Source organism: Bombina bombina, chromosome 2, assembly GCF_027579735.1.
Source record: "Bombina bombina isolate aBomBom1 chromosome 2, aBomBom1.pri, whole genome shotgun sequence".
NCBI classification, from domain to species: domain Eukaryota; kingdom Metazoa; phylum Chordata; class Amphibia; order Anura; family Bombinatoridae; genus Bombina; species Bombina bombina.
This window is the reverse complement of record NC_069500.1, coordinates 813,433,304-813,577,482: the sequence shown is the minus strand read 5'-3', so window position 1 is coordinate 813,577,482 and position 144,179 is coordinate 813,433,304. Positions and strand designations below refer to the sequence as shown.

General features: G+C 37.5%; 1 protein-coding gene across 2 annotated transcripts; it reads right to left on the bottom strand.

Moving 5' to 3' along the window:
- Positions 1 to 34,460: 34,460 nt before the first annotated feature.
- On the bottom strand, positions 34,461 to 132,589 carry LOC128649664 (excitatory amino acid transporter 1). 2 transcript variants are annotated; one of them, XM_053703048.1, is made up of 12 exons: positions 132,448 to 132,589; positions 124,021 to 124,092; positions 100,477 to 100,644; positions 66,308 to 66,568; positions 61,404 to 61,541; positions 58,550 to 58,754; positions 54,136 to 54,178; positions 52,254 to 52,588; positions 50,411 to 50,644; positions 43,517 to 43,711; positions 42,902 to 43,036; positions 34,461 to 38,660 (listed from the first exon to the last, which is right to left on the bottom strand). In XM_053703048.1, the coding sequence occupies exons 4-12, from the start codon at positions 66,522 to 66,524 to the stop codon at positions 38,462 to 38,464; spliced, it is 1,701 nt and encodes a 566-aa protein (XP_053559023.1). In that variant the 5' UTR covers positions 66,525 to 66,568; positions 100,477 to 100,644; positions 124,021 to 124,092; positions 132,448 to 132,589; the 3' UTR covers positions 34,461 to 38,461. The 2 variants fall into 2 exon arrangements, with proteins under 2 accessions (XP_053559023.1, XP_053559022.1); XM_053703047.1 differs by lacking the exon at positions 100,477 to 100,644 and having other exon boundaries at positions 132,448 to 132,587.
- Positions 132,590 to 144,179: the final 11,590 nt, after the last annotated feature.

Genomic DNA, 144,179 nt, shown 5'->3' with positions numbered 1-144,179 from the left:
AAAATTTCTACCTCTGTGAGCCTTATCTCTGTACTAAATGTAACTTTTAGCCAATATTGGCACTGTCCCCAAAATGTCCTAATCAATGGGCAGGCATAAAAGTAGTGCTGAAGTGATGGTGCTCCCGCTCCACATTTAACACATTGATCTGGACACCTCTCATTCCACCTTGCTAACCTGTGTGGGGTAATATAGTCTGAGTGCAGGAGCCTAATCTGTGCTTCTCTGTAACATATCGCTAGTGTTGCCTGTTTTGTGCGTTCTAGACTATCTTTTATATCTTGTGTCGTCAACTCTAGTGAGCATCCACTATTTTGTCTTGTCAGTACTGCAGAGAGGATTAAGGGTTCCTTCTGTTGCAGTAAGCGTGTATAAAAGTGGGAAAGAGAGAATACTCCCAACCAAAACAGCGTCTGAGGGACAGCAAAAGGCGACACATCCCAAAACTTTGCGTTGGATGCTTGTAAGGCCGAGACATAGTGTCTTAATTGTAAATAAGCATAAAAGTGCCGATTCGGAATATGAAATTTGGTTTTTAGCTCCTGAAATGACCGTATTGTATGGTGTAGTGGATCTAGAACTTCTCCGACCACCTCAACACCGAGCCCCTTCCAAAAACGAAACGGTTCGTGTTCATTCCCCTCCTGAAAGTATGGGTTTCCGATTATAGGGATACATTTTGGAGAGGAAAAGTCAATCTGTAGGTATTTATGTATCATATGCCACGCTCTCAGCTGGTCGCTATATAATATGCTATTAGCGATCGAGGGGCGTAACGTCCTCCTATCTCTATATGGTAAAAAAGTTAGCGCTATAGGTGCTGTTACTGTCTCTTCTAGCTGTATGTCGCAAAAGTGTCCCGTACGCAACTGCCAGTCCGTCATTATCCTAGCCAAGGCTGCCCAGTTGTATAGCTTGAAATTTGGAAGACCCAGCCCTCCTGCAGTAAAAGGGAGCTGAAATTTATCTGCCGCTATTCGTGGCTTGCCCCCCCCCTCCAAATAAAGTGAGATACTGCTCGCGTAAGCAAATGCAGGTCTGTTTTGGTTAAAAGGAATGGCAACATGAGTAATGGGTAAAGTATTTTGGGCAATATTGTCATCTTCACCAGATTAACGCGCCCTGAGAGTCCTAAAGGAAGGCCAGTCCAGCTCGACAATTGAGAAGATAGTTGAGTGCACTTGTCAGAAATATTTAGTTTATACATTTTTGATGGATCCCTATGAAGTTAAATACCCAGATAAATGAGGCCCTCTGTCGCTTCCACGAATGGATAGCTGTGTCTAGAGTGTGGATGTTTATGTAGCCATAATACCTCAGACTTAGAGGTGTTTATCTTGTATCCTGAGAAACTACTGAACTCTGCTATTGTGTGGAGTATAAGTGGTATGTGGGTTTGCAGGGAATCTATAAATAACAGCATATTGTCTGCGTATAGTGCCAAGTGGAGAGGGATATCTCCTATGACTATACCTGGAAAAATTTGTCGGAGTTTCAGCGCAAGCGGTTCCAGTGCCAGGTTGAATAATAATGGAGACAGGGGACAACCTTGTCTGGTACCCAGCTGCAACCGAAAGTCATCCCAAAAATGCCCATTAGATAGGACCCGCGCCACTGGTGCCTTATATATTTTACAGAGAATATCTAAGAATGGTCCCTCAAAGCCAAACCATCGCAAAGAATCCATCAGATGGGGCCACTCTACCCTGTCGAAGGCCTTCTCTGCATCTAAAGAGAGCAGGAAGGCCTCCGATGTATCCCGCACGTCACCACTCCCCCCCAGAGACCAGTAATGGTCAATAACCTGAAGCACTCTGCGTAGGTTAACCACGAGGTACGCTTGAAGACAAAGCCTGTTTGATCCGGGTTTATCAAGTCCGGTAGAATGACCCTTAGCCTATTCGCCATGATTTTTGTGAACAGTTTGTAATCTGTGTTTAACAGCGAGATAGGTCTATAGGAATCTGGCAAGGAATGATCCTTACCTGGTTTAGGGATGAGGGTGACGTGGGCTGACGTGAAGTTCCTCGAGGGAGTCATTTCTGTCAAAAGAAAGTAATTGTATAATTTAGTAAGAGTGGCAGTTATCTGTGGCTGCAATGATTTGTAAAATTCGACTGGTAAGCCATCTGGGCCTGATGCTTTGCCCATCGGCAGACCTTGTAAAGTGTGCGTCAGTTCGTCCCATGTAATGGGGGCATTTAGTCTGTTCATTTGATCCGGAGTGATCTGCGGTAGAGTTCCAAAATTTAGTCTGGGTCTCTTTTGATGACAATGCCTGTCGAGTGTACAACTGTGTATAATATTGTGCGAAGCAGCCTGCAATATCATCAGTCTTGGCATGAGTCTGGCCTTTCCATCTGAGTGCTGCAATCTTTGTCCTTACTGTTTGTGGTTTTGTCAAAGCAGCCAGCATTTTACCTGCCCTGTTCCCAAATCTGTAAAATGTACCCGCTGTTTTCAATAAACCTGCTGCTGCCTGTTGACTTGCAAAAGCTTCAATGTCCGCCTTTGCGGCTATATAGTTGTCATAAGCTGACTTCAACTTAGTATGAAGATACAACTGATAAGTCTGACCTAATTGCTTCTTTAGCATTCTATACCTGTAATGAGTTTTGTATTTAACCTTGGAGACATAAGAAATTATATTACCTGCTAATACCATTTTAGCAGCTTCCCATAGTAGTTGAGTATTGACAGTGTGGGCTGCGTTATCTGTCATATAATCTGTCCATGAATGTTGCAGATATTTAATGAATGTTTCTGACTTGGTCAGGTATGTAGGAAATAGTATGTTCCTATTTGTGTATGGACCATCAGTCCCCAATAGCAGTTCTACCGTTGCATGGTCGGATAATAGTATGTCATGGATTGAACACTTACTCACCTGATCAACCGCCATATTAGTTACTAAAAATAAATCTATTCTGTATAGCGTGTGTTTGGCTTTCGATAGGCAGGTATATTCTTTACCCTCTGGATGGTGTAATCTCCAGATGTCACAAGCCCCTATGTCTCTATCAAACATATCAAATATCTTTGTTTCATATTTGGCTTTGTAATTTCTTCTTGGATCCTTGAGAGTATGAGGTTCCAGCCACTGTCTATCCAAGGTGTGTGTGGGAGAGATGTTAAAATCACCCCCTATTATCAATTTGGAGCCTATGTGTGGCGCTAAGTGTTTTATTAGGTCACTCCAAAACCTCAAGTTTCTATGGTTGGGGCATATAGATTACAAAATACATAATCAGTGGTATTCACCGTGGCGTGAACTATCATGTATCTACTATTACGGTCCGAGAATGTATGATTTATAGTAACCGTTGTTTTCCTTCCGAAGGCAATGGCCAAACCTCGACTGGCACTAGTGTGTGAGAGAAATACCACCTGTCCTACCCAATCCCTCTGCAGTTTTTGATGTTCTATGTCTGTTAAGTGTGTCTCTTGTAACAGAGCAATATCTGTACCCAGTTTTCTAAGATGTGTGAGGATTGCTTTGCACTTTATAGGTGAATTGAGCCCTCCCACGTTCCATGTCACAACCTTAAGCGACATGTCGGTATTTTAAGATATGAGTATATAACTGGCCCCCCCAAAAAAGGGGGGGAAACGAGGGGGGATAGGACAGAGTAGGAACACTAGAGTCAACAATGCATTTATTTGCTTCCAGTACTCTCCACTTTGATCTCATTTGCCAATAAATAATTACATCTCTCACCCTTTTCTTAATACCCTTACTACAATAAGTGTTAATGTACATATGCGGGTTCATAGCTCTATAGCTCTCTAATGTCTGGATTAATTGTACCTGTGTTCTACCTATAGAGTGTTTAAACTGACTATGATATGTCCCTTCTGTCATAATTATCTTTCCCTTCTGTAAATTGTTAATGTGTCCTATCCACAGTTTGGGTATGTTGTATGCGCCGAGTGTACATAGTAAGTGTCTAAGCAAGATTGTTAACAGAATAGCTAATTGAAGTTTTCCAGCTAATAAGGACATCAGTTCCCCTTCTCTAGAATAAAGTATTTCTCCTCCTTTCTCTGGATCCCAGGGTTTTTTGTGCAGATTTGTATTAAAGCTAAACCTATTAAAAGAGCTAGTCCCTCCCCTTAGGATAAAACCTTTGTAGAAATAACACTTTGTGATCATCAATCCAGAAATATACATGTAAAACAAAACAACATAAATAACAACAACAAACACATCAAACATAACTATGCTCATCTTTCGTCTTAATACATCTCTTGGCAATTGGAGCAGCAATGAAAGAAAAACAAAAACATAACAATTTAGAACATTATAACTGTTTAACATTACCCTGGAGGTCTGGATTGACCTCCTTCCGTGGATGGGTATCTTCATAGTCCAAGAATCCCCACCACTCCAAATGGTGTCCTTAATAATACGAAACATAATCCTTTATCATTTCCTATAGAGTTCCATGGATGGAGCTTACCCGCTCCAGAAAGTATAGCTAATAGAAGAAGGCAGTAGAGGGGGATCCTTCATGTTGGCTGTTGCTGTCTCTCAGTGGCCAGATAACTCCTTAACGCCTGCGGTGAATGGAAAAACTTAACCCCATGAGGTGTCTGTAGCCGTAGTTTTGCTGGATACAACAGGGCCACTTGTCTTCCCTGCTCGTGCAATTGAGAGCATAATGGTGCGAATTCCTTTCTTTGCTTTGACATCTCCATAGAAAAGTCTTGAAAAAGAAGAAGCTTTGAACCTTCATAGAGAATTTCCTCGCGTGCTCTGTAGGCCCTCAGAATTTTCAATTTCTCCTGGAAGTTTAGACACTTGAAAATCACTTGTCTAGGTTTTGCTCTAGCTTGTTCCAGGCCTCTTTCCGGCCCCACTCGATGTGCCCTTTCCACATCTATTGGTAAGATATCCTCATGTATACCCAGGAGTTTGGGAAATGTGAGCGCTGTGAATTCCAACAAGTCCTTGCCCTTGATTGCCTCTGGGACTCCTACTATGCGCAGGTTTGTTGCGGCGACTCCTGTTTTCTAAATCATCTACACGTTCTTGGAGTAACTGTGACTTTTTGACCAATTGTTTAATTGTGGTGTCTGCTGCAGATTGCCTATCTTCCACATCAGAAATGCAAGTTTCAGCTGTACTTAATCTTGAGGAAAATTGCCTAATCTCGCATGTCAAGGTGATTACTCCTGTTTGTAGTGAATCCATTTTTGGAAGAAAAAAAGACTTCAACTCCTGTAGTAGGGCAGTTTGGTCTAGCCCTGGAATCACTTTTCTGATCAGTTAGAGCCGAGTTATCTGCATGTATTTCCACTGAATGTTTGTGTTGCTTTTTATTCTCTGCATTTTTTGCTCTGTGTGACATGTCTGCAGTAGCAGTGGGAGAGAGCTTGTAGAAAAATTTGTCAACTTTCATCGGCTCTAATGTGGCCAAACTATCAGCTCCGTAATTAGGGCAAATATATGTGGAGTCCACTTCTTTGTCTGGCGATTGTATGTTCTATAGTTCTCTTTCTGTCAAACTCCTGGGTAGTCTAACAATTCTCCTAGCCTTATTCATTAGTATATGGTATTACACTGTGCCACCAGAGCGCCTTAGTTTTGGTGACTAATCAGTAACATATGTGGCCAGGGTTGTCATAGGCTAAGTGTCCAAACAACTTTTATAGCAAGGAGAATTTACTGTCAGTTCCACAAGTCTCCTTATGATGTGGTGCTAGCTTGAAAAACGGCAGCGTGTGTTCTTAGCTGCACTAGGTCCCAACCACGTGGCTCTCCGCCACTCTGTAATGTCCTCACAGTCAGCAGGCCCCAATATGGATAGTGATGATAACCGTCCCAGTAATAGCCACCTTACTACTTCTCAAAAGGGTAGTCTCAATATTATGTGAACCCTCTTATTAAACCATGAGATTCTGTGTCTGTGTCTCACTAATTCTGTGGTGCTCGCACTCTCTCTTTTTCTTTCCAAATTAGCCTCTGTTTCTATAACTGATATTGGGCACTTATAACCTTCGGTCAAGCTTTAGCATGTATTACCTGACGGTACGAGGCTGGCCGTTCAAACAAAGGTGACACTCTGCTCTGTATTACATCCGATAGTGAGCCAAGATGGCGCTGCGATGCGTTGCGTTGCTTTTTTCTTTTTTGGGCTCCCGGGTTGCCAGATCAGGTGGAATGATCTGCACTCTGCTGTTGATAGCCGGCGAGGGTTTTGTACCACCCGACAAGTCCTTGGAGTGTGGCTAGGCAGCCGATTATTAGGTATAAAAACTTTGATTTTTAGCTCCGAGATACGGAGCTCTCTGAGAACACGTCTGCCTAGTAAGCCCGCCCACCGGAAGTCAGAAAAACATAATTTATGTAAGAACTTACCTGATAAATTCATTTCTTTCATATTGGAAAGAGTCCATGAGCTAGTAACGTATGGGATATACAATTCTACTAGGAGGGGCAACGTTTCCCAAACCTCAAAATGCCTATAAATGCACCCCTCACCACACCCACAATTCAGTTTAACGAATAGCCAAGTAGTGGGGTGATAAAGAAAGGAGTAAAAAGCATCAACAAAGGAATTTGGTAATAATTGTGCTTTATACAAAAAAAATCATTACCACTATAAAAAGGGTGGGTCTCATGGACTCTTGCCAATATGAAAGAAATGAATTTATCAGGTAAATTCTTACATAAATTATGTTTTCTTTCATGTAATTGACAAGAGTCCATGAGCTAGTGACGTATGGCATAGCAATACCCAAGATGTGGAACTCCACGCAAGAGTCACTAGAGAGGGAGGGATAAAATAAAAACAGCAATTTTTCACTGAATAAAATTATTCCACAACCCAAAATATAAGTTTATTCTCATAAATGAAAGGAAAAAACTTAAAACATAAGCAGAAGAATCAAACTGAAACAGCTGCCTGAAGTACTTTTCTACCAAAAACTGCTTCCGAAGAAGCAAATACATCAAAACGTAAATGTATGCAAAGAAGACCAAGTTGCTGCTTTGCAAATCTGATCAACTGAAGCTTCATTCCTAAAAGCCCATGAAATGGAGACTGATTTAGAAGAATGAGCTGTAATTCTCTAAAGGCGGGGCTTGACCCGACTCCAAATAAGCTTGAAGAATCAAAAGCTTTAACAATGATGCTAAGGAAACGGCAGAAGCCTTCTGACCTTTCCTAGAACCAGAAAAGATAACAAATAGACTAGAAGTCTTCCTGAAATCTTTAGTAGCTTCAACATAATATTTTAGAGCTCTCACCACATCCAAAGAATGTAAAGATCTCTCCAAAGAATTCTTAGGATTATGACACAAGGAAGGGACAATAATTTCTCTATTAATATTGTTAGAATTCACAACCTTAGGTAAGAATTTAAATTAAGTCTGCAAAACTCCCTTATCCTGATGAAAAAGGAGATTCACAAGAGAGAGCAGATAATTCAGAAACTCTTCTAGCAGAAGAGATGGCCAAAAGAAACAACACTTTCCAAGAAAGTATCTTAATGTCCAAAGAATGCATAGGCTCAAAGGGAGGAGCCTGTAAAGCCTTCAAAACCAAATTAAGACTCCTAGGAGGAGAGATTGATTTAATGACAGGTTTGATATGAACCAAAGCCTGAACAAAACAGTGAATATCAGGAAGCTTAGCAATCTTTCTGTGAAATAAAACAGAAAGAGCAGAGATTTATCCCTTCAAGGAACTTGCAGTCAAACCCTTATCCAAACCATCCTGAAAAAAATGTAAAATTCTAGGAATTCTAAAAGAATTCCAAGAGATAATAAATCTTTCTAGAAACAGATTTACGAGCCTGTAACATAGTATTAATCACTGAGTAAGAGAAACCTCTATGACTAAGCACTAGGCATTCAATTTCCATACCATCAAATTTAATGATTTGAGATCCTGATGGAAAAATGGACCTTGAGACAGAAGATCTGGCCTGGAAGTGACCAAGGTTGGCAACTGGACAACCAAACAAGATCCGCATACCAAAACCTGTGAGGCCATGCTGGAGCCACCAGAAGCACAAACGATTGCTCCATGATGATTTTGGAGATCACTCTTGGAAGAAGAACTAAAGGCGTGAAAATATAAGCAGGTTGATAACACCAAGGAAGTGTCAACGCATCCACTGCTTCCGCCTCAGGATCCCTGGACTTGAACAGGTACCTGGGAAATTTCTTGTTTAGATGAGAAGCCATCAGATCTATTTCTGGAAGACCCCACATCTGAACAACCTGAGAAAACACATCCGGATGGAGGGACCACTCCCCCTGATGTAAAGTCTGACGGCTGAGATAATCCGCTTCCCAATTGTCTTTACCTGGGATATGAACCACAGAAATTACACAGGAGCTGGATTCTGCCAAAGCAAGTATCCGGGTTACTTCTTCCATATCTTGGGGACTGTGAGTCCCACCCTGATGATTGACATATGCCACAGTTGTGATATTGTCTGTCTGAAAACAGATGAACAGTTCTCTCTTCAACAGAGGCCAAATCTGAAGAGCCCTGAAAATCGCACGAGTTCCAAAATATTGATTGATCTCGCCTCTTGAGATTTCAAAACTCCTTATGCTGTCAGAGATCCCCAAACAGCTCCCCAACCTGAAAGACTCACATCTGTTGTGATCACAGTCCAGGTTGGACGGACAAAAGAGGCCCCTAGAACTATACGATGGTGATCTAACCACCAAGTCAGAGATAGTCAAACATTGGGATTTAAGGATATTAATTGTGATATCCTTGTATAATCCCTGCACCATTGGTTCAGCATACAAAGCTGGAGAGGTCTCATATGAAAACAAGCAAAGGGGATCGCGTCCAATGCTGCAGTTATGAGACCTAAAACTTCCATGCACATAGCTACTGAAGGGAATGACTGAGACTGAAGGTTCCGACAGGCTGCAACTAATTTTAAATGTCTCTTGTCTGTTAGAGACAGAGTCATGGACACTGAATCTATCTGGAAACCTAAAAAGATGACTCTTGTCTGAGGAATCAAAGAACTTTTTGGTAAATTGATCCTCCAACCATGTTTTAGAAGAAACAACACTAGTTGATTCGTGTGAGATTCTGCAGAATGTAAAGACTGAGCTAGTACCAAGATATCATCCAAATAAGGAAAAAAAAACAATACCCCGCTCTCTGATTACAGAGAGTCAGGCACAGGGAACCTTTGAAAAGATTATTGGAGCAGTCTCTAGGCCAAAAGGAAGAGCGACAAATTGGTAATACTTATCTAGAAAAGAGAATCTCAGAAACTGATAATGTTCTGGATGAATCAGAATATGAAGATATGCATCCTGTAAGTCTATTGTGGACATGTAATGCCCTTGCTGAACAAAAGGCAGAATAGTCCTTATAGTCACCATTTTGAAAGTTGGTACTCTTACATAACGATTCAAAATTTTCAGATCCAGAACTGGTCTGAATGAATTTTCTTTCTTTGGGACAATGAATAGATTTAAATAAAACCCCAGACCCTGTTCCTGAAACGGAACTGTCATGATTACCCCTGAAAACTCCAGGTCTGAAACACACTTCAGGAAAGCCTGAGCTTTTACTGGATTTGCTGGGATGCGTGAGAGAAAATATCTTCTCACATTAGGTCTTGCTCTGAATCCTATTCAGTACCCCTGAGAGACAATACTCAGAATCCATTGATTTTGGACAGAATTTGTCCAAACATCCTTGAAAAATCTTAATCTGCCCCCTACCAGCTGAGCTGGAATGAGGGCCGCACCTTCATGCGGACTTGGGGACTGGCTTTGGTTTCTTAAATGGCTTGGATTTATTCCAATTTGAAAAAGGTTTCAAATTGAAAACACATTCCTTGGGGGAAGGATTAGGTTTCTGTTCCTTATTTTGTTGAAAGGAACAAAAACAGTTAGAAGCTTTATATTTACCCTTAGGTCTTTTAACCTGAGGCAAAAAAAAAACTCCCTTCCCCCCAGTGACAATTGAAATAATCAAATCCAACTGAGAACCAAATAACTTATTACCTTGGAAAGAAAGAGATAGCAATCTGGACTTAGAAGTCATGTCAGCATTCCAAGATTTAAGCCACAAAGCTCTTCTAGCTAAAATAGCTAAAGACATAAATTTAACAACAATTTGGATGATATCATAAATGGCATCACAAATAAAATGATTAGCATGTTTAAGCAAACGAACAACAAATCAGAATCCAATTTTTGTTGCCCTAAATTTTCCAACTAAAAAGTTGATTCAGCTGCAACATCAGCCAAAGAAATTGCAGACCTGAGAAGTTGACCCGAATATAAATAGGCTTTCCATAAATAAGATTCAAGTTTCCTATCTAAAGGATCTTTAAAAGAAGTACTATCTTCCATAGGAATAGTAGTACGTTTAGCAAGAGTAGAGATAGCCCCATCAACTTTGGGGATTTTTTCCCAAAACTCCAATGTAACTGCTGGCGAATGATACAATTGTTTAAACCTTGAAGAAGGAATACAAGAAGTACCAGGCCTATTTCATTTCTTAGAAATCCTATCATAAATAGCATCAGGAACTGGAAAAACCTCTGGAGTAACCACAGGAGGTTTATAAACAGAATTTAAACGTTTACTAGTTTTAATATTAAGAGGACTAGTTTCCTCAATATCCAATGTAATCAACACTTCTTTTAACAAAGAACGAATATACTCCATTTTAAATAAATAAGTAGATTTGTCAGTGTCAATATCTGAGGAAGGATCTTCTGAATCAGATAGATCCTCATCAGAGGAGGATAATTCAGTATGTTGTTGGTCATTTAAAATTTCATCAATTTTTTGAAAAGTTTTAAAATACCTTTTACGTTTATTAGAAGACGGGATGGCAGACAAAGCCTTCTGAATAGAATCAGCAATAAATTATTTTAAATTCACAGGTATATCTTGTACATTAGATGTTGAAGGAACAGCAACAGGCAATGTACTATTACTGATGGACACATTCTCTGCATGTAAAAGTTTATCATGACAACTATTACGAACCACAGCTGGAGATATAATCTTCCCAAGTTTACAATAAATGCACTTAGCTTTAGTAGAACTGTTATCAGGCAGCAGGATTCCAACAGTGATTTCTGAGACAGGATCAGATTGAGACACCTTGCAAATGTAAGAGAAAAAAACAACATATAAATCAAAATTATCAATTTCCTTATATGACAGTTTCAGGAATGGGAAAAAAATGCAAACAGCATAGCCCTCTGATAGAGAAAAAAGGCAAGAGGCATATAGGAATGGAGTTTTAAATAATGAAAATATTTGGCGCCAAGTATGACGCACAACACAAACAGAAAAAAAATGGCGCTAACAACCTCCCGGAAATGACACACTTGCGTCATTGAAGACGCAACCTTGTGAAAGGACTCGGCATTGACTAAGACGCCGGAAATTACGAATTTGCCTCATCGAACGTAACTTCGCGCCAAAAAATCTTTACTTTACTTTATTTTGCGCCCTCGCCAGCCTAATTCTGCCTGCGAATTTAAAAGACAGTCAATTGAATAAAGACTATACCCCATGTATGAAAAAAAAATCCTAAAAATTGCATTTCCCAGATATGAAACTGACAGTCTGCAAAAGAAAATATACTGAAACCTGAATCATGGCAAATATAAGTACAATACATATATATAGAACTTAATAAAAATACATAAAGTGCCAAACCATAGCTGAGAGTGTCTTAAGTAATGAAAACATACTTACCAAAAGACGCCCATCCACATATAGCAGATAGCCAAACCAGTACTGAAACGGTTATCAGTAGAGGTAATGGAGTATATCATCGATCTGAAAAGGGAGGAAGGAGACGAATCTCTATGACCGATAACAGAGAACCTATTAAATAATCTCCCGTTAGAAAAACCATTGCATTCAATAGGTGATACTCCCTTCATATCCCTCTGACATAGGTGTTACTCCCTTCATATACCTCTGACATTCACTGAGAGGAATCAGGCTTCAAAATGCTGAGAAGCGCATATCAACATAGAAATCTTAGCACAAACTTACTTCACCACCTCCATAGGAGGCAAAGTTTATAAAAACTGAATTGTGGGTGTGGTGAGGGGTGTATTTATAGGCATTTTGAGGTTTGGGAAACTTTGCCCCTCCTTGTAGGATTGTATATCCCATACGTCACTAGCTCATGGACTCTTGCCAATTATATGAAAGAAAATAAATTTACAATCTATTGAGCAAAAACTTGACAAATTTAGATATCAGCCTTTTGAGTAAAAGCTTGAAATTCCCTCCCCCCAACAACAAACCAATAAGTCTGAGATGTATATAAATATTCAGATATATATCTGATAAGAAAAAAAAACTAGGGATTCTAATAAGGTTATGGTGGTAAACAAATGATTCTGTAGAAATAGAAAATCCTGGTCCATAATTAGAATTTTGTCTAAATAAATTATTAGACGAATACCTCAAAGTCTTAGCCAAGCCATCACAGGTTTGAGTAATTTGGTGAAAATCCAAAGGGCAGAAGACAGACCGAAAGGGAGGCAAGTGAAATTCCAAAATTGATCCTCCCAATGGATCGTTAGAAACTTCTAATGGTCTTTAGCAATGGGAACGGTTAAATAAGCATCTGGGAGATCTAGATGAACTAACCAATTGTCTTCTCTTAAACACTCTCTTATTCTTAACAGATGAATACCTTCCATTTTTGAAATGGTGGTATGCAACATAAGCATTTAGTGATTTTATATTTATAACTGGTCTGAATTGTTTTTCTTTTTTACCAGAAATAAGTTGCTTAAATAAATATTGTGAGGCTGAAGTATGGGGAGAATTGATTGTTTGGAAAAAAGGTTTGAAATTTCGTTTTGGACCAGAATTTTTTCTTGTTGGGAAAATTGAATGGGATGGGGAAGTTTTATTTGAACTGGAGGGGAAATAAATTCTATGTGTATGCCTGTTACTGCTCGGAGAACCACAGGATTAGAAGTAATTGAAGACCAATTTTGAGCAAACACAGCAAGTCTGCCACCAATTCTGTCTGAGAAAGAAAGAACAGGGAAAGGAAAGAAGGTATTTACCTGGAGCAGGTCGTGATCTTGCTTGGCCTCTGAAACGTCTTTGATTCCATGGTCAGGCTCGTGATGGAAAAAAGGATGAGGGTTCTTGAAAATTTCTTTGGTACTGGGAAAGATATTGGTTTTGATGGGATTGGTAATATTGAGACCTTGATAAGTATGGGTGGCGGCCGGGAAAGCGGCCTCTGCCTTTCCTGGCCCTGTCAGAGAAATTCTGTTGGGGGTAAAAAAAAAATCTTAACTGAAGTTTTAACTTTATTCAAATTAGAGAAGGTATTCACATACTGATAAGAATCACCAAAAAGAAGACTGTTATTGTCTGAAGCCAGGTCATTAGAGGTGGAGTCTGCAATTTTAGAGTCAATTTCACGACACCTCTCTAAAGACATTGCAGTATTGGTGTTTCCCACAAAACAGAGAAGTCTTTGTACCCATTCTCGGACAAATAGGGGTCTAAAAGAGCATTCTCTGCAACAGCAGGTTCAGACATTTCAAATAATTTATTGATGGGGCCCACTGACTCCAGTAATTTGTCCTGACAGATTTTCCACAATCTGTCTATGCCCTTCTTAATTTTGTAACCTGGAGCCCCAATAAATGTTAAAATGTTGGGGACAGCCTCAGGTGTAATAGAAGCATTTTTTGGGAGTAATGGACAGGGACACTCAGCTTTTATCTTATTACGAGTTTGCTTTTTAAGTGGTTTTCTAAGCTGGATATCAATACACTTAGCAATAGTAATAGCTGGGCTCCATTCTCCAGAGCGTGGGTGATGTAACTCATCAGGATTAAAACTGGGGTTACCTAAACAATAAGTAAGCTCAACTTCTTCCTCATATATTTAGATTTTTTAAATATTTTCTTATGCTTCTTAGCAACTGGAGAATAATCTGAGTCATCAGAGTCATTATTAAAAGAATCTGAATTAATGTCAGTATATTCATTTTCATCCGAACTGTTAGATTCTGAGGAAGTTTGAGTAAAAGTTTTGGTAAAAATTTTTTATTTTGTTTTAGACATTACTTTAGAATCTCCCATTTGGGTGGTATACAGGATTCTTTTAACAGCAGTTTTAGTTCCTTTGCTGTGAGGAATTGATGTGTCAGAAAGCAACTAACGAGACTTTGATACCCGTTTCTTACTTGCTTTAACGGCAATAAAAGGATTTTTCCTTTTTAAAGATTTTTTAGTCTCTTTAATGCCTAGTAATGAAGACATTTTATTAAATAAATTACTCATTGATGAATCAATCATAGACTGAACAGTTTGGGCAGTTAATGGTGTAGAACCAAAAATATGAAAGGCCGCATTAGCATTAATATAAAAAAAAAATCTTTATTTTTTCATTGAGGCAAACAAAGTGTGTGACAAGGAGTGAATGTCGGACGCGTTTCACGCCCCCTAGTGGCATTTCATCAGAGACAACAGGTGTTCCTGACCATGGCCCTCTTATACTGGGTCATGGTAAATGCATATTTAACCCCTTAATGTCAAATAACTAAACATTAAAAGTGTATGTATATTAACATAAAATATGCTACAGTACAATTTGTCATTTGACCATTGTGTTACAGAATCATATGAGAAGAACAAAATTTTGTTTTAAATGTAATTGATCTAAGCCTGATAACATAGACTAGTTAGCATCTAAAAAATAGTTATTGTTGTAGGGGGGCGGAGCCTAGCCACGAACGCTGATGGCTGCACACTGAAAGTGCTCTGACACCCATGCACTCTCAGCATAAGGCTAAATGCAGCATACAGCACTAATTTATATATAAATAAGATCCTCTGACTCAGGATATTAGACTGCTTCACGGTTTCAACTTATTCTGCAGTGAGCACCGAATGAGAGGAGCGGCGCAGGGTGAGGCCTGTAAGTTAAGACAACCGGAACCCCGGCCTATCAAGCCTTGCGCTTCCGACACAATACGGAGCTGTATACCTCAATACCTCGGCTGAAGCAGACATACCGGACAGCCGTGAGGCTATTGGTACCCATTGACCCACATACTGACCGAGAAGGCCCACAGTCCAAAACGATCGACAGAGAACGCTGACATCCAGATACTGAAGGGGCATACGGATACCGCTCGCCAGTAAGGACAAGCCAGGCCCAGACTCAGGCCATCACAAGAAGAGGCGATCCGCTTGGATAGTGGGACACAGACCTGATAAGCGTGAGCACCGAACGAGAGGAGCGGCGCAGGGTGAGGCCTGTAAGTAAAGACAACCGGAACCCCGGCCTATCAAGCCTTGCGCTTCCGACACAATACGGAGCAGTATATCTCAATACCTCGGCCGAAGCAGACATACCGGACAGCCGTGAGGCTATTGGTACCCATTGACCCACATACTGACCGAGAAGGCCCACAGTCCAAAACGATCAACAGAGAACGCTGACATCCAGATACTGAAGGGGCATACGGATACCGCCCGCCAGTAAGGACAAGCCAGGCCCAGACTCAGGCCATCACAAGAAGAGGCGATCCGCTTGGATAGTGGGACACAGACCTGATAAGCGGTGAGTGGCGCCAATAAGCGCGATATACACTTGGGCCTTACATTTCAAAAACCCTGTAACGTCAGTGTTAAGACACATATTTAGGTGGCCGGAGGTCAAAGACAGAATACACAAGATATATCTGTCAGGCTGAATAGGAACATTGAGACATTCCAGAGATTACCAAAAGGGCAAGAAACAACAGATACAAATAGGCCTGTACTTTACCTCACCTCATTTTTACTTTCCCCTATACATGGTCATTGAGCCTCTCTCCCTGTAGCAACCCTCACAACTACTTGTGACCTGGCAGCACCCAGAGCTGCTAGCAATGCACACACTGTGAACTGTAAAATATGTCAACTAAAAGGGGACCCAAACCACCAAAAGCTTTACAATCAGCAAGCATGGAAAGCTATTTAATATCAACGGATTCAGGACAGGGCGCACAAAAAGATCCTCCAGATATAGCCAACACGCAAGAAGCTATCCTCCCTTCTAACTATGACCCTAAACAATCTGGATATGTCACAAAAGAAGATATTAGGCACCTGTCCTCTAAAAATGACATAAAAGCAGCCATATTAGAAATGAGAAATATGTTTGGAGAACTCAAAAAAGATATTGCCAATATAGATCATAGGGTTACATTAGTGGAGGAGTCACAAGAGGTTCTGCGCTCAGATGTGCAACAAAATTCTAGCTGCATGCAATCGCAGGAAGCAACTATCCTCAATCTAAATGAAAGAATTGAAGATCTAGAAAATAGGAGTCGTCGGAACAACCTAAGGGTGCGGGGTGTCCCCGAAACAGTAACCCCAACAGAACTAAACGACTACATACAGAGGCTCTTTAAATGCATCAAAAACAGCCCTGGGGATGATGATATACATGTTGAGAGGGCCCACAGAGCCTTAAGGCCAAAACCACCGGCCAGGGCCCCACCCAGAGACATTATTATTAAGCTCTTGTCTTACAGGGACAGGGAAGATATACTCCGACACGCCAGAAACAAACAACCACTAACGCATGAAGGAGTAGAGATTCAAATATACACAGATTTATGCCCTGCAACCCTGCAAAAGCGAAGGGAGCAAAGATCAAAGGATCCCTTATAGATGGGGCTTTCCAACCTGCCTAATAGCATCAAAAGATGGAGCCACGGCCACGTACCGCACGATAGCTGATCTTCCAGCCTTCAATCAAACCCTTGGAACACAGATCAGGCCATTGGGCCCTGCAGCGGACCCAATACCCGTGAGAGAAAATCGCAGAGCAAATGAAGACCCTCATGGTAGAGGGCCCATTTGAGCCCATCATCTCTTCACTGAGGAGATACACCGTTTGTACTTGAGCAGAACTGCTAAATTTGCTGTGATCTATGTACAGCTGATACCACGTCCAGGATCATGCTTCCCATACAAGACAGATAAGTACATGGAAATATACTGTGTTATTTGCCTTTTTTCCTTTAATTCTTTAGTTCGCACACTTCTGGATGTGACTTAAGTTCAAGGTCTGTTTAAAGGCCTCACAGTCCAAAAGTCTAACTTACTGCAGCCAGGTTTATCTATAAACATTAGAACCAGATGTAAGAAAATATGTAATACCCCTTATTGGGATAAATTAATACACCTGCCATTTGTAGGCGGGAGATAAATAAGCCTGGAATTCCAGTGGACTAGAGACTATTGGAGCTATACAGTAGCGGCAATACTCATACTACGGACTGCAAAGTTAAAACAATTTCTGTTACTGTTTTTTCTTCAGTTACTGCTGGGGAAATATACATGGCAGCTTATACTGGGGAAATGTTCTTATTTTATTACAGTTCAGTTCATGAAAAGTTTATTCACTATTGTCTATCAGTTGTTAGTGATTGCTCATATTTTAGACCTGTTTTGAGGAGTCTACTGTTGGGATGTAAAATATTATGGTTGTACTCATGATTAGCAACGTAAATTAAAAACAAAGATGAGCCAGGTATCACCCTGGTATGACTAGATACACATACCACTCAAACAAGGGTTATTGATGAGTTCAGGGATCTAGAAACTGCGATAATGCTAAGGTTACACTGAGGTGGCAAGCACTACTGAGATTACTACGCCACTGCCACGCTTGCTGCTAGTGTTTAAGCTAAATTGTTATATGATATTTGAGTTCAGCGTCCTACTGGATACACTACAGCTCACGATACATACATGACAGCCCCTAGGATTAAACTACTTTACACAAGCACTACCCATAAACGTAGAGCTGCTGGCTCATACTTAGGCAATACTTCTACCCTATTATAGGACACCTTAGCCCCCATAGAAACATTACCATATAGTCACGTGGCGGAGACAATTAAAACTCCCATGTCACACTAAAGACTCTTTAAATCAAACAAAGATACACCATGATACACATCATTACTCACACTAAGAGAAGTCACTCTGTGACGCTAACTGAAACTCACCGCAACCCTATAGAAAGATGTAGCTCTCTCATGTGTCAACCAAATCTATTTAAATATAACTCAATGTTAGATAAATTACTGAGTAAATCAAAGTCAATGTTATAAGTTATGTATATTGATTGCTGTGTTTGCCTACAAGTTATAATGTTAATAGAGATAATTCATTTGCTGAGAGTGTAGGGGTTACTACCCCCATTGTTAGATTATCTTTACTCTAGTCTGATAGAGTTGGACTCTATACTTACTATTCTCTTTTTCTTTTCACATTTCCTCACCTTATCTTGTATATTTTCATATACTAGAGAACTCTGTTTCCCCCCTCTTCTTATCTACTTTTCTCCCCCCCCCCGTATCCTGCTTTTTCTTGGCACTAGCCACATAAAGTTATCCTTATAATCTAGTCTTTTCTCCTCCCACTTACCTACCTTCGCCACCTTCCCCTCCCCCTTTCTTTGTATCCTCCCTTCCACAAACCCTACTCCCCTCTCTTCCTCTTCCCCCCCCCCCTTTTTTTTTTTTTTTTTTTTTTTTCTTCTCTCTCCTCATATAGCTTCCCTATACCACTCACCCTCTCCTATTTTTGAAGCTACCAGCTAGCACAATGAGGGGCATACGGGATCACACCATAGATTTAATCACAATAAATGTTAAGGGATTTAATAGCCCCGGAAAGAGATCGATTGTCACCAGAGATTTACATAGAGTGGGGGGAGACGTTGTGTGCCTCCAGGAGACGCACTTCTCTAAATTCAGAGAACCCAAATGGTATAATAAGCAATTCCCAACAGCTTACTTTGCATCCGGCCCCATTAAAAAAAATGGGGTAGGGATCCTTATTGGGGCTGGTGTGCCTCTCCGGGTGGAGCAGGTCATAAGAGACCCAGAAGGCAGGTACTTAATCTTAATTGGCACTTTATATGGCAACTATGTAACACTTGTTAGCGCGTACTTCCCGAATACAGCACAAGATATCTTTTTAAAAAAATTAACGAACGAAATTTTAGAGACACAAAAGGGAGTACTCTTTATTGGTGGTGATTTCAATGTTTCATTCTGCCCCATGTTAGACACCTCAGATGGGCTATCTAGCACTAAACACAAGATAGTCAAACAGATGTCTAAATGTCTTAGAGATTTGGTCATACACGATGTTTGGCGCACATTGCACCCAAACACTAAAAACTATTCCTTTTACTCCCACCCCCATGGGAAATACACCAGAATCGATTATATATTTACAGACTCAGCGGGGCTCTCTAGCATCACTGGCAGCAACATAGGTCAGATCACCTGGTCTGACCATGCCCCAGTGAGGTGTACCATTGAATGGCCTGAGATGCCAATTACCCCATTTATATGGCGCCTGGATGAGTCCCTGCTGGATGAGCCCTTACTAAGACAGAAACTGGATAGTACCATCCAGGAATATTTTCGCAATAATTCAGAAGACGGACTAGCAGAAACGACGGTATGGGAAGCACATAAGTGTGTTCTGAGAGGAGAGTTGATTAGACATGTATCCGCGCTCCGTCGGGAACAGAAATCTCGCTACGCTGCACTACTTGAAAAAGTGGCACAAGCCGAAGCCGTTCATAAAGAACAGCCGACTGACAGAGCATTGCAAGCTGATCTTGCTGAAGCAAGATCGGCTCTATTGCAACATCTCCAGAAAGAGCAACAAATTAAAGCTCTTCGGATACGACAATATTACTTTGAACAGAGCAACAGGGCAGGGAAATTCCTTGCACGAGCTCTGGCACGCCAGAGACTTAGAACTTATGTATACGAAATCAAGGATCACCATGGGGAGACACACAGAGAAGGACCGGCTGTAGCAGACACGTTTTGTGGCTTCTACGAAGCCCTATACAATCTTCGTCCTAGGGAACCGGAGGAGCGGGACATAATTCATAATAATGACCAGGGAAATGATATCGTAAACTACCTACAAGGTATTAATATGCCTTGTCTGTCTCGAGACGAAATGGAGCAACTTGAAGCACCATTCACTATAGAAGAGATCCAGAGAGCGATTAAGCGCCTGCCAGGAGGTAAAAGTCCTGGGCCAGATGGCTTTGGCATGCGTTATTACAAAACATTCCGAGACAGACTGGTGCCTCATTTGCTTACGATGTTTAACCAATTATCAGATGGCACCAACCTACCAAGTTCCATGCTTGAAGCACATATCACGGTCATACATAAACCCCCGAAACCTGAGAATCTACCCAGCAGCTACAGACCTATCTCGCTTCTTAACTCGGACGTAAAAATCTTAGCAAAAATGATAGCTAACCGCCTTGCCAGACTGTTGCCGCAATTGATCTCTACAGATCAAGTGGGATTTGTTCCGGGCAGAGAAGCCCGGGATAATACCCTTAGAATATTACAATTGATTTCTCACGTGGGATATAACTCGGCTCCGTTGGCACTTGTGTCCACGGATGCTGAGAAAGCATTTGACCGGGTGAATTGGTTATTTATGCGACATACCCTGACAAAACTGGGATTCGGTGACGGTATTATAAGAACGATCTTCGCGCTATACTCGACGCCTAGTGCTAAGGTGCGCGTTAATGGAATGCTCTCGAGACCTTTCCGGATCTCTAACGGGACGAGACAGGGGTGCCCATTGTCACCCCTGCTATTCGCCTTAGTAATCGAGACTTTAGCTTGTAGGATACGTAGTAATCCTAACATAATGGGACTGGTTGTCGGGCACAAAGAACATAAGTTGGCCATGTATGCGGACGACGTTCTAGTGACGTTGTCAGATTTATCTACCTCGCTTCCAGCCCTATTGACTGAATTCGCAGAGTTTGGACGGGCTTCGAATTTCCAGCTTAACCTTTCCAAGTCTGAAATCATGAACATCTCTATACCGACAGACGACTTTAGAGAAGCATGTGATAATTGCCCACTTAGCGTCGCGAAACATCGTTTAAAGTATCTCGGGATCTTTTTGAACCCGAAGATCCCTGATATGGTTGATATGAATTATAAGCTGATTAGAGACGCAGTGACAGATGATATGGCCAGATGGAGGAACAAATCCATCTCATGGATGGGTCGCATCCATGCGGTTAAAATGAATGTCCTACCAAGGATTCTCTATATCATGCAAGCACTCCCTCTCACATCAGCACTACCCTTCATCCATCAGATACAATCAGAAATAGAGACATACATCTGGAAAGATATAAAACCGAGAGTCAGGAAACAAACAATGTACCTACCCAGAGATAGGGGAGGAGCTGGAGTTCCCTTACTTAAAACATACTTTAAAGCAATTATAGTACAGAGATTGGTCCATTGGTGCCACAATCAATCAGATAAAGCTTGGGTAGAACTGGACCGAGAACTTCTGCAGAGAAGAAATGTAGGCGCTCTTGCCTGGATGTTAGCAGAACACCGAACACCCCTGATCGAGCAATACCCATTATTAAAAGATGTGTTCTGCGTATGGGACTCATCGATCAAGCAGGACAAATATATCTCTTCTATTCCTTCACCGGTGACACCAGTGTTTGATAACGCAGAAAATGCCTTAGCAAACAGAATACAGCCCCAGAGATATACATATACGCTGGCAGAAGCCGCCATATCTAATGCTTTTCATCAAGGCAAGATACAGAACCAGGAAAAACTACAAGAGTGGGATGCATGGCTATTCTCCTCTTGGTTTAGAGTAGCGCAGTTTCATCATTATGTAAATGGGCATAAGGATAAATCCCTCTTTATGAGAGAAAAAACACCTCTGGAGCACATCTGCACTATGTCCCAGGTGCCTGGTCATTTAATATCACGCCTGTACAAATTATTGCTCACAAGCAGTGATGAACTCCTGCCCTCTTATACGAAAGCGTGGAGTACAGACCTTAACCTAGACATTACCTCAAAAGATTGGTTACAGATTTTCAATAAAGCAAAAAAAACCTCAGTCTCGATGAGATTACAAGAAATGCACTTTAAATTTCTGAGCCGATGGTACATGACTCCACAAAGGCTAAGTAAAATCTACCCACAAATGAGTGGGGACTGTTGGAGGGGCTGTGGAGAGACCGGCTCAATAATGCATATCTGGTGGACGTGTCCGCGGATTCAGGAATTTTGGATAAGAATTTATGCCGAATGCAGCCGGCTTCTCGAGATAATATTGCCTCCAAACCCAAACAATCTGATATATCATGCTCTTCCCAGAATGGTGGTGGAAGCGAAGCATAGGCTGTTCTTACTAATGTTAAACGGTGCCAAGAGCTTAATACCAAAATATTGGAAATCTGTCAATGTGCCGAGCCTGAATGAATGGAAACATGGGGTCAGGGACCTGCTTGGTTTGGAGAGGTTTCACTACCTCAAGACTGGAAAACTTGCAATACATGAACATATGTTAATGATCTGGGAAGGTAAAAATGTATGAAAGCCTAAAAGGATCTAAACCAATCTGGATTACCTGGGATGGCGTGTCCTGGGGGTGCACATAATAAGCCGTTTAGGAGGGGAAATGAGATTAGAGAGACCGTTTAGACTATAACCCTGGATTTACCCCAGTTTTGAAAACTGATCGCCTACAGTGCTGATCACTGCCCCTCTACCCTTGTTTACCTTAGCCCCCTCAAGCCCCCCCTTCAAAACTCCCTCCACCACCCTCTCTCCTTCTGAACCCCCACCCCCCCCCCCCCCCCTTTTTTTTTTTTTTTTTTTTTCCTTTTCTCTCACCCTTCCCTCTCTCCACTCCCCAACCGGCCTTTTCTCCTTCCTATACTTACTTTAACTCTTCTTCCTGTTTCTTCTTATTTTCCACCACCCATATAGGGTATGCCTTAATACCCATGAAAATGTAATACTTTGATGATATGCAGCCATGCTGTATATTATCACGCTCCTGAATGTAAACAGTGTACCAGAAATATAATCTTTAAGCGCTATTAGAGATATACTATAATTGCACTATGTATACAGTTTAATGTCTTCATGATGCTTGCTTTGAAGTTACTGTTGATTTTTCAATGTTTGTTTTACAATGCTGGTCACTCAATAAAGCTTTATTTTGGAAAAGTAAAAAAAAAAAAAATAGTTATTGTTATTACACCCTTGGGCAATAATTTATATGTGTGACTAGATATATTATACAAAATAGCTAATGTCCCATTCAAGCTTAAGTCTATCAGGAATTCTAGATTTAAGTTTATAAATCCAATACAATTCTTTCCTGTCTAGGATCTTATACCTATTACCACCTCTTAAAGGGACATTAGCTATGTCAATAATTTTAACCTTGAAGTTACCTTCATTAGTAAAATGTATTAAATTGAAATGTCTAGCCACTGTGGAATCTGCAATAGTTTTTAATATCATTTACATGTTCTCTCACTCTTACATTGACCTACCTGGTCGTTTTCCCTACGTATTGGATTTTGCAAAACCTGCATTCCGATAAGTATACTGCAAACTTTGTTTTGCAGTTGGCGTAAAAAGTTATATTATATTCTTGCTCATCCACGGTAGATTTAAAGCTAGTGGAAATGTCAATTAAATTACATGTCAGACATGTTCTTGCACCACATCTGAAACATCCTTGTTTCCTTAGCCAGTTATGTCTCCTGTTGGTCTCCCCACTTGTGACCATACTGGGAGCTAGCTTGGCAGCCAAAGTTTCTGGCTTCCTTGACACAAATTTCCAATTCGCAATGTATTTCTGCAGTATTTGATCACCACCTAATATTGGTAAATTCTTCTTTAATATTCTTACAATATCAAAATATTGGTTGGTATATTCTGTTGTGAAAACAATACTATTGTCGAATGGCAAAGAAGTGTCTTCTTTGCCCTTAAACTTGTTTGTATTCTTTATCTTCCCAATTTCCACTTTTGTTTTCTCCAATTTAACAGGATCATAAACTCTTGCAGATAATCTCTCAGTGAGATCATTGGCCTGCTGGAAGTATGTTTGATCATCATCTGTATTCCTTCGCAGCCTAATATATTGACCTCTTGGAATCACTTTTATCAGATGAGGGGGTGACAAGAACTAGCATGTAGGATAGTGTTACCTGCAGTTAATTTGCGAAAAGTTTTTGACACTATCAATCCAGTGTCTACCACCCCCTACAATGATATGTCCAAGAAGTCAACACATTTATGATTGTATACTCCCACAAACCTTAGACTCATTTCATTATTATTAAGAAAGGCCAGGAAATTCTGAAATTTACTGTCATCCCAAGGCTCATCAATTATCATAATCAGATCATCAATGAACCTCTTGTAGTAGCGTATATTATTAGTAAACGCCTCATACTCACTATTGTAGATGTACTTAAACTCCCAGTAGCCCACATACAAATTGGCAAAGCAGGGGGAAAAGTTTGGTGTAGAACATTCTGTAGGTTCAGACATTTTATCAAATAAAATGAAAACAAATATACCACATAAAAATAACACTTACATTTTTTTTATGAATTTCAAAATTTCTCTGACAGGAAAAAAGTTATAATAAAAGCTGAGGTAAATTCAAACTATAGCCACAAGATAGCAACAGCGCCTTAAATATATCTTAACAATATAACTTTAAGGGGCAGTAAACTTACAAACTAATGTTATATAAATCTGCACATAGTGCAGAATTATATAACATTAGCTTACCGGCAGCTTTATACATTAAATTATTGCAAAGAAATTATATGTAAAAGCTCCTTTTACCAGAACGCCGCTCTTTGCTCTACTGAGCGGGTCTAGTTTTTTCACAGCGTATCCGGCAACACTGTTTAGTCACAGTGTGCCCTGTCGTGCCATTATAATGAATGTAGCTCCCTCCTACTTAAGAAGATGAGAGAGGCCTGTAATTTTCATCATAGGTATACCTCAACTATGAGAGACAAAATGTGGAAACAAATCCAGACAATCACATTGTCTGATTTGGAAAGAATGTATTTGCAAATTATGGTGGAAAATAAGTATTTGGTCAATATCAAAAGTTCATCTCAATACTTTGTTATATATCCTTTGTTGGCAATTACAGAGGTCAAACGTTTTCTGTAAGTCTTCACAAGGTTGTCACACACTGTTGCTGGTATGTTGGCCCATTCCTGCATGCAGATCTCCTCTAGAGCAGTGATGTTTTTGGGCTGTCACTGGGCAACACAGACCTTCAACTCCCTCCAAAGGTTTTCTATGGGATTGGGATCTGGAGACTGGCTAGGCCACTCCAGGACCTTGAAATGCTTCTTACAAAGCCACTCCTTTGTTGCCCGGGTGGTGTGTTTGGGATCATTGTCATGCTGAAAGACCCAGCCACGTTTCATCTTCATTGCCCTTGCTAATGGAAGGTTTGCACTCAAAATCTCACAATACATGGCCCCATTCATTCTTTCATGTACACGGATCAGTCATCCTGCTCCCTTTGCAGAGAAACAGCCCCAAAGCATAATGTTGCTTCACAGTAGGTATGGTGTTATTTGGTTGCAACTCAGCATTCTCTCTCCTCCAAACACAACAAGTTGTGTTTCTACCAAACAGTTCTACTTTGGTTTCATCTGACCATATAACATTCTCCCACTCTGCTTCTGGATCATCCAAATGCTCTCTAGCATACTTCAGACGGGCCCGGACATGTACTGGCTTAATGTAGCATCAAGGGAGCGCTCAGACTCTCACTGTGTGTGGCCGATTTCTGTGTTGCATGCTTCACGTAGGCGGCACACCCCCTCTTTGACGTCACGATGACGTGCCTCGAAGTAAACAGCTGTGCCGGTGCTAAGAGTAAAGCGATCCACCACCGCTTAGTAAACAAATAGAAAAGCAACGTCCCAAGCACCCGACAGCTGTATTTCAGCAAATGTTGAAAAAAGGACAAGACTCAGGCTTTCTTTGTTTGTGCTTGTATATTTCAATCAAAGATATGGCATAAGTGCAGGTAACAGACAGGCAACAGCTTGTGGGTCAGTCAAACGCGTTTCATATAGGTAATATCAACTTCATCAGTGACCATACCTGATTTTCCATAATGCCTGTTAATTTAAAGGAGTTAGAAAAACACACCCTTCCTTATTCTACCAATTAAATCTATTTAACACCATTATGGGCGTGCATATAGGGGATATGTAGTGAGAATGTGAACACAAAAGAAATAGAAAAATTAACTCCTACTTATCCAAGAACTCAAGATATTATATATACACTATACTCCTAATTTTTATTAAAAGATGAATTGCTCAAAAATAATATTTCAAAGTATTGCAAAATTAGTGCTGGGTATTAAACACACCCAACAAAAATAAATATTTGATTAAATCAATTTTTAATGACTGATTAACTTCTAATGGGTGTCAACAAACAATTTGACATCCCATTCAGAATTTAAACCTGCTGGCATTCTGGTATCCAGCTGAAATATCCAGAATATTTCTCTTTTACTAAGAGTCATGGCTCTATTTCCACCTCTTGGATGTCTGGAAATCAGCTGGATACCCTGAAATGTCAGCAGGGAACTATCAGAGTTGTGTTCTTTTTTAAAATGCAGAGAGATTGGCGTAGTTGATTCAGGGTCCTTAATTGAACGTAAATGTTCTAAGACCCTGTCCTTTAAGGCCCTTGTCGTTTGGCCTACATATTGCTTGTAGCACCCCCTGCAGGTCAAAAGGTATATGACATAACATGAATTGCATGTTATGTGTTCCTGTATCTTAAATTCTTTATTATTAAAAGAAGATACAAAATCAGTTCCAAGTGTGGCATGGGAGCACGATTTACATCTCCTACTGCCACACTTGAAAAAAAACAGGTTTTATGGACAACCAATTAGTGCTTTTGATCCCTGGCAACATTGAGGGTGACAAAATGTTGCCAAGAGTCTTAGCTTTACGTGAGACAAAATTAATCCCCTCTTTCAATACAGGGTGAAGGGCTTCATCAGTTTCCAGGATTGGAAGCGCTTTACAAATAATGTTACAAATTGTACCATATTCTTCACTGTAGGTTGTTATAAATTTTTGCTTAAAAAGCCTTTTTGTGTCTTTTGGTCTCCTTGTATAAAACAAGGTAGACCTGTCAATCTTGTCAATCTCCTCTTTGGTTGTCATTAATGTTTCCCTACAATAAACTCTCTGAACTAATCTGTTAGTTAAATCTTCTGAGTGTTTATTGTAAACCTGAATGTTAGTGCAATTCCTTTTGACCCTAATGTACTGGCTTTTGGGTATTGATTTAATTATATGTTTTGGGTGACAAGATTGAGCATTTAATATGGTGTTTCCCGCTGTATCTTTGCGGAATAATTCCACATCAATGCTCGAGTCAGCCACATTAGGCACTAATCTGATGTCCAAAAAGGACATTGAAGTTTTACTCATATCCATGGTAAATTTCAAGTTCATTGAATTATTATGAAGATATTCTAAAAAATTTTCAATCAAATCTTCAGGACCTTTCCAAATTAATAGCCTGTCGTCAATGAAGCGACCAAAAAATACAATATGTTCTCTGAAGGGGTTTCCATCTCCATAGACGTGGGACAGCTCCCACCAACCCATATACAGGTTGGCGTGGAGGGGGCAAACTTTGCCCCCATAGCCGTCCCACGCCTCTGGAGATAGAAACCACCCTCAAAAAGAAAAAAGTTATGTTTCAACAAATAGTCCACAGAGTTGATTATAAACCGTTTCAGAGATTCATCATACTGAGAGTATGTGCTGAGAAAAAATTCAATGGCTTGTTTACCCTGATCATGTGGGATGCAAGTATATAATGAAACCACATCAATAGTCAAAAGAATGTATGTTTCTTTCGATACAATATGTTCCATACGTGTGACAACATCAGTGGTGTCCTTTATATAGCTCATCAGATTTAAGACCATTGGTTGCAAATAACCATCAATCAATTCAGATAATGGCTCATTTAAAGAGCCTATTCCAGCCACAATGGGTCTACCCAGTGGGTTGTACCTGTCCTTGTGGATCTTAGGTAAATAGTGAAAGATGGCTGTTATAGGATGTTCAGTGAATAGAAAATCAAAGTTTAACTCAGTTATCAAACCTTCATGTAGTGCCTCATTTAAAATGTTTTTTAGTTCTGATTTGTAAAAATGTACTGGGTTAAACTTCAACTTCTCATACACTGATTCATCCAAAAGTTGTTTATAAGCTTCTTTAACATAATCATTTCGATTCAAAACAACCACTTTACCACCTTTGTCAGAATAACGAATAATCACCTCTTTGTTATCTGCTAATTTTTTGATTGACAAGTATTGCTCTTTGGACAGATTATCTCTCTTATGGTTTTTTAATGATTTATCCACATTAAGTTTCTTTAGAGAATTCTCAACTGACTTTTGAAATACCTCTATGGCGCTAGATCTTGCCTTAACTGGGTAGAATTTAGATTTTTTCTTTAATCTGGTGATGTCATATGCCTCCTTAGCATTACTTACATGTAAATCTTTATTTTCTTTATCCAGTGCAACAAGATCTAATAAAGCGCATTCATCTGCAAAATCAAGTTCAAGTCTTATTGGTTTTGTTTCTTCTCCCCTTACCACCTCTGGGCTTTCTGAGATAGCTCCCAAGAAATGTTTCTTGAGAACTATTGATCTCACAAATCTATTGAGATCAACTACTGTGTCAAATAAATTAAAATGTGAAGTGGGAGAAAACCCAAGACCAAGAGAAAGTACCTCTAACTGAGTATGTGTTAAATCATGAGATGATAAATTAATAACATTAGTCATATCAATAGCTTTTAAGCATATTTCTGAATTGGAATGGCCCTCCTTCTCTGTGGATATCGCTTGGGTTTTGGTGTTAAAGTCTCTTGATGTTGAGCTTGCCTTTCCTGATCTTCCACGTCCCCCTCTGCGTATTTTTTTCTTCTTACCGCTGACTTCTGTGGGCCTCTCTCGTTTTTTGACTGTGATGATGAAGTTGTAGCAATGACATCATCTAGCGCAAAAGGGGATATTCCACTAGAGGTGGTATTATTGCCATTACTAGCTTCCAAATCTGAGGAGTCATAGTCATATTCTGTATCGGTTTCTGCAAACCTTACTTTTTTATCTTGTTTAGATCTTTTATACCTCCTCCTGGTATCGGATAAGGTCCATTTATATACCTTATTCATCTCATAATCTTGCTTGTCACGTAAAATTTTCTGTTTTTTGAAATGCCATAAACCTTTTTTAAATTCTGTTATAACTTTCTGTAACTTCTGATCATATTTATTAAATACAGGATCATCACATAACGGACGCATAAATGATTGTAATTTAACTTTTTCAATGCTCAACTCATGACGAATTAGCTTTTTATATTCAATGAGCAAGTCAATTAATGCTAAAGAGCATTCTGATAATATTGTGTTCCATTTATCAATGAATGTTTGATCTGTAACTTGGAAAGAGGGAAATTTCCTTATACGTAAACCTCTAGGAATACGTTGAGCCTTTTTATACATTTGGAAGCTTTTTATTTAATAATAAAGAATTTAAGATACAGGAACACATAACATGCAATTCATGTTATGTCATATACCTTTTGACCTGCAGGGGGTGCTACAAGCAATATGTAGGCCAAACGACAAGGGCCTTAAAGGACAGGGTCTTAGAACATTTACGTTCAATTAAGGACCCTGAATCAACTACGCCAATCTCTCTGCATTTTAAAAAAGAACACAACTCTGATAGTTCCCTGCTGACATTTCAGGGTATCCAGCTGATTTCCAGACATCCAAGAGGTGGAAATAGAGCCATGACTCTTAGTAAAAGAGAAATATTCTGGATATTTCAGCTGGGTACCAGAATGCCAGCAGGTTTAAATTCTGAATGGGATGTCAAATTGTTTGTTGACACCCATTAGAAGTTAATCAGTCATTAAAAATTGATTTAAACAAATATTTATGTTTGTTGGGTGTGTTTAATACCCAGCACTAATTTTGCAATACTTTGAAATATTATTTTTGAGCAATTCATCTCTTAATAAAAATTAGGAGTATAGTGTATATATAATATCTTGAGTTCTTGGATAAGTAGGAGTTAATTTTTCTATTTCTTTTGTGTTCACATTCTCACTACATATCCCCTATATGCACGCCCATAATGGTGTTAAATAGATTTAATTGGTAGAATAAGGAAGGGTGTGTTTTTCTAACTCCTTTAAATTAACAGGCATTATGGGAAATCAGGCATGGTCACTGATGAAGTTGATATTACCTATATGAAACGCGTTTGACTGACCCACAAGCTGTTGCCTGTCTGTTACCTGCACTTATGCCATATCTTTGATTGAAATATACGAGCACAAACAAAGAAAGCCTGAGTCTTGTCATTTTTTCAACATTTGCTGAAATACAGCTGCCGGGTGCTTGGGACGTTGCTTTTCTATGTACTGGCGGCGTAGTGTGTTACTGATGGTAGCCTTTGTTACGTTGGTCCCAGCTCTCTGCAGGTCATTCACTAGGTCCTCTGTGTGGTCCTGGGATGTTTGCTCACGGTTCTTGTGATCATTTTGACCCCACGGGGTGAGATCTTGCGTGGAGCCCTAGATCGAGGGAGATTATCAGTGGTCTTGTATGTCTACCATTTTCTAATTATTGCTCCCACAGTTGATTTCTTCACACCAAGCTGCTTGCCTATTGCAGATTCAGTCTTCCCAGCCTGGTGCAGGTCTACAATTTTGTTTCTGGTGTCCTTCGACAGCTCTTTGGTCTTCAGTTTGGAGTGTGACTGTTTGAGGTTTTGGACAGGTGTATTTTATACTGATAAGTTCAAACAGGTGCCATTAATACAGGTAATAAGTGGAGGACAGAGAAGGCTCTTAAAGAAGACGATACAGGTCTGTGAGAGCCAGAAATCTTTCTTGTTTGTAGGTGACTAAATACTTATTTTCCACCAAAATATGCAAATAAATTCTTTCCAAATCAGACAATGTGATTGTCTGGATTTGTTTCCACATTTTGTCTCTCATAGTTGAGGTATACCTATTATGAAAATTACAGGCCTCTCTCATCTTCTAAAGTGGGAGAACTTGCACAATTGGTGGCTGACTAAATACTTTTTTGCCCCACTGTATATAACATTAGTTTGTAAGCTTACTTCCCCTTTAACAATGTGCAAAATTTCTTTCAAGCTGTCAATCGTAATACTGCAACAAAATTACTAAATGAGGGACCGGAGTGATGCGATGCGTGTCACAAATGGGCAGAGACATCGGCAAGGCAAGTGGGCGGGAAAGGGATGAGGGAACGGCCCACAAAATGGCGGCAGGCAGCGCGTGCAAATAGGAAGATGGAGAGAGGCTCCAAGCAAAGAAAAATTTAAAACAAATGAAAGGAGAAAAGACGGAACAATAGAATTAGAAGAAACAAGGTAAAGAGGGAAATAAACTAAGGTAGAAGACCGCAATAAGCGGACAAAAGAAAAAAAACGGAAAGGAAAATTTTGAAAACAGAAAAAAAAAAAAAATGCAACAAACTACTTAATAAGACTAAAATATACAACAAAACAATAAAAAAAATTAATAATAATAAAACAATAATATATTACACAAATTGAAAAAAAACAATTCTATTTAGAGTAGAATTTTTTGCATGACTTATCTCAGAGATGAGCAGCAAAAGTAAGAGAGAGGTTTGGCTATGTATTGGTCAGTTTATGGACACTATTCCTACTCTGATTGGTCACTTTTTTCCTGGTGTTATAAGTTAGCCTATGCTCTTGCTACTTATTGTTGTTCTCTGTCTTCTGTTCTGTTTTAATAATATTGTATCTGATGATGCTATGTTATTTCTTTAAAGTGCTGCAGTATGAGTAGTAAAAGAGAGAATGCACTATAGGAGTCTCTGGTATTGTAAGTGTGTGTGATTCTTTATCATTGTACATAAATTGTGACATACGAACAAAAATAAATTTACAAATGCAACTTGTTTTGTTTTATTGGAAATATTTTTTTTAGAATACAAATCTTTAATTACAAATACATTGTGTATCATCTTGGTGATTTTAATGTTCTTTAACCCCTAACGACAAAGAACGTACAGGGTACGTCCTACAAAAAAGGTCAGTTAACGTCCAACGATGTACCCTGTACATCCTTAGGGGCTTGAAGGGTGAAAGCAATCTTGATCGCTTCAAGCTGCTTTCATGGTATTGCAGTGATGCCTCGATATTGAGGCATCCTGCAATACCATTTTTTACACACTGATGCAGAGAGAGCCACTCTGTGGCCCTCTCTGCACCGGTAGCGGTGGTGCCGATCATTGGTGGGTGGGAGCCTTAGCAGGGAGGCGGGTGGGCGGCCGATCGCTACCAGGCATCCGGTTCCTGTGTGTGCAATGTGCATGCCGGGAGCGTGCGGAAGGTCCTGCGGGGGGCGCGCGCGAGCAGCAACCACTGTCACCAATGAAGTACATGAATAGGAAGGAGGGAGAGGGAGGGGGGGGGAAATATAGATCAAAGCATCTGGGAGGGGGAGAGGGGGGTATTGAGGGGGGGCAGCTACACTCCACAGAAAATAAATATTTAATAAAAAAACTAAAAAAAAGGTTTTTTGGGGGGGGGCAAATTGGGTACTGGCAGGCAGCTGCCAGTACCCAAGATGGCGGAAAATAGGTGGGTTAGAGAGCTGTTTGGTGGTGGTCAGGGAGGTTGGGGGCTAAGGGGGGATCCATCACAGCTGAAAAAAATAAAAAAAATCCTTTTATTTTATTACTGGCAGACTTTCTGGGGTGGGGGAGGGAAAAGAGCTGTTTGAGAGGGATCAAAGGGTGGGATGTGTCAGGTGGGAGGCTGATCTCTACACTAAAGCTAAAATTAACCCTACAAGCTACATAATTAACCCCTTCACTGCTGGGCATAATAAAAGTGTGGTTAGCAGTGGCTTTTAGCGGCCTTCTAATTACCAAAAAGCAATGCCAAAGCCCTATATTTCTGAACAAAGGGGATCCCAGAGAAGCATTTACAACCATTTGTGTGATAATTGCACAATCTGTTTGTAAATAATTTCAGTGTGAAACCTAAAGTTTGTGAAAAAGTGAACTTTTTTTTATTTCATTGCATTTGGCTGTGAAATGTTGGCATGAAATATACCAAAATGGGCCTAGATCAATACTTTGAGGGTTGTCTACTACACTAAAGCTAAAATTAATCCTACACGCTCCATACAAGCTCCCTAATTAACCCCTTCACTGCTGGGCATAATACAAGTGTGGTGCGCAGCTGCATTTAGCAGCCTTCTAATTACCAAAAAGCATTGTCAAAGCCCTATATGTCTGCTATTTCTGAACAAAGGGGATCCCAGAGGAGCATTTACAACAATTTGTGCCATAATTACACAAGCTGTTTGTAAATAATTTCAGTGAGAAACCTAAAGTTTGTGAAAAAGTTTTTGAAAAAGTGAACAATTTTTTTTTATTTGATCGCATTTGGCGGTGAAATGATGGCATTAAATGGGTCTAGATCAATACTTTGGGCTGTCTACTAAAAAAAATATATATACATGTGAAGGGATATTCAGGGATTCCTGACAGATATCAGTGTTCTAATGTAACTATCGCTAATTTTGAAAACAAATGGTTTGGAAATAGCAATGTGCTACTTGTACTTGTTGCCCTCTAATCTTGCAAAAAAAGCAAAGAACATGTAAACATTAGGTATTTCTAAACTCAGGACAAAATTTAGAAACTATTTAGCAGGTGTGTTTTTTTGGTGGTTGTAGATGTATAACAGATCTTGGGGTCAAAGTTAGAAAAAGTGTGTTTTTTTCCATTTTTTCATCATATTTTATATTTTTTTATAGTAAATTATAAGATATGATGAAAATATATTTAGAAAGTCCACTTAATGGCGAGAAAAACTGTATATAATATGTGTGGGTACAGTAAATGAGTAAGAGGAAAATTACAGCTAAACACAAACACAGCAGAAACGTAAAAATAGCCTTGGTCCCAAACAGTCAGAAAATGAAAAAGTGCTGTGGTCCTTAAGGGGTTAAAGTTCTGGGAAGAACATGACCTGCTTTCAGGTATCCATCTTCCATAAGATCTGTATTTGGAAGTGCAACCTCGTCCATTTTGACTAAAGCATAAGCTGACCTTTTATTAACAACTATTTCACATCCTTTTCCCAGTTAATGCCTTTAGATATGTAGCATTTGTGTGGACAAATCTTTACTGAAAATTATTTTACATGTAAGGAAAAAAAAATGTATACCTACTGAAAAATCTTCTTTAGACTCCATGCGATTTCAGCATGCCCAGAACAAACCAATTAGTGTGCCTTATGCCTGCTCAGTTTTCCAGGGCCTTTCTCTCAAAATAGGTCCTAGCTGAGCTTTGAATAAACAGAAGCTGATAGGGTGGCAGCGATATGTAGGGGAAAGGAAGGTACCATGAAACTGTCTGGCTGTCTACCTATATCACCACAATATGGCCACTGATTATCAATAGATCATGTTGATTGTAAAGAGTTTAATTTATTGGTAATTATCATACAACAAAACACAAAAAGAAGATAACATTTTTTGAAAAGTTGTATCTTAAATTTGAAGTACTTGATTCATTAAAGTATATACAGTAATCTATTACATAATATAACAAAATGCTCTTGTAATCATGGTGAGATTTTATGTACACAAATAAGTGAGGTGTGTGAGAGTCTGAGGTAAATTGTATAGGAAGGGCTCAGCATAGCTCATATTAACAGCTATCTTCTCCTTGCTGCTCCAGGTATCATAACAGTATTATTTTAGAACTGGGTGAGCACATCCTTTAATATGGTGGATTGAATATACAGGGGTATTTGATGAAGTAGTCACAATGTCCACAGTACAGTAAACAATGTGTGATCAAAGTTAGCAACAATGCACTTCCAGTAATTTTACTATCAGTAGTGTTGACCGCATTTATTTAACCAATAACAGCCCAGGTGACTTTACTTAAGCACAGTACTGTAATCTCAGGCTTTACATCCTAACTCTTGAAGATTAATTGCAGAAAAAAAAGTATCATATATCTTATCTTTATATAGTGGAAAATACAGTACATCAAATTTACACATTTTTAATTAAATCTATGTTCAGATTCATTTTAACATTGTCTCCTTGTTAATACTCCTGCACTTCCTGGCCTTTATAAACTATTGTGTTTAGGCCATACATCACTCTGCTGATTGGCTGCCAATTTCAAGTGATGCTATACAGTGAGATTGGACATTAGATAAAATCAAATTAAACCATCATGGTTCAGACAGAACATATAGTTTTAATAGATGTTTCATTTTACTTATTATTAAAATTTACTTTGTTCTCTTGGTGTATGTTGTTGTAAAGCATACCTAAGTAGACTACGGTGGCTACATACCTATGCCTTTTGTCATTGGCTCACCAGATGTGTTTAGCTAGTAGTGCATTGGTGCTCTGACTTTGACTTTAACTATGCATTTAACCTCTTTGCCAGCAATAGTACAATAATAAGATGCTCAGTCTAACATAATAGATCATTTTCTTTTTGGACTGAAGTTCTATGTCCCTTTAAGGGACAGTAACATTTTCTGTACATGTGCCTTGTTGGCCAATATTGATTCAACAACATTTGTTTATTGTCCCTTTGGGTCACTGTATGCAAGAGATTAAAGGGGCAGTGTACTATAAAATTGGTTTCCTCTTAATGTGTTTCCAATTACTTGTTATACCGGCTGCAGAGTATATTGATCCTTTAAGTTTCTTTTTGTGAAGGAAATAGATGGATTTGCTCTTTAAAACCACAAACTATTAAAATAGGCTAAGCTTGCAGAGAGATCAGACATCCTTATCTTATCATTCAAATGCTTCTATTTCTTATCTTCTTATCTCTGTGTCTATACAATACTTAGAAAAAACAATTGAAATTGAACATTTTAGAGCTTTCTCTCTCCCACTCTTTATCTCTTCTGCTGGCTGTGTTTACATAGCTTTCAGTATAGGTGGGGATACTACAGACAAATCAGCTATTTCCAATGCTGATATAAATGTGAAGGATTTTTTGTAAACAATTTAATAAACTCCAGCAAGAAAAATGGATAATAAGGAACAAATGAAAGGGGAGAATTTTTTGGCGTAAACTGCCCTTTAATTGACCTAATATGGTAGAGCAGTTATAATTTTATGAGTTACAAGTAAAGCCATACTATAAAAACACAAAACTTAAAGCAGCCCACAATTCAGTGTGTGACCAGCTGCCTCATGGACGCAAGTTATGCGCAAGCTGTGTACACGCACAAGAAAATTCAAGTTTAATATCATTTTTAAATGATTTATTCATATGACTTTTTTTAATGATATTTTAAAAAAAATGCACTTTTGAAAATGTAACGTCCTAATTGCTTCTATCCCTACAAATGTTTAAATAAGTAGCTCACACAACCATTAGTATAACATCAACAAATACAAATTTATCCCAGGCCATACACTCTACAATAACATCAGGTATGGATAACCAACAAAGAACACATTGCTAAAATGACGCACTTTAATAATAATAAAAGAAATCGAGTCTGATAAAAGAACAACAAAAACAGTTTAGCAGAGTTTAGCATTCTGCAGTACTTTAATAAAGCAATATTTAGCTAGAGTTTTACCTTCTTTTATCGTTGATTAAAATTGTATTCATCCAAGTTCACTTTGCTCATTTGTTTATTGGTGCACAATAAAATAAAATGATATAAAAGAAGATTAAAAAGTGTACAAATATTTTTTTTACAATAACATTTATACTCATGCGGAAGGCGCTTATTTTGCCTCATTGCATTCCACTTGTGCAACTTGACTGCCCCCTTGTGTATAAAATAGTACATAGCAAGAGTCATGTAATGCCTGCATTTACACAGTATACTCTACTTCTGTGCCGTTTTGAGCATGCTGAAAGACACTCTTGCTTATTTTTGCACTAGGTGACCTAAATTCTAGAGAAAGACTTCAGTGTCATTTGAATCTTTATATTGGTCTCATGGACAAATTATTCAAATCCTGTTTCAAAATGCAGCATGTGTTCTCAATCATTGACAGTTTTAAACATTAAAATGAAATTCCCTGTACATTTATGCAGGCCTTTTTAATTCTGTTTATTGCATCACTTTCTTGCAAATATCTTTATAAACAGCATTATTTTAATCTGAATTATGCATGGTAAAATCTGCTGTGATTATAGATATGATTATCCAATTTACTTCTATGATATAATTTTTTTCGTTATCATGGTATTCTTTGTTGAAGAGCACAAACCTGGTGCACTGTAGGGCAGAAGTTTTTACTATAATCCCCTGATTTTGCACATGTATAACATTGTTCAAATAATTCTTGAAAACCTGCTGCCATATAATAGTGCTTTAGATACGTGCATATTCCTGAGCCTACATATCAATTTTTCAACAAGTATACTAAGAAAACAAAGTAAAATGTATTTTAGTTTTGATGTCCTTTTAATAATGACAGCACTATATATTTATATACTGTATATTTACATTTCTTATCTATTTTGATTACCTAACCTAATGATTTTTTTCTTTGCAACACTACAAAACTCATTGTGTTAGAGTTCAGTTTTTATGTTTGTTATTTATGTTGCTTAACACCATAACCACTCCCCTAATGTTATATAATAACAAACAAAAACATATCTCAAATATAAAGTTTGTGTACAGTACATTTTCCATATGCCTAAGTGTAGTGTCTCCGTGCTGATCATCCCCCCTACAAATCTTCCTGTCCCACCTAATCAATGATATTGATGCTTAAAACTCAGCCTCAATATCATGTGACATGGGGTTGAAATGCTTATTGGGTCTCACAACCTTGCTGAGAATGACCAACCTACGTTGTTGATTATAAGTGCTTATTATAGGCAATGTTTCTTTGTTGGTTATCATTAACCAGCCTGTAAAATAACAAAATGAATGGCATTGCACAACCCATATGAAATTACCAAAATACTGTCACTTGGAATGTTTCATTGTACCAAATTCACAGAAAATAGATGAACAAAAATGTTTACTAATTACCCAGCATGTATGAACAGATCACATTCAAAAAGGAATTTCAAGTAACTTGTATCAAGTCTTCTTCTGCCATAAAAAAAATAGACTCCACTAATTACCTCAACCCCTTGACTGCAAGAGGATCCTCGGTGGATGAGAAGGATGGCAATGTTTCCACATAATGTTCTTTGTCTCTTAGATACTACATAGAAATGTATCTTACCCTAGTGTATGTACCAGGGTTGACATAGATCACTCTAGAATTGGAGGACTGGACTTTCCAACTCCTCCTTAAAAATGGTTTTTAATTTTCCATTAAGTGTCCAATGAGGTCAGACATTGCAGTGGGAGGTTGATGACGTTGACATGTAGTGGTAAAGAGACACTGTTAAAGGTACACATTGTTCCCTGTACAGCAGCTAAGGAGCATGGTTGGACATTCCCCTTACATTGATGTCTCACTGTGAGTGTGTTTCTGGATTTCATTTTCAGGGTAAATCAGCTGATAGGGCTTCTCGTTGTCTTCTAAAACAGAGTTGCCTATTTCTGCATCTCGTTTCTCCAGTTCATGCCTGGATAGGTGTTCCACTATGCCAGCTCCTAAAGAATCTCCAAGGACATTTGTGGTTGTTCGTAGACGGTCACTAAAACACAGAAAAATACCTGGTTTTATCCCATGTGTGAGTAGAAATATTTTTCAACAGACTTATTATAATTAATGAATACAATTAACATATTCTGTACTGTGGCATATTTAAAACTCTTACAACACAAAAACATAAATTGTTATTTTTAAGATGTTATATTAAATATATGGTCTTTTTAATGTTCAAACTTAGGGGAACAGGTCAGAAATGCATAGTTGAAATCATATTTACTGAAATGTTGATATATTGGTTATCATTCCTTAATAACACTCTCTCAAAGGATATTGGCCTCTTGAATAGGGGACAGACATGTAGCAGGAAGTGATGGATTCTTAAACTGAGCTGAAAAGGTTAATTCAGGCTTTGGGTTTATAAACATAATCAAATTAAAACAAAAATAACAGGGAGGAAAGCTTGGGGAGTGCTTATCAGCTATTTGAGGCCTGATGTTTAGTAAGTAAGTTCAGTAAGTATAATGTAGTTACTGTTTATCTTGGCTCACCCTAATATAGTATCACTCACCAGTGAAGATTTACCAATCAGCATAATACAAGATCAGGTAAAAAAAGAAAAGGAACAGACACATCAGTAATCATGTAAACACATGATGAGAGGAGAACTTTTATTCCATATTTTGTCTCAGCAGATACAGACAAAATATACAATTTATAGTGTTTTTAGAAACATAAAAACTTCAAACTGGGATCTGTGATTTAGCTCCCCAAGAAGTTGAAACTGTTCTTAAATGAGCTTTAGGGGCCCATTTATCAAGCTCCGTACGAAGCTTGAAGGGCTCGCCAGAAACACAAGTTATGGAGCAGCGGTCTAAAGACCGCTGCTCCTTAACCTGTCCGCCTGCTCTGAGGAGGCGGTGTTGAACCAGCAGTGTTGCACCAGCAGTTCACAAGAGCTGCTAGTGCAATGCGGAATGCGGAGAGCATATTGCTCTCCGCATTCAGCGAGGTCTGTCGGACATGATCCGCTGATCGGATCATGTCGGATCATGTTAGGCCCCTTAAGATCCAATGGCCTGGGGTGTAGAAAAAAATGAAAGACTGAACATATAACTACCTTTTCTCAATGAAAAACTAGAAAGAAAATATCATTAAGGCTCAAAAGTAGAGATCAAAACTTTCAGGACTAGAGACAAAGACCAAGGGAGTACTTAAGCCAAATATGAAACACTTTGAGACATTGCTACACCAAAAGAGTATGTTTGACTCCAGTGATGGATGATAACACTTAGGATTGTACTGTTAAGACACTAGAGCAGAGAATGTTAATTAAACTTTCAAGTAAAATAAATCCAATGAAATCCCAAGGGACAGCAATACTATATAAAAGATGTGACAAACATAATAGTTTGGCAATAGTCTTTATCTTTAGCCTACTATCGATTGTAGGGTTTGTACCTCAGAAAGATACAGTCAGTCTCATTAGAAAAGGGAAACAGGGATTATTTGGCCAAAAGGACAAAATCACTTTGTCTTGCTTAAGTTTCCAAAAAAATTGAAAGCACGAGAGGGAATGAAATGAAGGCATAAACTAGAGTTTGCTGGGTCAGATGTTTTGTTGCCTGCTGAGATAATACATCTATTGTCTGCTTGATCCCATCAGATGGACCACAGTAAATTCTAGAAGGTGTATTTCTACTCATTGCAGAATTTCTCTGCCTTTCTTTAGAGGACTATGAGTGCCTACGTAGAATCAATATATAAAATACTAAATGATTAACCAAAAGTACTTTTGCTGTTGTATTTTGCAGAGATTCTTGAAAACACAGATTAGTTGGGCCAAATGCTCTGAGTGTAAATAATAAAACTATTATCAACAATGACTCATCTGCAAACCAATGGCTTTCAAATAATGAATATATTGATGTTCACACCATAAGGTACTGGAATCTGTAATTTAATATATTCACTGGGGTTCTGTCAGGAGCCAAACTTGATGCAGATATTACAGAATCATCCATCAGTACAATGTTTGTTTTCTTCTGTATGTAAAAGGAACACAAACTGAGAGTTTCAGTGTTGGCTTATTAACATTCCCCAGCTTTAAAGGGACATTATACACTCATTTTTTTTTCATAAATGTTTTGTAGATTATCTATTTATATAGCCCATAAAGTTTTTTGTTTTTTAAATGTATAGTTTTTCTTATTTCTAAATAACATTGCTCTGATTTTCAGACTCCTAACCAAGCCCCAAAGTTTTATGAGAATACCGTCAGTTACCTACTCCAGCTTGCTCCTGTTTGTGTAAAGGGTCTTTTCATATGCAAAAGAAGGGGGATGGGGAGGGGGGAGTGTCTTATTTCCCACTTGCAGTGGGCTTTCCAGCTGCCTGTTCAACAGAGCTAAACTGAGAGCTTCTAAGTAGGTTTTAAAACAGTTTTATACTGGATTTTTATATCAGTATATGTGCATCTTATTCTCTATAGTAGTGTCTATTACATGCAGTTATATGAAAATTAGTGTATACTGTCCCTTTAATGTCAGAAGACATAGAGCTAGATACAAGTGGTGCGCTAACAATAGTCTCCCCAGCTGCCGCCTAGCTCCTTTACATTCCATAATGAATGCCTCTGCCTGGCCCGTCTTCCTTACAAGTCTCTCTACTGTTGCACCTCTCTGCCAATCCCTTCACTGGCTTCCTCTTGCCTCCAGGATTAAACACAACATGCTTACTCTGACATACAAAACCCTCAACTGCACTGCCCCCCCTATACCTCAGACCCTTTCTCCAGATACTCTCCTTCCCGTCCCCTTCACTCTGCTCGTGACCTCCTCCTCTCCTCCTTTCTTGTTACCTCCTCACACTCCCATTTACAGGACTTCTCCAGACTGGCTCCCATCTTGTGGAACTCTCTGTCCCGCTCCACAAGACTCTCGCCTAGTTTTGAAAGCTTCAAGCGCTCCCTAAAGACTCTACTGTTCAGGGATGCATACAACCTACGCTAACCTTTGTTTATACCAGTTCCTCTCCTCCATTGCTATCCCCATTGAACCCCCTTAGCATGTAAGCCTAAGAGCCATGCTGTTTGTAGATCACCTTCTTTAGAGCTAACTACAACAATGCGACTCTTGGCAGGGCCCTCTACCCGTCTGATCCCTATAAATGTTTCCTTGTATTCCGCCTATGTTTATAGCTGCGGAATCTGTTGGCGCTCTACAAATAACTGATAATAATTAATAATAACATTAGTGCACGCGACATAAGAATATTATGGTACAATTAATTTGTGTGAGTGATATAAGTTGAAAGTAAACCTGTTCGCTCGATCACAATCAAATTTAAAGCACATTAGGTTAGTGTGACTGAAGACCTTGCGTAAAGGGTTAGGGATAAAATAAAGGTTGCACCAAACACAACATAAATACATTAAACTAAATTGTTACACTCTGATCAAAATGGTCATATAACTATTCATAAATATTTTTTATAAGGGTTCAAATTTAAAGGGTATATGGTCATGTAATTGACTGCAAAGGGCTATAATATATATGTGTCTAAATAATAATTCTATACTAATTATATTACTCATTTTATTTGAAATACATCTCTCTCTATATATATATATATATAAAATTATGCATAAGGTGCTTCAGGTATCGCACTTTTGGTCTAGCACGGTGTCAGGTAAGCACACATGAAAAATTAGTTATTGGAATATTTAAAAAAAAATGTATATAAGTAATATAAAAAATCTAAATAATCCATAGAATAAATATACAGTGTAAATATATATATATATATATATATATATATATATATATTACTGTATCTATAATATTTATTATTAAAACATTTCTATATTTTATATGTCAATAACCTACATTAAGATAAGTAATTTATCATGTGCACTAACCCAAAACGTCATTTAAATTAAAAGCATTTATTGCCAGTGAGTGCTGTCTTTTAGCTACTATATTTTATCCTATATTCAGCACCCTGGCATGTGAACACTGTTCAGGAGAGTGCACCTTCCTTTGCATCTATAAATATGTATTTAAAATAAAATTTACATTGCCCTGCATGTGAAGAACATTGGAATGTGAATTATTATTAACTTCTGTCAGGTTAGCATGCGCGTGAAAGTACAAACGGAGCTAAAAACAAATGGTTAAATAATTATTTTCAGATAGTATATTTGATCCATGCAGGCCCTGATTAAACCTTTCGATTAGTATGACAGTTAAATTATTTGCATTGATGAACCTATAGAATGATACTCACAGGAACCAATCTACAGCAATAATGAGTGAAATATCCTCTGTGGGAAGTCCAACTGATGTTAGGACAATCATCATGGTAACCAGGCCAGCTTGAGGAATTCCTGCTGCTCCAATACTTGCTGCCGTTGCGGTGATGCTGTGTTGAAAAATTATAAGAATTAGATTAGAGCTCAAATGCAATTTTAATGTATCAGGTCAGGAAATGTATTAGACACAAAAAATCACCTACAGTAAGTATTCTGTTATCATGAAACTGGCTATGGCCATATTTTGTGGCTAAGATCTCAATCACCAACTTATAGGGTGTAAGAAATAACATTTATTGAAACACTTTGTAAACGGGTGAATGGCTAGGCCATTCTAATTCTATTTCACTAAATTCCAATATTTATAATAAAACCATGTTATTTTATACAAAACTTTTGTTGTAGCACTATACAGTTTATTATTCTCTATACATATTTGATCTCATTGGCAGCACTTTGAATAATGTATTTAAATTCTATAATTTAGGTGTGTGGACCAAAAACTATTTTTAATTCTGTCTATATTTGTGTGTGTGTGTGTGTGTGTGTACACAATACAAGCACAAACATATACATAAATTCCCATTTACCTTATGGTAAGAATTTGTCCAAAGTTTAGTTCATAGTTGTTAACTTGCGCTATAAAGATGGCAGCTAGTGCTTCGTAGAGTGCTGTCCCATCCATGTTAATTGTGGCTCCCACGGGCAACACAAATCTAGTGATGCGCTTATCCACACCATTGTTCTCCTCCAAGCACTTAAAGGTAATAGGAAGAGTAGCAGAGCTGTGGAGATAACATTTAAAGACAGTGAGACGGCCATCTTGCATTGGAAAATTCTGCCCTCCAAAAAGGGCACGTTCCATAAGTAAATAAGGCAATCCTTACATGGAACTCATCATCAGCATAATTCAACCAAAAATCTAACTCTATGTGACAAAGCCATTGTCTGTAGAATACATGACAATGATTGGGAAAATTTTCTAAATTCTTATAAAAAGAATAACACATTATATGTAGATCTTTAGCATAACAGATTTTAAAATGGGAGGCTATTTAATGAAATGTAATGCATGATAAAAAGACAATGCAATAGTCTAAACTTCAAATGAAAGTCACTCTGTTTGGCTAATTGCCGAGTCTGTGATAATATAGAATAATTTCTGTAGCTGCTATGGGAGAGGTATAGACTTGTAGTAAAGCAAAAAATATAGTGACCAGCGCCAATTAAAAATACTACACACTCCAACTAGAATATAGGATTCCCTCTACAGACCTATAAAAAATTCTACATATAACTAAAAATATACTAGGGAGCGCTCACAAGAGCTTAAGAGTATATACAAACAAATAAATTTAATAACATCCAGAATAAAAGGTATTAAATATCAACCTGTATCTCACAAGCGCAGAAAATAAACCACAAAAGTGGATACAAGTATAATCCAAAAGACTTCTATATTTAAAGGGACAGTCTACACCAGAATTTTTATTGTTTTAAAAGATAGATAATCCCTTTATTACCCATTCCCCAGTTTTGCATAACCAACACAGTTATAATAATATACTTTTAACCTCTGTGATTATCTTGTATCTAAGCCTCTGCAAACTGCCCCTTTTTTCAGTTCTTTTGACAGACTTGCAGTCTAGCCAATCAGTGCCTGCTCCCAGATTACTTCACGTGCACGAACACAGTGTTATCTATATGAAATATGTGAACTAACACCCTCTAGTGGTGAAAAACTGTTAAAATGCAATCTGAAAGAGGTGGGCTTCAAGGTCTAAGAAATTAGCATATGAACCTCCTAGGTTAAGCTTTCAACTAAGAATACCAAGAGAACAAAGCAAAATTGGTGATAAAAGTAAATTGGAAAATTGTTTAAAATTGCATGCTCTATCTGAATCATGAAAGTTTATTTTGGCCTAGACTGTCCCTTTAACTGAATAATAAAATAAAATAGTGAATAATATGAAGGTGCCGGTTACAATGAAAAACAGATTTATTCACACACAATCTTGCAAATGTAAAATACTGTTGCCATAGACAAGAAATATATAAAAATATTTAAATACAAAAAAATATATAAATATATATATATATAGGTCGACCTAGTACAATTTTAAATAAACAATATGAAACAAAAATAAACAGAATTAAAAAGTACTGAATGCACTAAACCAGAGGTAATTATTAGCCTAAATTAAACTATGTCAATTCAATGTAATCAATATATACGAATTGACCCAAAAGTTTGTCTAGAGAATGGAGGCTTTTAAAACGTCAGAATTCAGCTGAACAACAACCCCTGTGGATCCTAACTGATCTTATCAGAGGCTGTGTGGCAATGATACGTGTGTAATAATCCAAAAAGTAGATTCGGCTAGAAACCCGGTGAATCACAGCAGCTTTCTTTTACGGGTTAGAATTGACAATACAAAACTAAACATCCAAGACCCACCTCAAAGGTCAGCTTCACCATTAAGGGTTATTTTTCTTTATCAAGCTCATGAGCTTGATAAAGAAACTTCGGTTTTGAAACGCGTTGCTCGTTTATGTTGCTCCAGAGAGGGAGCTTTTATACTCTAACTACCGATTCAGGCAAAATAACCCTTAATGGTGAAGCAGCAGTACTAACCTTTGAGGTGGGTCTTGTATGTTTAGTTTTGTATTGTCAATTCTAACCCGTAAAAGAAAGCTGCTGTGATTCACCGGGTTTCTAGCTGAATCTAGTCCTATACAATTTCTAGCACTTCGTTCAACATCAGAGAAGTTTACCCTGTGGGTGGTCCACGGCACGATCAGTGCTTTGGTTATTAGAAGCCGGCTCTTTTAAACTAATATGAGCACAGTGTCATCTGTATAAAGACTCCAGACGGCTTCATTAAATTTCCTGCATATTCGTACAGAGACTTTTTGGATTATTACAGGATCATAGTAACAAGACTGTTTCATTGCCACACAGCCTCTGATACAATCAGTTAGGATCCACAGGGGTTGTTGTTCAGCTGAATTCTGACGTTTTAAATGCCTCCATTCTCTAGACGAACTTTTGGGTCAATTCATATATATTGATTACATTGAATTGACATAGTTTAATTTAGGCTAATAATTACCTCTGGGTTAGTGCATTCAGTGCTTTTTAATTCTGTTTATTTTTGTTTCAAATTGTTTATTTAAAAATTGTACTAGGTCGACCTATTTATATATATATTTTTTGTGTATTAAAATATTTTTATATATTTCTTGTCTATGGCAACAGTATTTTACATTTGCAAGATTGTGTTTTGAATAAATCTGTTTTTCATTGTAACCGGCACCTTCATATTATTCACTATTTTATTTTATTATTCAGTTAAATATAGAAGTCTTTTGGATTATACTTGTATCCACTTTTGTGGTTTATTTTCTGCGCTTGTGAGATACAGGTTGATATTTAATACCTTTTATTCTGGATGTTATTAAATATGTTATTTGTTTGTATATACTCTTAAGCTCTTGTGAGCGCTCCCTAGTATATTTTTAGTTATATAGTTAGAGGTATAGACTTGCAATAAAAACAATTATCAATCAGTAAATTGAGTTTCCTCAAATGGTTCTCCAACATTGTTTGCAGCGCACCTCCAAAGTCATATGGGTTCCACTCCATCCTGCTCTTACAGACAGTTAAATGTAGTTATATTGTAAATTAACAGTCAAAAGTAGACTGCTCTACCAGGCCACAAACAAAAAAACAGTCCAGACCAGCACGTGAATGGGAAACGCACTATAAAAGCGATACCATCTAAAGCAGCATACACTTCTGAGATTGTAATTGGCATTTAGGATGTTAGAAGTTAAAAATCCTCTAAAATGAATTGTGGATTCTCAATAACCGTCACACAGCTAATAGTATAGCGACTTTCTTTTTTTAAATCTGAATGTAAAACTTTTTGATTCCTGTAGTTACCTAGCTCTGATGATATTGCTATGTAATTGCTTTGCCTAAATGGTTGCTATTTCAATATACTGCTTAATATACTGTAGCTACTATGAACCTTCAGCTATGTGACTTCTTGCTAAAATGCTAAAAGTACCTCCTGCTATTTTTTGGATATCTAAATTATTTGTATGTGCCAAGTAATTAATGTTCCTTTGAGTCAAACTCAATATTTTGACTCTTATTCAAATCAAAGATTGCCAACTCAAAATCTGCTTGAAAAATACAAACCACTATTCATAATCAAGCAGTCAAGTCTGATATACACAGGTCATCATCCAATGCATGAAACGTTGCAGGAAAATATATACGAGCTTGCATGCTTTGGGCAACCATATTGGCTTGGAACGCCATTCAAAAAGCAAGCGAGAATACGAACACGCTTATATTATCAATGCAAATTTCCGCCATCTTCTTGCTGGTAAGCACTAAGCACCAATATAAGACAGGAGGAAAAAGAACCAGATGTGCATTATGTGCATAATGCATTATTTTTTTTCTGGTACAATTAAAAGGTTTCTTCTGTTTTATGTTTTGAGGCACACAGAGGCCACTTAAGTTACAGGGAAAAAAAACCTGTGAAAAAAAACCTGAACGCAAAAAAAAATCTCTTTTTTTTAACCTATGTTTGAAAACATTTTTTTTCACTGCTTGAAAAATCACTACCTTTTAAGACAATATCAGGGCATGTATTTTGTCTGCATTTATGTTTTTGATTGAGTGTGAAAATATGGCACAGATTTGAGGGAACACCCTTGAAAATATGTGGTGTGTCCTTTAAATAAAGCTTAATCTCCCCTGTAAGATTTTAAAATTGTTTAAGGCGATTAGTCAGTGTAGGATGTTATTGCTCTGCAAGGGGATTTTTAAAAAATGGAAGAATGGGTTGGTAAATGGCAGATAAGATTTAATAAATGTAAGGTTCTAAATTTTGGAAGTAAAAATATGCAGGCTACCTAATATTATCATTTTAAATCAGACTTGAATTAGCAAAACAGAGGTGGAAAAGGATTTAGGCTTACTTATAGATAACAAGCGAAGAATGAGTGTACAATGCAAGGCAGGTGTTTTTAAGGCTAATAAGATACTAGCAAGAGATCACAATTTAAGACTGGAGGAAAGGAGATTTAATCTCCAGCAATGTAAATGTTTTTTCACCCTAAGACCAATCAAATTGTGGAACTCATTGCCTAAGGAGGTAGTAAATGCCAATACCTTAAATCAATTTTAAAATTACTTAGATATATTTCTGCCTAAAAACAGAATTCAGGGATGATTGTTTTATTATTAAATGGGTCAGCTTTCAAATTGTATTAATGTAAGCTCAATTTGCAGCTTTTTTTCCTGTAAATCAGGTAGGATCTCTAAAGGTTAAACTCTGTGGACTTCTGCATTCTTTCAACTTTATCCACTATGTTACCATGTAAAATGATTCATTTAGGTGAATAAAACAGCATTTCAAAATACCTCTAAAAGGTGTACTTCTTTTACTCCATCCAGAAAATTAGGTGTGTATCCATCACTGTACTGTAATTTTTCTATCCTTATAATATTAAATGTATTGGAAATTGATGCATTAGGTTTATATAATTCAAATAGCTTTACTATTTGAAACCTCTACTAATAATAACAATAATTTCTGTACCCAAGTACGGGCTTTTGAGTATAGAGAGAGAAACATAAGGGGGTCTGAATTCCTTGCATACGCAGCCCAGTTAGTCCAAGATTACAAGTGGAGCGCTAATTTAACATGCGCCCGTAAAGGGGAAAATTTGCCCGTTTACAGGTGCATGTTAAATAACCAGCCATTACAAGTGGCTGGTTAATGATACTGCAAGCTCAGGGTAGCCCTTTGTGCTCAAATTCTTTAACCAGAGGTCAGACTTCTGGTTAATGAAATAAATGTCCTCCAATTTCACCCAAAATAAAGTGTACTGTTTAAATAAAAAATTGTGACTATTTTTTTTTTTTTAAATAACTGCACAAACACGTTATAAAGGGTTAAAGTGAGGGGATGTGGGGTGTTAGAAAAAAACGGCACTGAAAAGTGCCTTTACATAGCAGTCAATGGGGATTTTGTCTAAACTGTAAATATATGTATATGCTTATGTACATATATATTTATGTGTTGATGTGCGTATATACAGATATAAACACATAAATATATATGTATATATTCATATATATTTTAAATATGCTGCCCAACGCTGAGCGACTTACCCCCTTCGTTGCACTAGGTTCTGTGCCATGTCTATCAGCATCAGAACGAGGCTCCCATTGGAGCCTATGGAAGAGTGCTCTCATGTTTGAATTGCCCTTTATTTGTAATACCAGTGCACATTTGTGTCCACCAGTATTACTGAATGGAGTGCAAATATTACACTCGCGAAAGTGCAATTTTGCGCTCTACTCATAATCTGGCCCTTAATGGAGTATAATCTTATAAACAATAAGTTGAGATTGAGCACAGCTTGCTATTTCATATACAAAAATAAACATAAAGGATAATGTCCCTGTTCATTTATACCCTGAAACCAATATATCAAGATATTGAAAACAATAAATACATTAAAAATGAGGGCTTGTTAAAACTGTGTTCAATTCAAAAATCAAATAATTAAAAGTGAACAAAAGGTGTTAAAAGGCTTTTGCTAACGCCAGTTAGTGCATGGTTATTCTTATAGACCCCTGCTTACATCCTGGTTTAAGCTACAAGCCTTATCCTTGCCTGTACACTGAAATGAGGATTGATTTACTGGCTGCAGTCTTCTGGAATAGAACTTTTGATTATGCTTTTTTGCCTGCTCCTTCTGCTGTGACGTTTGGTTTATGACATATACTCTGGCACTGAATGTTCGCCTACTTCTGACTATTCTCCTAGATTATTCGTGGGTACTGCTGCTTGGTTCTGCTTTTCTAGTGATGACCTCAGCCGGTTCCAGAGATCCCTATCAGGGGCGGAACTACCATTGGTGCAGCAGGTGCGGTGGCACCAGGGCCCAGGTACTGAGGGGGCCCATATCAACCTGTCTAAACATAGGCATGTGCAGAATATGTACATTTCTAATGCAAGGGACACTTTTATTAGTGCAGGTTGCAGGTCCATCTATATATCCTTAAAATCATTATATATATACCTTTGGGGGGGGGGCAAACATATTTTTGCACCAGGGCCCTCTGTTAATTAGGTTCCCTATACATTGCATCTCCTGCAAGCTTAGTTCCAGACACACAACAAGGTAAATCCCTTATTGTGTTATGAACCCTTTCTCATTTATTTAAGGGTTCAAAGTAGCAAGTCCGCAAAAGGTTAAACAGGGGAGTTGGATGGTGATGCATGAGCACTGCAAAGGTCAATAAATAAAAGGAAAACTTCTGTTCTTTTAAAGTAAATGCAAACACGCCATCACCTGGGAAGTATGATTTAACCATGTGATTATAATTTCTGACATGTTATCAGCAACTTCTTCAGGTTCAGTCACCTGTTTTTTTATTATTTGTTAGTTACCTTGAAGATGTCCCCAATGCAGTGACGAGAGCTTGGAGGAGACCACCAATGAATGGCCAAGGGTTTCTGCGGGTGACAATGAAGAATAACAGAGGAAGGACAACAAGGGCATGTATGAGGAGTCCCACGATCACAGTGATTGTGTACATTCCTAACTGCCCCCCCATCACCAGCAGGTCATCCATTTCCAGAATCTTTCCAGAGATCAAGAACATTATGCCGACAGGGGCATACCTGGTAGGATAGATATGGAACACAAATTACTTTGCCATAAAATATCAGGATTGTGATCTTAATATTAAACTGTATGTAATCTTCACTAGTGTAAATTGGCTTGAAGGAACAGTAAACACCTTTTAATTAGAACATTTCCTGCAGTCTTCCTATAGTAGATTAACATATCAGCAGAGTATGAACTTTATTAGAACAAATTAGCACCTTGTTTGCTGCAATAGTTTTTCAATGGTCAAATTCCACCAACTACTTTCTTTATCTGAAGGAGCCAACAGGGACTTGAATCAGAAAATAATAGGGTCATTGTTTGGCTTCAGCAGAAAATATGAAATACATTGCAAATTAGTGAGAAATTTGTGGCAAGGTTAGGTTGTAAAGCCTGACGTGCTCTTTCAGTTTTTAGGACTAGAAAAAAAAACACAATTTTTATTGTAAAGGGGGGAAAACAAATAATGACAATAGATTTGCAAAGGTGTTTACTATGTATAAGTTAGCATTTTATATAACAAAATCAAAGTGTTTACTGTACCTTTAAATTCTTACATGATGCAGTGATACCAAATTATTTTTGCTCAATAGTGCGTGCCTCACTTTCGGTGCCAACATGAGCGCATCTGAATGACCAAGCAACAACGTACAGGGTATGTCGGTGGTCATTAAGGTGTTTAAAAACTTTCTGATTTTCCTCTTTGTCTAATTTGTTTTGTTCTCTTGATAACCTTTGTTAAACAACATACCTAGGTAAGCTTAGGGAAAGCAGTGCATTATTTGGAGCTATATGGTGATTAGTGACTGCACATATAAACCTCTCGTCAATGGTTCACCCAAAGTTTTCATCTAGTTTCCAGTAATGCACAACTGATCCTTCAAAGGATACCAAGAAAATGAAGCAAATTAGATAATCAAAGTAAATTGGAAAGTTGTTTAAAATGTTATGCTCTGTCTTAATTATGAAAGGAAAAATTTAGGTTTTATGTCCCTTTAATAAAGACAAGACAAATAAGACATGCACTGCACCTGTCTGAGTGGAAGCACAACACACCTTCCCCTCCAGGACCTATAATATAAAGACTTAAATGACCATTAATTACAGAAGATTTGCATAATTAAGAAATGTATGATAAAAAGAGCATGCAATAGCACTTAGTCTGAACTTCAAATGAGTAGTAGATTTTTTTTCTGAAAATTTCAAAGTTATGTCTGTTTCCACTTCCCCTGTATCAGGTGACTGCCATCAGCCAATCACAAATGCATATAGATATATTCTGTGAATTCATTAGGAGCAGGTGACTCAAAAAGTATAAATTATAGTAAGTATAAAATAAGTATAAAAATACTGTGCATATTTTGTTAATGGAAGTAAACTAGAAAGTTGTCTAAAATTAGGCTGACCATATTGCCGTTAAAAAAGGAACACATATGAAAAATACATATGTCAGGGTTCTTATAACAGAACATTATTCAAAGCATTTCTTTAAACAGCCCTGACATATGTATTTTTCATATGCGCCCCTTTTTAAAGCGGCAATATGGTCAGTCTAAATGACATGCTCTATCTTAATCATGAGAGTTTCATTTTGACTTGAGTGTCCCTTTAATTTGATCTCACCATATAATTACTCCAACCAGCCTCATGATGGCCTCGTTGAGGCAGTCAAAGAATTCCCTGAGCGCCCTCCCCTGCTCCTTCATCTTTCCGATCACCATCCCGAAGCACATGGAGAAGACCACAAGACCTAGTGCATTCACCCCATTTGCTGAGCCTGGCACTGGTACCACCTCCTCGATGTCCATCATTTCCTGCAATCTGCCTATTGCTCGTGTCACATTTTCGAATATATCACTGACATTGATGGCTTCTGTGGGCTGCTCTGTGACTGCCGTAGAGTTGAGCTCTGAAGGGACTGGAACCTTGAACACTTTTACGCTGTATTGCGTTTTGTACTGCAATCAACAATAAATAAAGTTTTTTGTTTTTTAAGTCTACAGGACTGCAGCATATCTGTGTGAGATTTCTAGTTAAAGGGACACTGAACCCACATTTTTTCTTTTGTGGTTCAGAAAGAGCATGCAATTTTAAGCAACTTTATAATTTACTCCTGTTATCAAATTTTCTTCATTCTCTTGCTATTTTTATTTGAAAAAGAAGGCATCTAAGCTATTTTTTGGTTCAGAATCCTGGACAGCCCTTGTTTATTGGTGGGTGAATATATCCACCAATCAGCAAGGACAACCCAGGTTGTTCACCAAAAATGGGCCGGCATCTAAACGTACATTCTTGCTTTTCAAATAAAGATACCAAGAGAATGAAGAAAATTTGATAACAGGAGTAAATTAGAAAGTTTCTTAAAATTGCATGTTCTATCTGAATCACGAAAGAAAAAATTTGGGTTCAGTGTCCCTTTAATGGCTCAGCAAGCACATGGTATTGATGATGGAAATAAAACAAACACAATGTAACACACTTTCAAAATAAAAATGTGAGTCACTTTATGTTCCAGTGCTGATAACCTCTACAGACAGATGACACTTTAGCAGAGAAGATTGAACAGAGGCCGGGGGACACATCTGTCCTTAGTATAGTAGCCATATGTCTTTAAATATAGTGCCCTGGAGGGCTTGAATGTAGAAATAAAAAAAAGACAAAACTAAAATGACCTCAATATTTTGTTTTTATGGAAACCTTTGTATATGGTATACAAAATATATTTAAATTCTGTTCTTTAGGATAGATTTACAAGTCAACTAAGTCATCGTAGAAATGATAATGTAGTTAAAGGGATATGAAACCCAAAATGTTTTCTTTAATTATTCAGATAGACTATACAATTTTAAACAACCTTTCAATTTACTTGTTTTATCTCATTTGCCTTTGTTTTCTTGGTATCATTTGTTGAACAGTATACCTAGGTAGGCTAAGGAGCTGAGATCTAGCTGTTGATTGCTGGTTGCACATATATGCCTCTTGTCATTGGCTTAACGATGTGTTCATCCAACTCCTAGTAGTGTATTGCTGCTCCATCAATAAAGGATACCAAGAGATTGAAGCAAAATGAATCAAAGTAAACTGGAAAGTTGCTTAAAAATGTATCCTTTACCTGAATCATGAAAAAAAATTGGGGTTCATGTCCCACTATGGTCTTACTGAGAGGTACACTATCATGTGATTTTGCAATTAAAAAATGATAAAAGGAATTATACTGGGGTAGGGAATAAATATTAGACAAAGGTGGGTTGTTTACTGAGAAATTCAAGATATAGGAAAGGGCTTTATATTGATTATTAGTTGACGTAGAAAACAGAATAAGCAAATAACTTACAAAGATGTTAAATTTAAAAGGACATTGAAGTCAAAATTCAATTTACTAATGGAAGTAAATTTCAAAGTTTTTCAAATGTATCCTCTTTCTAAATCACCAAGGTTTAATTTTGACTTATATGTCCCTTTCTGAATGAGTATAAAATAAAGTAACATTTCTAGTAATAATTACCTGTTTGAAGCAGGCTTCCACCAAGTTGGGAGGGAACATATTCCTTTAAGTATACAAAAACAACACTATAATTAACATTATGGCAAACATGTTATTTTTAAATCTAGAATCCAACAAAAATCATTAGTGGTGGTTCAAGATATTAAAAAATGCAGTTTGCTAACAAATGTTACCACTTATTTTTATCTTAAGACCCCTTCCTCCTTTTTATATTGCGTCTTGCAAATTTATTTAAAGGGACATGAAACATAAATTTGTTGTCTTTCATTATTCAGATAGAACATACAATTTTAAAAAGATTCCCAATTTACTTCTATTATTTCAGCTTCATTCGCTTGGTATCCTTTATTAGCTACCATCTCCTGAGCCTAACAAAGGATACAAAAAGAACAAAGCAAATTAGATGATAAAAGTAAAATGGAAACTTGTTTAAAATTGTATGGTTTATCTGAATCATGAAATCATTTTTTGGTTTCATGTTCCTTTAAGAATTAGGGGGTGGCGCAATAATGTTGAGAACCACAGCTGATTTTATTGGTATGTGTAGAGAATACGTTTCTGACAGAAAAAACAAAACAAAACTATTGCTAGTCAGTAACAGAGATACAATAATTTAACTGTATTGCTGTCATTAACACACAAAATAATAGTTTAACCCTTGTATGCAGGAGTGATCTACACGCTTGATTATCCCTAGCTTAAAGGGACACTGAACTCAAATTTTTTCTTTCATGATTCAGATAGAGCATGCAATTTTAAGCAACTTTCTAATTTACTCCTGTTATTAATTTTTCTTCATTCTCTTCCTATCTTTTTTTGAAAAAGAAGGCATCTAAGCTGTTTTTGGGTTTCAGAACTCTGGACAGCACTTTTTTATTGGTGGATGAATTTATCCAACAATCAGCAAGGACAACCTAGGTTGTTCACCAAAAATGGGCCGGCATCTAAACTTACATTCTTGCATTTCAAATAAAGATACCAAGAGAATGAAGAAAATTTGATAATAAGAGTAAATTAGAAAGTTGCTTAAAATTCCGTGCTCTATCTGAATCACAAAAGAAAAAATTTGGGTTCAGTGTCCCTTTAAGCAGCAGAGAATTCACCCTTTGATTGTAAGAAACGCAACAGAAGGGGTTTAATCACTGCTATACAACATGTTCAGATCAATGATTTCTCCATTTGATTGTCAGAAATACACATGTAGCAGAAATGTAGCCCCTTGATTGCCCTGAACATATACAGGGAATCAGGGAGTTAAAGAACTGCTGCTTACCCCACTCATAGCAGTGGTTTAACCCTTCAGCAGTGATTTCGTTATCTTATTTCATCAAGATATTTGCCCTGTTAATCACATAAGATACCCTGCTTTAGTACTTCCTCTTGACAGTACCATATGAGGTAACTAAGTGTGACTGTACAAACACAAGCAACAAAAAGGATAGGAGCAGATTTCACAGTCTAAACTCTGCTCAGATGATAATTCTCTCCCAGGGACAGAGCATTTACTGTGCACCATAGGCACCAAGGCAAATAATATTTGTTAAGCCCTGCATTATGGCAAAACTTAATAAATTAATCATAATAGAGAGTGACACAGACGCAAGTGAGCTGAGGTCTGTCCCTTAAAGGGACACTGAACCCAAAAAAAATGATTCAGTGATTCAGATAGAGTATGACATTTTAAGCAACTTTCTAATTTACTCCTATTATCAAATTGTCTTCATTCTCTTGGTATCTTTATTTGAAATGCAAGAATGCAAGTTTAGATGCCGGCCAATTTTTGGTGAACAACCTGGGTTGTTCTTGCTGATTGGTGGATAAATTAATCCACCAATAAAAAAGTGCTGTCCAGAGGTCTGAACCAAAAAAAAAAGCTTAGATGCCTTCTTTTTCAAATAAAGATAGCAAGAGAACGAAGAAAAATTGATAATAGGAGTAAATCAGAAAGTTGCTTAAAATTGCATGCTCTATCTGAATCACAAAAGAAAAATGTGGGTTCAGTGCCCCTTTAAAATTAGGTCAAAAAGGTGATATAAACTGATGGAGCGTAAAGGGACAAGTCAAAATTAAACTTTCATGATTGAGCATGCAATTTTAAACAACTCTCCACATTTGTGTAGCTCTCTTGATGTCCTATGATGAAGATTATATCTAAGTGGGCTGGGGACCAGCAATACACTACTTTGAATTAGCTGAACACATCTGGTGAGCCAATTACAAGAGGCATATATCACTAGTTAGCTCCAAGTAATGCACTGCTGCTCCTGAGCCTACCTAGATATGTTCTTAAACAAAGGATACCAAGGGAATAAAGCTAATTAATTAATAGATGTAAGCTGACAAGTTGTATTTGATTCATAAAAAGTTTTATTTTGACTTTACTGCTTCTTTAACAGTTATTAAGTGTACATCACCTAAATATAGTAAAGAAAAGAAAACAAACATATTGCTCAATTAGTCTTGGAGAAAAGATCATGGCTGAAGCAGTTAAATGAGGCTACAGATTGACCTACAATAGTATAAGTGTCCCAGCAGGCAGGGAACAGTGGGAAGTCTCAAGTCAGGATATTGATTCAGTTAACATTTAGCTGCTGGAAACAAAAACATTACAATGTGTGTCGCTCGAGACCTTGATTAGAAGAGTTTTATCAAATACAGTCACAAAGAAAAAGTGTATTTTTTGGTAAAATTATTTCAGTACAGAAACATAGATTTATTTTTTTAGCACACAAACATATCAGCCCATCTAGCTTGTTATTTAAAGGGACATGGAAGTAAAAATTCAACTTTCACAATTAAGATGAAGTGTATTATCAAATTTACCCTTTTCTCTTGGTATCATTTGTTGAAACATTTTCATAAAACATTGTTTCCATAAAAGCATACTCAGGTACGCTCTGGAGCATACACATGTATTGAGCTCTCCATAAATAATATTGTTACACACATTGTTGCAAACATTGTTGCAAACAATGCTGAAATACAATGCTCAAGACACATGCACATTCCTGAGCATTCCTAGGTATACTGTTCATATAAAGAACTTTGTATTTCATGATTCAGATGCTGCATGCAATTTTAAGCAACTTTCCAATTTACTTCTATTATCTAATTTGCTTTGTTCTCTTGGTATTCTTTGTTGAAAAGCATACCTGGGTATGCTCAGGAGCAGCAATGCAATGCTGAAACTAGCTGCGGATTGGTTGTTGTACTTATACGCCTGTTGGGCATTGCTGCTTTTTCAAAAAAGGATAACAAGAGAATGAAGCAAATAAGATACATTGGAAATTTGTTTTAAATTGTATGTTCTATCTTAATCACGAAATAATGTTTTTAGTGTTTCATATCTTTTAACAAAAGATACTAAGAGAGAAAAAATGAGAGTTACATTTTTTTTTTTAATTTTTTTAATATTATATGCTCTATCTAAATCATAAAATATTAATTTTGGATTCCTTGTCCCTTTAAGTGTATCTTTTAATTAATTTTGTTAAAAGAAACTTGAAAGGAATAATTGAAATGCAATGTAAATACCATTTGAAGCGTAGGTCTGTTAGACAACATCACTATCTTGTCTGATCACTAGTTCTCCAGGAGTTCAGGAGCGTTCATTTGTTTGCAGCATTATATGGCAGCAGTTTTTCAACAATGTTATATATTAGCAAGAGCACTAGATGGCAGCACTATTTCCTATCATGTAGTGCTCCAGGCATGTGCACACTACCTATCTAGATATCTCTTCAAGAAACAATAACATGAGAACAAAGCACATTTGATAAAAGTAGTACATTGGAAACTTTTTTTTAAGTTGTATTCCCTAGCTGAATCATGAAAGAAAAAATACTTTTAACTTTGATAACGAAGGTAATTGGAACATTTTTTTTTTATATTATTTTTTTTACATTGCATGCTCTATCAAAACCACGCACCTTTGATTTTGAGTTTAAAGGACCAGTCAGCACAGTAGATTTGCATAATCAACAAATGCAAGATAACAAGGCAATGCAATAGCACTTAGTCTGAACTTCAAATGAGTAGATTTGTTTTCTGACAATTTTAAAAGTTATGTCTGTTTCCACTTCCCCTGTATCATGTGACAGCCACCAGCCAATCACAAATGCATACACGTACCATGTGACAGCCATCAGCCATTCACAAATGCATAAACACTTATTCTTGCACATGCTCAGTAGAAGCTGGTGACTCAAAAAGTTTAAATATAAAAAGACTGTGCACATTTTGTTAATGTAGGTAAATTGGAAAGTTGTTTAAAATGGCATGCTCTATCTGAATAATGAAAGTTTCATTTTGATTGAGTGTCCCTTTAATGTCCCTTTGAATTGCCTTCATTTTTGATGGAGCAAAAGTGCACAATGTTCTTTGAAGGTAGAAAGCATTAGAGTGTCTGTCTTACCTAATTAGATCCAGGATTGCATCAGTTGCTTGTACTCTCTCAATTTTTCCCTGGGATTGCAGGTTCTCTTTGGTTCCTTTGCCTGGGTGAATAATTATCACCATGATGATGCCAATAAATACAGCAATTAAAGTGGTCACTGTGTAGTAGACTACTGCTCGTAGCCCCATCTTGCCAGATGCTTTGCTATCCAGAGATGCCATACCTGGAAAATATTACTCCCAAAATAAGTATTGGATCAATGTACTATTTTACTAAAAAATTGAATTTAAAATTATGAATAAAATCATATATTTTATATAAAACACATTTAGCAGTTTTGCAGAAATCTCATGGCTTTTAGTTTTTTTCCCCTTTATTTAATTTGTTATACCCATGTGTTTGCATAGAGGGCTTTCAAAATCAAACCTATTCCAAATCATTTGAAAAACACTTTCCAAATCCATTCATGTTAGAAAACCTCCTCCTATACCTTGCATGGGAAAATTTGCCAACAACATTCCAATAAATAAGAATACATTCTTACTTCAGTCTTTCAAATAATTTTTGAGCTTCTTAAAGGGACATGGAACCCAAACATTTTCTTTAATGATTTAGATAGAACACACAATTTTAAACATGCTTAATTCTCTTGTTGTCATTTGTTGAAGGAGCAGCAATGCACTACTGGTTTCTAACTGAACCCATGGGTGAGCCAATGACAATCAGTGTATATATGCAGCCACCAATCAGCAACTAGAACCTAGGTTCTTTGCTGCTCTTGAGCTTTACTTAGATAAACCTTTCAGCAAGGGATAACAGGAGAAGGAAGCAAATTAAATAATTAAAGTAGATTGGAAAGTTGTTTAAAATTGTATGCTCTGTCTAAATCATGAATGTCTAATTATGACTTTACTTTCCCTTTAACAGCACTGACCTGTTTTAATGTCATTTCTTGACTCCGCACAAGGTTTTCTTTTTCAACTTCGTTATTACTTTTTGCTATGTAAAAAAGCTACCTTAGTTCAACCAATATGAATATTAATGATTTCAATGAAGTGTTTAGAGCTTTAAACAAACATGTTAATTATACAATTACCCAAATGCTATGAAATTATTAATTACACACAACATGAATTCCTATTAAAAATATTTTGTTGAAAAAAACTGAATTGAATTAATTAGCTACCAGCTTTTAGTTTTACTTTGGCAGTGAGTCTTTTGCTTCTGGCAACTCATTAGAAAATCCTCCAATAATCATTTTTCTTATAGTTTTTTATTTGTTTGTTTTTTGTGTATGTGTTTAACAAGATTTTCCTATTATATTATTTTCTTATTCACATTATAGGCTCTAACACAAAAAAATAAACTTCACCTGATCTTCCAAATAATGTTTACACATAGGAATTCTGATTCACTGGCATCTAGGCCTGTGTTTGAATAGACTGATGATACCATATACAATGGTACAAGTCTATGTAGTAAGCAGTATAGTTGTGGTTTTAAAGGGGTGTTGAAGAGTAAATTTATTTTCCACTCTGTGTTCCCAGTGACTTTGTATACCTACTGCAGAGTGTTAAATGTATGGCAAATTGCTCCTTTAGGTTTATTGTTCCACTTTAAATAGCTATATTTGCTCATTTAAATCACCACCCATTAGGAAAAGATCAGTACCTAAGTACTAACCTTTTGTGTGCATATATAGAGAGATAAGTAGTAGTAGGTAATCAGCTCTTCCTGTGTAAAATAAACTTCCTCTTAATGTGTTTCCAATGATTTGTTATACAGGCTGCAGAGAATGAAATACATTGAAAAGTTCTACCTTATGTTTATTTTTGTGCTTGAAGTAGCTGGTTTTGCTCATTAAAACCACCACCCATTGTATTCAAGAACACACTCATTTAAATTACCTGGACTATCAGGAGGAGCAGACTTGCTTTAGTTACCTATCTATGAGCACAAAACCCAACTGAAATTGTCATTATTTCTGGTGGTTTAAATGAGCAAAACAAGCTACTTCAATTGGAGCAATTTTCCAATACATTTAATATTTTGCAGCTGGTATAACAAATCACTGGGAACAACTTTAGGTGGGTGGGGATTACAGTACAGTCAGTAACCCTTTAAACACTATTCACTTGGGTGACTATGGTGGCAGTGACTGAGTAACCTCCATGGAAGAAGAGTTAAAGGACCATTAAATTCAACATTTCAACATTGCATAAAATGTTTCATTATTATAAGTGAAACATTATTGCAATATACATTCATTATTTATTTTGCTTCCTTTTGAGGTCAAATACATCTGAAATTTATACTTGTTCTGCTTTCAGCTAATTTATCTGTAGTCATTTGTAAGTTGAAGGTGGATTATCAGTTGTGCAGCAACAATCATGTTAGGAAAAACATTATATGTAGTAGCAGTGGGCATACTACATAATTTAGGTGTAAATATTATTGTGTATAAATATATATATATATATATATATATATATATATATATATATATATATTTAGCTATTACATGTATGCCTGTTTGTTTAAACAAATTATTACTGAGTAACTAAGCTTAATCGGTGTTAATCCCCCTTAGGGGAATAGATGAGTTACCCCAGTCTCTTTCCTTAACTGCCCATGTGTTTATGCGATATCTGTATATTAGTATGTGATTGATTACAATCAAGCGAGGTTACAAGTGAGGGTTCTTTTGTGCTGGGGGAAAGGGAAATCAGTGGAAAAAGAAAACATAAAACAATATTACTCATCTTACAAAATAAAGTTGCATTATTGATTGCAAAATTCTTCTAAGATATGAAGGTACATTGTTATGCATCTTATAATTTGTGTTTAATGTCCCTTTAAGGAGAGAATTTACCTGTTACCAAGCTGGACACAATGAGGGGAAGAACAAGCATCTGAAGCATCCTCATAAGAAGCTCTCCTGGAAAAGAGAAGTACTTGATCTGACGATAGGACATTTTGTAGGGTCGCAAAGCGAAAGCCAAGACGATACCTGTAGAGTAAGTGACCCAGTTAGAATAAAATGATGCCTGTATAGAGAAACACAATACCCAGCCTCAGTGGGATAAGTACATTTTTACTATCTGCACAAGAAACTCAATATATTAATTAATGCTATGGAAAAACCGGACATGTGCTGTTATGGACATAGGGTTGCCACCTCGGCCATGTTTTCCTGGACACTTATGCATTACACATGCTGCAGGGTGTGCAGAGGGGAACATGAATTGCACCCCTGGTCAGCACACAATTAGGGATCCTGGAGAGCACTATTCATGTTCCTCCCTGCCAGGGCCGTCTTTAATATTGACTGGACCCCGGGCAAAAAATTTCTTGAACCCCCCCACCCCCACCCCATGCAATTTCGCTCTCCACCCCAACATCCCAAAAAACAACTAAATCAATTTATTTTATAATTGTTTTCAAAATTATTAGCCCAGCAGTGGATCATCCACTGCTGGGCTAATCATTTAAAAAAATGAAATAAATTGCAATATGTGAAACTGGACCTAAGCAGTACTAATAAGTAAATAAATATATAAATTCCTCCACTGTGGATTCATTTAATATTCTTTTGAATGTGATTCTGGTGTGAGGTTAGCTGGTTAAAGAGATTTAGGGCAGCCAAATATGTGCAGACAAATATAAGTTTACTGACTAAAAAGCAGAACTGCTATGGGAAGCTGTAAAATCTGAGACAGAGAGAAAACAAAAACTATCAAAATAAACCTTACATTAATGTGTGAAGTATCAGCATGACACTATTACATCAGCCACAGCAGCACATGTAACTTCTTTGCTAGGAACAAGTTCCCTCTCACCCTGCACTAGACAATGCTGCATGGGGAGGGGCGTGTGTGCACTCACTTATTCTTCCCACTGACACCTTTCTACAAAGCACTGTTCCCCTAACAAACTTCAGTTAGTTGATCTTAGGGCCACAGCAGAAAGAGCAGAGCTAAGGGGACCAGCAGACTGGATGCTGTCTGCCCAAGGCTGCACGGATACAGTGTGAGATGTGTCATACAGCCTCAAGACTGAAGAGAGCAGTGTATGCAACTGCACAGACATGTGTTAATTTGATGTCAACTAAATTAATACTGATTAAGAGAAAATTGTGTTATCTATCTGGATAATAATTTTGACTTGACTGTCACTTTAACAGGTTTAATATCTGTAAAAGGGACAGTCAAGTCAAAATTATTATTCAGATAGATAACACAATTTTAAACAACTTTGCAATTCACTTCCATTATCTAAATGTATGCAATCTGTTTTATATTTACACTTTCTGAGGCCCCAGCTCCTACTGAGCATGTGCAAAATTCACAGGCTATACGTGTGTGCCTTTTGTGATTGGCTGATGGCTGTCATATGATGCATTAGGAAGGAAAATGTAACTAACTGACATTTGTCAGAAAAAGAAATCTACCCCTCATGTGAGCTTCCAACAAAGGGCTTTTGCATTGTTTTTTTTTGTTATGCATTTATTAATGATGCTATTCTACTGTGTTTAGTAGTCCTTTAAAATAAAATGTATGATAAATTAAAAGAATTAATAAAGAAGCTACTCTCACAATGCTTTACATAAGGAGATGATACAACATAAACTTGTTTGGTGCAAGAAGAAATATATTACTATGAAATATATCTGACATGTAAACAGGACAACAATTAAAGGGAAAGTAAACACTTAGTTATTAAATGCTTAAATTAGGTATACAAGAGCATATAAGCCTAACCCTCACACATACTATATCTCTCCATAATTTAAAGTTAGTTATCTTAATTTGTACTGAAGTCCACCAATAAATAATTTGTTAACACAATGACAGTGGCAAACCTTCTCTTCTCCAAATCAAGTTTGATTGGCTTCTGAAAATAATGAAGTGGTGTGTGGAGTTTGTGCATCAAAAAACAATTGCATCAAACCAGGGCCTCCATTACATATGCAGCGTCGCCCGCAAAATCCACCGTCGCCAGATTTTACGTGATTTTGGTATTACATATACGGCGTAGCATACAAGTTACGCACGTATATTTCACCCTTCGGACGTATTTTTTTTAGCCATTGTCTAACATAGAACAGCCACGCAATTTGGTATCCAATATACAGCGTAAGGACTTACGTGGCGAAAATGGAGAAATCTTACTCCATTTTTACCTCGCCATAAAAGGCAGCCGTAGCAAGCCTTGCACTGAGTATGGGAGCACCGTAACTCCCGAAAATGCCTGCAAAAATAAATTAACACCTAACGCATGCGCAATGTCAATCTACCTGTCGACCGCAATCCCCCACCGCAATAACTAATAAAGTCTATTAACCCATAAATCTGCCAACCTCAACATCGCAAACTACCTATTAAAACCATTAACCCCTAAACCGCCATAGCTCACAACGCAATAAACCTAACCCCTAACCTAAACCCCCCTAACCAAATACCCCCTAACCCAACACCCCCTAAATGAACTAAAATTACCTAATTTACAAAATACTAATGCTACTATTAAATTTAAAAAAAACTAACACTACTTAAAAAATAAACTAAGTATAAAATTGTGAATATAGGGGTTTTACGTGTCGGGCTTATTTTTGGGAGGCGTGTTAGACTTTTACGGGAGATTTGTTATTTTCTTTACTTTTCTTAGGCGCCGGCAGTTTCTAAAGTGCCGTAAGTCACTGGAGACTCCAGAAATTTGTATTTACGCTCATTTCTGGACATCACTAGTTTATCAGACTTACGACATTTTATGGACTGCCGGCGGGGTTTATGTAATACCCCGATGTGCGAGATGAAATTACGGACGGCGCAGGTTCCCACGCTTGCGCCGAAACTGCGTCGTATATTTGATCGTGCCCCCGGTGTTAATTTGTTCTAATAATGTTCAGACTTTGCTAATACATTAAGAAGGTATTTACAAATAAATGTTTTGCCAAATTAAAAGACATAAGTAAACGTTATACAAAAGTATAATGAAAATATGAGGAAAACTACCACAAAAGTACTGTACTATCTTTCTTTTTTAAAAACTAACTTTATGTTACACGTAAAAGCTGTATTATGAAATGTAAATATTGCCTAAATGATATAAAATTTTGTTTACACTTAGTCCCATCCCCTCTCCAAGCTCTCCTATTGTACAAATATTCCAAAAAAACTATTGTGAAATCCAAACCTTTTATTGTCCCAATCAGTTCAGATAAAGGGTTTGGTACGTGTGTAAGCAAGAAACAACAGTGTGGGAATGTTAGAAAATATCTGCTAAATATATTTAAAGGGAACATCTAGTTAAATATAAACTTTCATGAATCATACAGGGCATGTAATTTTAAACAACTTTCCAATTTACTTTTATCATCAATTTTGCTTTGTTCTCTTGCTATTCTTAGTTGAAAACTTTACCTAGGCATGTCATATGCTAATCTCTTAGCCCTTGAAGGCCACCTCTTATCTGAATGCATTTTGACAGTTTTTCACAACTAGAGGGAGTTAGTTCATGTGTGCCATATAGATAACATTGTGCTCACGCACATGGAGTTACCTAGGAGTCAGCACTGATTGGCTAAAATGCATGTCTGTCAAAAGAACTAAAATAAGGGGAAAGTCTGCAGAAGCTTAGATACAAGGTAATAACAGAGGTTAAAAGTATATTTAATATAACTGTGTTGATTATGCAAAACTGGGGAATAGGTAATAAAGGGATTGTCTATCTTTTTAAGCAATACAAATTCAGTTGTAGACTGTCCCTTTAAAACTATCGTTATTATGTGTTCCTCACTGGTGAACAAATGTGTACAGAAATTGTGAATTTTTTATTACTGTTCAATTTCCCACTACCAATAAAGAGATTTGAACTAAAACACAAAGGCCCTTTGGAATGAATAAAGACTGGGATCTTTCAATGCTTCTATAGATATGCCAGTTTGAGTACTATCACTTTAACTTGAAAAATATCTGACTTGTTGAAGTTAACTGAGTGATGTCATGAGAGGTGGAGCTATAGAAAGGATATTTAATAGAGCTGTGTTTGAATAGATATATACATGATTAAGAACTAATAAGTCCAGAATGTTGTATTTTATTTGTTTCTCTTTCTTCTAATAAATCTATAATTGTATTGGTGCTTTTTGATATATACTTTTTGGCTTTGGGTGGAGACTTGGAGTGTGCACATATGCACTGGGGCTTAATTACTTTCTAATTGTTTAAACTCCCCTGCTCATGGAACTGCTCTGTCCCTCCCACTTTCTGAAAGTTTTAATTTGCTATGCAGCAAATTGCATTTGCATTGTAATTTGTAAAACTACAAAGAAATATGCAAAGTATGATCTTAGTTTGTTAAAGTAACACATAAACTGTCAGAATGTGTAAAAATCCATGCTTGAGCTAACTCTAAATGTATTCAAATATAAATGAGAAAGAGCAAAGCTTAAATGTAATAATACTAAAAGGACCCAATTTAAAGTGTAAAGTAATCTAAAATATAAAGCACAAAGTGTAAGTGTAACAAAACTTTCATAACATGCAGTGCTGTTTTGCACTGGGCTTGTCTCTGCTGCACATACATAAGTGAGAGAGATCTTTCAGTGCTGGAGAGCTCCGCCTTTTTTTTCTTTTCTTTTTTTCAATTAGGTGAGCCCTTGTAAAGTCTGAACTGCAATTTCTCTCCAAGCTGGGGAACCTTTTAATATTAGGGCCAAAGTGATTTTTTTTTATGCTTACACATAGCAGCTGCACATACTACCTTATTACATACCCAGAATTACAGCAGCAACAGTGAGGATCACAAATGCATTCCGGCACAGAAAACCACGTAAAGTACCCCAGGTCATTTTTTTGCAGTGCCTGCCCGCATGGGATGCTCTTTTTCTCACGGCATGTTGCCAGCTGCGGACGTTCACCTCAGGACTCAGACCTTTTGTGGAGTCTTCCTTCAGAAAAAGGCTGTCTGCATTGCCATCTTTCTCACTCATTGTTAGGTCAGTTAGTTAGTTCAGGATAGATCAATCCGGAAAGGCTGCAATTAAGAGAGAATATTACAAATTATTGTGATCAACTTGTATATTTTATTTTCAAAGTAAGTTCCATACAGATGATAAGTAAATATATGAACAAGACAATTGTAATACATGGAGACAAAATATTAATGTGTTTACTATTAAAGGGTTAATGCAATTATAGAGCACAGTAACAATTGTATTAGTGAGTTAAAGAGTTAATGTCATGTAGTAGTAACCTAATGACAATAGCATGCTTAAAGGGACACTGAACCCAAAATGTTTCTTTTGTGATTCAGATAGAGCATGACATTTTTTTTTAAAATATTTATTTAAATCCAGCAGAGTGTACAGTCAAAATAAATTCAACCTCTTTATGCCACGCAGGGCCAGGTAAACCACATTTCGGAGAACATCAAAAAAAATGATTTAAAACAATAACTTCATTTTATCTTAATAAATTGGTCCCCACAACGTAAAATTTGTACACTAAGCTAGAGTCTTTTCTATTTTATTTATACTGGTTAGAAAGACAAAGAAAAAAAAAGGGGAGAGAAAAAAGAAGAAAAAAAAAAAAGAGAGAAAAAAAAAAAAAAAAAGGGGGAAAGGGGGGGGAGAGGAAGAAGGAGAGGGGGAAAAAAGGGGGGTAAAGGAGGGAGGGGAGAGAGAAAAAGGGAAAGGAATATGGGATGTGAGAAAGGCCCCCCCCGCGTCAAAACACCTTCAGGTCTCTACCAAGCACCCAGAAGGACCAATTCCGAGTTCCTAAAGGGGAATATAAGGTCATGTATTTCTGTATCTGGTAATGACTTGATAAAGGCAGACCATTTGCTAAAGAAACGTCTAATGTCTAGATCATTATCTAAGTTAGTGTCTCTTTGTTCTAAAAGGCATTGTTTTCTCAGACAATTCTTTATCTCTGAGATAGATGGTATCGCCCTCATCTTCCATTTTTTGAAGATAAGATATCTGGTTGCTAAAATAGATAAAAATATCAATTTATTCTCTGGGTTATGTTCCCCATGGCCAAAGACAATCAGTAACTGTGTAAGACCCGGATGGGAGATCCTAAGGATTTTGTTAATCCAGAACTCTAATTTGTGCCAAAGGTGTCTTATTCTGGGGCAGCTCCAAATCATGTGTATTATATCTACTGCGGGGAGTGAGCACTTTGGACATTTGTTAAAGCTGGCATAATGAATTTTCTCGCCTTTTTTAGGGGTGAAATATGCATTGTGAAGAAGTTTAATGTGCATCTCACGCCATGTGGCTGAGAGAGAAACCTGGGCCACTTTGCAAATTGAGCTTTGAATAGTTTTTGTATCAATGGTTGATTGTGGTAATAACCTATTCCATAGGGCAGTAATTTTCTCTAGCTCTACAGCACCTTTGGCTGATTTAAGTAGCTGATAGCATGGGGAAATGGACCCGATGCCGTTCTTAAACAGAGTGATCCAGCCTTCCAGCTTTCCCATATTCCAGCTCCATCCCACCTCGTTCACTAGTTCGAGTAGAAAGTGTCTAACTTGTAGGAATGCAAAGAATTCCTTATTGCTGATGTGAAACTCTCCTTTTAGCTCGTCAAAGGATTTGACAATGTTCCTTTCTGGGTCCCAAAGTTGTATTATCCTACTCAGACCTAGGTCTTGCCACTTCCTAAAGGTTCCTGAGCTGACTCCTGCGGGGAATTTCGGATTTCCCTGTATTGGAAGATAGTGAGAAATTTTCCCATTTAGGAATAATAAATTACTTATTCTCCACCAGGCCCTTAGTGGATTAAAAACAGATTTAAATCTTTTGATTCTACCTGGCAGGTCTTTGGGTGGGCAGTGAACCAGCGCGATCAGCTGGTACGGGCTACACATATTTTCTTCCAGGGGCTGATTCGCAACAACAATAGGAGGTCAAATATTCATTACACATATGATAACACCAGAAATAAACCAACGGGATTTATGCATGAGAGACAGATCGACAGCAATTCTAATAATAGATATATGAATGATCGCAAGTTTGCTAATCATCATACTGCCAATACATATCAATCTGGATACTCCCAGCCAGTTTATAACACATATAGGAATAACAGACCCCATTCCTATAACAGACCCAATTATTACAACTCACCTAACAGACCCAGCTATTACAACTCACCTCACATGAAGGATTATCACAACAACAGACGACAGCAATCTAATCAATATATACAATCTGATTGTGATAGACCATATAACAATAGGAATGAATATTATGACTGGGAACATACTAATAAGGGGAACGGATTGGGAGAACAGAATTACACAAACAGATCTAACCAGTATACTCCCAACCAACACAACACATACCCTAATAACCATTATACCCAAAGGCTAGCTAACCAGAATAAACATACAATGATCTCTGGCTCCATGGAGAGACCAAGTAATCAAGAGAGATCTAACCAGTGCAGACCTCAAGATCAAACTAGGAGTAATCATATATCTTTTGAGTCTACCAATAGATATTTACCACTTCATATAGAGGAACCACAATCCAACAATATAGCCTCTACTTCATATGAGGAAAATCATTGTCGTACTCCTTTTTTAGAGATAGGCCCCAACCATCCCCAAGATCAATGGTCATTGCCTCCGAGACCACCAAGACAAAAAAGAGCTTACGCAAACGGGGAAGCAGAGGAAGATCCTCAACCTCTAAAAAAGAGAAGCTATTGAAATATAGGAAGGGCATCTTTAATTTATTGGATCATCATCTAACAAATGATGAGATTAGAGTTCTAGGTAAGGGGCTATCTTTTTGTCCCTCTAACAATTCCAACATGTTTCAGCTATTCGTGGATGTTAACAACTTCACTAGAAAACTCTCTCTTCAGAAATATTTTGCCGAGAAACGATTAAAGAGCACATCTAATATGCCTATTATTACTGACAATATGAATGAACGTCTTACAGACGGTCTGATAACATATGAACCAGATACTCTTCTGGAACAATTGACTGAGAAGTATATACATACTGATTTTAGACCTAGATCGAATTTCAATCCTCCTAGGACTAAAAACTCACATATCAGCATCTATCAGTCTATGGTTCTTAAAGATCTAGAAAAACTCCCCAAAAAATTGAGATATAAAAACAACCTCAGTCCTGGGGAACGCAAGGCCCTCGATTCTCTTAGCACCAATAAACAACTGGTGATCCGCCAGGCGGACAAAGGGGGGGGCACCGTGATCCAGAATATTGGAGATTATCTCCAAGAGGCTGATAGGATTCTTACTGATGTAGCCTACTATAGGGTCTTACCGGGAGACCCCACCTCTGTGTTTCAGAAACAGCTATTCTCCCTCCTATTGGAGGGTTTTGAAGAAGGAATCTTGACCAAAAAAGAGAAGGACTATTTGTACCCCAAAAACCCGAGTGTAGCTTTCTACTACCATCTTCCGAAAATACACAAAGATGTGTCTAATCCTCCCGGACGCCCTATAGTGGCTGGCATCGACAGCCTCACCGATCACTTATCTGCGTACGTAGATTCATTTCTACAAAAATACGTAGTAACACTCCCCTCTTTCATTAGAGACTCTACCGACCTACTTAACAAATTGATGAGTCTGGATAATGTAACAACTGAATCCAATATCTGGTGGATTACAAGTGACGTGAGTTCCTTATACTCAAACATTCCTCACGACAAAGGATTGTCAGCTGTTGAAGCATATTTGAAAACTGACATTTATATGCCCCCAAAGCAACAGCTGTTTATTCTAGAAATTATCCGTTTTATATTACACCACAATTATTTTATCTATCAAGGCAAATACCATCTCCAAGTCAAGGGTACGGCCATGGGCACCAGATTCGCACCCAGTTTTGCCAATCTTTATATGGGCAAATTTGAGGAGACTCATGTATATGGGTCTCCTATGGGTGCGGGTCTGGTGTTCTATGGCCGGTATATTGACGATTTGATTTTCATTTTTAAGGGCTCACACGAAGAGGCTCTAGTATATTCATCATCTTTGAATGATAACGAATTTGGTCTAACTTTTACTAGTAACATCCAGCCCTCCAAGATAGAGTATCTGGACCTCTTACTATCTTTCTCAGAAGTTGGAACCATTATATCTGAAACCTTTTTTAAAAAGGTAGATTATAACAGCTTTTTGGATTATAACAGCAACCATTACCATAGTTGGAAAAAGAATGTACCATACGGACAGTTCCGACGCATTAGGCGGAACTGCAGTACAATTGAAAGCTATATAGTACAATCCCAAGTATTAAAGGATAGGTTCTTAGAGAAGGGTTATCCCTTGGATCTGATACTTAAGGGCTATCTTAGAGCTTTAGAAGACGATAGAGACAAATACTTAGCAGAAAACAAAAAGAAAAATAACAAAAAATCTGTCACCACACAACAGTCTAAAGAGATGCTAGAAACACCATTATTCATTACCGGGTATAGTAACCAATTTAGACAAATCAAGCAAATAATCCACAAACATTGGCCCATTATTTGTAACGATCCATATCTTAAGGAATATATTTCCAGAAAACCGAGGGTAGTATTTAGAAGGGCACCCACACTCAAGAACAAACTGGCCCCCAGCAAAGTGGTGAGGGATAAGGTGGGCGATCACAACTACAACATAGGAACCAATAGGACTTTTTTGGGCAATTTTTTACCAAGACATGGAATATTTAAATGCCTCAAATCGAGGTGTAACATGTGTAAAGTCGTGCGAAGTGGAACAAACACTTTTTCTTCCAATCAAACAGGAGAACAATTCAAAATTACAAAGAGGATGTCATGTGAGTCCACCTACGTTGTCTATCTTGTCAGTTGTGTGTGTGGGGTCCAATACGTAGGACGTACCGGACGCACCATCAAAAAACGATGGGGCGAACACACTTATAACATCAAAAGGAAATTTTTGAAACATAGCCTCTCCAGGCATTGTGCTTATGCACACAAAGGTAGTGCTAAAACACTTTCCATACTTCCTATAGAACAAATTTCCCGAAACAGCCATAATGCTATGCTCACTCTACGACGTAGAGAGACTTACTGGATCCACAAATTACACACATTGGCCCCTGAAGGCCTCAATGAATGTGTGGATTTGGCAGCATTTGATTTATGAATAAAAGTCCATCTTTCTAGATATAAGAACTGGCTACACTCTTTGAAATTGACAAATTTGTCCTCCGACCATATATATACATATCTAACCTTCTTGCGTATATATGGTTGTGCGGGTGGGTGTGTGTGCATATAATTATAAGTGCATATATTCTTGTTGCATATATACACAAACCTGTGGACGCAATAAATCCACAAATCCCATGAATCCACCTGATATTTGTTGCTATAGGCCCTCTTTGATTTATATAACTAGCTACTTATCATCATGTGTCCACATTCTTTGTGGACACCTAGTCTCACCAGATAATCCCTTGAGAGATTGGTATTAGTTTTCTCACTCTGATCACTCATCTGATAGAATAATACAACTAACTAGTTAGTATAGTGGTCTTTGTTGTGAAGATTATGTCACATTAGAGATGTCCTTTATAGATTGGAGAGATATTCCCCAATCATACATCTAATATAAGTTGTTCATAGATTGAACAATTACAGCAATCTATCACACTTAGATATTTTAGACAATATTATTTAACCCATTATAGATTAGGGTGCTACTCTGATTGGATTTGATGATATAAAGATTGCTATCACATCTGTCATATGAATTTCTGATATACAGTTTTGACCATTTATTGGTATCTCCTAATATTATCTTATTTTAAAGTGGTATATCTCATGTTTTCCATCTAGATGTACTTAAATATATATTTGGGATTAGATCTAATGGTAGTTTTATATGACTATTGCGCACAATACATACGTTTTAGTTATCATTATGTTTGTATATTGAAAAAACAATATATTACCCTATGTACTTTACCTCACGGGTACAATGATATTTTTACTTATTAAAGATTAAAAAGATGCACCGTGGTTATAATACATCTCACGCCCCTTATCATTATATATCTATCAGCCAGTGCCACGTATCTGGATTAGGATCGCTATTATATGATCCTCACTTGACAGACCCATGGTAGCCGGGCATGCGCACCCAGCGCATTGGGGCCGGGCATGCGCACTCAGCGCAGAGGAGGAATGTGGCTACTGTCAACGCCTATTCTCGAGCGCACGCAGTGATTGGGTCACATCTGACTATGGCTTGTCATGCGCATTGAGCGCCTGTAGACGCCGACTTAGTCAGCGGCGAATTCAAATTACAACCAAATTAGAAACTACTACTTAACAGCTGACTGAGACATTTAGTTAATTTTTAAAATAACTTAACGTTCACTAGTATTGGAATTGCTGTGCTCTGTCCGCTCTCATCATGCATATCATCTGAAACTAATTTGTCATCCGACAACATGTCAATCATAACAAGGTAAGACCATCATAAGTTTAGATCAATATCAAATGTGACACTAACAAGAAAAATATATACATAAAAATTGCTATTAATCACCGCCTCCCTCACTGGTTATAGTTGACATGAGGTCTATACTTTAATGTGTGCCTCATTACTATTACTCTCAAAAATAAGGTATAATAATTTCTAAAAGTTGTCTTGAAGTTCTTCCAAATATGTTTGATCAAACAAACTGTAGGACAATTAGGAATGTATGAAATCTGTCTTATGCATTGTATATTGTATTATAAACTGTCTATGTTTATGTTTATGTTTTTAATGTGGGACCTATATGGTAACAACCGATTGGTTAAGATCAGATTACTGATTAAGTGGATCCCTCCCACTACCACCTGTTTAACATTAATCAGTTTAGGTTTAGGGTATATCTAGCAAGTGTTCAGTAAACATTTTATGAAGCCTGATGAAACAGCTATCTGCTGAGAAACGCGTTGCCTGTTATTTTTATAATTTTTATTAAAATCAACTTTTAATATATTGAACACTTGCTGCATTTTTCTTTGGGACATATATCTTTTATCCCTCTCTGGAGGAATAATCGTTTTTCTGGACCAGTTGTGGGATTCTGTGCACCTTTGGATCCATTTGTATCTCTGGCTAGAAGTCTGTTGGGTGACTGAATTGACCCCTTCATGCCTCTATAGCACCACAAGAGGTGCTTCACACTTTGTGAGTATTATTCCTCTCTTTGCTTGTATTGACACCTTTGCACCAGCAATACTAGGCCATATTGGCACCTGTGTCTCCCTCTCGCCTATATAGACATCAGTTCCTGTGCAGGAGGTTGGTCTTCTGGGTGACCCTATAGATCCCAGACCGTATATCTAGCACTAATTGAGGTGCTCTACTAAACGTGAGTTTACTCATCACCTTAAGATTTATCCATCTCTGAACAAACAATATTGGGCCATGTGGTGCTTCTGTTTTTTCTTTTCATAGATTGCCGCTCCTGGATCCTGGCCTGGATCACCACAGATAGCTGCCTCCCATCCCACTAGAGACTTTCACTTTATTACCACTTTATTACCATTGTGTTTGTATGATTGCATATTATTTGTTTCACTTTGTATTACATTGTCACTAATTTTTTTGCATAATATTGCACATTGTATCATTTACCACTCTTTATTCACATTGATATTGGTACACACAGCATATTACATTGATTTTTCACTAGTACTTTTCAGAATTGTTAGTACTAATCTCTAACACAGGTACTTAATATATAGATATATAAGTATAGATTTGTTTGGTCACATTCCCTCTCTTACACTTAGGGCGCCCCCTCTCTCTCTTTTTTTTGGATACCAAGCACCCAGAAGGACCAATTCCGAGTTCCTAAAGGGGAAAATAAGGTCATGTATTTCTGTATCTGGTAATGACTTGATAAAGGCAGACCATTTGCTAAAGAAACGTCTAATGTCTAGATCATTATCTAAGTTAGTGTCTCTTTGTTCTAAAAGGCATTGTTTTCTCAGACAATTCTTTATCTCTGAGATAGATGGTATCGCCCTCATCTTCCATTTTTTGAAGATAAGATATCTGGTTGCTAAAATAGATAAAAATATCAATTTATTCTCTGGGTTATGTTCCCCATGGCCAAAGACAATCAGTAACTGTGTAAGACCCGGATGGGAGATCCTAAGGATTTTGTTAATCCAGAACTCTAATTTGTGCCAAAGGTGTCTTATTCTGGGGCAGCTCCAAATCATGTGTATTATATCTACTGCGGGGAGTGAGCACTTTGGACATTTGTTAAAGCTGGCATAATGAATTTTCTCGCCTTTTTTAGGGGTGAAATATGCATTGTGAAGAAGTTTAATGTGCATCTCACGCCATGTGGCTGAGAGAGAAACCTGGGCCACTTTGCAAATTGAGCTTTGAATAGTTTTTGTATCAATGGTTGATTGTGGTAATAACCTATTCCATAGGGCAGTAATTTTCTCTAGCTCTACAGCACCTTTGGCTGATTTAAGTAGCTGATAGCATGGGGAAATGGACCCGATGCCGTTCTTAAACAGAGTGATCCAGCCTTCCAGCTTTCCCATATTCCAGCTCCATCCCACCTCGTTCACTAGTTCGAGTAGAAAGTGTCTAACTTGTAGGAATGCAAAGAATTCCTTATTGCTGATGTGAAACTCTCCTTTTAGCTCGTCAAAGGATTTGACAATGTTCCTTTCTGGGTCCCAAAGTTGTATTATCCTACTCAGACCTAGGTCTTGCCACTTCCTAAAGGTTCCTGAGCTGACTCCTGCGGGGAATTTCGGATTTCCTTGTATTGGAAGATAGTGAGAAATTTTCCCATTTAGGAATAATAAATTACTTATTCTCCACCAGGCCCTTAGTGGATTAGAAACAGATTTAAATCTTTTGATTCTACCTGGCAGGTCTTTGGGTGGGCAGTGAACCAGCGCGATCAGCTGGTACGGGCTACACATATTTTCTTCCAGGGGCTGATTCGTAACGTAGTTACTCTGGGATAACCAGTCGGCCACCACACGAGCTAAAAAAGTATAATTATAGGATCGGATATCCGGCAATGCAAGACCAGCACTCTCTTTTGATAGAAAAAGTTTATTTAGGGATATCCTAGGTCTTTTTTCCTGCCAAAGGAATTTGCTAAGTGAGCCGTTTAAACAGCGTATGTCTTTCTCCAAGAGAATTAATGGGACGTTCTGAAGAACGTATAAGAGTTTTGGGAGCAAGATCATTTTAAACAAAGCAATCCGTCCGGATAAAGATAGTGGGAGAGATTGCCAATTTTTAAGTTTTTCCCTGATCAATTCAAAGATCGGAGAGAAATTAAGATTGTACAGGTCCCCCTGGGATGAAGGGATTAAAATTCCGAGATATTTAAGAGATATTTTAGAGACGGTGAAGGGGATATCATAGAGAGAGTCTTTGTTTTGTCTCAGCCATAGTAGTTCCGATTTTGCTTCGTTAATCCTGTACCCCGAAAAGGACCCAAATTGAGTAGTGATGTTTAACAATTTGGGGATGCTGGATTTAGTATCTGAAAGATATAGCAGAATGTCATCCGCATATAAAGCAATTTTTATAACTTGCTTCCCCACCTTGATGCCTGGAAGTTGTTGCCTAACCATAATTGCTAGTGGTTCGATTGAGATGTCGAAAAGAAGGGGGGAGAGGGGGCACCCCTGGCGCGTTCCCCTCTCAAGAGTTATCTGAGAGGATACTATAGAATTGACAATCAGAGTAGTGTGTGGTTCTTTATAGAGATTCATAATGAATTCGAGGAATTTGCCTTTGAAGCCAAAATTTGTCAGAGATGAAAAAAGATGGTCAAAATGTATCGAATCGAATGCTTTCTCTGCATCGATTGAAAGAATAGCCAGGTCGGGTGCCACCCCCTCCCCCCCTCCCTCGAGTGCCTCCAGTTTCCTAAAATACTCCGTGACCAGTATGGCCTCTCTGATTTTAGCTGAGGAGTTTCGGCCCCTGAGAAACCCTGCCTGATCCGGGTGAATCACCATAGCAAGTGGTGCTTGGAGACGGTCAGCAAGGATAGAGCAGAATATCTTATAATCTCCGTTCAGGAGAGCTATGGGCCTGTATGATTCTTTGAGGGAGGGATCTTTCCCTCCCTTCAAAATTAAAACTGTATTAGATGAAGAAAAAGAGGCGGCCACCCGATTGCCTTTGATGTACATACTGTTAAATAAATTGTTAAGATAGGGGGTGATCTCAGGATTCAGAATTTTGTAGAACTCGTTTGGGAGACCATCTGGTCCGGGTGATTTATTGTTGGCAAGATCTTTAATTGTTTTGTTTATCTCTAATTCGGTGATTGGTGTATTTAGGGAGTTAATCAATTCCGTTGATATTTTTGGACAAGTTATTTGACTCCAGAATTGGGATGCCTGTGAAATATCTGAGGCTCTGCTTAGATAAAGATTCTGATAGTATCTGGTGAAAGCTTTCGCTATTGCTTCTGGTTTATCAAGAAAGCTACCATCCTCTTGAATCTTTTCAATGAGAGATGTTTTCCTTTCCCTTTTTACCAGATTTGCCAATAATTTGCCAGATTTGTTGCCAAATCTATAGATTCTAGCTTGGAATCTAAGATCCCTCTGCGTTTCCTGGAAGATTGTGAATGTATCTCTTGTGTTTTTAGCCCGAATGTATTTCGCCCAGCATCTAGGTGATTTTTCAAGTAAATAAGAGTTATATGAGTTTATCACTAAGCTAGTAATTTCTTTCTCCCTTTGTCGTATTTTCCTAGATCTCTCCGCGCTATAGGCTATAATTTCGCCCCGGAGGACTGCCTTAGCAGCCTCCCAGAAAAGCAGGGGCGAATCTATGTGGTCTTGATTATGATCCAGGTAATCCGCAAATTTGAGTTTAAGCCAGTTCTTAAACTTCAGATCATTCGCAAGAAAGGAGGGAAATAAAAAGCGTGTTGGTTTCTTATTATAGCAGCTGGTCTGCAGCTCAAGCGAGATGGGGCCGTGGTCTGATAGAAAGATAGGAGACAAGCCTGCTTTTGCCTCTGTCAGCCTTATTCTGTCACTGATGAGAAAAAGATCAATTCTAGACATTGTTTTGTGCGCCTTGGACAGACAGGTGAAATCTCTGACATCGGGGTTTTGAAGCCTCCAAATATCTCTTATTGCTAGATTGTGCGTAATTGATTTTATTAATTTAGCTTCTAAGTTATCCCGTTTTTGTTTAGGCGATTTACCAGAGATTCTAAGTCTGTCCAATGGGCACTGTGGAGACATGTTGAAGTCACCCCCTAGTATTAGGTGTCCCTCCTGAACAGAGAGAATTTTGGCCTGGATCTTATGCCAAAAGCTGGGGTCTAATTTGTTAGGGGCATAAACATTACATAGTGTATAGATTGTTTTGTGGATTTTAGCTTTGATTATTACAAATCTCCCATCTGGGTCTATGTCACTGTGAGTAACTACTTGGCCAATTTTCTTCCCAATCAGGATCGCCACCCCTCTTTTCCTACGCTCTCCCGGGGAAAAGAAGATTTCTTCCACCCATGTGGATTTAAGTTTCTGAGATTCTTCTGTTGTTAAATGTGTTTCCTGCAAGAATGCTATATCGGCCCCTAATTTCCTCAGATGCGTTAAAATGGCCTTCCTTTTAATTGGAGTGGAGATCCCACCCACATTCCATGAAACTAGTTTAAAGTTGACCATGGATTTTTAACTGAATGGTATGATCGAGTCCAAGTGTAGCCGGCGCGGGTGGGAAGGAAGGGAGAGGGAAAGGGGGAAAAAAAAGAGAAGAAAAAAAAAAAAAGGGGGGGGAGGGAAAACCAGGAGGGCTTAAAGCCCCATCTATCGTTCCTTTCCTGAAACAAAGAATCCTGCTCATGCTGAAAAGAAGAAGAAAGAAAAAGGAAAAAAAGAAGAGTAGAGAAGTCAGCGGGAGCTGAAATCCCCCTCTCCTCTTTCTCTCTCTCCTCCCCCCTCAGCCTGGTGGATATGTGCCTGAAGTGTTGGAGTCTTTCAGATGTTGTTCTACTTCTTGAAGAGTATTAAAAATAAATGTGTTCTCAGCTTCTTTAATTTTAAGTTTTGCAGGATAGATTATGGTGGCTTGGTAGCCCTGTTGGATCAATTTTGTACACATGGGGGCTAACACCCTCCTTTTGGATGATGTTTCAGCTGAAAAGTCTTGAAAAAGAAGAATTTTCGATTCTCCAACGGTAATTGGTTGGTTCTTACGATAAAATTGCATCAAGGTAACCTTATCTTGAAAATTCAAGAGTTTTGCGATTACTGGTCTAGGTTTGTGATTTCCTTTATTATCCAACCAGGGTCTGCCAAGCCTATGTGCCCTCTCAACTACTATCGGAGGATAGTTAGGTGGGAGTTTGAGAAGCTGAGGTAAATACTCGGAAATAAAGGAGTTTAGATCCTCATATCTTTTATCCTCAGGTACCCCTATTAAGCGTATGTTATTTCTGCGGGCACGATTCTCGATATCTTCGAGTTTAGCCTGAATTACATTTAGAGAGTGTTTGGTTGAGTCTAACTTGGTGTTATGTGATATAGTAAGATCTTCAAGATCTGAAACTCTCTGCTCAATTTCATTAATTCTGCCTGCAAACTGTCTAATTTCCTGAGATAGGAGAGTGATATCTTGTTTGATTTCTGATTTTAATGCATCAAAGTTAGGGGCTAATGCTTCCGTTATTCTAGTGACTAAATTTTGCATATCCGAAACATCAGTTAGGGAGGATGTGGTAGGTCGTGATTCTTGAGATTCAACTGAGGTTGCTATGGTGTTCTTTGCTCTCCTGTCTTTGTGTTTTGCAGTCATGACTGGCGAGGGAGTCTTAGCATGTGAGTGAAAAAATGTATCCATGAGGTGCTTCAGTGAATGAAAAGGAAAAAATCGTGTTTAGAGAATTATCAGAGTGCTAAAGAATAAGGAGAGAAAAGTGGGGAAAGGAGTGGGGGAGATTGGGGGAAAGTGTGAGGGAAGTGCGTGCTCTTACTTTAAGCCTGTTTTCAGTTAGTGATAGAGGGGAAAAAAAAAAAAAGGGTGGGGGGGTGGTGCAATTGCAGGCCACCGGATAAAAATTTTCCCAGGGGCCAGGGGGTGATTAAGGACACACTCGCCAGAGCTTATAAATGTGGTTTAGGGATATTAGAGGGAGAGCCACTAATACTAGGCAGGGTTGCTCCTTTTAAGTGTTTTAGCTATTGTTTTTGTTTTATTAGCTGTACTCGTAACCTTATATCTTAAGAAACCTTACTAGGGAGTAGCGAGCTCTGTGTGTTGTCTAGTTAAGGAATTTGTCAGGCATAGCCAAGTGGTCCTAGTAAGTGGCACCAGCAACTTAGAGCCTGGACAGATCTTATATAGCAAGAGCTACAATAAGAGAGAGAAAACCCCAAAAGATTCTCAGCTTACAACATTCAGCATTAAATCTGCAATCTTATATTTCAGAGCAGGGGTAACAAGGGGAGAGGGAGGTCAAGAATAGGTACAGCCAATAGGCTGATCAGAGTTTATTTTTATGTATATAATCGCAGCCCTATAGGGTCTGAACTATGGTGTAGGGAGATAGAGTAGAGAGATCGTTGCGAGTCATGTATTTCTAGGTTATCTCTAGCTGTTTTAGCCTGCAGTATAATGATCCTAGATACTAATAGTTGCAGGCATATTCTGAGATAGAACATTCGACATATACTTTCAGCACTATCCCCCCTTTCCCAGAGGAGTGACCAGAATAAACCTGGAAGTTTATGTGAATTTGTAACTTTTGTCTGTTTAGAATCTTAATCTGTTCCGCCCGCCTATATAACATTAACTCTTATAGTACAATAGGATTTAGCTCTATACGGTTGTAAACAGTTATACATATATGTAAATTTTTAAAATGATATAAGTCCCATTTAATCCCCGAGTGTTTTTTTTAGAGCTTCCTGCTCCTTTATCAGTTTCAGAGTCAGACCCTGTCAGTCCATATATATATATTTCCTTCAGTATGACATCAACGCTTGTAATGCAATAGAATTTTAGCTCTTTACAGTTATTTAAGAAGTTGTGCAGATATATGAATTTTCAAGGTGATATAAATCCCATTTAAGTCCCCGAGTGCTTTTTAAGAGCTTCTTGCTCCTTAATCAATTTCAGGGTCAGACCCTGTCAGTCCTTGTATCTGTGTTTTCTTCAAGTATCACTGGCAATTCTAATCAGAAAAGAAGGAAGAAAAACACGGAGTGTATCAGCTTTAAGGTGCCTGTTTTAAAGACTTACCCCCCCCTATCGCGCGTTATCCAGCCACCCCAGGAGTCCGTCGTCAGCTTAGGTGTTCCAGCAGGTAGCCCGGCTTTAGGGCAGGTTGCAGATCGATGAAGCCGGGGGAGACAGCAGCGCCCGTTTGTGCAGCAGGGCAGTCTGTAGGGGATGCCCCTGGACCGAGGTCCCGCTCCGTGCTTGAGCCCCGTTCCCTCCCACGCAGCACCGGTGGGGGAGGGAGGAGCAGGGAGGAGCCGATCTACGGGCCGTCAGAGGGATCACAGCAGTGCAGGATGTAGCAGCGGAACGCCAGCGGGGCCGTAGCACAGCGGCAGGCAGATCCGTGGATCAGCAGGGTGGTGACGTAGCCACAGCGGTGGGTCAGATGGAAAGGTAAGGTGTTAGCAGGGCCGCAGCAATACGGCAGACACCCGTTTGAAAGCCGAGGAAGGACCGTCAGCAGGGTCACCGCGGTGCGGCGTGTTTGAAAGAAAAGTTATCCAGCAATTTAAAGTTTGTTGTCATGGGGGGACTGGCGCACAGGGGGAGTTTTGTCCTGAAATGACAGTGCAGATATTCTTTAGCAAATCGACAGGGTCCTAAGAACTTGAGTGGGTTTAAATATATTGGCAAAGTTCAGGCCCACAAAAAGAGCAGATATGATAAATGTTTGTTTTTCATGAAAAAAAGTCCAGATAGGTGGAGGTAGCAAGGCCAGTGGGATGATAGGCCACTGGCGTGGGTTCCGGAACAGATTTTGCTTGACTGTCCACGTAGGTGCATCAGCCCACAGTCGAGGGCTGGGGGCTGGGCGCATAGAAATTTACCGCCAGCAGGTATGGGACTGGAGCTGTTGCTTGGGCTACACCTGTGCAGCATGACATTTTAAGCAACTTTCTAATTTACTCCTATTATCAAATTTTCTTCATTCTCTTGGTATCTTTATTTGAAATGCAAGAATTTGACTTTAGATGCCGGCCCATTTTTGGTGAACAACCTGGGTTGTCCTTGCTGATTGGTGGATAAATTCATCCACCAATAAAAAAAAAATGCTGTCCAGAGTTCTAAACCAAAAAAAAAGCTTAGATGCCTTCTTTTTCAAATAAAGATTCCAAGAGAACGAAGAAAAATTGATAATAGGAGTAAATTAGAAAGTTGCTTAAAATTGCATGCTCTATCTGAATCATGAAAGAAAAACTTTGGGTTCAGTGTCCCTTTAATGGGCTGAAGTTCTGGCCCCACATAATGCTAAAGTTACCTTACAGTGGCATATTTAATAAGAAGGCTGTATGACTGGCCTGCTTGTGCTCAAAATACCAAAAACCTCTATGTAAGAACTGTGAGTATGTGAAATGACCATTGTGTTATTTATGTTTGAGACTTGTAAAAACCATAAGACACACACACACATATATATATATATATATATATATATATATATATATATATATATATATTATATATATAAACTTAACTGCATTTATCACTTGGCTATCACCAATGGCAACAGAATGGTACCCACTTAGCAACAAGATGGGGTTTCTATAGTAATACCATGACAACTGAATGGTGTCTAAATTTGTTAACAGTGGTTGCTATATAAACATTGGGATAAAGGTTGTATTTTAGGCACCTTTTTCTACTGAAAGGAAAGCTAGCTTCATTAATTTATAATAATTCACATTCACCTAATATACGAGATGTAAAAAGTCTGTTTAAATTTACGCTTGTAGTGTTGAGATTCTTTAGCACCACAACTCATTCATCTCTTGTATAGCCCTTATTTGTTCATCCATCACAAAAGTATACCTAATATCTAAATCACTAATTAGTATAGCTATTGGTGGATAACATTTTCTTATTGGTAATTAATATCTAGTCATCAAAATCCAGTAATGTCCTGCTATTTCAAAAAAGTTATTTAATTAAAAATAGAGCCAAACTGAGTTATGGGATATAAATGAAATCCTTCGAGTGGGCTATTTGCCAATTCGCCATAGTAACAATCATATTATGTTTATTTAAATGTGTTAATGTCCTTTTAATACCCAGCTACAAAATATAACTGAAATAAATTATATGTTTATATCTTAAATCACATTGCACTTCATATAGTAAATTATATATAAAAAACCAATAAAACAAAAAACAAATACAATGCCAAAAAAGTGATCAGTAATGACAAATGTCAGAGTCATATTTCTGTGTGTTTAAATTCACATTTAAGTATTTTTTTATAGTCAGATAATTACTGAAAGTAATTTACGCAACATCAACTTTTAGTTTACATGAAAAATGGATTGTTTTATGTTTATCAATGATGGAATAACAAAATCAGAAAATTGCAGAAGATAATAAGTAACAAAAGTATTGATTTACAGAAAAGCTTGCACGCATCATGTAGCTTTACAGCAGTAATCAAACCACAAATAAATCTTTGTCTTTATTGGTTTATTTTTAAAATGATTTGTTTATTAACAATTCAGCAGTCCTTTGTTATATAAAAGATTGGCTGCCAGTGAGCAGGGCGGGGTGGGGGGCATTGCACAAGCATTTCACCAGAAATGCTTGTGCAATGATAAACGCCAACAGCGTATGCTGTCAGCATTTAGAGAGGTCGAGCGGACATGATTCGCTACAGCGAGTCATGTCTGCTCTCCCTTTAATTAATCTACCCCTAGGTGTGAAGAGTAACTGAAATGGCCAACTAAATCCATATTTGGATGAACTGGGATATTTTATATTTTATCTTGCACTGAGAAATGTATTTTTTTTTTTTCATTATTTGCATATTGTGTTTGTGAGCCGTAGCACCCCCTACAACTTTGTTCGCAAAGTTTTTACAAGATTAAAAGAATGCTATCAGTTACAGATTCAGCATGGACACCATTTTGGGGATTAGTAAATCCCTTTAACCCCTGAACCCCTTATGCTGGTATGTAGCTGAACACAAAATGCAAAGAAATAATGCCTACTAATTTAAAGCCTGGTATAAAAGATTGTTGCTTTTTAGACCCTATTGGCACACTACCAGAAATAATATAGAAGGTAATGGCTTCCATGCAGCTATCAGTTCAAGAGATTAGGTCTTGGTAAATTTACTAGAGACTGCCTGCTGGATAAAACCACTCGACAAGGCTCTCTTAGGAACAGTTAAAGGGACAGTCTACCATAGAATTGTTATTGATTTAAAAGATCGATAATTCCTTTATTACCCATTCCCTAGTTTTGCATAACCAACACAGTAACATTAATATACTTTTTACCTCTGTGATTACCTTGTATCTAGGAACCTTCTTCCAGCCCCCTGATCACATGACAGTGACTGTTTATTATCTATTGTCTTAAATTTAGCATTGTTTTGTGCTAAATCTTAAATAACCCCCTGTGCCTGAACACAGTGTTATCTATATGGCCCACGTGTACTTTCTGACTCTTTGTGTTAAAAAGAGATTTAAAAAGCATGTGATAAGAGGCAGCCCTCAAAGGCTTAGAAATCAGCATATGAGCCTACCTATGTTTAGTTTAAACTAAGAATACCAAGAGAGAAAAGCAAATTTGATGATAAAAGTAAATTTGAAAGTTGATTAAAATTAAAAGTCCTATCTGAATACTGAAAGTTTAATTTATACTACACTGTCCCTTTAAGATTGAGAAGCCCTATCAGAGGCTCAAGCTACCACAGTTGAAGCAGGTGACCTTCGTGATTTACATCTAAGGACCAATTGTAAAGCCTAACTTTCTTTTGTTCCACCATTACAAATGTTGGTTTGCTACTGTGAGTAGTTTGGCATCCTTGATTACAATTTCACTATTATGTATTTGGGTTAGACAATCTCTGTCTGAATACACTGGACTGTGTTCAGTCATTTTATGCAGCAGTCAACATTCATTCTTATCTGTTATGCATGTGGTTGATTTATATATTTTTTCCAGCACTCTTCTGAAGCAATTTAAAGGTATACAGATGTTTTATTTTCATTGCTAAGCTTAATCAATGTGTTTACGTTTTTACTAATTCAGGCATACTTATCTAGCATCTGATCTTTGATTTTGTCTCCATAATCTCTGAAAGCTGTTGCAAAGTTTAGTATTATTCCTATCCTTAATATTTTACCATTCTATTGCTATAGGTTATCTTTATTCAACAGTATTGTTTTAATTCCCTGTCCAAGGAAAATCAGGACCGTTAACAAAGTATAGGATGTATTATATTTTATTTTTATGGACTGGCATATTATAGAAGGTTGTTAGACACTAGTCAACTGATGTTTTCATTTAGATCTACAGAACAAAATTATCATTGGATAATATCATACATAAAATGCATGCTTGCTCTCTTCCCAGGCTGTATTGTTTTTTTTTTTTAAATTTATTTTATATGTAATAATTTAAATATTTATTAATATTTTTGAGACAGATTTAATGTCTACCATTCCTTATATTGAAGATCGGGCTATGATTTGTGCTTCAATCAATATGTTGTTCTAAGGTCTATATCCCAACATTGATAATGTGTCTCACCCATTAAATATAAATAACTTTTTTTGATCTTAAAAGGGATATGAAAGTCAAAATTAAATGTTCATTGTTCAGATAGAACATGCAATTTATTTCTATTATCAAATGCACACTGTTCTCTTGGTATGCTTTCTTGAAAAGCATACCTAGGTAGGTTCAGGAACAAAAATGCACTACTGGAGCTAGATGGAGACTCGAGGCTACACACACACATGCCTCTTTTCAATAGCTCACTAGATGTGTATTGCTGCTATGGGGTCAACTTTATATGTGTCACAAACCAAGCCTTCAGACTAAAAAGAAAAGGTCTGGGAAGCATTCCAAATGACAGGGCTGTGCGGGGATTTGAACCCGTGGCTATGTGGTTACTACTCTGCTTGTGGGTTGAGCCACAGCCAGTTCTAGCAGTTTTGGAATTTCAAATGCAATAGTATGCAACTGAAAAGATCTGTCAAATGTGTATTTGTCTAATTGTATTTTCACCTATGAAAAACACAGGTGCACTTAATTTCAAATATACTCTGAGCCAATCCTGTGCAAAACCTCCCTATTTAAGGCTGGCTGTTAGTTTTCACATTGTTTCTGTTTTGTCACAAGCCAGAACCTGTTTCCTGTACTTCAAGTGAAGGTCAATTTTCATGTGAAAGTGCCTGGTTTTTAAAAAAAAACTAATAAAAACAGGGGCACTTTCATTCATGAAAATTGACATAGCACCGTATTTTAAAAATACTTACCTTTTTCTTCTGAAACGCCGGATCGCCGTTCTGAAACGATGCCCCTCCTGCTTCTTCCTGGTTTACTTACCCAGCAATGACGAAACCGGCTTCCTCCAATCACGGCGTTGCCTCAGGAAATGATTACTCCGGGGGGAAGCCGTGATTGGAGGATGCCGGAATCTTCATTGCTGACGTATGAAGAGGCTTGCGACGGGCTGGTGAAGCACTTGAGCGGCTTCAAGAAGAAAGAGTAAGTATATTTAAAAAAAACAGCTGAAATGTCAATTTTCATAGATGAAAGTGTCCTTGTTTTTAATATTTTTTAAAAAAAAAACGGGCACTTTCACATGAAAATTGACCTTCACTTTCAGTACTATTTTGGAGGAAGACTTTACCTTTGAATCTGCAACCGAGTTTGATTCCTGCCTTGTACAATTCTTGCACTTCAGCTTTCATCAGGAGAAAGACTTTATCTTTGAATCTACTACACTTTTTACAAGTTTGTTTCCTGCCTTGTGCAAATGCCTTCATTTCAGTTATTACCAGGAGAAAGATTTTCCTTTTGAATTTACTACACTGTTTACAAGTTTGTTTCCTTTTGTTTGGCAGTTACATATTATAGTAATTATGGTGTTGATCACAATCCTTTAGAGAAATGTATCTAATACTTTTGAACAGAAAATAACCATTAAAGTCTATGGGGATTTTTGTAGATAAATCTAATACATTTTTCTACGGATTGTGATTGATCCCTATGTATGCAATGGTGTATTCTGTTACAATAACACCGTTCAATACTTACTGTTAATCTTGTTTAGGTTATACTGCAGTGATGTGCAGTCACTAGAGGCAGGTGAGGCAGGGCTTCACCTCTCATATGGGCAAAAATATATATATTTTTTTTTATTGGCTTTAAAAAAAAAATTGCAATTTTTTTTCCCCAGCATTTTTTTTTCCACAGCTACATGTTGTGCAATGGAGAGGCACAAGCAGGTCTGCCCTCCATTACACAACATGCTGCGCCACCTACTGAATGAAAGTGGTTAAGATCATTGCATGGCCCATAAGTGCTTATTTGAGGCAGTCCTATTTGGGCTGAACCAATCCAGTGAGAAGCATTAGTAAGTGGAACTTAGGGTTGGGGCTGGATGTTAAATCATATAAAACAAAACAAAAACGGAAAAAAACAACTTTCATTTATTTTGTTGCTGTCCTGTGAAGCTGCCAGCTTTGCTAAAGTGAAAAAGAGAGTTCTGTACTTCCCCTCCAAGTGCAGTGGAATGCACCACTGTCACTTCCTTACAGAGTAGGAGGAGATGGAGAGAGAGCAGTGTTTTAGCCACATCTTATTAAAGTAAGTGCTACAACCTTAGATTTTGCTGAAAGGGATTCTGTTAGTGAAAATTATAATTTAATGAATGTGGTTTAGTGTTTTTTGTTTTTTTTACTCTTTTACAGCAGTTTAAGGATCATTTTTGTATTTTGTTTACTCAAACTTTACACCTTAGCAGCTTGCCTCTGTACTCCACACCGTCAGGGTGCCAGGAATCAGACTGAGACGAGAAGTGCAAAAATAATCACACCTTTATTAATAACAAAAAATAATAAAAAGTCAAATAACAAGCCAGGAGTCAAAACCAGAGCTGGGAGTCAGACGAGCTGAGTCAGGAGCCAAAGCGAATAGTCAGACGAGCCGGAATCAGGAACAAGCCAGGGATCAGGAACCAGGAAGGACATCAGGCAGCCAGGTAATACACAGGAACTCTCACAAACAGGCCTGAGACAACACAAAGCATACTGAACAGAGGCCCTTTAAATAATAAGTGATGACATCACAATTCTGAGACTGCATCCTGTCTCACATGGATGATGCACACCAGTCTGGCCATAAAAGGAAGTGCAGGAAGTGAGCAGCATCCCCCACAATGCACCATAGTCAGGAAGAGAGGTTAGTAAAATGGCTGCCAGCAGCACATGGCAGACACAACAGGGAAAAAACCCTGCCACACACTAGTTTATGGTCTCACTTTCTGTAGCTCTGCTGTTTAATTACTTAAAAATTCAGTGGCCCCTCTCCCCCCCCCCCCCCCCGTGTGTGTGTGTCTCTCTCTCTATCTATCCATCTCTCTCCTTATGTGTCGTTCTCCCACATGGTCTCTTTCTCTCTGTCTCTCTTCCTCCCCCTCTGACTGTCTCATCCCTTATGTGTCTCTCTAACCCTCTTTGTGTGATTGTGTCTCTCTCTTTCTCTAACCCTCTGTGTGTGATTGTGTCTATCTCTCTTTCTCTAACCCTCTGTGTGTGATTGTGTCTCTCTCTCTCTCTCTCTCTAACCCTCTGTGTATGATTGTCTCTCTCTAACCCTCTGTGTGTGATTGTGTCTCTATCTCTTTCTCTCTCTCTCTAACCCTGTGTATGATTGTGTCTCTCTCTCTCTTTCTCTCTCTAACTCTCTGTGTGTGATTGTGTCTCTCTTTCTCTCTCTCTAACCCTCTGTGTGTGATTGTGTCTCTTTCTCAAACCCTCTGTATGTGATTACATCTCTCTTTCTAACACTCTGTGTGTGATTGTGTCTCTTTCTCTAACCCTCTGTGTGTGATTGTGTCTCTCTCTCTCTCTTTCTCTCTCTCACCCTCTTTGTGTGATTGTCTTTCTCTCTCTCTCCCTCTGTGTGTGATTGTCTGTCTCTCTCTCTCTCTAATCCTCTGTGTCTGATTGTATGTGTCTCTCTCTCTCTCTAACCCTCTGTGTGTGATTGTGTCTCTCTCTCTTTCTCTCTAGCTCTCTATCTCTCTAACCCTCTGTGTATGATTGTGTGTGTGTGTCTCTCTCTCTCTCTAACCCTCTGTGTGTGATTGTGTCTGTCTCTCTCTCTCTCTCTCTAACCCTCTGTGTGTCATTGTATCTCTCTCTTTCTCTCTCTCTAACCCTCTGTGTGTGATTGTGTCTCTCTCTCTCAAACCCTCTGTGTGTGATTGTGTATTTCTCTCTTTCTCTCTCTCCCTCTAACCCTCTGTGTGTGATTGTGTCTCTCTCTCTCTTTCTCTCTAACCCTCTGTGTCTCTCTCCCCCCATCTCTCTCCCTCTCCCCCCGCGTGCTTTTCTGTGTTTCTGTCTACCTTTGATTTATTTAATTAATGAATTGGTAGTGCCATCTGATGGTGTGGCTTTATTTAAAGGGGTGGGGCCAAGCACCCCACCATCTTTAAATTTCACCAGCCGCAACTAGATCAAGACATTTTTATATTTACTGAATAATGAAAGAATCTATAAGCATAATTTGCAGCATTAAAGTAAAAAGTATGTTTTAAACATATTTTAATGGGCATGGATTTCCAGATCTCATAATCAGAGCAAGCATTTTGTTATTTGGCAAGAGTTTCTGTTACAATCCTTTAGACTAAAATCAGATGTTTACTAATTTGACCATTTTTCCAAGACACAATTTAAAGGGACATGAAACCCATATGTTTTCTTTCATGATTTAGAAAGAGTATGCAATTTACATCTAATATCTAATTTTCTTCATTCTTTTGATATCCTTTGTTGAAAATCATATCTAAATATGCTCAGTAGCTGCTGATTGGTGGCTGCACATAGATACCTCATGTGATTGGCTCAACCATGTGCATTGCTATTTCTTCAACAAAGGATATCTAAAGAATGAAGGTGTATCCTAGCCACTGCCTCACCAGCCTCTGACGTCACCGCACATCACTGTTATACTGTTCCTGAGAATATAATAATTCGTATATGCTGACCATTATTGATAAAGTCTTCCATATTAGTTCCTCTAATAGAATAATGCTCTTAAAGGGACAGTATACACTCATTTTCATATAACTGCATGTAATAGACACTACTATAAAGAATAATATGCACAGATACTGATATAAAAATTCAGTATAAAACTGTTTAAAAACTTACTTAGAAGCTGTCAGTTTACCTCTGTTGAAAAGGTAGCTGGAAAGCCCACTGCAAGTGGCAAATAAGACACTCCCCCCCTCCCCCTTCTTTTGCATATGAAAAGACCCTTTACACAAACAGGAGCAAGCTGGAGTAGGTAGTCGAGCGTATTCACATAAAACTTTGGGGCTTGGTTAGGAGTCTGAAAATCAGAGCAATGTTATTTAAAAATAAGCAAAACTATACATTAATTTAAAAAAAAAACTTTATGGGCTATATAAATAGATTATCTACAAAACATTTATGCAAAGAAAAAATGAGTGTATAATGTCCCTTTAAAGGTCACTATTCTGTAAAAAAAAAAAAAAAAGAAAATCCTCACATTTAGGGCTATATTACAAGTGGGGCACTAATTGTTGCGAGCAAAAAGGGGTTTATCACAGCTCTTTGTGCACGTCGGAAATATTGCGCATATTACAGGTTGAAAGTAAATGCTTCAGCGCAATTGAATTAAACGTGCGTCAAGAGCACGACTTCAGAGCTCTGGTTAACTGTTACACTCAACTAAAAAGTTGCGCAAAACACATAAAATTAGATTTAAAAGTACAGTTACACTCTAATAAAAAAAACTAATAAATATAATAAAAGTTATTTTAAAAAAAATTGTAATAAAAAGTTATAAGGGCTCAAAGATATGAGGTCTCAGGTGTTAGAAAAAATAAGCAGGTAAAGGGCTATAACAAAGATACATATATATATATATATATATATATATATATATATATATATATATATATTGTTTTACCTAAAGAGAAAGCTTGCTTCCCTATATCCAGCACCAGAGCATACGGTCTAAATTATAACTGTATCAATATAGAAATTAACACAAATTAACTCCAAGGTATCCGTTGAGGAACCAAACACAGAAACAGTAAAAGATGTGATTAACCTCTCAGATAGAAAACTTTCAGAGAATGAACTAAAAATACTTTCAAAAGGTTTAAATTATGTTCCTACAAACAGATGCAATAAATTTGACATCATTAAGGATGTGCATCTGTTTGCAAGAAAGATAGTATTGAGGAAAGTATATCACAATAAAAAATTCAAACAAGAAGACAGTTTAAATATTAATGATAGAGTTGTGCTTCAACAACTTGAAGAATTAGCTGACGAAATAACCTCTGAATCTCAGGATGAAACATCCAAAAAGATTGGTCATACTACATTGAGAAATAATTCTTTATACATGCCACCTCTATCACAGGTGGCATGTGTAAATAATTTTGTTAAGTTAGTAGAAACTGACATTGATGAACTGGATATTAATATGGCGTTTAAAGATAATTTATCTAAAGATTTAAGGCTATCCTTGAAAACACTAATTGAAGATAAAACTATCACAATAAAGCCGGCCGATAAAGGCAGTAATGTTGTGGTATTAAACACCAGGGATTATGTTAAGGAATGCTCTAGGCAACTCATTGATAGAAAACAATATACCATTTTGAAAAAGGATCCAACAGAGGTATACAAGGATACCCTAATGCAATTAATTAAAGAGGGAACAGGAAGGGTTACTTAACAAAAAGGAATCTGATTTCTTAATGGTCAAATTTCCACGTGTAGCAATATTTTATAACATACCAAAAATCCATAAAAATAAAATTCCTCCCCCTGGTAGACCCATTGTGTCTGGCCAGGGATCTATAACAGAAAAAGCATCTCATTATGTGGACTATGTTCTAAGACCATCTCTGCTGGATCTGCCATCCTATGTGAAAGATACCCAGGATGTGTTGAAAATTATTAATGGAGTGTCTTTTGAGAAGGGCTGGCTCTTGGTGGCTATAGATGTCGAATCATTATACTCCTCAATACCCCATAATGAGGGTATAGCTGCATGTGAATATTTTTTGAAACAGAGAGGGCAGCTCTTCTCAAAATACACAGAATTTGTCAGTAAACTTCTCAGATATGTGCTAGAGCACAATTATTTCACATTTGATGGCAGATTTTACCAGCAGGTTAGGGGCACAGCAATGGGCACTTGCTGTGCCCCAACCTATGCTTGCCTATATTTAGGCAAATGGGAGAAAGATGTGGTCTATGAGGGAAGGCAGGGATCCAATGTAAAGCTCTGGCTTCGCTTCATAGACGACATACTATTGTTCTGGTCAGGCACAGCAGAATTCTTAAATAAATTCATGTCAGAATTGAACCAAAATGAATTTAATTTAAAATTTACATTTCAATATAGTGAAACTAAAATTACATTTTTGGACTTAATAATAACAACTGAGGGGGAACGAATTGTTACACAAACACATAGAAAAGAAACAGCAGGTAACAACCTGTTAATGGCAGACAGTCACCATCCTAGATCATTAATTACCAACATTCCTAAGGGACAATATTTGCACCATAGAAGGAACTGTACAGAATTAGACACTTTCAAACAAGAAGCCAAACAGTTAAAAACTAGATTTAGAACAAGGGGTTATCCCCAAAATTGTTTAAAGCAAGCATATACAGCAGCTGTTAAAAAGAACAGAGATGAATTATTGTATAAAACAAAAGAGGATGATACAACCAATATGATCAGATTCATTTCAACATATAATAAATGGCAAAATATAAGAGCCATTTTACAAAAGAATTGGTCAGTACTAACAATTGATAAAGATATAATTCAATTTGTGGGAGATAGACCTCTCATGGCAGCACGTAGAGCCCCCAACCTTAAAGACATATTAGTACATAGTCATTTCACAAACGATACTAAGAGAACATGGTTACAACATTACCAAGAAAGAGAGGGCAACATCACATGTAAGAGATGTTCTGTTTGCTTTAATATGCAAGAAGGTAGATTCTTTGTTGATAAATTTGGTAAGACTTTTAAAATAAAAGGCAAAATCAATTGCAGAAGTGAAGGCATTATTTATTTAGTCTTTTGCAATTGTCCAATGTATTACGTTGGAAAAACCTACAGGGTGCTCAAGGAACGCATTAAAGAACATAAAAGGGACATATCAAATGAAATTAAAACTAGCAGTGTAGCCAGACACTTCAAAAAATTCCATGAAAGTAATGAACATAAATTAAAGTTTCTAGGTCTAGAAAAAGTGGACCTATCTGTAAGAGGAAGTAACTTGGATAATTTGCTCCTACAAAAGGAGTGTAGGTGGATATTTGATTTAAAGGCTTTAAAACCGTTTGGGTTAAATGAGGAAATAAATTATGCCCCATTCTTATAAATATTAATAGCTAAAACTTTAAAGTCATTAAAGTACCAAAATGTTTAACTAAAAGTCTGATAAAAACAGAGGATTGTATGTGTATACCTTTAAGAAAAATGTAACATCAAAACATAGGTTAAATTATTTCCTGTTTTTCTTTCTTCTTTTTTCCTTCTTTGTTCTCTTCTATTTTATTTAGTGATTGTAAGCTTTATTTAAATTAGAAAATGTTCTTTGTTCTTTCCCCTCTTTTTTATTTTATTTTCTAGGTTATACACATAATCGCAAAAGTGTATAGGATTAAAAATGTATATATGTTAGTTTTTGACTTTTAAATATACTCCTTTAACAGCCAGCAGATGAGATGTATGGATAAATATATACTAAGTTTACCTCTTTTCATTTCACCTATATGGGCGGAGAGATAACAGGCTTAAAAGTCAGGTAACTGACTAATGAGAAATAAGCCGGATGAAGCCCTATTTTGACAGACCAAAGGGGGTGAAACGCGCGTCGCTAGATGCAATCAGTTTGTGAGGGTAACAGCTGTACCCTCCATGTTGGAGCTTAACCAGAGATTTTGTATCACAGAGGTGGTCGAGTAGCGGGTACACTCACAGATGGAAACCGCCAAGTAGCGGAACAGAACGGAGGTCATTTCGACAACAGTCCTGTAAGTCTTAAAAACTATATTGAGGACCTTCAATCAAGGTAAGCGCAGAATTTATAACGCTGCGACTGCTTGAAACAAATAAGCAGTAAGGAGAGTGGATTACCTACCTGGTGAGGTGTTTTCGTTTGCTTGTGATATATGCTGAGAATCTGGGATAAGTAATAATTAACTCAGTAAGCTGTATAGACACACAAGAATATTAAGCTGTGACTGTGGGATTACAAATATCCGTGAGTGTTTAAATACCTTGCCATAATCTCCCACTGAAGATTGAAACAAAGTAAAGAAGTGTGGTGCAAAAGTTACACTTATAAGCAGAGTGGAACGTTATAACTATCCTTTTAAAAGGAACTCTCTTTTTTCCATGTTTATATTTTTAAGTCAGCTGACTCATTTTTGGTATACCAAATAGTTGAAGTGGGCCCACACTTATCTTTATACATGTAATTTAAACCTGTGCAATCTCCTGTTGCAATAAATACTTAGTATAATTATGTATTGGCTTGTATATCTTTTGTATAATATGAATGTATAACTGCTGAAGTGTTGAGGAGTTATTAAGGAACCAGATTGGAGTGTGTTAATTTCTATATTGATACAGTTATAATTTAGACCGTATGCTCTGGTGCTGGATATAGGGAAGCAAGCTTTCTCTTTAGGTAAAACAATTCATGTTTTTTCCCCCTGTGCACTATTTTTCCTGATATATATTGGGATAATCAGGGAATTTAAAGGAGCGGGTCATATATATATATATGAGTAGTGCAATTAGTTGCTATTATATAACTATATATATATATATATATATATATATATATATATATATATATATATATATATACACACACACAGGTATGTTTAAAGATATATGTGTGTGTATTTATATGTGTATTTACAGACATAAATACATATATAAAAACATACATACATATGTACACATATATAAGTGCATTGGAGCCATTTGCAGTCAAGTAGCTAAAAACATTTAAAATCATATTTATGCAATATTTAATGTTTTTAACTATGTATTTACTGTAAATATTTCACATTCCACATGGTTTTTCTCATAAGGAAATATGTTCTAAGTATTCATAAATACATAGACTAAAGCACTGGATTTGCACAAATAATAATGTGTCGCACTTTTACAAAAAGTAATCCAGTTTAGAAAAAGAGCCGAATGCTGCGAGTGGCTTCCTTCTTCTGCATTCAGCAGCTAACGAAACTGCCTAATGCGCATGTCTAGTATCCACAGCTAAAATGTAATGCCTGCAAATGGGTTAAACACATACAAAGTCTGCTCCAGAGAAGAAATGCGCTTCTGGGACCTAGTGCTGAACACATCTGGTGAGGCATAGAGGCATGTGTGTGTAGCCTAGGGTGACCAGCACAGCAAAAGGATACAAACGCAACAGCAAAAGGATACAAATTGTAGATTTGCACTACTTAAAGGGAGTTACACAATACTTCTCTTGTAGAATATAAATCAGCCAAATCAATGTTTAAACAAAACAAACACCCTTTTTGCTGTAATTGTTTTTCAGTAGTCAAACTCCACCCACCATTTGCCTTATCTGGAGGAGCCAATCTGAGCTTCAGTCAACGGACAACAAGGGTAACCATGGTCATAGCATTTGTATAAAAGACATTGTTTTGCAGATGTTATCTGATAAATCTAATTAGGGACATATATGTAGCAGGGCTAGCCTTGATAAATCAGCAGGGTACATTTCATGTTATGAGAATTAGAATTTGCTCAATTTTCAGAGCTAGATTACATGAAATGGGAGCAAAATAAATAATGACATTTAGTGAAAAGTTTTCTCACTACAGATAACTAAACATGTTATATAAAATTCTCAAAGTATTTACTGTCCCTTTAAACAAGCTTTTGAGTTCTATGTGGGGGGTAAACAAGCAAAGAGGGACGATGGCTGCATCTCACAGGGAATTCACTACCCCACTGAGATACATATTCAATAATTCATAGATCTTGGCTTTAACCAGACTGAAAAAAAACCCCATAAGATATGTATGTACAACACAGCACTGCTCTACCTATACATAAATGCCAGTGCTAGCAAAACAAAGTATATGGGCTGTATTTAAAATGAGACTATTTGATATACTAATATTTTATCACATTATTAAAATGAAATTTATGTTTAAAGATTATGTTAAAAGTTTGAAGCCTGCCATCTTGTAGCTGGAAAATTACAGAATCTCAAGCAATGGAATATAGTGAGCAGCACAAATGCTAAATAAAATAAATCAAATATTTACACAATAATATGAAGACACTGAATAGCCACACAACTCATAATGCCTTACTCTAAGCAATATCTGTATGCACAGTACTAAATTATTTGAAAAAGCTTTCCAGGTTAATAAACTATATTTCAAATCAAAGTTGTCTATATTTTAGGTTGAAACTATTGTGTATATCATGTATGTATTTTGTTTTTAAACATTAATAAAAAAAAATACTTCCATTATCAAATTTTGCTTACTCTTTTTATGTTCACATTTTCTGGGGAACAAGATCCTACTGAGCATGTGCACAAGCTCACAGGGTATACATATACTAGTCCAGAGCTTTCCAAACTTTTCATGTTGGCGACACACTTTTTAGACCTACATCATTTCACGACACAGTAATTCAGTTGTACAAGCAAAAAGGAGGTTAAACTAACTTGTTTTAAGAGATACTGACACATACATAAATTATATAATAACAAAATGTATTTACAAGTAACAGTATGTATGTGCAAGAATTAAAAAAGTTTAATATCACCAATAGCTACTTACTATTTTAATAGGATGTATGAGGCTGATAGGATGAACACAGTTTCTGAATATTTGGTGGAATATTAGATAAAGACACTCGCATTTCATCATCAAGCATTTCTTAAGCTTCCACTTCCTATCCACATGTCAAGAGCAGGAGCAGCAATGCACTACTGGGAGCTAGCTGCAAAAAAACCCCACTGACTTCAGCTCAGCATTTAAGCTGCCGCCCTCAGAGCTCAGTGAGTCCGACTGACTACTGCCCGCACTGCAAACACACTGCTGTCCCACTCACTGACTACACATGCAGTCAGGAGCCAATTAAGGAGACTACACGTGCAGTCAGGAGCCAATGTGCCGCCAATGGGAATAGTTTCAGTTCCCTTTGAGCTGCGCCAATAGGTTAAGATGATCTTTGACCCAATAGGTACCAATCACGTGTCAACCACGTGATATGCGTAGCAGGCAGGCGGAAAGTCAGAAACCAAAAAAAAAACTGAAAAAAATTTGTGCTGAAGCAGGGACACACCTACACACTGCTGCCGACACACTAGTGTGTCCCGACACACAGTTTGGAAAGCACTGTACTAGTCTGTGACTGGCTGAGGTCTGTCAAATGACACAGGGGTCAGAAAATGGGAGAACAAATACATTTGTCAAATAAAAACCTATTATTTGAAATTCAGAGTAAGTGCTACTGCATTGTCTTTTTATTATGTACCTGTTAATTATGTAATTCTACTGCACTGAGTGGTCCTTTAAGACAAATTCCGACATATAAACATAATAAGCTATTTAAAGATACATACACATACAAATATCAATTTTCTTCTATTGAAGATATAGTACTAAGGTATCACCCTATACAGTACAATTCTAATACAGGTAGCCCTCAGTTTACGCCGGGGTTAGGTTCCAGAAGGAATGGTTGTAAATCGAAACCGTTGTAAATTGAAACCCAGTTTATAATGTAAGTTAATGGGACGTGAGGGAGATAGGTTCCAGGCCCCTCTCAAAATTGTCATAAGTAACACCTAATACATTATTTTTAAAGCTTTGACATGAAGACTTTAAATGCTAAACAGCATTATAAACCTAATAAAATAATCACACAACACAGAATAAATAATTAAACTAAGTTAAATGAACAAAAACATTTGCTAAACAGCATTATAAACCTAATAAAATAATCACACAACACAGACTTCACTTGCATTTTTCTGCAAATAGTTCTTTCTATGCATTCCAATCTGAACTGATTTATAGACAGAAAGATCTTGTTCCTTTGAAATCTGCTTGATAGCTCAGGTCTGGTTAAACTGATTAATTTCAGCTTGCTTGGTTTTGCTGCAACACAAGCAGACAGCTCCGCCTACTGGCTATTTTAATAAATGCACTGCTTCTCAATGCTTTTCAATAGCAGTCACATGACTGAAAAAAAAGGTTGTTATTCTGAAACGGTGTAAATTGAACCGTTGTAAAACGAGGGCCACCTGTACTGTATTCTAATACAATATTTTAAAACAAAATACAAACAAAATATAAATTAGATAAATAACCCAGTTTTCACAATAAGAGGTCTAATAAGAGGTAACAATAAAAGGAATAAAAAGGTTAAATTCTGAATATAAACTATGTGGTACATTAGTTTTTAGTCTAAATATACAATACTAGTCCTAAAGCCCGTTCACACGGGCCATTTTTTGCAGCACAGCGGTCCCACCTCTTGCGCTCTCTCCCTCCCCCTCTCTTTTGCTCTCTCTCTCCCCCTCTCTTTTGAGCTCTCTCTACCCCCTCTCTTTTGCGCTCTCTCTCTCTTTTGCGTTCTCTCTCCCCCCTCTCTTTTGCGTTCTCTCTCCCCCCTCTCTTTTGAGCTCTCTCCCCATCTCTTTTGAGCTCTCTCTCTCCCCCCTCTCTTTTGCGCTCTCTCTCTCCCCCCTCTCTTTTGCGCTCTCTCTCCCCAACTCTTTTGCGCTCTCTCCCCCCTCTCTTTTGCGTGTTATCTCTCTCCCCATCTTTTTGGCGCTCTCTCTCTCCCCCCTCTCTTTTGCGCGCTCTCTCTCCCCCTCTCTTTTGTGCTCTCTCTCCCTCTCTTTTGCGGTCTCTCTCCCCCTCTCTTTTGCGCTCTCTCTCTCCCCCTCTCTTTTGCGCTCTCTCTCTCCCCCTCTCTTTTGTGCTCTCTCTCTCCCCATCTCTTTTGCGCTCTCTCTCTCTTCCCCATCTCTTTTGCGCTCTCTCTCCCCCCTCTCTTTTGTGCTCTCTCTCACCCTTTCTTTTGAGCTCTCTCTCCCCCTCTCTTGTGCTCTCTCTCCCCCTCTCTTTTGCGCTCTCTCTCCCCCTCTCTTCTGCCCTCTCTCCACCCTCTCTTTTGCGCTCTCTCCACCCTCTCTTTTGCACTCTCTTTCCCGCCTCTCTTTTGCGCTCTTCCCCCTCTCTTTTGCGCTCTCCCCCCTCTCTTTTGCTGTCTCTCTCCCCCTCTCTCTTTTGTTGTCTCTATCCCCCTCTCTTTTGCTGTCTCTCTCCCCCTCTCTTTTGCGCTCTCTCCCCCCTCTCTTTTGCTCTCACCCCCCCTCTCTTTTGCACTCTCTCCCCCTCTCTTTTGTGCTCTCTCTCTCCCCCTCTCTTTTGCGCGCTCTCTCTCTTCCCCATCTCTTTTGCGCTCTCTCTCCCCCCTCTCTTTTGTGCTCTCTCTCACCCTTTCTTTTGAGCTCTCTCTCCCCCTCTCTTTTGCGCTCTCTCTCCCCCTCTCTTCTGCCCTCTCTCCACCCTCTCTTTTGCGCTCTCTCCACCCTCTCTTTTGCACTCTCTTTCCCCCCTTTCTTTTGAGCTCTCTCTCCCCCTCTCTTTTGCGCTCTCTCTCCCCCTCTCTTCTGCCCTCTCTCCACCCTCTCTTTTGCGCTCTCTCCACCCTCTCTTTTGCACTCTCTTTCCCCCCTCTCTTTTGCTGTCTCTCTCCCCCTCTCTTTTGCTGTCTCTCTCCCCTCTGTCTTTTGCTGTCTCTCTCCACCTCTCTCTTTTGTTGTCTCTCTCCCCCCTCTCTTTTGCTGTCTCTCTCCCCCTGTATTTTGCTGTCTCTCTCCACCTCTCTCTTTTGCTGTCTCTCTCCCCCCTCTCTTTTGCTGTCTCTCTCCCCCCTCTCTTTTGCTGTCTCTCTCCCCCCTCTCTTTTGCTGTCTCTCTCCCCCCTCTCTTTTGCTGTCTCTCTCCCCCCTCTCTTTTGCTGTCTCTCCCCCCCTCTCTTTTGCTGTCTCTCTCCCCTTCTCTCTTTTGCTGTCTCTCTCCCCTTCTCTCTTTTGCTGTCTCTCTCCCCTTCTCTCTTTTGCTGTCTCTCTCCCCCCTCCCTGTCTTTTGCTGTCTCTCTCCCCCCTCCCTGTCTTTTGCTGTCTCTCTCCCCCCTCCCTGTCTTTTGCTGTGTCTCTCCCCCCTCCCTGTCTTTTGCTGTGTCTCTTCCCCCTCTCTATTGCATGACCATGTCCCCGGCCACGCCCCCTTCACGTCCTGCTATGCTCCCTTCACGACCGGCCATGCCCCTTCACGGCCATGCATGCCCGGCCACGCCCCTTCACGCCTGGCCATGCCCCCGGTCATGCCCAGCCACGCCCAATTCTGCCGCGGCGCAGATCTTCAGTTAGGGACTCGAAGGCCAGGTGTGTTTGTCCTCATGCTGTCTCTACTGCGCATGACAGCTTTGGACAAACACACGTGGCCTTTTATTATATAGGATAGCTCTTGTCTTGATAATGTATAATCTGTATCTCCTCCTGTTTTGGGCGTAGATTTTCTCTCTGTTGCTGTTCACCTAGTAGTTAAAGGGATATGAAACCCAAAATGTTACTTACATGATTAGATAGAACGCCAGGTTTTAAACAACTTTCCAATTTACTTCTGTTATCTAATTATCCTTGTTTCTTGGTATCCTTTGTTAAACTACAGGGAGCTAGCTGCTGATTGGTGGCTTTACTTATATGCATCTTGTCACTGGCTCTTCTGATGTGCTTAGTTTGCTCCTAAAATACAAAATAATGTGAATTCAATCACAAGAGGGTGCTAATGCTCTACCAAACCTATCTATATACAAGCATAGTTAAAACAAAACTCATCCCACTGTGTTTAAAAATTATATAACATAATGATCAAAGTAAATATAAAACGGATAATGGATCCTCATTGAAAATATACAATCTGATATAGAATTCAATGTCCACAATTAATATCATGTCTTTAGTGGAACAGTTTGGTAAGTGATGAATATACTTGATATCCCCACATCAGAAGTAGCACAAAGAGTCTATTAGGCAGCACTCTCCCTTCTTCCACGACAGGACAGCTTTTCTGTAAATATTCCAAACAAAGAGAGGCGCCCAAATGTGTGTATCAATAGCGTAAATTGGACGTACACAATTGTTAATCTAAGCACAGGGTACTCACACTCTTGAGGAGCACACCTATGTGCTTGTAGAAGCGGGCTGGTTATTAGAGCTAACCAGCTGGCTCTCTCCGGTCTTTTCTCTCACTCTCCCTGCTCTGGTTGTCTGGTAGTGACAGACTCGCTTAATGAGGATGTGAGGCAATGATGTTAAAAACAAGATACTTTATTACAAAGCACTGCAAACACAAGCCTTATACAACAATCCTCTTGGGCGAGCATATAAAAAGGTGTTCTGTTTATTTTTGTATAAGGCTTGTGTTTGCAGTGCTTTGTAATAAAGTATCTTGTTTTTAACATCATTGCCTCACATCCTCATTAAGCGAGCCTGTCACTACCAGACAACCAGAGCGGGGAGAGTGAGAGAAAAGACCGGAGAGAGCCAGCTGGTTAGCTCTAATAACCAGCCCGCTTCTACAAGCACATAGGTGTTAGGGATGGGCGAATGTTTCGCAACATTCGAAAAACGGCACGAATTTTAACACATTTGTTCATTCGAATCGAATTTCGAATGTTTACATAACATTCTAACATTCGATTTTCGAATGTTCGGTTTCGAATTTTACGATTACATTCGAATATATTCTTTTCGAAAAATTCGAATTTAGATTGTAATAGTATTTCTAATGCTTTTTCTTTAAATGTAATATTCGAATATTATGCAATACGTGTATTCGAATTCGAAAAATTCGAATTTAGATTGTAATAGTATTTCTAATGCTTTTTCTTTAAATGTAATATTCAAATTATGCAATATTCTATATGGAAACATTCAAAATTATATATTTGTATCTATTATGTATCAATTTACTAGATTCCCGCCCTACCACATGAACTATTGAACTTGTGAATAGTATTTGTTAAATAGAATGTTAAATTCGAAATTTCGAATGTGGACATTCGATATAATTATAAACATTCGAATTCGAAAATGACATTCGAAAACTGTAAATAACATTCGATTTTCAAATTTTTAAGAATATTCGTTCTTATCGACATTCGGATTTAGAATTCGAATTTCGGTAATAACATTCGTTTTACATTCGAAAATTTACACATTCGCCCATCCCTAATAGGTGTGCTCGTCAAGAGTGCGAGTACATTGTGTTCGTCGAATTTATGCTATTGATACACACATTTGGGCGCCTCTCTTTGTTTGGAATATTTACAGATTAGTTTGCTCCTAGTAGTGCAATGCTGCTCCTTCAATAAAGGATATCAAGACAATGAAGCACTTTTGATATTAGAAGTAAAATGGAAAGTTGTTTAAAAATGTCATGTCCCATTAAAAGTACATACTGTAAATTACTCTCATTGCAAGTCATTAGATACATTACATAAGAGGTGTGATTTATATGTGTTTTGTTGTTGTTTCTACACTTACACTGGAAGTGAAATTATCTCCCAGTTGAATAAGCTCTGCATTGAGCGCTTCTGCATTCTCTAATGATATAACCAGGATGGCTTTTTTCTGCTCACCGGAAACAGCAGTTATGAAGCAACGGTCTTAAGACCGCTGCTCTTTAACTGGTCCACTGCCTCTGAGGCTACAAACATCAATCCGCCCGATCCTATACGATCTGGTTGATTGACACCCCCTGCTAGCGGTTGATTGGCCGTGAAACTGCAGGGGGCGGCATTGCACAAGCAGTTCGCTGGAACTGCTTGTGCAATGTTAAATGCTGACAGCGTATGATGTTGGCATTCAGCGATGTCTGTCGGACATGATACGCTACAGCGTATCATGTTGGACAGACATTGATAAATCGGCCCCTTTAAGTAGAGCGTTGAAGCCAAAAAGCATAAGACTTGTCCGCACCTAAGCTATGGAAACCTTTGATATGGAATGTTTCTAAACTGATTTACAAAAGGATTTTGGAATTGTAATTCCTTTGGTGAGCCTCCGGATATATATACTTATTTGGAAACCCTAATAAAGATGTTTTATTACAAATGAGGATTTTAAAGGTGCGTGTTTGGGGACTACAAACCAATTCTTAATTTTCTAACAAAATTGTAGTTTTAAATGTTTTTATAACATTTCTTTTGTATGAAAATATTTTGCAATATAGGGCTAGATTACAAATGGAGGGCTATTTATTGCTTTTTCCTTTCATGATTCAGATAGAGCAACTTTCATTCGGAGCTTGATAATTCGGCCCCTAGTATCAATTTTTCTTCCTTCTCTTGGTATCTAAATGTAGCCACCAATCAGCAAGCGCTACCCAGGTCTGAACCAAAAATGGTCCGTCTCCTAAGCTTACATTCCTGCCTTTTCAAATAAAGATACCAAGAAAATGAAGAAAAATTGATAATTGGAGTAAATTAGAAAGTTGCTTAAAATTGCATGCTCTATCTAAATAATGAAAGAAAAAATGTTTTCGCTTGCATACTAACCGACGCACGCAAAAAGCCAAAGTTAGAATATCTTGACCATGTTAACGTATTCCCCTATAGACTTCAATGAAGTGCAATAGGCTGAGGGAAAAAACCTAACACCCTTACTCGCGCGCAACCCTGATCTCGCTAACCTGATATGAAATATGAATATTACACATTCCAATGACCTTCAAATAGAGTAATATGTTCTATTTATTCTTAAATACATATTGATTCTTAAATACATATTTATATATATATATATATATATATATATATGATTTTTTGGGGGGGATATCTATATATTATATATATATATATATATATATATATACACACACACACATAATTATATACAGGTATAGATATATACAGATATATATAGGAATATCTATGGAAGCAGAACATAAGGGCAACCCAGATTCAAGGTAGTAAAAAAATGTTTTGAGCAATTCTGATGCGCATACATATGCACTTACTAGAAATAGATAAAAAAAACAAGCATATCAGAGTACTCCCAACTTGGCTTTGGTACCGTGACCATCCGAAATCCAGTAGAATTCTCTATTTCACCTTTGGTCACCAACAGGAGGATTCAGTGTGACAAGAAACTACCCAGACTTCATTTCCACATGGTTTCACAAGTAGTGGCATCAAGTTGGTGACTATTATAATAAGGGGTCGATCAGGACCAACAAATTATTAATTTGTGCATTTGCGCTTCTATCTTTGTTGGTTTAAAATCACTTATTTTATTCTGCTCTATGATTAACACCATTTAGGTCATGGCAGTTTATTATAATATAGAATAGAACGAGTCTATGGTTTAACCTCTTACTTTGAGATTCCACGGTCCATTTCAGCGCTGTTAATTTTATATAAGTCATATACAGGAATATCTATTTAAAAATACTTAGAACATATTCCCCTATGTGAAGAACATTGGAATGAGAAATATTTACAGTAAAAACACAATTAAACACTTTATTAAATATGAATATTGCATAAATATGATTTTTCATATTTTCAGCTGCTTGACTGTAAAGGTCTCCAATGCACTTATACTGTATATATGTCTATATACTGTATGTATGCATGTGTATTTATGTGTTTATATGTGTACATATGTCTGTAAATACATAAATATATCTGTACACAAACATATATATATATATAATATATTTATTATATATATATATATATATATATATATATATATATATATATATATATATATATATACATATTTAAACATGTATATATCTCTATGTTAAAGCCCTTCGCAGTCTTTTTCTTTTACCTGAGACCTCATTTATTTTATTTATTTATTTATTAGATGGTGTTATGAGTGTAATTGTACTTTTAAATGTATTTTGTATGTGTTTTGTGCAACTTTTTATTCAAGAATAACAGTTAACCAGAGCTCTAAGGTTGCACTATCCAGACGCACGTTAAATTCAATTGAACGCAAGTGAATGGATTTACTTGTAACTTTTAATACACACTACTTCTACGTGCAATAAACCCCCTTTTGCTTGTGTGCAACAGTTAGTGCGCCACTCGTAAACTATCCCATAGTGAATAATGTCTCATATAAAAATAAAAAAAATCAACTACATATCTATTTATATAAACAAAATTAAGGGGCACTCTCATCAAAACCCAAACTGTAACTGAGTTGTGCTGCCACAGATAAGTATTACTTGGCAAAGTAAAAGGAAACAAGTGTGATTATACCATTTAAATTCAAGTGAGATTGCTTTTTAATATTTGTCTTCTACAGGTCGTTAATCCATCTCGACATGCCGCCCCTTGTCCTCATTAGGGGGCCATATCTTCTGTGAAATGATTGCAGATGGATCAAGTTTCCCTGATTTATGTTAAAAGAGTTTTTATTTCAATCCATAAGGCAAATACAGTTTACATTCATGAACAATCACATTGTTACCTTTGATCTAACTCAGGTTGTATTCCAGATGCATAATAAAACAATACAATAATTATATACGGTACGTTGAAACAGTTTTCTGTTTATCCTTTTAGGGTCATTTCTGTCTTAGTTGGTGATTAACACAAATAAATATTTTTAATACCCTATCTTTTCTGATGTAACTTACAATCTAGTTGGGATTGTGCCCATTCTATACACTCGGGGTCATACCTTAGGATTATTATTCAAATTTTAACAAATTAAACGGTAAACTATGTAAATTGACAAAACTGAAAAAAGAAGAGAAAAAAAAAAGAAAAAACTAATGCAACTATTCTATGTGGTCGTCCTTTTTACAGCATCTTATGAACATCTTCATCTGGGTTTCTAAACAAGTAACTTAATTCACATGTCTGTCCATCTGTCCCGCTATTTTATGCCTACCCATCTTATTCCTATTTCACCTGTTCCTTGTGGCACTATTTAAGCTCCAATAATACCAGATCTTCTGGAACTGGTCTGCTGTGCCCTGAATCCTTGAGGCTCCCTCTGACATTGTGTAAACATCTTGGATCTTATCCCTTACCTCCTTCCATGTAGGGGCTCCCTCTTTCCAGTAACGAGCTATGCAGACTCTAGTTATTGTACATATAATTTTAATAAATTTATTAATTGGTGGTATAAACCTCGGATACCCTCTATTCAGAAGTGCCTGGAACATGGTCAAAGTTATACTTTCTTCTAGTAATTGGCTCAGTAGCTCATTTAACTTGTTCCACGTGGGTCTAATTAACCTGCATTCCCACCACATATGCTTATATGAGCCCCTCTCTCCACAACCCCTATAACATAGTTTGGTTTTATTATTGGAGTAATGGGATGTATGTAACGGGGTCAAGTACCATCTGAATGTGGTTTTGATAGCATTTTCCCTAAGGTCAGCACTTATCAAGCCTCTACAGGATTCATAGAAAGTCTGGCACCATTCCTCCTCTGAGAGTGTAGTTCCTAGATCTTCTTCCCATTTTAAGACTATGTTGGGCTTAGGTTTATGTTTGCCTTCCTGAATGTCAATATAGAGTTTGGATATCATATGTTTTTCCCTATCTGTCGACTTGCAGGCCCTTTTGAGATTTGTATTTGGTTGTCGTTTATAATGTTTAATGTATTTAGTTAGGGCTGATGTAATCTGTAAATAAATGTACCAGTGTAATTTATCTGGTTGTAGGGTTTCTTGTAGCTGATTGAAGGTGATTATACGACCACTTATCATAAAGTCTGCTACTCTATAAAGCCCCTTGTTTATCCATTTACCTATCTGTCTCTGTGTTTCTTTGGGTAGAAGGTATCTCAAGGGTCTAACCCACGTATGTGTAGGCAAGAGTTCTTGGGTCTTTGTGAGAGAATTCCACAGGGATATTGTGTCTGAAATAATGGGAGTCCCACTACTGTCTCGTCTCGGTTTCAATCCAGAGTCCCATAGTATACTATCTGAGTTGTCTTGGCCAAATAGTTCTTTCTCTATTATTGTCCAGACAACATTATGTGTCTGCTTGCTTAAAAGCGAGGCTTGAGATATCCTTGAAGCTCTGTAATAATCTGTTAAATTTGGCACCCCAACTCCTCCCAATTGTCTGTGCTGGGCCAGGACATGGGATGCTATTCTCGCCCCTCTATCTCCTCGTAAAAAGGAGTGGAGGTCGGATTGTAATTTCTGCAGATCCAGGGGGGGTATAGTAATAGGTAGTGCCCTGAACAAATACAGCAACCTGGGGAATACATTCATTTTAATAATGGACAGACGACCATACCATGAAAACTTTCCCTTTTTCCACTTTTTTAGATCCTGTCTAATAATTTTATATAATGGGATATAATTGAGTTTATATAATTTATCTATTGAGTCTGCTAATTTGGTTCCCAGATAGGGAAGTGAGTGTCTAGCCCATGTGATCTCAAAATTAGTTTCTATTAGTTTTTTTGTATGAGAGGGGATCGACAATGGCAAGGCCTCGCATTTGTCCAAGTTAACCTTGTATCCTGAGATTTCCGAGAATTCCTGCAGAATCTGATATAAGTGTGTCAAGGAGTCTAAGGGCTTAGTTAATGTCAGCAAGACATCGTCTGCAAATAGCGAGAGCTTGTATTCAGAACCACTTAATCTAACTCCTCTAATGTCCTCTGACTGTCTTATTCTGGCTGCCAACGGTTCGATACAAATTGCGAACAGCAATGGGGATAAGGGGCAGCCCTGTCGCGTACCATTTAAAATACTTATGGATCTGGATTGGTAGCCAGCAGCACTGACTGTTGCTGAAGGTGCCGAATAGATTTCCTTAACTGCCTGTATGAACTCTCCCTTGAAACCATAATGTGATAAAACTTCAAACATGTATGTCCAATCTATTCTATCGAACGCCTTCTCCGCATCCAGTGATAGGAGCAGAGAAGGCGTCCCTGTCATCTTCAAGTATTCCGTTAAATCTATGGTCCTTCTGATGTTATCCGGGGCCTCTCTCCCCTGAATGAACCCCACCTGGTCAGGGTGTATAATGTCTGGGAGTACTAATTTGAGTCTATTGGCTAATACTTTCGTAAGGATTTTTACATCTTGATTGATCAAGGAAATTGGTCTATAATTCTTGCACTGTGTGGGGTCTTTCCCTGGCTTTGGGATGACAACTATCTTGGCTCTTAGAATATCTATTGGGATCTCTGCCCCTTTCATAATGTCATTACAGAATTTCTTAAAATGGGGAACTAATGCCATCTTGAATAATTTGTAATACTCGCCAGGCAGGCCATCCGGTCCTGCTGCTTTGCCTGTCTTGATCTCCTTGATCACGTTAACTATTTCCTGCTCTGAGATCTCTGCATTCAGTCCCTCTATATCAGTAACACCAAGAGTCTTACCTTTGGTTTGTTGTAAAAATCTCGTCAACAGTCTCTGTGTCTGATCTGATCTTATAACTTTCCTACCATCATATAATGTTTCGTAAAAATTTGCAAACGTATCTGCTATTTCTTGTGGGTTAGAAGTCTGTTTCCCCCCTGGATCTGTATACATGGAATAGAGTGCATTTTAGTTCTTTCTCTGAGTTTGTTGGCTAAATACCTGTCAGGCTTGTTTGAATGTATAAAGTAAGTTGTTTTCAGTCTCTGGATTGCTCTCAGCGCCGAATCATTTAATAACTTTTCAAGAAGCATTCTTTTAGTCTGAAGTTGTTTGAAAGTGGTTCCTGACAAATTTTGTTTATGCATAGCCTCCAATGTGTGTATTTCTGCTTGTAACTGATCTATATTTTTGTGAGAGGTTCTAATGAGCTTTGATTTTTCCTGTATGAGAATCCCTCTTACATAAGGTTTGTGCGCAGCCCAAGAGGACAGCGGATTGTTGGTGGAATGCTCATTAAGTTGCCAATATTCCTCTATCAATTTAATAGTTTGGTTACGTGTATGTTCGTTATTAAGTGTATTTGGGTCATACGTCCACGATCTCTGTCTGTCGAAGTTAAGTATGCCTGTCAGGTCTACCTGCACCACCGAATGATCTGACCATACACATGGGTGTATGAACGCGCTTATGAGATTGGGGATCATGATCTGGCTAATCATCACATAATCCAGTCTAGTGTACATCTTGTGTGCATGTGAGTAGAAAGTGTGGTCTGACGTTTGACCGTAGAGTATCTCCCAAGTGTCCACTAAGTTGTGTAAGTCTAATGATTCTTTCACTGATTTGGCAATCGAGCTTTGTCTCTGTTGTTTCTTTGTAAATGTTTGCCCTGTGTTCCTTTTATGTGATGGCAAAGAAATATTAAAGTCTCCAGCTATGATTGTTCTGGATTGGGACCATTGAGTGAGGTGATGAGAGATCATTTTAAAAAAGGAGTGTTGTTGCTCATTCGGGGCATAAACATTGCAGAGTGTAACCTTCGTGTTGTGTATTCTTCCCCTAACTATAAGAAATCTACCCTCTGGGTCAGTTATAACTTCTTCTTTTACAAAACCCAGGGATGAGTGAATGAGAATAGTAACCCCTCTTTTTTTTTGATCAATGGTGGAGTGGAAGTGTGTGGGAAAGGACTTATGCCAGAAGTTTGGGGTTAATGTTTGTGTGAAATGAGTTTCCTGGAGGAAAATAATCTTGGCTTTCAGTCGTAAATATTGAGTAAGGGCTATTTTGCGTTTGACATTTGTGTTTAGGCCTCTCACATTATGCGAGAGAATAGTAAGTGTGGAGGACATTGCATACAATGGTAAAAATTTTCAATCTCTTAAACCATACCATATGTTTCATTATCTTAGACTGACATAGTTTCATTAAAAAATCGGTAACCCAGTTGACCACATAGAAAGAACAACACACAGAAATTTTGAACAGTTTGAACTCATAACAATAACTAACTAGGCTTAACGCCTGCATATTACTCTTGGTTTCCTTATATATCTTAACACAGGAAATAAGATGAAAAATAATAGAGAGAAAAAAAAAAACAATTAAATACTACGTGCAGGATAGTAGTATTATATAGATTAAGCTATAATAACAAAGGTTATTTCAACCTGACTCTATCATGGTGTGAGTCCTGAAGACCTTTCTTAGTGTCCAGTCTTATGACAGCATGGCTTACTTAATCACTCTTATGATCTTTCTAGAGTCCCGTAGCCATTTGACAGTCTTTGCTACTTTGGTCCACTTTGCTCTTTTATTGTTGTCTTCACCTCGGGGGTGTCGCTCCTCTTCGGGGTCGCCATGTTCTTTAGGTAGATCTGGTGTATCTAATCCAATATATGAGCATATTTCTGGGATGTCTTGTCTGTCCTTTATTGTCAGAGTTTTCCCCTCGTGAAGGATGTATAATGCAAAAGGGAATCCCCAACGATAAGTTATTTGATTTTTCCTGAGCAATGAGGTGAGAGGTCTGAGTGCACCTCTCCGTTGTAAAGTACGTACGCATAGATCTTGATAGAATTGTACTACCACACCTTGGTATTTGAAAGTAGGACTCTTTCTTGAAGCTTGAAGAATTGCTTCTTTTTCTGGGAATCGGAGCAATTTAACTATTACATCACGGGGGGGGGGTAGTCTCCCTTCGGTTTTGCCTTAAGGGCCCTGTGTGCCCTTTCTATCTGAAAAGAGTCTTCTTCTGTACATCCTGTGATTGCCCTAAATAATTGCTTTAGGTAATTCTGCAGATCAGACTGTGTTATGCTCTCTGGGACTCCTTTGATTCTCAGGTTGCTTCGGCGTGAGCGGTTCTCTAGATCCTCCAGTTTATCCTGGAGAGTATCTAGTTCTTGTTGATGATCTTGTGACTTTTGTGCTAATGTGGTCACCATCTCCTCTACGTTGTTTTCATTGTCCTCTAAAGCGGACACTCTGGTGCCTAAGTCAAGCATCTCATGCTTTAATTCCGCTAGACTGTTGGTGATGGTGGTTTGAAAGGAATCCATCTTATGCCACATTTTTTCAAAGTTCTTGTCTATGTCCGTTTTTGAAACTAGGGCCAGAATATCCGCTCTCGTGACCGGTGTGGTATCGTCAGTGCTGACCTGTGTCCCCTGTTCGGCATCTGACTCCTCCTCTTGTTCTACATCTTGGGGTGCTATTGCTTTCTCCCCTTTGGAAGATTTAAAAAATAAACTGGCCGCTGCCGATTTTCCTGCTGCAGATGGTTTGTTCATCTTCCTGGCCGCCATTGTGTATGGGCCAAGAATTTACTTCAATAGTGAAGCAAACTGTCCCCTTATATAGTATAATGTGTGAAGTGGTGGCTGTGTAAATATAATTGGGGTGTCTGTATCTTTAAACAGAGTTCCTAAGATCAGATCCCAGCATTTATAATGTGTTCCAAACTTCTGTTATAGCCAGTGTGGGCTTTATTTGCTCATATACAATTTTGGTCCCTTGCAGCCTGTTATATTTTCCTCCTAGCAGCAATCACAGTGTTAAAGTAATCACCAAATAAGGGAGCTTCTAATGTCAGGAGAAGGACTTATTTCCATTCCGTTATTCTGCTTAGTAGTTCTGTCATCAGGGTAGGGTGACAGCGTGTCTGTTAATGTGGATAGTGTGGGGAATCCCCTTTCCCTTCCCCGGTAGCTTTCAAACAGCCCTGCCGCCTCTATCTTCACATATGACTAGCCAGGATTTTGCATATTACCTCCGTGGAGTTTGTAGTGTATTTGCGCTGACTTGCTGCTTTCGTTACCGAAGCGCTACTCCACGTGGTCTGGCAAGATGGCGCTGCCTCTAGCTGCTCTCAGAACGGCCTCTTTGCTGTGTCCCATGTTTATTCTTAGTAGCGATCACTAAAAGTTTCAATGTAACCTTCCGATTATCCTGGAGGTCTGTCTCTGCCTGCCTATGGCAGTTTGGTCATCTTTTGCAGGTTTAAAATCCCCTTTTTATATTATCCTGCACGGAGCTAAGCAGTTATGCTTCCATCTCCGTCTGCGGTCAAACTCCGCCCCCCAAGTTTCCCTGATTTAAACCAACAATACAAGATTTAGTCATTTCTTATTCCTTGCTCATTGTTTGCAGTCCAATCTCGTCTCTAATACTTTTCTGATCTGTTACTGAGCTTCTTGTGTTGATTCTTGTTTAATATTATATACAACCACTTCCTTAGCTTTATATTAAAAGGGAACGTTGCAGGATAGCACAAAAAGTGATGTTAAATTATTTAGAAAATTGCAGTTTGAAGAGATTGTATCTTACTATTAAGTCACATAAAAAGCAGATTGTTTTTGGAGCTTCAAAATGTAAAACATTTTTATATTTGCTGTCCAATTAATAGGTTTCATTGAATATCTTGGTATATTGATTCCTCCCTTGTAAACTTATTTCATGTTTATTTTAGGCCCCAAGTAATAGTAGTTTTTTTTAAGGATATTATCAGACAGTTCAGCCAAATAGAAGCTTTATGACACAAACAGTGGCGGTTAAGCTCCACTGCATATTTTGTTATGCGTCAAGCTGCTGAACATTGCATCCGTCTTCACAGTGATAATTCAGCTGAGCTGAGACTCAGGAGTCATTTTTCTATTGGGTGGGTGATACAGCTTCTCATTGGTTGTGGCCAGGAGGAAAGCAGTTTGCTACTTCTGGGCATAAAATAAACAATAAATAAGCTCTTTATTAAGTGAATCATGGATACAATAACAAAAATAGAGAAAGTGAGTTATATGAAGTGTAAAACATTTTCACATTAACCATCCCTTTAAAAAGATAATGGCAAAAAATGAAAAACAAATCAATACCTAAGGCAACTTGTTCAAATAACATGTCAACAGTAGAAACCATCATGGAACAGACTTGTTGCTAAGCAACCTTCATCTTTGTTTACCAATACAGATCTATTACTACAGCATAATTGTCTAATTTTCTGGTGTCATGTTCTAGGTTTTTTGCATATGTTTGATGCTTTCCTACCCCAGATCTTTTTAGTCACACCGTCCATGCCTCAGCCTCTTCTGTTTCATACTATCTCATGGAAAATGTCGTGAGTATGATCTGGTGTGTTGAAAAAAGTATTATTACTGCAACCCTATAAAGCCTACCTGGCCCCTACCTGAACAACCATATAGTACTAGCTGGACACAAGTAATTTTTTTCTAGTTTTGCCATCACAGTTTTGCACATTTTCACATTAGTTCACTTTTCCAAAACACCAAAAATAAAGAAGGGATATTTCCATTTTTCTGCATACAAATGTGGAAGTCTCATACCATTTTGAACATCTCCTAACTTGGTGAGGGTTAAGCGGTTGTTGGAAGATCTTAGATCAAAGAATGATGACTAATTCAAGGAGAGCTTTGTTGAAAAGAAGAATATGTCATGTCACACTTGCATATTTTAAGAAGTAAAAATACTATCTGGTTTAAGATTAGAAAAAAACATTTTGCTCTGTTACTGGAAATAAATCCTTCAAAAGATGTTCCACTGAAAATAATGATAGTCTATTACCGTGAAACACAAAAATCTAAAGAGATTTTCCAAATTGCACTTGTCCATGATTTAAAGCAAAAAAAAAATAATAATATTTTGGTGGCTGTTTTTTTCTAGTAGTGGATTGGGTAAAATTATGTCCAACAGAGAACCAGTTCTGTGAAGAAAACTACCTAGAAAGGATGGAAATGGATGCCCATGAAACATGTCGCCCAAATGTCCAGATAGCTTCTGGATGTTCCTTTTATTTGTAAATTAACTTTATATTCATCAGGCAATCACCTTAGGTGGCAATCACCTTAGAATCGTTTGCTCTAACGTCAATGCACTGCAAATAGTATACCACAGATACAATCAAGACACATCAGGGTCTTTTTGAATTGTATTGATTAACCAATTTAACCAATTTAATTTTAAATACAGAAGTTATTTTCAAATTTAAACCAATTGCTGTCAATAGATTTAGCTTCTTTTTAGGGTCTCAAACCCATTCCAATCCATTTGTAACGTATAAAGGATGATTTCTTGAGCTAGATATCTCCCTTTCTATAAAGATATTAAACTACTTGAAAAAAAAAAATCTTTATGGATATATACAACTCCAAAGATCACCCCTTTAAAGCTATTTTTTATTTGCAAACATGGTTGACCATCTACTCCTGCTCCGGACCCTCCACATAAATCTAATGGTTTTCTTTCTTTTCTGGTTTTATTTACCTTTCTATGGCAATACCTCTGCCAATGGGTTCTGTCCTAGTTCCATTATGTTTTTCAGTGTACACTTCCTTGAATACCTTCATCAAGTTATGTGGGTTTCAATATAATCTATATATTAAAGGGATATGAAACCCCCAAAAAATATTTTGCAATTCAGACAGAGCATACCATTTAAAAAATAATAATAATTCTAAATTTACATCAATTATCAAATTTGCTTTGTTCACATGATATTGTTGTAGTGTTGAAGAGATACTTAGGTAGGCATCAGGAACACTACATGGCAGGAAACAGTGCTGCCATCTAGTGCTCTTGCAAATGAATAACATTTTTTGCAAAACTGCTGCTATATAGTGCTCGAGAAATGGGCCAACTCCTAAACATACATCCCTGAGTTTCAACATTAGATAACAAGAGAACAAAGAAAAATTGATTATACAAGTAAATGAAAAAGTTGTTTAAAATTGCATGCTCTATCCGAATAATGAATTTTTGGGCTTCATATCCCTTTAAGGACACCCAAAGTTACCTCTCCACATTCCACATCCTTTCTACTTGATAAATTTACCAACTACTTATGCAGCATTGCAAACTGCTACGTTGTGGATGTATTTTTGTCAATAAATATGTCTAACAGTGCTGCTGTTCTGTGGTTACTTTCTATAATTGGAGGGGTGGCAATTCCCTAACAGCGTATCATAAAATTGGTGTTCTGGACTCTATTTTAGAGATTTTGGTGTTGCAAACCTATTTCTCCCCATAGTCAAAACGTATGGTAGAATAATCTTCTCTACTCACTACCCATTAAAGGAACAGTCAAGTCCAAAAAAAAGTTCATGATTTAAATAGGGAATGTCATTTTAAACAACTTTCCAATTTAATTGTATCACCAATTTTGCTTTGTTCTCTTGGTATTCTTAGTTAAAAGCAAATTCTAGGAGTTTCATATGCTAATTTCGTAGACCTTAAAGACTGCCTCTAATCTGAATGCATTTTGACCACTAGAGGGCATTAGTTCATGTGTTTCATATAGATAACATTGAGCTCATGCACGTGAAGTTACCCTGGAGTGAGCACTGATTGGCTAAAAAGCAAGTCTGTCAAAAGATCTGAAATAAGGGGGCAGTCTGCAGAGGTTTAGATACAAGATAATCACAGAGGTAAAAAGTGTATTTATATAACTGTGTTGGTTATGCAACACTGGGGAATGGGTAATAAAGGGATTATCTTTCTTTTTACAGAACAAAAATTCTGGTGTTGACTGTCCCTTTAACTAGTACAGAGTTGTCAGTCCAGCCATTGGTTCCCCCCTATATTTCAAAACAAAAAACTTAAGCAAGCCCTGCTTTTGTTTACACCGTCCTTTATCTATGTACTTATCTGCAGATACTCCCAACTGGTTATCTCCACTCTGTTGCATGCAGACTAATCTCATATTATTATTATATTTTATTTATAAAGTGTCAACAAATTCCAAAGGGTTGTCTATGAGTACAACAGGTAAAAGAACAGCAATGATGCAATATTTTTAAGAAACAAATACAGGAGGAATCGAGGGCCCTATTCCCATAGCAACTTACAATCTAGAAGGCAGGAGGGGAGGGTGAGAAACAGGAGGTGGGGGCTGCAAGCATGAGAATTATTTTAGTACAGAGTTATGAGGGCATTAGGTAAGTGGAATAGATTTGTTACAGAGTTGGCTGTTAGGCTTCCTTCTTCAGGGAGCCTTTAAAAAGGAGGACAGATCAGCATTGTCGGACAGTGCAAGGAAGTGAGTTCCAGTAGGTTGGTGCCACACGAGAGGACTCCTGTAGTCTAGCATGGGAGAAGGTGATGGTAGAGGATGCAAGGAGCAGGTCATTGTTGGATCTGAGGGGGCGGGCTGGAGTATACTTGTTGATGAGTGAGGACAGGTAGTGGTGAGTGGCGTTGGTAAAGGCTTTGTAGGTCAGGATGAGAATTTTTTATTTAATTCTGCTGTGAATGAGGATCCAGTAAAGTGGGGCAGAAAAGGTAGATTAGTCAGGCAGAGGCATTTACGATGGATTCTACAGACTTATATACATGCCGTATCTTTTCCTATAACTATATAACTGGCTTCCCCACCTTGCTTTTTGGAACTTGTTTTAAATGTTCTTTAAAAATGTATTCCTTAGTGTATTTACAGGGCTTATTTTTGTTTACCACTGGTCCTTTACCATTCAACTTAAAAGGGACATTCCAGACAAAATTAAAATCCACATGGATGCATTTCAGTTTTGAACAGAAGCATTTTTGTATTATATAAGTTTTAGAAAAAACATTTCTAATAAAAGTTACAGCAGTTTTAAAAAAACGTTTATTTAAGTATGCACTGTGTACCAGCATTTTAAACAACACAGCTCTTGCACCATCTGTTAATGACTCAATTTGTTAATCGCTGACATGATACAAGTCCCACTGGTGCTCTGAGAAGCTGCAGTATTTAAAATGCTGTGCGCTGATAATATATAGCTATGCTTCACATGCGCATGCAGAGAAAAAGGTTAACGCGAAAACAGTGATAATTTTTACTAGAAGCAATGTTGCCAATACATGTATATTGCAAATATGTTTCTATTCAAATATGTAATTCATCTATGTGCATTGAAATTTTGACCGGAATGCCCCTTTAAAGGTGCGTTCAGTTTAAAATTGAGAAAACCATAAAGGTTGTAATTATATGTAGATCAGAAACATTTAAATCGGAATATATTGTTTTGTAATTTAGAGCCTTGACTATCCTGCATTATGTACAGAAATTCTTTAAAATGAGCATGAATGAGCTAATTTATCTACGTTCCTAATTGGCATTATCAAATATCACAATCAAGAGGTTTTCAAGGGGTGTGTTCCTGGATTGGAAGACAATATAAAGTTTGATAACAAAATGTGAGTTTAAATGCTTTTAAAACATGTTTTTTTGTATACAGATACTTCTCAATGTAGTGAATTACATTTTTTGTCCTTTTAAATATTTCCTCTTGAATCATTTAATACACAACCTCAAAAGTCATCCAATCCTGTTGGTAACTCAAAGGCAACTTCCTCTGGCTCTTTCAATTCTGTGCAGTTGTGGTTTGGTAAATGTTATGTAATTATGTTATTATAGTACCCAGTCATTATAGTACCAAGTTCAGTAATTGTGCTGAGGAATATATTGGAGGCTTAAAAATAACAGTAATAAAAATAATAATCCAGACGTTTAATGTTTTAAAGATGTTATGTTTTTGTTCTTTGTTTTTCTATAAATATTTTTATTGAGGTTGAAAAGTCCAGAAACAGTAACAAGGTTACAATGCAGAATGGACATAGGCATAAATCCACACGTTTACAGAACTATCAGCAGGAGCAGTCATATATACAAAAAATCTTTCATGCAGAACAGTATTTTTAAGATTCAACTATATAATGGTGAGGAGTACCACTAGCGCGCCTCTAGTACATTCACCTAAACAATCATTATTCAACCTCTTTGTTATCTCTTTGTAGTTACTATGGGGCCTATTTAACAAATATCTGTCCGACATAATCCGATCAGCGGATCATGTCCGACAGACATCGATGAATGCATTGCGCCAGCAGCTCTTGTGAACTGCAACGCCGCCCCCTGTGCAGATTCTCTGTCAATCGGCCGCCAGCAGAGGGTGTCAATCAACCCGATCGTATTGGATCGGGTTGATTTCTTTTTTTTTTAAATTTATTTTTATAAACCAACATTGTGTACAAAACATCAAAAACACAGTAGAATAATAGAATATGCCACACAGGGCCTATTATCCTAATGCAAAAACAAGAAGGAGAATTATCCATGATTAAACAACTAATAAGTAGTCTTGTAGCAACTTCAATATAATATGTGCTCAATGTTGGTATTTTATATATAACCATAAAAAAAACAAAATAAAAAAACAAAAAATAGGGAAGAAAAAAAAAAAAAGAGGAAAAAAAAAGGGGGAAAAGGGAGAATCCTACTATCTCAGGGGTATAACATCAACTAAGAGAGGAATACTGTTACATAAGGCCGTATTATTTTAATCAAGCCAACTACTAGGGAAATATCCAGCGTATATGTTCATTTGAACAAACTCAGAATTTATCAGAGGCTTAACTAATTGTCTTTGGGCCTGAATTGGCATGGTTTTAATAACCACTATCCATTTTTTTAAATATTTTTCTAGTTGATCGTTGTTCATATTAGGAATCTGCATCTGTTCTATTGTACTTTGGGCTATTAATGTTTTTTTTAAATTGTACAAAGCTGGGGGTTTTGTGGGACTTCCATGATCTTAAGATAGGATTTCGTGCAATAAAAACCATAGTATTATTTAAACTATGATTTAAACAGTAATCCGAATATTTAAGCAGAAAAAACACAATCAATGGGGTTATCTTGAAATTTAAATGAAGTACCATATTCATCCAATAATCAATTTTCGCCCAAAATTGGGCGATTTTTGGGTAAGCCCAGAAACAGTGAAAGATATTAGCATTACTGCTACTGCACCTTGTACACAAGTAATTCGTTTTATACCACTTAGATATTTTTTCTGGTGTAATATATACGTTAAACAATAATTTTAGATGTGTCTCCCGCCAAGATGTCATAACCCATGAGTTTTCAATGATTTTAAGGCTATCAGATATATCTTGCATAGTAATATTTGGAAAGTACAATTGCCATTTAATTTGAAGAAATTCTAATTGTGCATTTGTGGAAAGGGCGTTCAGCATAGTATATAATGGGGAGATGGTATATATGCCATTTTGATATAATTTAATTCTAGGGGTTAAATCCCCTAGAGACCAATTTAGGCTATATACTTGTTTCAGTTCATCAATATAGTGACGTATCTGTAGATATGCATAAAAATCTCTCCTTGTAAGACCAAATTTGATGCAGATATCAGTAAAAGATTCCACATATAAATCTGGTCTAGTAAATTGTCTAATCCATTTCAAGCCTTTATTCTCCCATTCTATAAAAATATTGTTAGAATAGCCAGGAATAAACTTGGGGTTACCCCTAATTGGGAGGAACTCAAATACATAGGGGAGTATATGACATTCTAAACAATAATCCTGCCAAGCCCTAATTATGTTTTTAATAGTTACTAAATTACAAACATTAGATGGTAACTGAGTTAATGGGCAATGTAGAATTGCTTTAAGGCTAAAAGGTGCTATTAGGTTAGATTCACACTGCAAAAAAGAAATATATTCTTTTTCCGTAATCCAATCTAACGCTATTTTTATTAATGTTGCTAAATTATAATGTTTGAGATTAGGAAATGCTAGACCTGCAGCTAGTCTAGGATTCATTAAACGCTTTAATGCTATGCATGGCTTAGTGCCGTGTACATAGACCATTAAATAATCGGATATCAGATTGATATAAAAATACTGGGATGTTTTGAAGTAGATACAAAATTTTAGGGAATAAAATGGTTTTAACTAACATCGCCCTAGCTGTTAGAGAGATAGGTAGATGTGCCCAGTCTTCGAGTTTTTTTTGCAGAATTTGAATACTTCTGGGAAATTTAATTTATACCAGTCTGATTTCACACGATCTCTGCCCGCCTCCTCAGAGCAGGCAGACAGGTTATGGAGCAGTGGTCTTTAGACCGCTGCTTTGTAACTGGTGTTTCTGGCGAGTCTGAAGGCTCGCCAGAAACACGGCCCTTCAAGCTCCATACGGAGCTTGATAAATGGACCCCTATATATGTAAATAGCCCTCTTCCAACTGATGAGGCCACTCTTTGGTCTCAGGCACATATGTAAAAACTGTAAATAAAATGGAAGCTTATCAAGAATAATGTAATAGATAGGACCCCTTTTGGGTCTGCAGGACTATAGTTATAAGCTATAAATAGGTTACATTAAATATGTACTAGTAACTGGTATATAGGTGAAGGGAAATTATTTTTGATGAATATTAGAAAACGACAAAATCAACCATTAAAGGAAGGAAGTCCAGGGACATATTTTCCTTAACTTACTTAAGTAAACTATATGGGGGAGGGAGTTGGTAATATGGAGTCAGACGTGATTTGAAGTAATATAAAAGTAAATGTTCTTTCATGGTGTTGGCAGTAATAAAATTAGTAATGTTCACCTCTTGCATCTAGAGTTCGAACGGTAATCTTGTGGTCGTATCAAACCAGCAGCCTTGAAAGATACATAGGGGTTTTATATAGAAGGGCCATAGTATTATATTAGTATATTAAGAGTTGGTTTCCTAAAGTAAGGGCATTTTCTCCACTGGTTAGCTCATGTAACATCCATAGATGTGAGTCTTGCCTTAACTGAAAAGTGACACTGCTTCGGCCGCAAGCAGTGTGATGAAAACAGTAAAAAAAAAAAAAAAAGTCAAAACTAACCTAGATCAACTAGTGTCAATATAAGTAGTGACAATTTATATCAGGTGACAATACCCCCAAATATTTATGACATAGTAATTTAAGAAAAGATCCTCCTCATAGCCTATTGTTAATTATTAGACATGTTCTCTCCCATAGTATCTACAAAGCAAGATATCCAACGCTACTGTTGGTTATTTAAAATCACCTTAGAGGAATAGTAAATGATACAGAGAATATAAGTAACTATGTTACACGCATCATGGTTTCATATTAAATAGAGAACATAATCTGTCAACATGTATATCTTAGCCTCATTACACATAGGAAGCATCTGTGTATAACTATAAACAGCAATAATATTGGAAAACATATAACAACGAATCAGCCATTCAAAAATTGCACAGTAAATAGGTATAGATATGTATGCTTGAACAGTATGCCTATATGGTATCTTGTGGATCCAGCTGGTGCCCTTCATATTTGTATAACAAGATAAAGTGTCCTGTAATCAGGAGCTTGTGGGTATCCTATTCGGTAGACCATGGAAGCAGAGTCTATGACTGTAGAAATATATTCACCCTATTCCTCTTCTATTTATGGTAGATTTAAGGGAGATGCCAGGGTGAGAAGCGCTTCCAAACTTAAATGTCTGGTCTTGTAATGTTCCTTGGAGATAATGTCAAAGTTATGTTTTCTGTGGCCATCATCTCAACACCAGTGCTACTGCTCCTCTGTTCATAGAAACATAGAATTTTACGGTAGATAAGAACCAAAAAGGCCCATCAAGTCTACCCATATTACATGTTACTTTTTCCTTAGGATAGCCTTATGCATGTCCCAGGCATTTTTAAATTCCTTTACAGTCTTTGTGTTTACCACCTCAAATGGAAGTTCATTCCATAAATCCACCACCCTTTCTGTAAAAAAATGCTTCCTTAAATTTCTCCTGAGTGTCCGCGACCATGTTGCAAGGTTCCACAAGATCAACCGAGTCCATCCGTGGTCTGGCGCCATCTTGGAATATATGCTGTATAGTCGGCAGTGTAAACCACTGCAGGGTTATTGTAATAATTTCAGAGAAGTGGCTCTTTAGTATTTTGCATATCCCCACCTCGAGTGCTTCCATAATCATTGTCCTTCAATAAGGATTGCAAAGTAGACAGCTGATTGATTCCGATGTCCAGGAGAGTAATATAGTATCAGATGCGGCCCATAGGCTTCTGGTTTCCATGTGGCATAGCCGAACAACACAGGCTAAAATCGCATTTCCAGAGTTGTCAAGCTGCTTCTCTTAGGGTCCTATGTCATCTCTACACCTTCACTGACTATTAATTGCTCTCTAGCATGGGCAAAAACTAAATTAAATTAGTTTAGGCTGTTTCCAATTGTAGAGCTCACCAGAGATGCGACTTGCCGGCTCGGCTACTTGCTCCGCCCCCCATGTTATTATCTATTTTAAATTTTGCCTTGACACAAAAGCCTTAGCACTTTTATTAAATACTTCACTTCTCTACTTGAATAATTATACTGTCAGATATTTGATCTTATGTTTAACATTTCTTCATACTGTGGCTGCCATTTAACATTGCATTTCTTAAATAGACATAAAACAGAAAAATGTTCTTTCTTGATTCAGATAGAATATACAATTTTAATCAATTTTCCAATTTTCTTCTTTTATCTAATTTGCTTCATTTTTTTTGGTATCCTTTGTTTAAAAAGTAGGCTAAGGAGCAGCAATGCACTACTCTTGCCATTGGCTCACCCAATGCATTCAGCTAGCTCTCAGTAAGCAATGCTGCTCCTTCAACAAAGGATACCAAGAGAATGAAACTAATTTGATAATAAAAAGGTAAATTGGAAAGTTATTAAAACAGTATGCTCTATCTGAATCATGAAAGAAAAATTTGGGGTTGCATGTTCCTTTTAAAGTGAATATCAAGTTACTAATAGTGCCCCACGGCATTGAATAGACTTTTAAAAATTAACAAGGGTTTAATTCATGAAATCTTTTAAATGTATATATTTTGCAGAATTGTTACCTATTTACCGCTGCGATGATAAGCGCAGCTCTCCTGTTCGCCATTTTGTCAAATGGATTGACAGATGACGATTTGTTAAAGAACCAATCCTTGTTCCCCTGTGACGTTTGCGCAAACGGGCTGAACGCCCCGGGGGTGGAGAAACAAGGATTAGTTATTTTACAAATCGTCATCTGTCAATCAATTTGACAATATGGCGGGCAGGAGAGCTGCGCTTATCGTCACAGCGGTAAATAGGTAAAAATTCTGCAAAATATATACATATAAAAGATTTCATGAATTAAAGGGACACTGTAACCAAAATTTTTCTTTCATGATTCAGATTGAGCATGAAATTTTAAGCAACTTTCTAATTTACTCCTATTTTCAATTTTTCTTCGTTCTCTTGCTATCATTATTTGAAAAAGAAGGCATCTAAGCTTTTTTTTGGTTTCAGTACTCTGGACAGCACTTTTTTATTGGTGGATGAATTTATCCACCAATCAGCAAGGACAACCCAGGTTGTTCACCAAAAATGGGCCGGCATCTAAACTTACATTCTTGCATTTCAAATAAAGATACCAAGAGAATGAAGAAAATTTGATAATAGGAGTAAATTAGAAAGTTGCTTACAATTTCATTCTCAATCTGAATAACGAAAGAAAAATTTTGGTTACAGTGTCCCTTTAAACCCTTGTTAATTTTTAAAAGTCTATCCAATGCCGTGGGGCACTATTAGTAACTTGACATTCACTTTAAGCTTTGCTACAAACACTGCACACAGGCAATTCAGAAAAATATTAAAAGTGAACATGAAACAAATAGAATCTTTTAGTGACTTCATTTTTTTTATATATAAAGAATATATACCGTATATCAGTAACCATATACAAAGTGAAATAAAAGAACTTTCTTCAAAAGCCAACTAAATCTAGCTTTACCCCTTATCCGTTTACCCTTCTTCAACAGAGGAATGATTGTTCCATAAGAGAATAAATGTGTTACACACATCCAACACACATACTAATTAATCCGGATCATATCCTTATTTACCAAAACTGAACTGGAATTAGCTTTAATCACTAAAAGAATTCACTTGCATTTAATAAAGATCAATATTCTGTGCAACAGAGAGAGGTAAGTTCCCTGATGTATTAGCAATAGGTAAAGTACAAGTTCTAATGAAAGTGCATTAGGAGGATGTACACAGAAACTATCTTATATATATATATATATGTGTGTGGTACAATGTAGATGTAGAGATATTAAAGGAGTATGTGTCTGTGTATTAGGAGTTGAGAGGTGTCCCGTGTACGTGTTTTTATATATGACAGATGTGCATCTGTGTATTAGCTGGGCGTGAAATGTATATGTTGCAATGCCTGTATATAAGGAGATGAAAGTTCTCTTGATATCTCTGTATTAGCAATATATGAGAGGTCCAGATGTCCTGATGTCTGTGCATTAGTAGAAGGCAAGATGTGAAGATGAGCAATACATGTTGTGATATACTCAGATGTATGCTATTATGATCCTGTTGTACTTTATCAATGTACAATTAATAAATGTTTCCTACCTTTAAGCTGAAGCAACTCTGAACGCTGTAAAGTGAACACTTGTCCTCAGGAGAGTCTGGTAGTTTCAGGAGCTGCAAGTGAAGGAATACAGAGAGTTGTGTGTGAAGGAGGGAGAGCAGGAGTTGCATACGTGGGAGGGGGGGTTACAGGGAGAAAAAGAGAAGAAGAGAGAATGGGAAAATATGAAAATCAAGTGGATTGAGAGAACTGAAGGATATGATAATGAGAGGAGCAGAATGTGTGGGAAGGCGTGGGAATACATTGAGCAGGGAAAGAATTGGTATATTGAGGAGGGGGGATATTGATGAGAAGAAGCACCAGAAATTATGAAGCTGTGTGTCAAAAAGTGCTTAAATCAGAGAGCAAGAGGAAAGGTTGCAGCAGGAAGGATGAAGGGGAATAAAAAAAAGAGAGGAGAGAGAGAATATAGAGAATAATGAGCAAACAGCACAGGAAGCAACTATGTTTAGGATAATGGTAAAGCTTGACAAATACTGGGTGACAGAGTCATGTCACTTTAAAAAGATAACAAATGTCCTGGCTTTTGACTGCTCAGTGGTAGCCAGGCTCAGTGCTCTCCTCCATCTTCAATGCCCAAGTGGAGTGCACTTCATCTCACTTGTAAGAACTCAAGGGAGCTAAATCAATTCCTTGTGGGCTTATCAAGGGGTTAAATCACTGTTATGAGTACGTGAGAGCAGTGATAAACAACCTTTAGGTGGTGTAAGCTTAAAGGGACATTGCACTGTTAAATTTCCACTTAATGGGTTTCCAATGACTTGTTTACCTGCTGAAGAGTGTAAAATGAATGGGAAATTGTTCCTTTAGGATTATTTTTGAATATGAACTAGCTGGCTTTGCTTTTTGAAATCATAACCCGTTAACATGGGTTTAGCTTGCATGGTGATAAATTCTCCTTTCATTATACACACAAAGCCTCCTTAACCCTTTAAGGACACAGCTTTCCGTTTGCTCAATTGTTTAATGACGGAAAAATTCTGTCATGTGTCCATAAGAGGTTAACTTATCTCTGTTTTGTATACTTAGAGAAAACAACTGAAAATCTCTCCTATCCCCCACTGGAAGTGTAATTTCTACTCCTGTGTATGTTTACACAGCTTTTCCATTGCAAATACTTAAAGGGTCATTATAATCAAACAAATAAATACTCTAATCCGTTAGAGAATGTAATTTTAAGACTATCAACCCTGCAGTACTATGTGTTTAACTCCTAAATCAGACAGTAAAAGTGCTGCTCAGGACTTGTGGAGCACTGTTGGTCCCAAGCAGAACTGATCCAATCAGCAGAGCTAGTCGTACAACTCAGATGTGCAACTAACACTGCTAATTGGGAGCAGCATTTCCGCTCTGGACGAGCAGTGCACCACAAGTCCCAAGCGGTATTTCTACTGTGTTGTTAACTCCATTGCAAGGATTTAACACATGGTACTGCAGGGTCAATAGTCTTAAAATGACATACTCTAACAATTTAGAGTATGTCATTTTTTTTTACTGTAATGGCCCTTTAAGTGTTGAAATGTTCAGTATATGCGGGGATACAACACTCAAAAACAGCTATTTCAAATGACAGAATAAAGCTAAAGAAGTTATTTTCCAGAAGGCAAAATAGATCATTGGGAACACATTAAAGGGACCCAACATTTTTATTTCATGATTCAGACAGAACATGCGATTTTAAACAACTTTCCAATTTGATTCTATTATCTAAATTGTTTAATTCTCTTTATATCCTTAGTTGAAAAGCAAATTTAGGTAGACTTAGGAGCAGCAATGCATTACTGGGAGCTAGCTGCTGATTGGTGGCTGCACAAAAATGCCTCTTTTCATTGGTTCACCAGATGTCTCCAGAAAGCTTCCAGTAGTGCATAGTTGCTGCTTCAAAAATAAAGAATACTAACAGAATAAAGAAAAAATTGGAAAGTTGTTTAAAATCACATGCTCTATTTGAATCATGAAAAATGTTAGGTTTCATGTCCCTTTAACCCTTTAAGGACACAGCTTTCAGTTTGCTCAATTGTTTTATGACGGAAAAATTCCGTCATATGTCCTTAAGAGGTTAAAGGAGGAGACATTTTTACATTTTACGGTCACTTTAATTAGTTTGCAGGGTATGCCTTATGCATTCTTGAAGTCCTCCACAGTGTTTGTCTTTACCACCTCTAATGGATCATGAATCATGAACTAACTACCATTTTCTTTAAAGAAATGCTTCAGCAAATACATCCTGAACCTGCTAACCCTCAAGGGTCTCATAGGCCATCAAAGCAATATTTAAAGAGAAACACAAGTGACAAACACAAATTACACCCAGATTTCAGCAGAGAACATGAGACAAGGCAAAAGAGAGGGAGATAGAGAGAGAATGACAGTGTGTAGGAGGAAAGCATGTGACAATTTGTGCAAGTGGAGAGCATGAAATTGAATGTTTAGTTTGTGAAGCACACACAGGAATTATAGAGTAACAAATGAGCGCAGAATAAGGGAGGAATTTTCATGTGACATGAACTATATGAGGAAGCAGGAGGAGGGGGGGAAATGCAGGAAACATTATATAAAACGCTGGTGCTATTCCTCTCATAGGTTAAACCTGCTGTCACCATTTGACAGCTTAGAATTTAAAATGTTGCTTCAAGCTAAGGTCTACAGCTGCCATTTGAAAAGTAAAAGATATGCAGTGGTACTTTATTAGTAGGAGGATCTGCTACTTATTATCATTGTTTTGTATAAGCGGCATCCCAATGATTTTGAGTAAAACTATCTCTATATATAAAATTGCCATTCTCAGCATGTAAGTGTAGTTAAAATAGTTGTTATTTTCAACTCATTTTAGGTCTCTCAGAGAATTGCAGTAAAACCAGAAACCATTAATAAAAAACACATATACACATTAATAAACCCACTGCCAACAAATGACTGAATTGTTTTTTATGTGCAATACATAATTAACACAGATTTACCACAAAGCCTAACAAATTTAGAGGCTACTAGTGATCACACTATTATAAAATGTAACAAAGTAATAATTTAGCATGTGTATTAGTATAACTTTAATATATATGTGTGTGTGTAATTAACTAGTTCATTATTTTTACCGTAGACCTGGTACTCTTATGACAGGTGTAAGAATATTACGATTTTATATTCATATTGTATGTATAATTTGATTTGATTACTTATTGTTACATACCAGAAAAGCATCATGTAACTGGTGCCACATATAAGCTTGTGAGAAGTACATGAAACATTTACATATTCATCATTTGTTTGGAAACAAAAATAGCCACCTAGCTCCTCCTACCTAGTGCAAGTATATTTCGCTATGTTATCTTTCTCTAATCACGATTGACTCTTAAATAAGTTTTCCTACTCGCACCCGCTGATTTGTGCATGTGCAATTTGAAATAGCTAACTGAAAAATATTAAACGTGCACTGCTAAACTGTCATACAAGAAAACAGCTAACTGGACAAGAAGAAAGCTGTGGGCGGAGCTTGGCAGCCTTTTATGACTACTAACAAACGATAATTATTTAAAAGCTTCATGTACTTCTTACAAGCTTATAGATGTGGAACCAGTTGCAAGATGCTTGTCTGGTATGTAACAATAAGTAATGAAGAATAAGTATAAGGTCTAGACTGTCCCTTTAAAAAACATTAAAACATTTTTAAAATGGGACCTACAACTCATTTAGAAATAATAAGCAAAGTCTAAATACAGCTAATCATTAAGCATACCTCACTACAATGATTTACAATAAGGTGAGAACTCATAAAAACATTCCCTAAATTATTTAATTATTTATTTTTATTTTTATTGTCTGCATAGCTGGCAACAATCAGATAAGCTGATAATCATGGCAAACCATAAGAAAATGTATAACCATACTGCTGAATGACCCAACTTAAAGTGATGGTTAATCTGAGCGTTTAACAAACGCTAGGATTTTTACCATCACAAAAAATAAATCTGAGTTTAAGTGATCAGTTATTAAAAAAGGGTGCTACTCACCCTGACTGTGCCACTGCACCTCGCTAAACTCAGCGAGCCCAGCAGACCACGGCACAGCGCTCTTCTACCAATGAAGTGACGTTTGCACCTCTAAACCAATAGCCATGTATGTCAGCTGACAGTGTTCTGTATCCTAACATGGCTATTGGTTTAGAGGTGCAGCCCTTTTTAAATAATGAATCACTTAAACTCAACTTTATTTTTAGTGATGGTAAATATTAGCGTTTGTTAAACGCTCAGATTTACAATCACTTTAATCGTCTATAAGAACCTTCAAATTTAAATTGGATATAAACACCAAAAAAAATGTGTTTTTGGACTAAACATTGTCAGATGTTTTATGTTTTTCCATTTTACTCAGGATTAGTTTGTTTTAAACAAAATGTGTTCCATTATTTCCAATGGGAACATCTTTAGAATATCATGAGCAGCTGGACAGCAGCACATATGAGCAGACAGTCATCCAGAGCAGGAGAGGAGCAGCAGGAAAGAGTGTATGACACAGCATCAGAGTGTTATCTAAAATTGTTACAAGTTGGAGTAACAGCAGCAGAAATGGGCAGGTGAGCACTCAGAGCAACAGAGGAGAAGGTGGACATGATGAGTTGGTTCCAGTAGTATACATCAACAAACAACAAAGGACTGTTTCAAGACTCTACTATTGGATAACAAGTGCACTTAAAATCCCTTTAACATGTACACTACGATGCAAGTCTGACCCTTAATTAACAGGATGGAGCTCCACTTGTAAAACATAATGAGAAGAAAAGCAAGTTTATTGAAAGAAAATATAGCTCAGGGGTAAAGCAACTGACTTATGAGGTAAGAGATAAATGTTTAAGGGGACAGTTTAGCCCAACATTTTCTCCCCTTTAAATTGTTCCCAATGATCTATTTTACCTGCTGGAGTGTATTATATTGTTTACAAGTAGCTTGTTTACCCTTATTTCAGCATTTGAAATAGCAAATTTAGCCTGTGGTATCCCCAGCTGTATTGAAAGTTACAATACTGTAGTCTAGGCTATTGACAAGCTTAAGTAAACATAGCCAGCAGGGTACAGGATAGTTAGGTAATAAAATATTACATTTCCAGTGTTCTCTCTAAAAGATATAAGATAAGGAAGCAAGTCTGTGTACACAAAGTGATAACATAATGAGATCTGATTTTATTTATTATAGCACTGAATAAAATTCCGTATAGCTGGGATTTCACCTGCAAGCTAGACCCATTTCTATAGGTTGTGGTTTAAAAGCACAAAACCAGCTAATTCATATACACAAATAAACTTGAAAATACAATTTCTCATACATTTTATACTCTGCAGCTGATATAACATCTCATTGAAAATACATTAAGGGAAAAACTATTTTACGGTGTACTCTCCCTTTAATGTCATGTATCAGAGCTTATACTGAAGAAACATGTATGTACCTATGTGGTCTTATTGGCTGCACTCCCAAAGATATCAATTATTTCATAATGCATCTTAGCCTTTAGGGCAGTTGTCCTAGCCAGAAGAGGCTTTTGTAGTGCCCTATAGACATCTAAGGGCAAAGGGAGTTAGCATGGTTACACTATCCAACCTCCAGATGGTAGTGCATCTAATGCTTTCGCTCAAGTAACTTTCAATTTGTAATATGAGCGCAAGAGGAGAGCTATTGATTTAACTATTTAGCTAATATTTTTTTGTGCTCCACTTGTAATGTAGACCTATGCAATCTCCAAATAAATAATATGTATTTCTTAGTTCACAGTATTCTCATATCATTATATTACAGTAGAGTTCCTGGAATGTCACAGGCATATGATAAATCTATGGTACAACATGCATTTCAAAAGTAGGCCAAGAGTGCCCCAAAGCAAAACATTTTTGGCTTTAAAGGACTAGTCAACACAGTAGATTTGCATAATCAACAAATGCAAGATAACAAGACAATGCAATAGCACTTAGTCTGAACTTCAAATGAGTAGTAGATTTTTTTTCGGACAATTTTAAAAGTTATGTCTTTTTCCACTCCCCCTGTACCATGTGACAGTCATCAGCCATTCACAAACGCTTACACGTACCATGTGACAGCCATCAGCCATTCACAAACGCATACACACTTATTCTTGCACATGCTCAGTAGGAGCTGGTGACTCAAAAAGTTTAAATATAAAAAGACTGTGCACATTTCGTTAATAGAAGTAAATTGGAAAGTTGTTTAAAATGGCATGCTCTATCTGAATAATAAAAGTTTAATTTTGTTTGAGTGTCCCTTTAAGGTGTGCTTACATGAACATATGCAGAGCATTTTAACCATATGTACACAACAAGAAATAATAGTGCGTAGAAAGGTTTCACACATTTTTTAAAAATGTTTTAGGATTTCTAATGATTTATTAACATTTAGATAAATTATTTCCCAAGCATAAAATATTCTGAACTAGCCTTAAATGCCAGGGCCACTGCTCTATATTGCTTTAAAGGGACACTAAATATCAAATACATTTTACAAGCATAGTCATTTCCAGTAGTCTTGGGTGGTGCCATGTTGAAATCTAGCTTTCACTGCATTCCATTCCATAGGTTCGAAAATGGTGGCACCCATTAATAATTAGAGGGAGGTTGATAAAACCTTTTTCGTGTTTAATGCCCCTTTAATGTTAGGTAGAATGATGTATTGAAAGCAAACAGTCATAATAATATGCAGATGATTTTTTTTATTTTTATTAGCTGTTAAAGGGACAGTCTACAATAGAATTGTTATTGTTTTAAAAGATAATCCCTTTATTACCCATTCCCCAGTTTTGCATAACAAGCACAGTTATAATAAAATACTTTTTACCTCTGTGATTACCTTGTATCTAGGAACCTTCTTCAAGCCCCCTGATCACATGACTGTGACCGTTTATTATCTATTGTCTTGCATTTAGCATTGTTTTGTGCTACATCTTAAATACCCCCCTGTGCCTGAACACAGTGTTATCTATATGGCCCACGTGTACTTTCTGTCTCTTTGTGTTGAAAAGGAATTTAAAAAGCATGTCATAAGAGGCAGCCCTCAAAGGCTTAGAAATTAGCATATGAGCCTACCTATGTTTAGTTTAAACTAAAAATACCAAGAGAAAAAAGCAAATTTGATGATAAAAGTAAATTGAAAAGTTGCTTAAAATTACAAGTCCTATCTGAATAATGAAAGTTTAATTTTGACTAGACTGTCCCTTTAAGAAAATTAAGAAAATAAGAGTCAAGTTTTAGAGTCAATAAAGAATACTAGCTATTGAGTTACACAAAATTGAAATCTATTTTAATTGTACACACACAAAAACGAATACATAACGTGCCATATGTTAGTGGGACATGGACCATTTGAAATTTTCATTTAGTGAGGAAGCCCCAGCAAAAGTCATACAAGGATCAAAGTATAGGACCAACTGTCCCGATTTTTTTGGAACAGTTCTGGGATTCTTGTAAAAATCTGCGTACGAGCTTGGCTTGAATGTCTGCCTATGGGAATCAGACATGAGTCTATATATGTGTCCCCATATTGTAGTAACAGAGTCTCCTGAACTTTATATCAGAATAGCAGGAAAGGAAAATAATGTATTTAATTTGGTGATTTGACATACATGAATACACTGCAGTTTAGAGGTTAGTATTCTTTGTTGAAAGCTAAAACTAAGTATGCTCATATGATAATCTCTAAGCCCTTGAAGGCTGCCAGTTATCTCATTCTGACAGTTTTTCACAGTTAGACAGTGCTAGTTCATGTGTGTCATATAGGTGACATTGTGCTAACTCCCTCTGCGTTCTAGATGAGTCAGCAGCACTGATTGGCTAAAGTACAAGTCTGTCAAAAGAACTGAGATAAGGGGCAGCCGGCAGAGGCTTAAATACAAGGTAATCACAGATGTAAAAAGTATATGAATATTTCAGGGTTGTTTATGCAAAACTGGCAAATGGGTAATAAAGGGATTATCTATCTTTTTAAACAAAACATTATTTTGATGTAGACTGTCTCTTTAAGCACAGCACCCTTGAATTTTATTTTTTCAAATCCTGGCAACTGTGATGAATATTAACAGAGTAGAGTTTAAAGTTTTGTACTAAATGCAACTTGAAAAATATTTAGAGCAGAAAATAGATTAATTAAACACATACCATACATTTCAATGAATTAAATTTAGAGACCAGTACTGTAAATAATTAAAACAAGACAGATAAGTTCTAAAAAAAATGGAGACGTTAACAAACATAAAAAAGAAGGCTCAATAGGATAATTGTCAGAGCAAAATGAAGTCCCAAAATACAAGTAATATAAACATAGAGGTCTGAAAAAAGAAATACAGAGGCGCCCAATGGCCTAATACCACAATACCAAGGGACAAGCGAGATATGCAAGACTAATACTCACAAACGAATAGCACCAAAAAGCGCAAGGAAGCAGACTGGAACCTCACAGTTACCCAGCAAACTGAACAGACGCAGAGATAATTCTGTAGTACTTCTTCACCAGTGAGGTCCTCCTGGTTCCTAAAGGGGAGGATAAAGAGCCAACATAGCCCAGTACAGTTTGTACAAGTGTATGTGTATACAGGGAATATGCACACTTACATGTAGCAAAGCACCTCCAGGTGCAATATACACAGACTGGGACTTCTCAGCCGCCCAGATGACTGTTTCAAAGGTTTCAGTAAATAAGAAAGCTCCCAAAGCTGATGTAGGAGTATAGATGGATTCCCCGATAAAATCCAGCAGCAAGTGTATTAGTTAAAAAGAATATTTTTATTTTAAAAGCAACATGTTTCTCAGCCTACAACTGGCTGTTTCCTGAGGGAAAAAAAAACTTTTTTTTTGTTTTTTGTTTTTTCTGCTGTTTATTTTTAGAGTGTTGTTGTATATATTATTATTGTTCTTATTACAGGTAGCCCTCAGTTTACGCCGGGTTAGGTTCCAGAAGGAATGGTTGTAAATCGAAACTGTTGTAAATTGAAACCCAGTTTATAATGTAAGTCAATGGGAAGTGAGGGAGATAGGTTCCAGGCCCCTCTCATAATTGGCATAAGTAACACCTAATACATTATTTGTAAAGCTTTGAAATGAAAACTTTAAATGCTAAACAGCATTATAAACCTAATAAAATAATCACACAACACATAATAAATAAGTACACTAAGTTAAATGAACAAAAACATTTGCTAAAAAGCATTATAAACCTAATAAAATCATCACACAACACAGAATAAATAATTAAACTAAGTTAAATGAACAAAAACATTTGCTAAACAGCATTATAAACCTAATAAAATAATCACACAACACAGACTTCACTTGGATTTTTCTGCAAATAGTTCTTTCTATGCATTCCAATCTGGACTGATTTATAGACAGGAAGATCTTGTTCCTTTGAAATCTGCTCGATAGCTCAGGTCTGGTTAAACTGATTACTTTCAGCTTGCTTGGCTTTGCTGCAACACAAGCGGACAGCTCCGCCTACTGGCTATTTTAATAAATGCACTGCTTCTCAATAGCAGTCACATGACTGGAAAAAAGGTTGTTATTCTGAAACGGTGTAAATTGAACCGTTGTAAAACGAGGGCCACCTGTACATTGTGTTACATTTGTTTTGATTGAGAGCGCCCCCTTGAGGATTGGTGTGCTTCCACACACCATATCTATATATTTTAGATAAACACAGAGGGCCAGATTAAAAGTGGAGCGCTAAATATGGCTTGCGAGCAAGTGATATTAGCGCTCCACTTTGCCATACCAGCGCACATAATTACAAGTTATTCGCAATGCAAACTTGAGCTCGCATTCACATTGCTGGGAAGCATTGCACTCACGAGACTGCACTTCCATAGGCTCCTATGGGAGCCTCATTCTGATGCCATTACAGATTGCATCAGAACCTCGCACACCTCAGGGTAAGTAGTGCAGTGATGGGCACCATGTTTAAATATATATGTATTTCCTTATATACATATATATCTTTGTGTATATACACATATAAACACATAAATATATATGTAAGCAGGGATATACATGTATATTTACAGGGAACACACAGTTCCCATAGACCTCAATGTATAGGCACTTTTCTTTTTTTTTCTTACACCCCACTCCCACCAATTTTAGACCCCAAAAACTTTCTAGTGCAGTTGGGGTTTTTTTTTTTATATTAAAAAATTAATATATTTTTTTTTTTATTAAAAAAAAAACTATAATGCCCTCTATTTTGAGGGCATTTGGGGCACTTTTAAAAAATTGAGATTCCAAGGAGGAGAAATTGGCTTAATAATAAGCTTGATTCTATCCAATGCCTGAACAAAACAATGAGGGCCAAATTACAAGTGGCGCGCTAAATATCGCTTTCAAGAAAGCAATATTGCGCTCCTCTGTGTAATACCAGTGTACGCTAATGTACGCTGGCAATCCAATAACAGCATTTCTGGGAAGCATTGCTCTCACAAGAGTGTGTATTCATAGGCTCCCATGGGAGCCTCGTTCTGATGCCATCAGCAATGGCAGCATTTGTAAATATAGATGTATATGATAATATACATATATATTTATGTATAAATACACATCTTAAAGTGATGGTAAATCTAACTATAGTTGAGTTAATATTTTAGAAGTATTACTTAATATAAGCACAGTGATGCTTTTGTTTTTTTTAAATATACTTTTTTTCTTATAAAATTTTCATTTATAAATGCGCTCTGTTACCTGTTCCCTGACTGCCTCCCTGTTAGAATTTCAGAAATCTCTGTTTGATTGACAGGTGCATCATCCAATCGGGACTGCACCATACGCCCTATGTAAATCTGGTATTAGCACGCTCCCGTGCTTGGAGTTTTCAATGGCATCAGCAGAACTTCAACTGCGCAAGTTCAGTTGCAGCCACAATCTCGCAGCTGCTTATAGTAACACACTACATTACCCAGTCACTGCTTGGTGAAAAGTTTAAACGGGTGCAGTAATAATTTTTAATTTAATAGCACTTTTATTTGCTGGTACTTAGATAATAAGCACGTTTGGGGGGGGGCTCATGGGGGGATTCTTTAGTACTGTCTTCTGCGCTGCTTTAAACAGTGAATTTGTGAAAGATACTGACAGGGTAATGTAGCGTTTTTACTATAAGCAGCGGCGAGATCGTGGCTGCAACTGAACTTGCGCAATTGAAGTTCTGCTGATGCCATTGAAAACTCCAAGCACGGGAGCGTGCTAATACTAGATTTACATAGGGCGTATGGTGCAGTCCCAATTGGATGATGCACCTGTCAATCAAACAGAGATTTCTGAAATTCTAACAGGGAGGCAGTCAGGGAACAGGTTATTAGGCCACATTTATAAATGAAAATTTTATAAGAATAAAAGTATATTTAAAAAAAACAAAAAGCATCACTGTGCTTATATTAAGTAATACTTCTAAAATATTAACTCAACTATAGTTCGATTTACCATCACTTTAACACATAAATATACATCTATATAAGCATATACATATATATTTACTGGGAACACACAGTTCCAATAGACCGGAATGTAAAGAAACTTTTCAGTGTGTTTTTTTTTCTAACACCCCACTCCCGCCAACTTTAGACCCCAAAACTATAATGCCCTCTATTTTGAAGGCATTTGGGGGCACTTTTAAAAATTAACCAGAGATCAGATCTCTGGTTAATTTTCTGAGCACTGATTGCTACTGGGAGGTTGCGGTAGCAATAACCAGCCACTTGTAATGATTGGTCAATTATCACACCCGGAAAGGGGCAAATCCACTAGTAATCTAGCCCTGAATGTCAGGAAGATTAGCAATCTAACCCTTCAAGGAACTGACAGAGATGCCCTTATCCAAACCTTCTTGCAGAAACTGCAGAATCCTAGTAATTCTAAAAGAATGCCAGGAAAAAACCATGATCCACACTCAAAGAAATGACAGATCTTCCTAGTCACAGGCTTGCGAGCATGAATCAAAGTATCAACAAAGAATCAGAAAAACCTCTCTGTCTAAGGACTAGTCATTCAATCTGCATGCCATCAAGCTTAGAGATTTGCGATCTGGATGGAAAAATGGACCTTGCAACAGAAGGTCTGAACGCAGAGGTAGATGCCATGACGGACAACTGGACAGCTGAGCCAGATCCCCAAACCAAGCCCTGTGAGGCCAAGTCAGAGCAATCATAATTACTGACTTACATTATTCTGGCAATCATTATGAGCAGAAGAACCAGTGGAGAAAAACATAGGCTACTTGAAAAGAATATGGAGCTACTAGAGCATCCACAAATTCCACATGAGGACCCCTGAACCTCATAAAATACCTGGGAAGTTTGTTGCTCAAATGAGATTCCATCAGATCTATCTCTTGAAGACCTCAAAGATTCACAAACTGATTGAAAACATCCAGATGAAGAGACCACTCCCCTGTGTGAAGGGACTGCTTCCCAGTTGTTCACTCCTGCAATATGAACTGCAAAAATCAGACAATTGACCTCTGCCAGGAGAGAATTTTAGATACCTCTCTTGTTGACAGGGAACTGTGATTTCTCCCCTGGTGATCGATATAGGCCACTGCTATGACATTGTCTGACTGATAATGGAGAGGAGACTCCATTTTCAACAGAGACCAGCTCTGAAGGGCCCTGAAGATTGCATGGAGTTCCAAAATATTTATTGGCAACCTCACCTCCTGAGGAGACCACACTCCTTGTGCCCTTTGAGGCCCCCAGATTGGACCCCAACCTGAAACACTTGCTTTTGTAGTGATCACAGACTAAATAGGATGAAGAAAAGAAGCCCCCTTCATAGTAAGCTGATGATTCAGCCACCAAGAAAGGGACTGACTTTTTCTGTGATCCAAATAAGTCTTTTGAGACAGCTGGGTATGATCCCTGCACCATTACCAAAGTAAACAAAACTGAAGAGGCCTCATGTAAAAATCAGTAAATGGAATAGCATATGAATGTAAGCATTTTTTAAATCAATTGTGGATTGACCTTGCTGAACAAGAGGCAGAATATTCCGAACTCTGAGAAACCTCTTCAGAGCTTTTAGATCCAAAACCAATTCTGAAAGTTCCTTCCTTCTTTGGAACAATGAAGATATTTGAATAAAACCCCATACCCTGTTCCAACAAAGGAACAGGAACAATCACTACCATAGTTTTCCAGATCCAAAACTGACAAAAAGCAATTGCCTTCATAAGATCTTTTGGAACATTGGACAGAAGAAGCCTTTCTCTGGGAGGCCTTGTTTCTGAAACCCATTAGGTAACCCTGAGAAACTAAATTTAGAACCAAGGATACTGAACAGACTGAAACCAAACCTCTTAAAAAAATCACTATCTGCTCCATACCAGAGTCTTTGGATTGGGGGCGGTAACTTTGTGCAGACTTGTATGAGGGAGTAGAGTTTTTAGACTGCTTAGACCTGGCTTCCAAGCAGAGTCTGCGGAACTTTGTTTCTGAGAGTAGAAGCAGATTTATGTTCCCAATTCTAACAAAAGGAATGAAAATGATTAGAAACCTTAGATTTGCCCTTGGACTTTTTGTCCTGAGGAAGAAAAACTCATTTACCTCCAGGCACAGTAGAAATTATAGAATCCAAATACAAACCAGAACCAAACAAATCTTTCCCTGAAAAGAGAAAGATAGAAGCCTCAATTTAGAAACCATATCAGCAGACCAGGACTTTAACCATAAAGCCCATCTGGAAAGAACTGCCAAACATATACTCTTAGATTTCTTTTTAATAATGTCAATAAGCGCTATAGAAATGAAAGTATTAGCGCATTTAAGCAACTCTGTTCAAAAATTTTTAACTGGCAGAATCATCAGCAAACTGGTCAGAAAGACTATCGGCTAGATTACGAGTCTTGTGTTAGCCTTAAAAAGCAGTGTTGACAGGTCCCTTTTTTCAGCTGCTTTTTAACGCCTGCTGGTATTACGAGTCTGGCAGGTACCGCTCACTTTTCTTCCGCGACTCGAGCTTACCGCAAATCCCCTTACGTAAATTGCGTATCCTATCTTTTCAATGGGACTTGCATAACGCCGGTATTACGAGTCTTGGAAGAAGTGAGACGGTAGACCCTCTCCTGTCAAGGCTCCTACCGCATTTAAAAGTCAGTAGGTTAAGAGTTTTATGGGCTAACGCCGTAACCTAAAACTCTTAACTAAAGTGCTAAAAAGTACACTAACACCCATAAACTACCTATTAACCCCTTAACCCGAGCCCCCCCCCCCCCACATCGCAAACACTAAAATACAATTTTTAACCCCTAAACATCGCCGCCACTTTAATAAATATATTAACCCCTAAACCGCCGTACTCACGCCTTACAGTTAAATTTTATTAACCCCTAATCTGCCGTCCCTAACATCGACACCTACCTACAATTATTAACCCCTAATCTGCAGCCCCCAAATGTCGCTGCTACTATGTTAAATTTATTAACCCCTAAACCTAAGTCTAACCCCTAAGTCTAACCCCCCCAAACTTAAATATAATTGAAATAAAACGAAATAAAATTACTAAAATTAAATAAATTATTCCTATTTAAAACTAAATACTTACCTATAAAATAAACCCTAAGATAGCTGCAATATAACTAATAGTCTCAGGGTTTATTTTTATTTTACAGGCAACTTTGTATTTATTTTAACTAGGTAGAATAGTTATTAAATAGTTATTAACTATTTAATAACTTCCTAGTTAAAATAAGTACAAATTTACCTGTAAAATAAACCCTAACCTAAGTTACAATTACACCTAACACTACACTATAATTAAAATTAATTTGCTAAATTACAAACACTAAAAGGGCTTTTTGCGGGGCATTGCCCAAAGTAATCAGCTCTTTTACCTGTAAAACAAAATACAATACCCCCCAACATTAAAACCCACCACCCACACACCCAAGCCTACTCTAAAACCCACCCAATCCCCCCTTAATAAAACCTAAACACTAACCCCTTGAAGATCACCCTACCGTGAGACGTCTTCACCCAGCCGGGCAAAAGTGGTCCTCCAGAGGGGCAGAAGTCTTCATCCATTCCGGGCAGAAGAGGACCTCCAGACGGCCAGAAGTCTTCATCCAGATGGGCATCTTCTATCTTCATCCATCCGGAGCGGAGCGGGGTCCATCTTGAAGCCAGCTGACGTGGAGCATCATCCAGACCGACGACTACACGACAAATGATGGTTCCTTTAAATGACGTCATGCAAGATGGCGTCCCTTGAATTCCGATTGGCTGATAGGATTCTATCAACCAATCGGAATTAAGATAGGAAAAATCCTATAGGATTGAGCTCGCATTCTATTGGCTGATTGGAACAGCCAATCAGAATTCAAGGGACGCCATCTTGGATGACGTCATTTAAAGGAACCATCATTCGTCGTGTAGTCGTCGGTCTGGATGAATGCTCCGCGTCGGCTGGCTTCAAGATGGACCCGCTCCACTCTGGGTGATCTTCAAGTGGTTAGTGTTAGGTTTTATTAAGGGGCGGGATTGGGTGGGGTTTTAGAGTAGGGTTGGGTGTGTGGGTGGTGGGTTTTAATGTTGGGGGGGTATTGTATTTTTTTTTTTTTACAGGTAAAAGAGCTGATTACTTTGGGGCAATGCCCCGCAAAAAGCCCTTTTAAGGGCTATTTGTATTTAGTATAGGGTTAGGGATTTTTATTATTTGGGGGGCTTTTTTATTTTATTAGGGGGATTAGATTAGGTGTAATTAGTTTTAAAATTCTTGTAATTATTTTATTTTTTTTCTGTAATTTTTTTTCTCCGTACTTTAGTTTATTTAATTTAATTGTAGTTTAATTGTAGGTAATTTAGTCAATTAATTTAATGATAGTGCAGTGTTAGGTGTAATTGTAACTTAGGTTATGGTTTATTTTACAGGTAAATTTGTACTTATTTAACTAGGTAGCTATTAAATAGTTAATAACTATTTAATAACTATTGAACCTAGTTAAAATAAATACAAAGTTGCCTGTAAAATAAAATAAACCCTGAGATGGCTACAATGTAACTATTAGTTATATTGTAGCTAGCTTAGGGTTTATTTTACAGGTAAGTCTTAGTTTTAAATAGGAATAATGTAGTTAATTGTAGTAATTTTCTTTAGATTTATTAAATTAAATTTAAATTAGGGGGGTGTTAGGGTTAGGGGTTAGGTTTAGACTTAGATTTAGGGGTTAATAACTTTATTATAGTGGCGTGACGTTGGCGGCGGCAGATTATGGGCGGGGGGCAGAGTAGGGGTTAATAAATAAAAAGTAGGTGTCAGCGATGTTGGGGGCAGCAGATTAGAGGTTCATAGGGATAATGTAGGTGGCGGGAGGTGTCCGGAGCGGCAGATTAGGGTTAATAATATAATGTAGGTGTCGGCGATGTTCAGGGGCTGCAGATTAGGGGGTTAATCAGTGTAAGATTAGGGGTGTTTAGGCTCTGGGTTCATGTTAGGGTGTTAGGTGTAGACAAAACTTTTGTTTTCCAATAGGAATCAATGGGGCTGCGTTAGGAGATGAACGCTGCTTTTGCAGGTGTTAGTTTTTTTTCAGCCGATTCTGCCCCATTGATTCCTATGGGGAAATCGTGCACCGATTGATTCCTATGGGGAAATCGTGCACGAGCACGTTTTGCCAGCTACTGTAAGCAACACTTGTATTGAGGTGAGATGTGGAGCTAAATTTTGCTCTACGCTCACTTTTTTGCGGTTAAACGCCGGGTTTTAAAAAAACCTGTAATACCAGCGTTGTCTTAAGTGAGCGGTGAGAAAAAAATGCTCGTTAGCAATGCACCCCTGTTACCGCAAAAACTAGTAATCTCAGTGTATGTAACTAAAATGATGAGGAAGCAGCAAACCCAGCAATAGAAACTGATGGCCTTAAAGGGACAGTCCAGGCCAAATAAACTTTCATGATTCAGATAGAGCATGTAATTTTAAACATTTTCCATTTCCTTTTATCATCAATTTTGCTTTGTCTCTTGGTATTCTTAATTGAAAGCTTAACCTAGGAGGTTCATATGCTAATTTCTTAGACCTTAAAGGCCACCTCTTTTCAGAATGCATTTTAACAGTTTTTCACAACTATAGGGTGAAGGTTCACGTGTTAAATATAGATAACACTGTGCTCGTGCACGTGAAGTTATCTGGGAGCAGGCGCTGATTGGCTAAAACTGCAAGTCTGTCAAAAGAACTGAAATAAAGGGCAGTTTGCAGAGGCTTAGATACAAGATAATCACAGAGGTTAAAAGTATATTAATATAACTGTGTTGGTTATGCAAAACTGGGGAATGGGTAATAAAAGGTATTAGTTTATCTTTTAAAACATAAAAATTCTGGTGTAGACTGTCCCTTTAAAAAGATAACCTGCTTGCTGATAAGCCCTTCTATGGAAAGTATTTTAGCTTCCTATCCAAAGGGTCCTTAAAGGAAGAACTATCATCCAAAGGAATAGAAGTATTCCTAGCCAATGGCCCCATCAACAATTTTCCAAAAGATCAAAAGTGGAAGACGACAAAGGATACATCTTTTGAAACCTGCTGAAGGATTAAATGGTTTACCTGGCTTAGGACAATTCCCTACAGACTATCAGAAACAGAAAAAAACCTCTGGAGTCCTAAACACAGGTTTAAAAATTAAATCTAGATGATATGACGGACTTATCCTCTGCTACCTTAGGATCTTTAACCCCAAAAGTATGTAAAAACATTTTTAAAAAGGGAACAAAATACATTCTACTTCAAACAAAAAAAAAAGATTCTAAATCAAAATCAGAGGAAGACTCCTGATCATCAGAAACAAAACTCTCCCTCTGAAGAGTCAGCAGTTTCAGGAACAGAAACATTAACCTCAACCTCAAATTAAAACAAAATAATAAAAAAAAATGGAGAATTCAGTTACTCAAATTTCCCATTTACTGGAGGTTCATCCCTCATGGCTTCCATTTGAGACTCATAGATCCTTAGTTTAATTAAATAATGGTGCTTTCCTAATCAGAACCCTTGGGAATGTACTAAGTGGGAGGAGAGATGGGAAAACATTGTTAAAACCCCTAACATTCCACTATAATGCTCTAAACCCAATTTTTTTCTTTTGTGATTCAGATAGAGCGATGAAATTTTAAGCAACTTGTAATCTACTCCTATTATCAAATGTTCCTTATTCTCTTGGTATCTATTATTTGAAATGTAAGTTTAGATGCCGACCCATTTTGGTGAACAACCTAGGTTGTCCTTGCTGATTGGTAGATAAATTCATCCACCAATCAAAACTGCTGTCCAGAGTTCTGAACCAAGAAAAGAAGCTTAGATGCCTTCTTTTTTATATAAAGATAGCAAGAGAACGAAGAAACATTCAGCGTAGATTTAGAGTTTTGTCGGTAACGACCCGCGTAGCTAACGCTGGTTTTTTTTTTTCCCCGCACTTTTAAATACCTCTGGTATTTAGAGTTCACAGAATGGCTGCGTTAGGCTCCAAAAAGAGAGCGTAGAGGCATAATTTACCGCCACTGCAACTCTCAATACCAGCGGTGCTTAACGGACGCGGGCCAGCTTCAAAAAACGTGCTTGTGCACGATTCCCCCATAGGAAACAATGGGGCAGTTTGAGCTGAAAAAAAACCTAACACCTGCAAAAAAGCAGCGTTCAGCTCCTAACGAAGCCCCATTGTTTCCTATGGGGAAACACTTCGTAAGTCTGCACCTAACACTCTAACATGAACGCCCGAGTCCTAAACACCCTAACCTTACACTTATTAAACCCTAACCTTACACTTATTAACCCCTAAATCTGCCGTCCCGCTATCGCTGACACCTGCATATTATTTTTTACCCCTAATCTGCCGCTCCCGTACACCGCCGCTACCTACATTATACCTAAGTACCTCTAATCTGCTGCCTCTAACACCGCCGACCCCTATATTATATTTATTAACCCCTAATCTGCCCCCCACAACGTCGCCGCCAGCTACCTACAATAATTAACCCCCTAATCTGCTGACCCGGACCTTACCGCTACTATAATAAATGTATTAACCCCTAAAGCTAACTCTAACACGAACCCTAACACCCCCCTAAGTTAAATATAATTTAAATCTAACGAAATAAATTAACTCTTATTAATAAATTATTCCTATTTAAAGCTAAATACTTATCTGTAAAATAAACCCTAATATAGCTACAATATAAATTATAATTATATTGTAGCTATTTAGGATTAATATTTATTTTACAGGCAACTTAGTAATTTATTTTAACCAGGTACAATAGCTAATAGTTAATAACTATTAATATCTACCTATTTAAAATAATTACAAAATGACCTGTAAAAATAAATCCTAACCTAAGTTACCATTAAACCTAACACTACACTATCAATAAATTAATTACATACAAATCCCTACAAATACAATTAAATAACTAAAGTACAAAAAATAAAATAAGAACTAAGTTACATAAAATAAAAAAATAATTTACAAACATTAGAAAATATTACAAACAATTTTAGATAATTACACCTACTCTAAGCCCCCTAATAAAATAACAAGCCCCCCAAAATAAAAAATGCCCCTACCCTATTCTAAAATTAAAATTGAAAAGCTACCTTTACCTTACCAGCCCTTAAAAGGGCCTATTGCGGGCATGCCCCAAAGAATTCTGCTCTTTTGCCTGTAAAAAAAAAACATACAATACCCCCCCAACATTACAACCCACCACCCACATACCCCAAATCTAACCCAAACCCCCCATAAATAAACCTAACACCAAGCCCCTGAAGATCTCCCTACCTTGTCTTCACCACGCCGGGTATCACCGATCCGTCCAGGCTCCAAAGTGTTTATCCAAGCCCAAGCGGGGCTGAAGATGTCGATGATCCGGCTGAAGTCTTTGGCCCAAGCGGGGGCTGAAGATGTCCATGATCCGCTGAAGTCTTGCCCAAGCGGGGCTGAAGATGTCCATGATCCGGCTGAAGTCTTTGGCCCAAGCGGGGGGTTGAAGAGGTCCATGATCCAGCTGAAGTCTTGATCCAAGCGGGGGAGCTGAATAGGTCCATGATCCGCTGAAGTCTATCAAGCGCATCTTCAATCTTCTTTCTTCCGGATCCATCTTCATCCCGCCGACGTGGAACATCCATCCTG

Excerpts from the sequence above, each read along its gene's own strand:
- LOC128649664 (XM_053703048.1), bottom strand. The coding sequence starts at position 66,524 with ATGAGTGAGAAAGATGGCAATGCAGACAGCCTTTTTCTGAAGGAAGAC. Across the intron at positions 58,755-61,403 it reads TGTGTCCAGCTTGGTAACAG|GTATGGCATCTCTGGATAGC; the intron begins GTAAATTCTCTC and ends AATATTTTCCAG. Across the intron at positions 54,179-58,549 it reads GCAATCCTGGATCTAATTAG|GAATATGTTCCCTCCCAACT; the intron begins GTAAGACAGACA and ends GTATACTTAAAG.